Source organism: Bicyclus anynana, chromosome 2 (genome assembly GCF_947172395.1).
Source record: "Bicyclus anynana chromosome 2, ilBicAnyn1.1, whole genome shotgun sequence".
Taxonomy (NCBI): Eukaryota; Metazoa; Arthropoda; class Insecta; order Lepidoptera; family Nymphalidae; genus Bicyclus; species Bicyclus anynana.
Genome location: NC_069084.1, coordinates 5,965,682 through 6,109,860, shown reverse-complemented (window position 1 = coordinate 6,109,860; position 144,179 = coordinate 5,965,682). Strand labels below are relative to the sequence as shown.

At 36.0% G+C, this 144,179-nt stretch overlaps 5 protein-coding genes across 12 annotated transcripts; 1 reads left to right on the top strand and 4 right to left on the bottom strand.

The window, feature by feature from the left end:
- Positions 1-26,536: 26,536 nt before the first annotated feature.
- On the bottom strand, positions 26,537-29,895 carry LOC112045609 (gloverin). The gene is made up of 5 exons (XM_024081873.2): positions 29,824-29,895; positions 29,057-29,144; positions 28,624-28,741; positions 27,962-28,147; positions 26,537-27,007 (listed from the first exon to the last, which is right to left on the bottom strand). The coding sequence occupies exons 2-5, from the start codon at positions 29,137-29,139 to the stop codon at positions 26,876-26,878; spliced, it is 519 nt and encodes a 172-aa protein (XP_023937641.2). The 5' UTR covers positions 29,140-29,144; positions 29,824-29,895; the 3' UTR covers positions 26,537-26,875.
- A 1,306-nt stretch (positions 29,896-31,201) lies between these two features.
- On the bottom strand, positions 31,202-94,670 carry LOC112045610 (myb protein). Of its 7 annotated transcripts, XM_052889327.1 has the most exons (18): positions 94,456-94,667; positions 93,077-93,190; positions 68,915-68,935; positions 58,379-58,508; positions 57,000-57,149; positions 50,202-50,299; positions 49,576-49,710; positions 48,627-48,792; positions 47,371-47,579; positions 46,878-46,969; positions 46,193-46,344; positions 45,058-45,204; positions 44,550-44,635; positions 44,003-44,195; positions 43,024-43,731; positions 42,305-42,478; positions 37,441-37,554; positions 31,202-36,487 (listed from the first exon to the last, which is right to left on the bottom strand). In XM_052889327.1, the coding sequence occupies exons 1-18, from the start codon at positions 94,482-94,484 to the stop codon at positions 36,368-36,370; spliced, it is 2,838 nt and encodes a 945-aa protein (XP_052745287.1). In that variant the 5' UTR covers positions 94,485-94,667; the 3' UTR covers positions 31,202-36,367. The 7 variants fall into 7 exon arrangements, with proteins under 7 accessions (XP_052745287.1, XP_052745265.1, XP_052745244.1 ...); XM_052889305.1 differs by lacking the exons at positions 31,202-36,487; positions 37,441-37,554 and having other exon boundaries at positions 39,571-42,478; positions 48,675-48,792; positions 94,456-94,670; XM_052889284.1 differs by lacking the exons at positions 31,202-36,487; positions 37,441-37,554 and having other exon boundaries at positions 39,571-42,478; positions 94,456-94,669.
- Positions 94,671-96,269: 1,599 nt separating this feature from the next.
- On the top strand, positions 96,270-101,891 carry LOC112045367 (checkpoint protein HUS1). Its single transcript, XM_052889338.1, has 6 exons — positions 96,270-96,456; positions 96,870-97,076; positions 98,223-98,323; positions 99,138-99,248; positions 99,970-100,147; positions 100,704-101,891. Exons 1-6 carry the CDS (start codon positions 96,405-96,407, stop codon positions 100,931-100,933), a joined length of 879 nt encoding a protein of 292 aa, XP_052745298.1. The 5' UTR covers positions 96,270-96,404; the 3' UTR covers positions 100,934-101,891.
- Positions 101,795-114,112, bottom strand: LOC112045368 (nuclear pore glycoprotein p62). 2 transcript variants are annotated; one of them, XM_024081522.2, is made up of 13 exons: positions 113,910-114,112; positions 113,622-113,678; positions 113,287-113,382; positions 112,312-112,436; positions 111,488-111,560; positions 110,443-110,537; positions 108,681-108,825; positions 107,044-108,195; positions 106,170-106,251; positions 105,649-105,823; positions 104,980-105,155; positions 103,909-104,020; positions 101,795-103,298 (listed from the first exon to the last, which is right to left on the bottom strand). In XM_024081522.2, exons 1-13 carry the CDS (start codon positions 113,974-113,976, stop codon positions 103,140-103,142), a joined length of 2,514 nt encoding a protein of 837 aa, XP_023937290.2. In that variant the 5' UTR covers positions 113,977-114,112; the 3' UTR covers positions 101,795-103,139. The 2 variants fall into 2 exon arrangements, with proteins under 2 accessions (XP_023937290.2, XP_023937291.2); XM_024081523.2 differs by having other exon boundaries at positions 105,649-105,820.
- Positions 114,113-117,160: 3,048 nt separating this feature from the next.
- Positions 117,161-131,083, bottom strand: LOC112045372 (E3 ubiquitin-protein ligase MARCHF8-like). The gene is made up of 5 exons (XM_024081527.2): positions 130,377-131,083; positions 128,739-128,849; positions 123,889-123,976; positions 119,903-120,035; positions 117,161-118,140 (listed from the first exon to the last, which is right to left on the bottom strand). Exons 1-5 carry the CDS (start codon positions 131,081-131,083, stop codon positions 117,932-117,934), a joined length of 1,248 nt encoding a protein of 415 aa, XP_023937295.2. The 3' UTR covers positions 117,161-117,931.
- Between the last annotated feature and the right edge of the window lie 13,096 nt (positions 131,084-144,179).

Sequence of the window (144,179 nt, the reverse complement as noted above, 5' to 3'; positions counted from 1 at the left end):
TGCGTTGAAAACGTCATCAATCCGCTATTGTTACTCATATTAGTGTTGCATTTCTTGGGAGAGAATGAATATTATTTCGAAAGAATTAAAGTAAATTCGTAGATTTGTATAATCGAAAATAGTTAAAAAAATTATTTTCTTTTATTTCCGCCAGGGTACAATGACTGATCCTGGGCTCCATACAATTTTGGACCATCGTCCTATACACGAATGTAAAGTTCATCATTGCACCTAATGAAAGAATGAAAAGTCCTTTTTAGAATCTTCCTCCCTTTTTTGAGAACAATTTCAGTAGATAGTTTATGCGATGTATGTTTTCATAAAAGCATTTACTGAAAATTCAAAAATCTCTTTTTACTATAAACTTTGCCTTTGATGGAAATTCATAATTTCATCATGGTCTAGTCTATCTGATTCTCTCTATATATTCTCTCTAGACTCGATCGTACCAAGCACCAAATCCAAACAGTAAATTAGACAGGCGAAAAGGTACACTAGCTTTATGAATTTCAGATTCGTATTAGTGAAGCTAAACGATCTTACCGTATATAACATAATCTGTGGGAAGGGTAAATAAAAGCTTACTAGGTTGTGTACCGTTTTCAAATAAACTTAATCTGCCCTGAGAGTGTACATCGATGTCCCCAATTCCCGACGCCATTAAACCTCAGAGCATCGGAACATGGACTCGTTCGCATCGCAAATCTAATTCAAACCGGCGAGCATAAATTTACGGAATGACGGAAAACCGGCCGTAATAAATCTCTTTGGACGTGGAATATTCATGAGAGCACAGTACATACCAAATATGTAATGCGGGAAGGAACTACTCGTATCTCCATGTGCATATGTGAGCGTATCTGACCGCCCGCTAGAAAGTAAAATTCATTTCCACTAAGTAATAATCTCTACTAAATGCTGCCGTACTGCTGTGGAATAATTTCATTATGCTTCGAGAGAAAGTCTGTAATAGCGGAATATTTGCTGTTATTTAGATTTGCAAAGGTAAGTGTATTTTAAAAGACTTCCAAAATGAAAAGGGTTTTCAATACGGTGTGTATTTTTCATTAATATACATTATTATTGACGTGTCTTATAGTTCGATGGAGCCGGTTGCACACTCAAAAAAAGATGACGTCATCCGTCGTTCCCTCGCTCTAGGGTTTCCAACTTTTTTTACAAAAAATGAAGTTTATTCTGGTCTATGAAGATTATTAAACAGTGTTTTAGAAAAACGAACATTTTCTTTTGAAAAATGCAATAATTCCATCAGTATTTTCTTATGACATTATCAGTAAAACGATTTTTTTTTGTAAATTGGACATGTTCATACAAATAGTAATTTTATAATTTGTGGTCGTATTTTCGCTAATGGATGAAAATAACCTGAACAAAAAAGTAACAAGTCAATAACTTACACAGTTTATTTAGTCTATGTTTTACGGCGAGCAAGAAATACCAATAATTTAATTTATTTGGAGGCTTCAATTTCCGTTCTTCAGGTATCTGAATGAAATCTTCCAAATGATATTTTTTATTTAAATTACTTTTACAAATAATGATTGCGTGATTAGTCGTTTTCTTTTTGTAAAAAGTCAAGTACTGTGGAATCAAGACACAATATCAACCTAACCCGAATGGCCCTCTAAGCCGAGGTCCGAGTCTCATAGGAGACGCCCTTAGAGAGCCGTTCCGTCCTCTATCTTTATTTCAGCCTTCGGATCTCATCAGGCGATGCTTCTGCGCTCGCCCAAACCCCCCGGTGACGCCGTAGTAGTCCCACATGGAGCCATCGGCACTTACTCAACAAAAAAAAAAAAACCTAACTTACAACTTACCCAAACTACAAATAGGTTAAGCTATGGACAGTTAACTTGAGTTCTAGTAGTGAGGGAAAATGGCCGACCTCTGGCACGAGTGCCTGAGCAAAATAGCAAATAGCGAAATATTTTCCGTTCGCAACAAGAAATATCTGACGAGCCTAGCACGAGTACAGCTTGCTGCGTGCGTTATTGATTCTACGTGGACGTAATATGAAATTTCCGAGACTAAAAGCACCGTGGAACAAAAATACCACATTTCCGCGTCTAAAGCTTATTGTTCTACGTATATTTTTGCAAAATGTGCTTTTATACTTACCTTCTGATGTTTAGGGCTATTTACGCATTTTCCAAATGAAAGCAAAGGAGTTTTTTAAGGCAGCTCGTCACTGCGATGTCATGAAACAAAGAACAAGAGACAAAGATGGTTTGCACCGAAAATTTACAACAAGTCTATGCTACCTTACCTCAAAATTCATTTATTTCAATTAAAAAAAAATCAAGGCTTAGCTTACAAGCACTTTCAAAACGTCAGGTAAATTATTAGATAATGGCGATAATTGGTCGAAAACTTAAAATTAAAGTTACGAGGGTTCCAAACGTGATTTGATCCGAGAATCGAACGTCGTAATTAACCTCGATTCCTACCACTAGACCAGCTATGAGACAATTTAGAAAATATAAAATCCTAAAATGACCCGAACTTAAAATCGAACCCAGGACCGCTCTATTGAGAACTATAGAACCACCAACTACGCCAGAGAGTTCGTCATAAATTGAATAGTCCTGTCTCTGATAATTTTTTTTATAGAAAACACAGAGTAAACACTATACAGACTGTGTCTTTATAAGAAGCGTGGTGAAGCCGGTGAAACCCGTAAAAAACCCCAAACGTCACGCGTCTTCTTGACATCCGCATATACAAACTTTTTCATAATTTGTTTTTCAAAATTTAACACTAACAACAATTACGTAATTTAATATACTCGTAATAATCAATAATTAAACCAATAAAAAAAATACTCCATCTTATTTCTTTAGTTTTTGTGAACAGCTTTTAAAACATTTAAAAATATAAGACGCCATTTTTCTTAAATAATATTGAAAGCTTCGTGTCGTAATGACTCGAGAATGTATTCGTTTTTGAATTTTGTATTTAGAGCGGCTACGACACCGTCGTGTTCCGTACGCTCCATCTGCCTATTATTGATTAATCTGTGAAAGAAAAGAACAAAAAACTTTTTTAATACAATGACCGGGACAAGATTCGTATCCAAATTAGGCTTAATGAAATTCTAAGCTAATTTTCTAACGTATGATTTAGGGCATATCCTAGATATTTGCTAACGAAAGCTCGTCTCGAGGTGTCTATACATTTCGTCGTCAACATAAATAATTTGAACGCGCCTCAAAATTCAGGCAGGCAAGAGTTTCGATGACACGCTTTTAGCGTCTCTTTGATGTTGTCCATTAGCAGGGCCGTATGCAGCCCGCATGGGCTCTCACAAAGACTGGAATACTAAAACAGATTGCTATCGGAGCGAACGAGGTACTATGTAGAAACCACACAGAGATTTGGTAGCATGCAAATATTTTTTGAACTTTTGCCTAATAATAAGCCCTTTATTCTGTGATAAGAAATTACATTTATTACTCTTAGCACAGTGTGCCTTTAGGCATGGGCCACCTCCAGCTCGTAGATGTTTCTTCAAAGTCTGTTTTATTAGGAAAGCTACTCCCTTTTGTCCACCTGGTTCTACTTTTTGGTATAATATGTACTTTTCATGTTCATCTATCGTTTCGCCTGCTCTTCGCATTTCACTGATGCCCAGTATATCGTAGTTGATTTCTTCTAGAGCTTCTTCAAAAAAAGTCTAGTAAGCTTTCGTGCGTTCTAAGTGTTCTAGTATATATGGTTACGATTTGAAATGTTTCACATCTTTTATTGTTTTTTGAACTTTTGTTTACATAAATACTAATACTAGATAGTAGAAGAGTTTGTTTGTTTCGTTGAATACGCTAAATTAAGACCTACTCGTTTGAGTGGAAGAATATATTTTGTGTTGGATAGCCGAGGAAGATCATATTAATAATAATTAATGGTTCATAGTATTTATATATTATGCTCAGGATATAGAAAAACATATTACGTTTTTATCACGTTACGTATAAAATCGTTGGTTACGATCACTAACAGGGCTTTAGGGCTCAAGGGCCCAACTATCCAGTGGTCAGGAGTGAGGACTTTACGCGCCGTCTCAAGGTAGAAAAAATCCGTTCGATGCGGATCAGTGGACGCACTTGTATGACTTTCTATACAAGGAATACTAAAATCTCCTCTCAGAATGAGAGGGGTTATGCCATTAGTCCACCACGCTAGCCCAATGACGATCGGCAGACTTTACACACGTAGAGAATTAAGAAAATTAACTGGTTTGCAGGTTTCCTTACGATGTTTTCCTTCACCGTTTGAGACACGTGATATTTGATTTCTTAAAATGCACACAACTGAAAAGTTGGAGGTGCATGCCCCAGACCTACGGCTAGGCGGATTCGCACCTACGCCCTCCGGAATCGGAGGCAGAGGTCATATCTACTGGGCTATCATGGCTCCTAGGTATTAAATAATACAAACCTGTCTCTGAGGTGTGAAACCTCCCTCTCAATTTAGAGCTAAAACGTTACCACATTTTGCTTTTGGATGCGATGCTTTTTGCGTTTTGCAACATTTCGAATTAAACTCTTTACATTTAAAATTTACACAGGGTGGTAAAATATAAGGCTGTTCCCGTTTATGAACTAAAGTAAACACGTCGAGATTTAGAGAAAGATATATAAGTTGGATCTTGCATCATAGAGTCGTCTCGTCACTTATTCCTATGAGTATGTAAAGTTTAATACTTCTTGTAACGTACAAGAAAAATTACACGACTATCCATACTAATTTTGTTAATGCGAAAGTAAGTCTGCCTGTTTGTCTGTCTGTTAACTTTACACGGCTAAGCCACTTAACCGATTAGAATGAAAATTTGGTTCAAAAATAAATTGAACCTTGAAGCAGAACATGTGCTACTTTATATCCCGAAAAAACCTGTTTCACGAGGGATATGTAAAAAAACAGACATCAAGTGTTAAATGAGAGTTTCCCGCCATGTTAAGTTTTGGTTTATTTCGGTATTGTCATTCTTTGCACCTTAGATACATATTATATATAGGTGTCAAAGCTTTGCACATTTGCCTAACCCCATAAGCTCTTTTTATTAATATTTGAACGTACGATCAAACATCGTTCAGAAATCCCCTCATTATCGGTACATTTGCCCCACAATGACTTGCTTCCCGCAGCCCTGAAAATATCAAACAAATTTTCCACATAATTGACAACGTAATAAGCAGAAATAGCACCATCATTACCCTCACCTCCGATTTGAAAAGAGATTTCTCGGGGCTCCTTCCGCCGAACGGCCATTTTGCCGCCTCGTGCATTAGGCGCTGTTTATATAGAAGCGATAACGTTTCATTTGAGTACCACGGACACAAAATAATGACTGTACTATTTATGTTGGGGTATAGTAGAGTTGTACGTATATAATCACAGTAATATTATAAAGGTGGAAGTTTGTGTGTGTGTAGATATTGTCGTCGTCGTTATCAACTCATCTCAGAATGAGAGGGGTTAGGCCGATAGTCCACTACGCTGGCCCAATGCGGATTGGCAGACTCCACACACGCAGAGAATTAAGAAATTCTCTGGCGTGCAGGTTTCCTCACGATGTTTTTCCTTCACCGTTTGAGACACGTGATATTTAATTTCTTAAAATGCACACAGCTGAAAAGTTGGTGGTGCATGCCCCGGACCAGATTCGAACCCACACCCTCCGGTATTTTAGGCAGAAGTCATGTACTTTTTTTTGCTCCTTCATTCCGCAAGTACTAAACCGATTTGGCTGACATTTGGAACAGAGAGAAAATAATCTGAATCCACCAGTTTACCACCACTCATAGTTGTAGTTCGTCTTAAAGAAGCAGTTCTACTATGTACTTTGACTTCATGATTAATATAAAAATAAACTTGTCAAAACAAAATAAGGGCCACCAGTAAATGTCTACAATAAATTAAAATTACTTTTGTTTACTGAATCGAATGATTTGTAAATCGTGTCATAAGGGTTGCTTAAAGTGTCACACAGTGTTCAGTTTAATTGATTTTCATCAACTTTTAGAGATTTTTTTTTATTTTTAAAAAATATTTATTTGTTTTTCAAATAAGTTTTGTCGGAAATTTTAGCAATATTTTAGAGCCATCTAGTTCATACTTGAAATCTATAATAAGTAGGAATGTACCTAAAAGTAAAATTAGTTTGAGTTTTATTGGTTGTATAATATTAGTAAAACTAATAGTGTGTTTTATCTTATTGTTGGACACGTCGAAAAAGAAAGATATTCTGATTAATTCATACTAAATAAGGTAACTTAAACTAAAGTACACAACTTGAAACTAAGTAGAAAAACAGATTCTCCTTCTACTATCCATCACGTTCACTTGCCAGTAATTGAAACGAAATATCTCGAAACACAATTTATTTTCTGGCTCCTTATAAGCAGGATGCTCTTCGCAATGACTTGGAGAAGTTATCTCGAATAGGTTACACATGATTCACTAAAGCTTCGGATAGATTAAAACTTTGAAAAATCACAGAGCACTCGTTCACACAGATTTTATTTATTTTTATATCAGATTTTATAACAATATTATGCTAATTATATTATGGTATTATTATATATTATGGTAATATAACCTACCTACTGATTAGCATAATATTTTTTTCTTATTTGGAAAGTAAAAAAACTGACTTAGAGTTTATATTTTTTTAACTTAATTTTAACTTACTGACTTGGGAGAACTATATTTTGACTATGGTTGTAAGCTAATATTTTTTGTAAAAGACATATTTCTTACTAGCGGACGCCCGTGACTTCATCCGCCCTTAGAACTCTTTAATCCAGCCCTTACAGTAGTACCTTACAGTAAGTAACTTCTCCCGTTTTCCCAATATTTCCCCTCACTTCTCTGCTCCTATTAATCGTAGCATGATGAAAAGTATACATAACCTGTCCAGGAGTATGAAGAATAATTGTACCAAGTTTCGTTAAAATCCGACGAGTAGTTTTTGTTTCTATAACGAACATACATACAGACAAAAAATTTACTGATTGCATTGTTAGCATCAGTATCGATCGCTAATCACCCCCTTATAGTTATTTTGGAAATATATTTAATATACAGAGTTGACCTCTCTACAGATTTATTATAATAAGTATAGAGTTCATACAATTTCCTAAGAATTGTATTTGAAGTATCTAAGTTAGGTAGCCAATGATTTATGACTTCATAAACATTGTCACCCTACTTCAGACGAAGTTAGACCTTGTATAACTTTATTAGGAGCAATCATGACTTTGTAGTGGTTATGTCTCTGCGAAGTACGTAGGTCACTAAAACTTTGTCTTGAGTCGAGTATACCTTACAACGTCCAAACTTTATAGAAGCGAAATTCTGAGAATTATAAAAGACGTTTCATTAGGTTTCTGTTTCCTTTATTGCTCACTTAACAGCCCAAAATATTTACTTAGATATTTTATCATTAACATCATCATCATCATCATCATCATCATCATCATAATCATCATCATTAACAACCCATATTCGGCTCACTGTTGATCACGAGTCTCCTCTCATAAAAACAGTGTTTAAGCCTTAGTCAACCACGTTGGCCAAATGCGGATTGGCAGACTTTACACACGTAGAGAATTAAGAAAATTCTTAATTAGGTATGCAGGTTCCCTCACGATGTTTTTCCTACACCGTTTGAGACGTGATATTTAATTTCTTAAAATGCACTCAACTGAAAAGTTGGAGGTGCATGCCCCGGACCGGATTGGAACCCACACCCTCCGGAATCGGAAGCAATGGTTATACATATTGGGCTATTATATATTGGGCTATTATATCATCCACTGGGATATTATGGGAAATTATACAGCAACAGTGTATTACTATTATACTAATATTATAAAGCTGAAGAGTTTGTTTGTTTGATTGAACGCGCTAATCTCAGAAACTACTGGTCCGATTTGAAAATTTCTTTCACTGTTAGATAGCCCATTTATCGAGGAAGGCTATAGGCTATATTTTATCCCCGTATTCTTACAGGAACGGGAACCACGCGGGTGAAACCGCGCGACGTCAGCTAGTATATTATATACTACTTAACTTACTTATTTAACAAAATCACACAGTCTAACAGGGCAAATCAAAAGAAGTTGTAACTAGTAATAAAATACTAAGAAGTAAGGCACATTTTACAGATAAGAATATTTTTGTAGTCAAATATTCCTAAGTAAATAACGAAATAGTCCAGTCCATACATAAATAATGGCGCAGAATATTTTAAAGCTTACAAATTCAGTTTCCCAGTGGCTCATAAAACAAAATCCTACGACGGAAAAACGAAAATGTAAATATTTCCAAAGCACCTGTATTACCAGGAGGGGAAGGCTCTTCATTAAGGCTTTCACACCACCAACATCTTAACATTGATTTTTAAAAATAATTCTACAAAAAATTAACATTGAAATTCCACTTACCCTTATTTATTGAAATCAAACTAATATTTTGAGTAACTTACTTGAACTTATATACCTTTTTGGTTTAGTTTGGTTTACGCCGCGTTGCATGAACAAGCTCATAACTAAGGGCTCAGTGTGGATTCGAAAGCAGGCGGACAATATTTAGCTTCTTTTTATTTTGATGCCTACGACTTCGAACAGGGGAATTCGGGATTTTTTATAATCTACCGGATACTCTTTAGTTTATTTATGAGTTTATTTACATACGACTTGGTCGCTGACTATGGGCCTTATTAGAAGGCTTAAAGTCACTCAGCGGGCAATGGAACGAGCTATGCTTCGAGTTTCTCTGCGTGATCGAATCAGGAATGAGGAAATCCGCAGACGAACCAAAGTCACTGACATAGCTCAGCGAGTCGCGAAGCTGAAGTGGCAATGGGCAGGCCATATAGTTCGAAGAGCCGATGGACGTTGGGGTCCCAAGGTGCTGGAATGGCGACCCCGCTCCGGAAAGCGCATTGTTGGTCGACCCCCCACTAGGTGGACCGAGGATATCAAGCGGCTTGCAGGGAGCCGCTGGATACTAGCTGCTCGAGATCTTTGTGCTTGGAGGTCCATGCAAGAGGCCTATGTCCAGCAGTGGACGTCCATCGGCTGATAAGGTAAGGTACATACACAAAAAGCTTTCGCCAATAATAATGTTAGTAATTTAATATTATAAGCGGCTAAAGTTTCTGTTTTTGGCCGATAGTTTATTGGTTGCTTGCTTAACTGTATTAGCCAATGGGGTGAAGTTGTCAAATTGAATAAAGTCAAAGCGAAACTTGACTGGGTCCGCTGGGGTTCACTAGTTATTTTATAGGTGAAAGTTTGTAAAATTCTCGATAGCTTTACTCTCATCTTATATCAGCTTATTTCGTTAACTGGATAACCGACCTAAGGAAAAAAGTAGCCTCAAAATGGCGTGCTCTAAAAATCGCAATGCAACGAAAACTTCGCGTTTCAATTAAGTTGGAAATGTCGTTGCGACTTAAAAGTTTCGACTTAAAAGCTATCCACCGAAAGGCTGGGATTATTGTATTTTTACTCGACCTTTTTCAATAGAAGTAGGTTTTGTTTTTAATTAAACTGACGGACGCCCGTGATTTTGACCGCGTGGAATAAGATTTCTTTATCTCAGAATACAGAAAACTTCAGAATGTGTGCGCATAGAAATGAAGCCGTTGAAATTACTCTTTTTTGGTGTAATTTCACGAACAGGCGATTAGTCACTCTGTGTATGCAGTGTTACGTGACGTACCAGTCTATAGTACAGGAAATTTAGAAAAAATCCTATAAGATTTATAAAAGAATTACATGACTCGAGATTTTTGCAACCCAACAAGCTTAACTTGAGTACATCGACAAACGTTTTTCTCCTAAACTATGATTTTTACATTAAAGGTTATTTGACAAAAATTGTAGAGAACATTCTCATCTACAACTAATGTCATTGAGGTACTATCGTACGACTTTAGATACGAGTCAAGTTATAATTATTTTAATGATATTTCCTAGATTTCCTTTATAATGTCAGCTGAACGTGGCTTCTGGTGTTTTCTGTATTCTGAGTTCTTTATCTAACGTCCAATATCTAATAAACAAAACACAATGCTTATGTTAAAATATAGTTTAGCCTACGTAATAATATGTATACGAGTTCATTTAATTTATAGAAGCTTTTCTGAAAAAAAAACTGTAAAAGATTGAACTCTACTTAACCTTACGTAACCAAAAAAACGAACAAATAGGTACATCAAAATCTAAACGTAGCTTTTAAAACACTATCATTAATTTGTAAAAATTAACATGTACAAAATATTATACATTCGATACTGAAAATTTTCAGTTTTAATTAAAAGGAATTTTATTTGAATACCTACAGCAAGACCATATATTTAGCGGCGCATAAATTTTCAAACTCCTTGTTTTTTTTTTCCCGCTTCAATCTGTGTAATGGCGGTGGAAATGAAATGTGGGTTCGGGAGCTATTCTGATGTCGCTCGTACGAAAAACTATCGCACAAGATCTATCAATATAGTATTGTAGTAAGTTAGTCTGTCTTGTTAGTGTATGTATGATGGATTCAATCAGAAGGGCTAAAATAAAAACAACTCCCTGAATTATTTTGGACTCTAATTTGGTATAGGTACTTTTTTTTTATTCTTTATAAGTTAGCCCTTGACTACAATTTCACCTGATGGTAATTAAATAATGATGCAGTCTAAGATGGAAGCAGGCTAACTTGTTTTTAAAACTTTAAAAAACATATTGAAGAAATATCCCAAAAAGCGCAGAGGCAAGCGGAATCTCTTTGCAGACTTATGCCTACAAAAGGAGGCCCTAGAGCTGGTAAGCGAAGGGTGCTGGCGTCAGTAGCACAATCCGTAATTCTCTATGGCGCCCCACTGTTTTCCGGAGCTATGAACGTGGAGCTATACCGAAAAAAGTTGGAGGCAGTACAAAGAAGACTCGCTATAGGGATTAGCGGCGCATACCGAACAATATCCACGTAAGCGGTGCTGGTGATAGCAGGGCTTATTCCTATAGCCAAGCTAGTAAAAGAGCGTGCAACTCTGTTTGAAAGGAAGGATAGCCAATCTCTACAAGTACGTGAAGACACACTGACTGAATGGGAAAACGAGTGGACCAGAACAGGAAAGGGGACATGGACACGAGAGCTGATCCCCGACCTGAAAAGATGGCACAAACGGAAGCACGGGGAAGTAGATCGATGGCTAACCCAGGCACTAAGTGGGCACGGGGTGTTCAATACTTACCTGTATGCTATTGGCAAGGCACCGAGTGAAAAGTGCTACTTCTGCGGCGAGGAGGACACTCCGAGACACGCAATCTTCGAGTGTGCGGGCTGCGCTGACCTAAGAACAGCGGCCCAGGGGCCAAGGGGCAGCGTGGATGCGCAAAACCTTATTGCACGCATGCTAGTAGACGTGGAAGAATGGAAGAATGGAGGAAATACTCTCAGATGCTCAGAGCAATCATGATCAGGAGAGAGGAAAGAGAACGGGCAGAAAAAAAGGAAAGCGAGAAATGATAAATAGATAAATAGAAAGTCAGTACGAAGAAATGCAAAGGGGTTCCGTACTGACTGGCAGGAAAAAAAAAAAAAAGGCTGGCTTGTTAGGAGGAGGATAAAAATCCACACCCCTTTTCGGTTTCTACACGACATCGTACCGGAACGCTAAATCGCTTGGTGGTACGTCTTTGCAGGTAGGGTGGTCACTAGCCACGGCCGAAGCCTCCCACCAGCCAGACCTGGACCAATTACGAAAATCTCAATCGGCCCAGCCAGGGATCGAACCCAGGACCCCGTCTTGTAAATCCACCACGGACACGGTGCCACGGTACTTGCGTGTACGACAATGCAATAAATACACTTCTATGGTTGATTCGAAAGGTGAACATGAATTTCTCAAATATTTACCATGGAATTGTAGCCTTAAAGTTTATTTTTGTAGAAAAATAAACTTTTATAAACATATAATACAGATATTATATGTTTATAAAAGTTTATTTTTAATGACCTTTAAAGTTACTTCAAGCTTTAACTTAGACGTTTGCAAATGAATTGTTTTTTAAAACTTCCCCCCTAAATAGCCCCCTTAGCTAAAATTGGCATTGCTTAGCTTGGATGACGAATTGACGATGAATGTATGGTAATGAAAATGAAATATTTTAATTATTTAAGAAACATTATTTTTTTAAGAAACATTATTAGAAGACAGGTATCAAAAGAAAGAAATACATTACACCCTTAGACGAATTTATTTTTATTTATATTAATACAAATTAAATTCTTGCGAAATACTTCAATTTCATACACAAAATATGTATATACAATAACTTATTTTAATAAATACAAGACGTTGATTCAAATACTCCCAACACTGTTGTTATCGCACTACATTTATTGGCTAGGTTGAGAATAGCCGCCCATTTTTTTCATTTCACGTCGATAAACCGAGCTCTTATAATGCATCGGTCGGAATAACACGTATTTGCCGACAAACCGCAACTTTCCGTTTACTTTTAAGTATTTTTCAGTTTTGTTTTATGAGTTTTAAACGTGCTATAAATGTTGTGAAGTACTAACAAAGTTTGTTTGATCTTAACTTCTTGGCAAACCAGCTGGGCTACTCGCCAACTTGTCGTTCATAAAAAGAACACCCCATAGGTATGTATTTTTTAAATGACCAATATTCCTCTTTTACCTCAAAATAGACCTTTTTAGCTTGTCTTAAAAAAGAGTATTTTTCTTTAAATAAAATCTGAAAAACATATCATGGTCAATTTCTTCAAATTACTGCTATCTTGAGTATTAACAAACCTGGATCTCCTGGAAGGCCTCGAAAATCGTAATAATCAATGTAAGAAAAATGCAATCATTGAAAATATGCCCTTGTGTGTGTGTGTGTGTGGTGTGGTGATTTCTTACTATTGTTATTCTTCTATGTTTGTATACATAGGAATAAGCTTGTCGTACGTAATCCGTACGATTTATATAAAATTATTCATACGGATATAATGTTAGACATTTTTTTTTATTAAGTTTATGTATTTTTAATTTTTATTAAACCAATTCGTACGGTTTACGTGGAAATTGTCACTTCCATGTATTATTAGGTATTATAATTCGTTTCTTAATTAATTTCAAATTCTTAAAAGAAAAGGCGCCATAATAAAGTTTCTTAAGTCAGCCATTTACGTTCAATAATTATTCTCACGTTTCTGCAGCGCAAACGGCAGCGATGACGTTTCATAAGTCGAGCCGTCATGCACGCAGTGACCAGTTATAGTCGTAGGTGCTGCAGAAACGTGAGAATAATTGATCGTCAATGGCGTGCATTAAGCTGATCACATAATTATGAAGAACAATAAAAAATTCAATACAAACACAATTATCTAATTCAAAAAGCAATATCACCTTTACGCAAACCGCTTTAGAATTTAAAATCAATCTCGCTACAAATTGCCTTCATACATCATAATCTGTTATTCATATTCAATACAATTGATAGTGATCTTTATAAAGCTATTGTTAGAGTTGAAAATCCGTTGTAGTGGAGTAGCTAAGTAAAATATAAAGTAAGTGGATACTGAAACGGCTCGGAGTGATTTCAGAAAAGCCTTCTGAAGTCCGCTGAATTAGGGCCTTGGGTAAATAGGATTACATATATTTGTTCAACATAGCTCCCCAGTAGGGGATAATCTATTTTGGAAGAGATTTTTGTCTTTGAGGATAGCTACTCTAAAGGGCTTTGTTTTTGAGTTACATATTTACCTGATTTTGAAATTGTGTTTATTACCATGTGCCTTTCAGTTGGATTACGGGTTAGTGATAGGCTAGCTTCATAATATACGTAATATATTACCAGCAAACAAGAAAATATAATTAATTTAAGTAAAAAGTTCCAATATTTTTTGGAAATTATAGTGGTATATTTTTACTAGTATGTTATGACTAACAAAAACAGTTAATCTCAGTAAGTTGAATTTAGAAAATAAGTAAACTACATTCAACCAGCAGAAGCTTCTTAACTGACGGTAAAATATTTCTAGGTTTAAGCGAAAAAAGCATTCATATAAAATGTATTCATCCTAGATATAATTCAAAATTCCTTAAAAAAAAAAAATTAGAACCAATGTTAATTTTCTTTAGTCTTATAAATCAAATCCAGTATTTCATCATTTCTTATTCAATAAGTTGCTACTAAATCGCTACGAATAATGTGCACGCATTATTAGTGCTATTCTGTACCTATATATTTTATTACGGCTTTTTGAGTTTAGAATTTGTCTCTGTCTCTCTGCATTTATAGTAGCGTGTTAGATAAATACAAAAGAAAAAATATATAAATAAACGCTATAGACCATAAGTAGTTTAAACGTAAGATATTCTCTATTCAAATAGAGGAACTTTGAATGAGCAAAGGTTTTTTAATATGATATCATTGAACAAAATTAAAGGTCTTCTAATATGATATCTTTTACTGACGTTTTTCATCGTCTGATATTATTTTTTCCTTTACAAAAACTAATTTGATTTCCATAACAAAAGAATTCCTTATAAAGAAAACGTTAAATGGCTTTTCAATAAACAGTATGGAAGAAATTATTTGTAAGAAAACAATGTTTCTAACAATATATTATTATTATTATTTTGTCGAGAGCAAATCTTTTGTCCTTCAAATTCAATGGCCCGCAAGTTAAAATTATAATAAACGAATAAGTCACAGATATAACAAAGCGTGTAACTGGAAATGGTACGTGTCTTACAAAAACACAAATTAATAATATTGTCTACTTACCCATTCTCAATCTACTCGTATATACCAAAACCAGAAAACCTATTTATAACTTAGATATACAGATATTTTTAAGCTATTGCATAGCTTTTATAGCGGGCTTTGAACGCGGTGACCAAATTAAGAAATTCCGTAACAAAAATAAACCTTACACCCAAGACGTGCATCAAGTTAACACATTTCAACGTTATCATATTGACTCAACTGGACAAGTGGCTAGGCAAAACTTAATAAACCAGATTTCGATTCCAGCTCAACGTAAAGACGTTTTTTTTATTTATTTATTCTTTTCCAAATTAAAGAAATACTGCATAAATAAAATAAATAAATAATTATAACTGCAAAAGTTGATAATAAATAATAACTTTGGCCCTCATAAAAAGGCTTAAAGTCACTCAGCGGGCGAATGAGCGAGCTATGCTTAATGGATCTGTGGATCTGAGATCGAATCAGAAATGAGGAGATCCGCAGAAGGACCAAAGTCACTGATATAGCTCAGCGAGTCGCGAAGCTGAAGTGGCAATGGGCAGGCCACAATATATTTCGAAGAGCCGATGGACGTTGGGGTCCCAAGGTGCTGGAATGGTGACCTTGCACAGGAAAGCGCAGTGTTGGTCGACCCCCCCCCCCCTAGGATATCATGTGGATTGCAGGAAGCCGCTGGATACCTGCGGCCCGAGACCGTTTTGTTCGGAAGTCCATGCAGGAAGCCTATGTCCAGCAGTGGACGTCCATCGGCTGACGTGATTTGGTTGCCTGTGAAACTACAAGCATACTAAAGATGAATCAAGTTCACGGGCGCAAGCATACAGACAACGTAAACAGTTATCATAATATATTAAATTTTAAAACTTTTTTATGAAGAATAAGAACGGCTGCCAATCTCCAGCGACAACCTAATTCTTTTTTTTAAGAGCCTTGGCAGAAGCAGAATTGCATTGCTTGGCAGAATAATAAATATAAAATGTTAAATCAACCGTTATCTTTCCAATAGTCGTTACTTTTATAGCGAAAAGCTTTGATTAACACGAGGCATTCGCATGACCATTGGATTAATTGTCGGGTAAGGCGGTAATTATTGAAACAACGTGTATTGGAGGGGGTACTCATTCTACAGACCTGACCATCAACCGCTTGGATACTTAAGCCCCGGCAGAGCCATACCTGTAGCTTTGAAAACTACACTTTACACTAATCGACTTTAGTATACATATTGTAGTTGCTAAATAAATCATCATCCATCATCATTATCAACCCATATTCGGCTCACTGCTGAGCTTCTCAGAATGAGGGGGGTTAGGCCAATAGTCCATTACGCTGGCCTAATGCGGATTGCCAGACTTCACACACGCAGAGAATTAAGAAAATTCTCTGGTATGCAGGTTTCCTCACGATGTTTTCCTTCACCGTTTGAGACACGTGATATTTAATTTCTTAAAAAGCACACAACTGAAAATGTCGGTGAAAATAATTTTGTCCCTTCCAGGCAACACCAAGGTTCCTACATCTTCGATAGAAAACAAGCGCGAACCGTCGGGACGTTATCAAGAGCGTTCAACTTCGGAAAATTGTTCCCAAGATCTGCAATCTGAAACAATGGGCGCGCACTCGCCTACGTCGCTAATTGAATTTTAAACACGGAAAAATTTCTACTCCCTCCGAAACAATGGCGGTGTATATTATTTGTTATTAGTCAGTTAAAATAAAAACATTAACATTAAAATTAAATTCTGTACCTACTTATGTTAAAAAGTACACAACCGTTTGCCTGCACATCCTGACAATTTTATGAATGGGATTTGGGAATAGAAGAGCCGTGATAGCCCAATAGATATGACCTCTGCCTCCGATTCCGGAGAGTGTGGGTTCGAATCCGGTCCGGGACACGCACCTCCAACTTTTTCAGTTGTGTGCATTTTAAGAAATTAAATATCACGTGTCTTAAAATGGTGAAGGAATAACATCGTGGAAAAAACCCCGATAACAGAGAATTTTCTTAATTATCTGCGTGTGCTATTGAGGTTATAACTATTATTATAACTGTAGCAATATATTACTACTTCTACCTATGTAAATAATCTTGATAAATATACCTATAAACAAATTCCAGTGATTATCAGTATTAATTACTACCTTAGAGTATCAAAACATTTTGCAATTTTCTCATCAGTGGTTTTAAGTAAGTATTGGATTCGCAATAAGATGAAATCCCCGAGGACATGATAGGAAACTGTTAATGAAACTGCCGTTTCTTTACTCACTCTAAGATTGCATTCGTGAAATGAACTCATCCTGTAGGTAACCTATATCAAGTTCTTCAATAAATAAATGATTCAAGAGTTGGAATCAACTTTGGCGGATTGTATGTTCAATTTGCACTGTTTGGACTATTGCTACTCACTATTTGCAGATTTTTTTATTAAAGGAAGGTCTAAAGACAAAGCTAATATGCTTTTATTTTATACAGACGCCCGCGACTTCATGCGAGTGGAATTCAGTTTTTCACAAATCCCGCGGGAACCATGGATTTTCCCGGGATGAAAAGTAACCTATGTGTTAATCCAGAGTAAAATCTATTTCCATTCTAAATTTTAGCCAAATCGCTTCAGTAACCGCAGCGTAAAAGAGGAACAAACATACTTACACACTTTCACACAAACTTTCGCCTTTAGTGTCATAAATTAGTGTGATAATTGAAGAAATGTCTATAATTTGTAGAAAAGCTAAAAATTATTTTATTTTATACCAACTATTTGAACAAATGTCTATAATTGGTATAAAAACGAATCCGGTCCGGATTACTAATAGCCAATATGGTTCTATCCGGTTTTTACTAATAGCCAATATGGTTTTATTTTATAGGTACTAACTTATTTGAAGAAATGTCTATAATTGATATAAAACATAGTCAATATGCTTTTATTTAGAACAACTTATTTGAAGAAATGTCTAAAATTTGTATAAAAACTAAGCCAACATACTTCATACCAACTTATTTGAACAAATCTATCAACAAGTCTATAATAGTTATAAAAAAGCAAATATGTTTTTTTATTTATTAATGGAGCCACGTAGCTCCATGTAGTAACCGTAGTGCCGTAGAGCTCTACGGTTTAACCTCAAATTTAAAGGGTCCTAACTTCCCGGAAGCAGGTCGTTAGTTGGATTATTGTCTTAGATAGTGTTGTGTCCAAAATATTTTTAAGAATATTTTCCATACCTTTTTAAACATATTCTCTGTGAAAGATTGTGTTAGGAGTGGGTCCATTGAGCGGGAATCGACTCCATGACGTCACGGTGTTGAACGCGGCTCCGTTTGCTGTGATCTTTTAATAAAATCAATAAAATATTACACACAGTATATCATGGATATGGAGTATTTTTTTACACAAATAGGTTCAAGATTGTATTTAAACTCAAATAGCCTTATCGTACAGTTTTAGGATACCTAACTCAACGTACTTGAGTTTTTGAGCTCTAAAGGTCGTTACTTAACGTTCAATTTGTATATCGGAACAGACCTTTAATAATCCGCTAGAGGCGCTGTTAACTCGTGAATTATTCCAGTTCATTGGAGCCTTCTCCGCATAACGAATATTTTTTTAACATTTTCCTCCTAGCTTTGACCTAAAAATGGAACGACTGGTTCAATACAAATATTGGTTAAGTTAATAACAAATTGTAGACTGCACAGCCGGTCAATTCACTAACTTTGACGAAATTAACTACATAATAGAATTAATATTTAGTCAAAATCAACCGCAGTTTTCGTATCCCGTAAAGCCTTGTTAACAAAAATCATAATGTCAACTGGAAAATGAAACCTGCGGTATGATATCCACGAATGGAGAGATCGGATGACATTTTTTACATAAAATCTCAATGTAGATCAGTTAGCATTAAATAAATAGTGAATACAAAATCACGTGACTTAAAATTACTAACAATAGTCTAGATGGTAAATTTCGTATAACGACTGTTGATTCTTGAGCAAGCTCGAAATAAGCATGCTCATTATTAGCAATGTTGTGATACACATGCTTATAAGTAGCAACTGCTCAATAGTAGCATGCTTTCGTGCTTGAAATGAGTATGTGTAACAGTAGCTTTATTCTATAAGCCAAGATGCAGTTTACTGAAGGAAGTCCCGTATTAAAATCATAGCTATCGGTTTTCGATACAGTGATTACCGGAAAACATTTTACTTAGAAATAAGATTGAGTCCCTAAGGAGCTTCCGGGAAAACTGGTAATGAAACAACCTTCCTTCAGGCATTTTGCACTTTAAGATATTATAAATATCCATCCTGTTGGGAATATGGAAATTTATGTTGTTTCTTCTTCACTGTTTTCCAACAATTTTTTTTAAAATTAATTTTAATGTTGCCAACTTCAATTGACGATTTTTTTTACTAATTTTACTGCCAACGTAGGTAGATAATTATTATTAACAACGCAAAAATGCTATATAAGAATAGTGGTAGTACTTCCCCAGACGAGCTCTATCACAAAAAACTACGAATGAAATGAATGTTTTATTTTAAATATCAAACATTCATTTTATTAAAAACCTCGATATGTTTTTAATTCGAACCCAAGGACACCTGTATTGAATATGAATAACACAGCATTTTAGAGCTAAGTCATAAGGTCATCACAAATAAAAATATTTGTGGTATATTTAAAAAAAAAAAGAATATTTATATATATTAATATGAGCAATATTCCCATTGTCCTCTAATTAGTCGGAAGTAGTAGTGTTATATCGTGGCAAATTCGTTTGTAACACTCCCGATGGTACGCGCGGGCCGGGAGGGGGGTAGCGATGCCCCGCGCGCACGACTTCATACCCGCGCATTCCTTTCTCCTGCCCCGCGAAAGAGTGCCCACTAATATAACTTGCCAAGCTATGGGAGTGGGTACGGCGAATAGTCCAGCGGGCGCGGATCGAACTACGACCGCTCGGTGATGACCCTGTACAGTTGAATTATTGAGTCTTAGGGTTGATTTACACGAGCGGCAACTCTACCGGCGACGACTCGGCAGCAAGCAACGGCATCGCTGACTGCAGACAACAACGTCTCGGCGGCAGCCAACGGCAGTCGACTGCAGTCGGCCATACCGCGGTGGCAGGCGTAGGCGTCGCCAACTGCAGTCGACTCTCGGCGGCGGTCGACGGCGGTCGAATACTGCAGTTGACTCCCGTTGGATGCCGCCGAGACGTCGCCGACTGCAGTCGTCGGTAGCAGCTGCCGCTCGTGTAAATGAACACTTATATTATGAAGGCTTTGCTATCTAATATACATATACTAGTAGATCACTTTTAAGGTACATTTTAGGCTAATAATCTATACTACTATTATAAAGCTGAAAAGTTTGTTTGTTTGTTTGTTTGATTGAACGCGCTAAACTCAGGAACTACTGGTCCGATTTGAAAAATTCTTTCAGTGTTAGATAGCCCATTTATCGAGGAAGGCTATAGGCTATATATTATCTCCGTATTACTACGGGAACGGGAACCACGCAGGTGAAACCGCGTAGAGTCAGCTAGTTCACCAATACTTCCAGTCAGCTACAATTTGGCAAGCATTTCTAAACTCAATTCGCTCAATGCCCAAGAGACAATTTCACATATCCACGTTGAAAGAGCTATCTCAGTACAATGAACAACCCATTTTTAATGTTCAGGGACTGAGGAATGTGTAACATATGTTCTGCATGATTGATTGGCCGAGATAATAGCCCCTGGGACCTGATCCTTTTATTTTGTTTGGTTTATTTCGACCTTTCGCTCTGTGCATTTAATATTTTGCTTAATGATCAATAGGTATTCGTTTTTTACTACCAAAAATGTATAATTACTTGGGTTGTTTAACATTTATTTATCTTTTAGTTGAGAATGCGGAGATGGTTGCTGTGATGCGTTTCTACTTTTGAGCCTCGGTTCGCTTGCGAAGAATACAAGAAAGTCTCAATACAATCTCGGGTCCAAAATTTATACATACGATACATAGCTGAAAATTGGCCATAAATTAGAACATATAAGGAGACCTCACTAAGCCATATTTCATAACATTCTACATTAGCCAAATCAGCTAAATTACTTGTTTTCAAAGACAACTGACAAAAGGCAAAAAGTGAAATATACATTTGAAAAGTTAGATCAGTGTGAAAATAATTAAATCAGCTTATTTTCTCGGTTGGCAAATGTTATTTCGTCTAAAATTCTAATTGAGTAACTATTCTAGTCAAAAATACAAAATTTTTTGTACATTTTTAATTTCTGTATCATTCTGAAAGTTATCAAAAAGTGGACCCAATTCTGGACTTCTCTTATAGTTTAGATTGACGCCTTCACAAACAATTCGTTCGCAATAATTATAATTTGGATATCTTTCTTTTTCTACTTTATCTTTAAAAAATCATTTGTCAATAATTACAGCCGGTAGATAATTATTCATTTGTACTACTAACTACTCAATTACTATTGATTGTGTGATTTATGAAATTTAAATATTCCACTCCCTAAGGAGTTAAATAGAGGATTAAAAATTGATAACATTTCTACAGTTCGTAACACTCCCATAGCAACTTCGTTCGTAACACTCCTGATATATATTATCTCCGTATTACTACGGGAACGGGAACCACGCAGGTGAAACCGCGTAGAGTCAGCTAGTTCACCAACTTAGCAACTTCGTTCGTAACACTCCTGATGGTCCGCGGCCGTGTAGCGATGCATCTCGCTTCCCCGCACGCACGATTTTACACCCGCGCAGTCTTTACCCCCGTCGCCCGCATATCATGGGAGTGTCATCAACGAACTCGCCAGACTATAAATTCCTTGTTGTTTGTTTTCCCTTATTTTGCTTTACACGATTCGTGTAAATTTTTTTTATCATTACTAGAAGGTACACGAAGGAAACGTCGCACACTGTCCGCCGTCTCCGGGGAGATATAATTTGTAAAGTTTATAATGAAATACTCCGCTGAAGATGCCGAGTTTGTTATAGAGCGAGAAACTGAAGTTCATGAAAATACGGCAACTTATTGGGACACACTGAGCTCTGTGTAAAACCCGTACTAATATGATAAGCCTTTCTATATAATTTGAGTTTTTTAGGTTATAGGTTGCTTACTGCTTAAGTGGAAAAACTGACTAATTTTGATTAGCGAGTGGACGACCGGACGACCAAGCGGGAACGATGCGCGTGCGTAGGTAAATAACGGTGCTAGACCGGTCGCCTAAGCAGGATTCAAACGGTGGAGATAGACCTAGAATTACATATAAACTACTTTTATCCCGGAAAAATCAGTAGACGCTAAAGAGTTTGTTTGGTTGAATCCTTGAGATGGAGGTTCCTCACTCCAGAGCTCTGACTGCCAATCGGTTGGGCCCCGCAACGGGAGGGATGGATTTTTTTATTATTCTGTGTATTTTATTTTGCAATTCAGTTTTCATAAATTCCGCGGGTACCGTAGATTTTTTCGGGATATAAAGTAGCTTATTTAAGTTGCTCAGTAACATGCCCAATCTTCCAGTTCAAAAAGTCTCATCAAAATTGGCCCAGCCGTTTTAAAGATTTCCCGGACAAAAGACAGTGACAGGTAAAAATTCTAAAAAAAGCATGATTGTGTTTTATTATCGTGTTAATGTCTAAGCTTAAGAAAATACTATTGTTTTCAAATCTCAGATAGATTCAATTTTGTTGAGGTAATATACCTCATGTTGATAAAAATGAAAATAATAAAAAAGTCTCATTAAATCTTACAAATCTCATTGTACCCAAAACTCAAATAAGGCGAACCGGCGCGTTCCGTCGAAGCGCGAAATGGGACGAGCGAGTTGTTAGAGTCTCGACTGCCGACAAAAAGAGGACCTTATCTCAAACTTACTTATGCCCGTCAAATGACGTCTTTTCACGATGCATTGCACTGGGGAAATGAAATGAAAACTATCATAAACTTCGCTGTCGTAAGCCCCTGTGTAACCGTCTTTTAAATTTTGATATTATAAATGAAACATTTCTCGTTTATTGCAGCTAGATGGACTGCCTCACCTCGTGGTGTCCAAGTTAGCTTATAGCTTCGGAACACAAGACCCTGAATTTGAGTCCAGCAGGGCACTACATTTTTAATTTTTTCTCCTGATTGTGTAAGTGCCGTAGGCTCCTTAATGGAATCTCAGCGGCGTCACTAAGGATTTTGAGCAACCCCATCAGAAGCATCGTCTGATGAGACCCGAAAGTAGAAGCAGAAGATATGGGCAGAATGAAGCGTCTCTGAGACTCGGACCTCTTTAGAGGACCGTTCTAGAAGGATGTTTTGGCCTGAGTGTAGCATTTCGGGCGCCCCCAAATTTCCAATAGATAAATAGATGCTTCAACGTTGTTTAAACAAATTTATCAATTACCATTTCCGCTCCTAAACTAACTAAAGTGTATACTCTGTCAAAACGCAATAATTAAAGCAAAGTAAGTTTAAACTACCCTAACGTCTTGGGAAATTGCCGTCTCCGCCGAAATCTATTTAATTGAAGTGGAATGAGATTCGCCATGCCTCCCTGATGAAAGCGTTATAGCGTTTCTATTAATACAACTTTTATGGATATTGATAATAACTTACAATTTCCAATAATTATGCAATAATTATTGAAATATGTATTGTAAAGATATTGATTTCTTATAAATGAGAGGTCAATGAGTAAAATCTAAAAGTCGATAATTTAAAGTAAATATCTGAGGATTTCCTAGAGAAAGTCGACACAGAGTCTAATCATGTTGTTTGTTTATGTGTTAACCTATGTTGTTTCTTTATGTGTTAATTTGTGTTTATGTTTGAAGCTCGATCCCCCAAAGATTTAAACCAATGATCTTTGTAAGTGTTACATAAATCTACATAATTGTTTTTACCTTGTTACTTTGAGATCTAATTACTAAAGTGACCATTCGTAAACACAACGTCACAAAAATTTCGCTTTCATACCCCTTCCGCCTTAACAAATTGTTTTAAAATGTGACATCACAAAACTGAGCTAACGTGAAATGTGACGTCAAAAAACCTACTTCCACTTGTCACACAATGTCACACTTCGTCGATCCCCTCCTAAAGGATAATGTGTGACGTAATTTATGGATGGCACCAAATCCCGAAAATACCTTACTAAAGCTTTTATTTTCTATACAGGATGATCATAAAATACTTTGCTTCACCTTATAAAATTACGTCTTCCTTGATCCATGCTAGTTCGCTTGCCAAAACAAGTTTGAACTATTTGCACTTGGCACAAGACCTTTAACTGGGTAGCCTGCAGATCCGATCGTTGTAAATTGAAGTAACATCGCCCGTAGCAATTAAGATTGCATGTCTCCAAATTGAGTTCAAGTCTGCCTTCAATTTATTGGTTCGTTTACTTTGACGGCACTGTCTGGATTAGTTCCGTAGGCAAGTTTTGAGCTAAAATTAGCTCGTTAGGTATTAATTCAAGCTAAACATTAATTTGTTATTGTTGCCCAAATCTGAGGACCTCACAAATCATAAAAAAAAAAAAAAAAAAAATTAAAACACTATTATAATCGTGTAACTGTATGCTACATAGATCAGTGTATCACTATCAAACCATATTAATAAAACTGGCATGTCACAACCGTGATTGTCATTATGATCTTAGGATTTTAAGATACTACTTATGATAACCGTGCATCCACTTATCCCAAAATAAGACAACATTAAAATTCACTCATCTCTCACTTTTTCTGAAGGAGTAAATACTCCTTAAAGAAGAAGAAATATGCTTTAGGTACATTTATCGTAAGTCAGTCAATACCTAAATAGAAAAACATGACTGTTAAATGTCTAGGTACGTATACGTCTCATTTCTGATGAGAAAATGCTACATTAAACCAATGTTGAAGTTAAAGCGGCATGAAATAATAATCAAACCGATACAAAAATCACCCGACAATTTTAAAGAAAAAAAAATATCATTATTATAATATAGATTATTTTAAAATCTAAACCTTAGTATATCATGTTTATCATTTTACATAATTATATCTATTCTCGTAAGTTAACAGGTCTTAAGACAGCGGATAATTGGCAACAAGAAGTGATGCGAGACATCAAACCGCGCGAGATCGGCTTCGGCGGTAACAGCGTTTAATCTCGCCCTTTGAGCCCCCACCCTTCCACTAGAGGGCACTACGGTTTTGTTATATTCAGGATAATCCTCTAGATACTACGTAGTACGAGTACGAGTAGTTTCAAGAAACGAAGGGCGAAGGCATTCTATGTTAGGAAGATTTGGGCGTTTGCATGTGAAACTGAAGAAGAGTCACCAAAGCAAAAACATGTAATATAAATTAATTATTCTGTCTTTAAGCTATTCATCATCAACAACTCATATTCGGCTCACTATTGACCACGAGTCTCCTGTCACAATGGGAGGGGTTAGGCCTTAGTCCACGCTGGCGAAAATTTTGGAGAAAATTCTCAGGCATGCAGGTTTCCTCACGATGTTTTAACTTTACCGTTCGTGATATCTAATTTCTTAAAATACACACAACTGATAAGTTGGAGGTGCATGCTCCAGACCGGATTCGAACCTGCGCCCACCGAATCTAGGGCAAAGGTCATCCACTAGGCTATCACGGCTCTTTGTGAGTTATTAAGCAACTTTTTTAACCGACTTAAAAAAAAGGAGGAGGTTCTAATTCGAGTCTATGGTTTTTTTTTTCTGTATATGTACTCGTGTAACATACGAGTACATATACAGAAAAAAAAACCATAGACCTCATTACTCAAAGACAACTGGACCGATTAAAAAAAATGTTCATAATCCTTCCCTTGATCACTTTAATAATAAAGCGTTTCATGTGCTGACGTTTCTTTAGCTTACATACACAAAAGCGCTATATCGCTACAAACACAAAAATAGCTTACATGGATTTTTTCTAATAAGGATTCATAATTGTTATTTTAAAAATAGTGATGTATTGATAGACGTACTATATACAATTACTGGAAGGTAGACGTAAAAGGATGCACTATCCGGGAGCAGACAGAAACCATGGTGACCTATTTTGCATGCTCAAATGGAGAGTTCACCTTAATTGGAGGCCCCAATACGCTATAACAAGGCAAATGGAAATTACGGCGGAGGCCGAATGTAATCGAATAAGACCTCCGATTTTCCATTATACATCATCTACTGTTGAAACAGTGATTTAAGTACTCCATATAATGATGTTAAACAAAGTGGTTAATAAGACTCACTGTGATATAAGAAAAACTTAGTGACTTATGTTTTTACTTCATCACCGAGATACATAATTAGGTTGTTGACACATATCAATATAAACAATATTAATTTCGTGTGTATTAAGCTCCGAAATATATCGATATAATTTATGTTATTCATGTCTCAAAGAAGTACTAATTTTTTTTAAATCTAGAAGATATCTAATGAACAATTTAAGACCCGTTTAAAAAATTGTCAACTTGCCTAATTACTTTACTAGATTTTATTACAATAAAGTCTGTAACAGGTATTTAAGATTTCTTACAAGGTGAGATTGTAGTCAAGAGCTTGTAACTTGTGAACAATAAAAAAACAAGTAGCTCGAATTTTCGCAGGATTTCAGGAACTACAAAAAATTAGAGGAAAACCAAAGGAAAGCTTGACTAGCAATGGTTCGGTTTTTTTTTTAAATAAACGGAAAAATAATGAAAAATAAGAATACTTTATTAAAAATATTATATTTACAATCAGAAAAGATATTTACAAATCACAGAAAGCTTTGAAATTAATAAATAAATAAAATAATAGAAAATGAACAACATTAAGTAGAGTTAAATAACTATTTACACTATATTTTCAAACACATGGTGGTGGTATCAGTGGCGTGCATAAGGTTGTTACCTAAGGTAGGCACTATACCTACTTGAAAATTATACAAAATGAGAAATTCTTCCTCCAATACAATGTGGTAATGGGTGCTCAAGGTAATCAGTACATTGCATTTATGAAGTGCGCGCCACTGGGTGGTATATTGCTAGTTCTTCACCAACGGTAGTTGAAGTTAGCCAACCCACCGTATTCGCGCGGTAGACCGTGCTGACGACCGTACGTTCCTTGGAAGGAAAAGTCACCGTTCTTGCCTACAGGCCACTTTCCACCGGCAGCTGCTTGGTACTGTGAAGAGGTAAATAATTCTTAGAAGTCTTGACTTAAAAATACTGATTAAGAAAGTCAATAGGACTCTCGACTAGATAGACTGATTATGAAGGTCTATAGAACTCTCGACTAAAATAATCATTAAGAAGGTCTATAGAACTTTTAACTTGAAGACTGATTACGAACTTCAAACAACTCATTTAGAATTATGAAGATACTGTATCTGATGCATCATCATCATTATCAGCCTATTTTAAAAGTCCACTATAGTGCTATTGCTCTCTCAATTATAGTAGAGGGGATATCAAGCTAAGAACACGCTGATCTAACTCTCACCACTAAAACAACGTCTATAAAACTCATATCATATCAGAATTTACTCTTTATAGTATTTATCGATATTACTACATTAAGTTTAAGTAAATGACTCATTGGTCCCGTGATGCTCATTAGCACCATGGAATTGGAAAATAGACAATATTGATACATCTATGCCTCAGAGAATCGGCGAAAAGCCGTCGGTCCTGATCCTGATATCCGTGTACTTATGCCGTTGCATAGGACTATATCGTCGGTCTAGATGAGATACCTCGTAACTAACAATTTTTGACAAAAATTGATTTTGATGCAGAAAGCTACAAACAGTTTTTCCAGTGATAGCCCGTAAATATCTTGTAGTACGTCCATTAAAAATGTTTTTGGTCGCATAAAACGACTTTTAGTGATACCTAAAAGATGTTTCTTGTCTCTCCTGTAAAGTTCGTCAGTTTGCACTTACGAACTATCACATCTAGACTGACGATATGACTGAGGAAAAAGAATATGTACCTAGACCTACATCTGTGTGTTTTCGTACGCACTACGTATATATAAGAAGTATCTTTGTAATTTGATTAAATATCTGTATATTTATAAGAATTACCTAAAAAAATTAGATTAATCTTTGGACGGTGGAAATAAATGGGTACTTACAGAAGTGCCGCCATGGACCTGTCGGCTGACATCCAGAGAAGCAGCTGCATTAGGATTCTGCCATTTGAGCGCGCCTCCGAAGTGGGATGAATCACCCGCAGCACCCAACACTCGCGTACCATATACTTGACCGTCGAGTTTACCGCGGTTGTCGTTGAAGATTTGATGCTCATAACCGCCTTTGCCCTAAAATAAATTAAACGGATTTTTATTTTTTTTTATTCTTTACAAGTTAGCCCTTGACTACTATCTCACCTGATAGTAGGTGATAATGCAATCTAAGATGGAAGCGGGCTAACTTGTTAGGAGGAGGATGAAAATCCTTTCGGTTTCTACACGGCATCCTACCGGAACGCTAAATCGCTTGGCGGTACGTCTTTGCCGGTAGGGTGATAACTAGCCTCAGACCTGGACCGATGATGGACTGGACTGGACTGGATGGGTCATCATTGGTAAATTAATAATCTTTAACATCTTATACTGATCCTTAAATAGTAATACCTACTTATCGCACGATTGTTTCGTACAGTTTACCATCTAATCGTACCATATTTTAAGGTTACATTATTTTATGGTTTGGAAAAGGATGTGGTACTTACCACATCCTTTTCCAAACCCCCCGAGGATCTCTAAAAAAATATGTAAGCTCATCTTTTACTCACAAATAAACCAGCGTCATTTTGGCCAAGTGTCCCGAAAACCCGACCATCTCCGACCTTTTTGTCCAGTGTGACGTCACGGCGCTCTCTCTGATGACTCTGGACGTACCATTCCGGGTAACTGGAAAGAATAAAATGAACTATATTATAGATATTCGAAAAAGTATAATATTCGAAAAAGAAATTTTTTTTTCATCTCGAGTCTATAGCACAGTCGTCGAGTTGTTTTTTTTTTCACTTAACCTATTTAAGAACACTTGGGTTATTAAGACGAATCTAACAATATCTTAATTACGTAGATCCGTTCAGCGTATAGAAAATGGAAAATTCAAGTCAAGAAATGGAAAAGTCATTTAAAAAAAAATACCTCTAGGACTATGCCTAAGGAAATGGTAGGTGGGTTTTTAATTGGTGCAATTTACAATATGATACTTACGCATCTACAACAACTTGAGGTTCATAGTACTCCTGAGCAGCGACAGCGAGGAACACCGCGGGTAAAATGTAGAGAAACTGCATTTTCACTGGAAAATAAATAAGTAAATAAAACAATTATAAATTTTTCTCTATCTAAAACTTATTTATAACAACTTTATTGCACAAAACAGAAAATAACAATAGAACACATACATTTTTAGGCAAAAGGCGACCTTATCACTAATAATGATCTCTTCCACTTAAAACTTAGTTGTACAACTTTTGGTTCGTTGTTTTAAAAGCATGATGTATTTTACGCTTGGATGGTAGGTTTTCTCGCTATGGTTCAGTGGACAGTCTATACGGATACTAAACACGAGATCCAGGGTTCGAGTCGCAAGTAGGGTTGTGCTAAATTATCACCGAAGGGCGTAGGTAAGTAGGTATATACAGAGGAATGACTATGTATATCATCATTATCAACCTATATTCGGCTCACTGCTGAGCTCGATTCTCCTCTCAGAATGAGAGGGGTTAGACCAATAGTCCTCCACGCTGGCTCAATGCGGATTGGCAGACTTCACACACGCAGAGAACTAAGAAAATTCTCTGGTATACAGGTTTCATCACGATGATTTTTCCTTCACCGTTTGAGACACGTGATATTTAATTTCTTAAAATGCACACTATTTTAATAAATTTCATCGTTAAAATTTCAAATATATAGTAATTAAAACGTTTTACTTAATTTTGGACAAAATACGAAATACATTAATAATAACTTACCGGTTTTTTTAACTAGTGAAGACACTCGAAGGAATCCTGGATGTTAGTCCACAGAAAGTCACAATTGGAATGATACTTTTCCCCATCCAGACCGGCTATATATACGCAAACAAGTTCGCGAGGGACTTCCTTCGTGCGAATGCATACCAAGCCCAGAGTAATTCCCCTACTACGCCGCGGACAGACTTAAGTTATTAATGAACTCGCAAATAATATTCGATAAGAGGTTAATTCCTCTGCTTCTTATCACTTGTACAAATGTACGACGTTTTCATCTCATATTAGCGAAGTGACTCATATCGACCTTGTATAATATTTCGTGTTTTTTTGCAGTAGTGCAATCAATTGTAAATTGTGACCAATTGTCATCGATTGTAAATTAAAATATTCTATGATTTTTTTAAAAAGAGCAACTGTTGAGTTTCTTGCCGGTTTCTTCTCAGCAGAACCTGCCTTCCGAACCGGTGGTAGAATCTTTACAAATAGTCAACTGACGTGTCAAAAATGCTTGTAAACTGAGCCTACTTGAAATAAATGAATTTAGAATTTTGGCGTACCTATCTAAGATTATTTCCTAGGGTGGGCCTGGCCCTGACATTAAGTCTAATAGTAATAGGTATCATAATTTTTTCCATATCGGTTTGGATTCACCCCAGAATCCTAGGACAAAATCCTAAAGTGACCAAGCTGGAAATCGAACCGAGGAGCTGTGTTGAGAAGCACAGCACTACCAACTGCTCCAGAGGGCATAGGTTCAATTCCCGCTCGGACTATTGTTGTACCTTCTCTTATGTCTTCATTTTCTGATTTTTGTTTAACGTACTGAGTTATTAAGGGTACTAAGATAGCAATTTAATCATAAATCGTCCACCCATCCACCCAGTTTTTTTTTATTCTTTACAAGTTAGCCCTTGACTACAATCTCACCTGATGATAAGTGATAATGCAGTCTAAGATGGAAGCGGGCTAACTTGTTAGGAGGAGGTTGAAAATCCACACCCCTTTCGGTTTCTACACGGCATCGTACCGGAACGCTAAATCGCTTGGCTGTACGTCTTTGCTGGTAGGGTGGTAACTAGCCACGGCCGAAGCCTCCCACCAGCCAGACCTGGAAAAATTAAGAAAATCTCAATCTGCCCAGCCGGGGATCGAACCCAGGACCTTCGTCTTGTAAATCCACCGCGCATACCACTGCACCACGGAGGCCGTCAGTTGTGGGAATCGCACCCACGGACCACGGCCGTGGATGCAGGAAGCAAGGAATGCCCACTGCGCCACGCATTATTACTTATTACTTAGTTATTAAGAGCATATGCGGAGAAACTTTAAGTTTTCCTAAAATTACGAGTAGGTAGATGGAAAAATAAAAACAGTGGAAAATATGTATACCTTTTTATATACCTTTATTTTCACTTAACTTACTACTGACTATGTACAATAACATACAATATTTTTATCAATCCGCAAATCTTTATTTAGAAGACAGAAATGTTACCGATACATAATAATTTATTAAACTACAAACATTTAAACATTATAACTATTTTGATAGAAAAATTCCTAAATAAACGCAAACATACAAAAACAATGCTTTTACTAGCAATCTCAAAAACTGTTAACAGTTTTCTCAGAACATGTCTCAACAAAAGAAAATGTTTTTCTATTTTTCACTCTAATAATAATAATTACTTAAATATGACATTTTCACGATAGCTTATTTTTCACCGCCTATAGCTTTTGTCAATTGACATTTGTGTAGCTAATAATAATTTGTAATATTTACAAAAAACTATAGCTTGGCAAATTCTTTCGTAACACTCCTGATGGTCCGCGGGGACCGGGAGGAGGTAGCGATACCCCGCGCATTCCTTCCCGCCCGTCGCCCGCATATCATGCGAGTGCCAGCCACGAACTTGCCAAGTATACTTACACAAAAATAGTCATACATCCACTAAAACCGTTTATATTCTTAGGCAAACATTATTACAAAAAAAATACTTGTTTGGCTCATCTATAGAAAGTAGTATAAAGAAACTCCCTTATGTAAATCATCTACATTAGTCAAAAAGTTTAGTAGACACAAAAGACTATAAAACCTAAATTAAAGACAAAAGTACAGTAGAAAAACCTCTGATTGAAAATAACTTTTCTACGCATAAAAGCATAACATAGAATGCACTATCAAAACGCATGCATCACCAAACCTTATTTGTATATGTAGCAAGATATAATTTGACTACAAATCACAAAAAATCTAATAGGAAACATTTACTTATAGACCAGGTGCTGTGAGGTATTGAGTGTGCATAATTCAAGGACCGCATTCTGTTTATAGTTTTAAACTCAGAAAAGCATGCAGATACGATTCTGCATGTTGCCAGGCTTGTTGGTCCATTCTTTTGATACCCCCTTTGGTGTCAAGAAGTGGACTGAACAAATGCTTTGTATCAGTTTTATTAAGAACATTTTTTTTCCTCTAATTATGCACACTCACAGCACCTGGTCTAAAGCTATACACGATTATATTAGGGTCAGACAATGTCAAAAAGCCATCTAAAAACTATGACACAAAAAACAATGAAGTCAAAGTATAATAAAATCAGAAGCAAATCAATATTATCATAATGTCTAAGTATGATATGTTTCGTATTATAATTATTTAGTGTTTAATACGTTTATTTTATTTACGACTTTGAATTTTAGTAAACATTTGTAACTTACCTAATCAATATTCATCATTATCATATTTAAACGGTTATCTAAAGGGTCAACCCTCCCTCGTAGAAGACGAGATAGAGAGCTTCGCGCCCGCCACTCTGATTCAATTTGGATTGGCGGACTCAAGATATTGTTGAATCTTTTAATGATCACCTACGAGTATGTTAATGACTATTCCTGATTGTCCTGTGTGATGCTGGCATAACATCAACTTCCTAACTTCGTTCGGCCTGATTTTTTTTTTAATTTTATAGCCTTCCCCAAGACTTAAACCCAGGACCTGGTGATCTGAAGCAAATGTGGCTTCGAATGGCAGATTGTAATTTGTAAGAAAAATTGGTACTTAGGTAGGTATCGTTATAGACGCGATCTATTAGTAGACATTACGTAAATTAATAATAGGTCCCCTCATCGATCTCCTATTAAAAAGTGGACGCACAATCAGCGACCGAAGAACGTCCCCACTCAATGAGTGCCAAACACAACTTCTTGGCACTCAATTCAAGTAGTCGCATTTGCAAATTCAACCTTAAACTCAATCCTTAAACTTATCCTTAATATTTGCTCTGAAATTGGTATTTTATTGAATATTAGACTATATTTAAAGGTCTTTAGGTAAATTTCTTTTTACCAATAATTCTAAAACTGTCAAAGCAAAATAGGCCAATTTTTAAGTGAAATTTTCTACATGATTGTGCGTCCTTTTATTATAAGAGGTCAATGTAGGTACCTAATGAAATTGCGTACTTACCTATATATTTTGAAAAAAAACTTGTTAATTCACTCGTTAAATAATTCTGTTCGATACCGAATAAAAATACTACAGTTTGTAATAAAAAAAATAAAATAAAATTGTAACAAAAAGTTTGCCTCAAAGTAAAAAATTAAGAGCGTTCCTTAATTATGGTTTATAGGAGTTTAACTATTGATTAAATAAAGACTCTTTCCTCGAAAAGTCAATTATACAAAAAAGTTATGTTCTCGGACGTAATAGGGAAAGTCCCTGAGCTTCAGAAAAGTTATTGACCCCGCACAAAGAACTCTACTAAAACAGGTTCAAAGCATTCATTCATATCGAGACGCGCGGAGAGCGTCAGCCAAATTCGAATTAACAAAGCATGGTTGTAGTTGCATTCTTATTTAAATCCAAATTATAACAAAATAGTATATTATTAATTTGTATTTACTTAATTTTTTTTAATCGTATTCTATTGAATCAATACACGAAATATAGAAAACATTTTATCAGGTCGCAAAAACAATTGAAGTAGGTATGTAAAAAAGTTAATCAAACATGTTTTTGTAGCTTATATAATGTGTAAAATATAACTAAAAAATAATATACTTAACAAAAGAGCAAAGTAACTAATTTTGTGTTGCCGAGAAATATATAAAATAAATTAAAAAAAAACATTACAAGTAACTGAAAATAAAATTGTTATAATGTTTATGTAAATCTTATCAACTAATCAACTAAATTTTAAATCACACGATCGTTTGTATATTTACAAATTTATTCTATACTTAATTAATAACTTACGATTTACAGTAATCATTGTTTGTTTTGTTTTTTAAGTTTATATACCAAAAACACACGATTCCAAAAACATTCCGATTTATTTCAATCTATTCATTAATTACGTTAAAATCGTATAAATGCAAAAAAAATACATATAGAATCAATAATTATTTATTTAAATTCACTCAAAATTATGAAAAAATCTATTATCAAAGATTACAAAAAAATCTATCACTTACTGAAAAATATTGACACCGACTGTTAAGATAAGAAAGGATTCTCAAAAAGCAATAAATTAATGATTTTACACAAAACTAACTTTTGGAATATATATATAAGGCACCGCCTTTGTTACAAAATATAGGTATAACTCGTGCGAATTATCTTGACATTGGCTCGAAATTCGAATCTCCTCTAGCTTCTCCGCGCGAGGATGCTAAGTAGTGTTAGTATCAAAGTTATTACATTACATCGAAACCGAAACCGAAGTTCGGTTTCAGTGTGTTTCGACCGAAGGTAATTTTTTTGTACAAATATTGGTAGTTAAATTTAAAAAGACTTTTATTTGAAACACTTAAAATCTGATTACTGTGGAAGAAATTAACCGATTTATTTGACAGCGATCGACGTAGTTTATGAAAGTATACTATATAAGAAACATTATTTTCATCTTGGTGCGATGTTACGGCAGGGGTACCTCAGGGTGGCGTGTTATCTCCATTACTTTTCTCTATCTTCATTAATTCGATCACTCAAAATATAACTTCTCTTTACCATATGTATGCAGATGATATCCAAATATACCGCTCATCATCTCTTGAGAACCTAAATTTAACTGTCTCTGCTATAAACTGTGACCTTAGCGCAATTGATATCTGGAGCAGACAGTATGGGCTCAAGGTAAATCCCCTAAAATCTAAGGCCATTATTATTGGTAGTCCTGCCCTCATCTCAAGAGTTGATTGGGTAGATCTCCGGCCAGTTTTGTATAATGGTACCACTATTCCTTTTTGTGACACAGTTAAAGATCTTGGGGTACATCTTGATAACCAGTTGTCGTGGTGCGTGCATGTCAAAGAGTTAAGTAAAAAGATGTTTGCTACTTTTGGCTCACTGAGACGTTTAAGATCATTTTTACCAATTCCTACTAAAGTTATGTTAGCACATTCTCTTCTTCTTTCGGTTTTAGATTATGCGGACGCGAGCTATCTAAATATAACTGAGGACCAACTCAATAAACTTGAGCGACTTCAAAATCTTGCTATTCGGTTCATATTTAGCCTACGCAAATATGACCATATTTCTGAATTCCGTCAGAAGCTCAAGTGGCTCCCTATTCGTCGTCGCCGGGATCTGCATGTACTTTCACTTTTGTACTGTGTGTTGTTTAATCCAAAATCTCCTGTGTATCTGAAGGAGAAATTTACGTTTCAGGGAGTGCAGTCTGAACTGAGACAGTGTCGATTACTAACTCTATGTTTACCCGTGCATAAGACGAAATTTTATAAACATTCTTTCGTTGTGCAAGCCGTTAAGTTATGGAATGCTCTCCCTTTAAATATACGGCAATCAAAGACACTGGACATTTTTAAAAATGCGGTAAAGTCTCATTATCTGGTGCAGTAAAGTCGATCTGTATATATTATTTTTTTCAATATAAGGTATTTATTAGTATATTTTGATATGTATTTTATTCAATATTGTAGGTATTTGTGTAATATTGTTTATGTATTAGGATGTAAATTATTTGTATGTATGTGTATTACTAATACTATGGTTATTTTTGTTTTACGCCACCTGCTGATGTCCTTAAGTTTTCCTAAACCGAAGGTTGCCTGGAAGAAATCGCTACTTAGCGATAAGGCCGCCTTTTGTATGCTGATCTCTTCCTAATTTGTTTTTTATTTCACTTGTTTTTGTCTTTGTGGTGTGCAAATAAAGTATATTTATTTATCTTATTATTAAGTAGGTATACTATGAACTACACTTTTCGAAAGTTCAGAGGGCCTAGTCGCAGTTTGATACTGTTACTGTCACGTAACGTAAACGCGAATTTCTAAGGAATTGAAACAGCGCCATCTAGTGGCACTACTGCACAACTGTTTCAATTCCGTATAAATTTGCGTTTACGTCAACGTGGTAGTAACAGTATGAAAATATTGAAAACTCCCACTAGGCACACAGTTGGACACTAATAAATCAAATATTTTTTGCTCTTAGTACCATAAAAAATCATTCGAGCCAAGTGTCAAGTTAATTTGCACGATTTGTCGGTAGGTGTACTCAACTAAACATGATTGGATACATTTAAAAATTAAGCGATCGTGGTTTTAACGCGGTTTTTCTTAAATACTGATGGGCGAGCATAGTTAAATCGAGTTGATCCTGAGTTTTGCCGCATACAAACGTCTCCCATTTAGTATCAGCCTGAAAGATGAAAAATAATTATTGAAAAGAAATATGATTGAATAAAATACACTTTATAATTATCACACTAATATTATACAGACGAAAGTTTCTGTGTGTAAGTGCGTATGTTTGTGCCTCCTTTGCGTTGTGGCTACTGAAGCGATTTGGCTGAAATTTGGAATGGAAATAGATTTTACTCTGGATTAACACATAGACTACTTTTCATCCCGAATAAATCAAAGGTTTCCCGAGATTTGCGAAAACTGATGATTTTAATGATATGAATGTTTGTTACTATTTCACGTCTCGACTACTAACTACTGAAATTTGGTATTGGGATATATTATAGCATGGATATAGCCTATGTGTTACACTTTTTATCCCGATAAAATCCATGGCTCACGAGGGATTTGTGAAAAACTAAATTCCTCGCCGACTTTGATGAAACTTGCACTGTTCCCTATGTCAGGATTGTTAATATTGTTTTTGATATTTACTTGGAGTGTAACTATAGTAATTCACCAAATTAATTTTGCAGTAGGTATTACCTGGTTGGAATTTTTAAAAATTCCGGTTTTTACAAAACGGGAAAAAATAAAATGTAACCTATGTTCTGCTCCTAAAGTCCAAATTTATCTTTATACCAAATTTCATATAAATTGCTTCAATGGTATAGCAGTAATGTGTTCAGTGGGTTTACAAGAGGAGGTCCTGGGTTCGACCCCGGCTGGACCGATTGAGGTTTTCTTAATTGGTCGAGGTGTGGCTGGTGGGAAGCTTAAGACGTACCGCCAAGCGATTTAGCATTCCGGTACGATGCCGTATAGAAACCAAAAGGGGTGTGGAATTTCATCCTACTCCTAACAAGTTAGCAGGCTTCCATCTTAGATTGCATCATCACTTACCATCAGGTGAGATTGTAGTCAAGGGCTAACTTGTAGATTTAAAAAAAAAGATGATCATATACAAACCAATATAAAAGAAGTCCGCTCCTCCTTGTATTCATCTGGGGGTTCCTGGTCGAACTTAATGGAACGTACTGCAGATTTCTTCAACACCAATGGCTCCCCGGCTATACGGGATATCTATTGGAAAATCGAGGACCTTGTTCTAACACATTAAACATTCAACAATTTATTTTAAAGAATATTTGCCATAATTATCTTTTCGATATGAAATATATTGCCAATCCCCTCCAACTAGTCAGTAAAGACAATAATTAGGTAGTTGACTCATATCAAATTTAATATTAACTAGCGGACGACTCATTCCCTACCCCTATACTATTCTACTCCAACCCTACCCCTACCCTACCACTATCCTACCCCTACCCTACAACTAACCTACCATATTCCCACCCTACACCTACCCTACCATACCTTTACTCAACCCCACCTTATATAATTATGTATATGTATATAGATTTTGTGTAGTACATGGAATAAGGCTACGAAGTTAATTAATACTAGAGTGGATTAGAAAATATTAATTTTTATAGGGTTTTCTCTTTAATATAAGATATTTTCAGAGCCCACATCACTTTTTACTGTACCACGTGGTCAACGGCGTGTCAAAGTTGGACCTAGGGTAGGCACTTTAAGTAATTGTATAAAATAGAAATTTCGTTCTATAACAGTTTCATAAAGCATCCTTAGAAGTTACAAATCCTTAGCATTTTTGCCAAGAAAATAGATTCATTTATCAACCCATATTCGGCTCACAGCTAAGCTCGAGTCTCCTCTCAGAATGAGGGGGATTAGGCCAATAGTCCACCACGCTGGCCCAATGCGGATTGACAGACTTCACACACGCAGAGAATTAAGAAAATTCTCTGGTATGCAGGTATTCTCACGATTAGTTTTTTGTAATAAACTGGCTTTGATGACATAATGTAAGTTGCTGTATTGTAAATTCAAAAAGTCTCTAACTGGCTCATTTAATCTTCCTTTAGAACCGGTAGTAAATATTATAGACAAACTAGAATCATCAAAGCTGCTTTTATATAGTCTATTCAAAAAACAATAAAATTACAGTATTTTAGGCACCAGAAGTAGCTGTTATTTTGGAGGTTGCAATTTTAAAAGTCATATCAAGGTTAAGTAGAAAATACCTACATAGTTTTAGAATTCAAACTATCCTGAGTGTTATTCATATTAAATACTTATAATATAAAACACCGCTAAAATTCACGTGATACATCATCAGAGCATGCCCGACGTAACGACAAACTTTTATGTTTGGATCGTACCGCGTTCGCGTTGCAAGTACCAGCTCATGACTAAGGTCCCGTACGGATTTGAAACTAGTTGGGCATACTCAGATGAGTTTTAGTCGTGCTTCACAATAATTTTAATACGTAGTGTTTACAGAAAACAAAAGAAAAATAGCAAATAAAATATTCATAGATAAATGGCAGCGTTTGGGTAAAAACAAACAAAAAAGCTTAGTTATTAAGTACATTTATTGAAATAAAAAATGACATAGGGTCTCATTTTGGACTTTGGAATGGACTAACAATATTGACAGTGACTAAACTAAAATACAGAAAAACACAATCGTATTTTTAAACATACAAAGAAAAGTATCGTCGCTATACATAAAAACTAGCGCTACAAAATAAATTAAAACAATTAAAAAAAAAACATAAATTATTAACAAAAAGTAAAACAAATGTTCAACAAGAGAAATAAATACGTTTTTGTAAAATAAATATCATAAATGTAGATTCAACACTGGTCTGTCAATATTGTAAAGGGAAAGACAGGAATATAAAACATATTAGGCGATTTTTTACTTTCACAAACCAAAGACAAAAAAAATAGTAATCAAGTTTTAAATGATAAGATAAACTGCGAAATAACTATTTATTTAAAAAGAAGCCTTTTTTTATAAAATTACTTTGCATACAATTAAAAAGGACTTTGGAACTGTGTTTCCAATATCAGTATCAAACTTTTAAAATAAAGGTCTATGTAGACCTTTTAAAGTAATAAAACCCTTGTTTTTGGAAGTCATAATTCTGTACGCCAAAAATGAACCAGAATTTCGTTATGATTGATTTTAATTATGTAAACTTGATTATTTTTTTCATTTCTTGATTATTTGATATGTGAAAGAATAAAAGATCGCCCAAAATATTTTACATCTGTGCTGGAAAGGATAGGTGCAAGGTGGATAAGGTCACAGGGAGTTGCCATTTTATCATTTCAAATAAAGCACTCGTTTAAGTAGCTGCCGATTTATATTAAAAATGTGAATATTTCAACAAAAAAGAAGTGAAAGAAAATAAATAGTTTCGTAATTACATTACACACGACGTTGGCAGTAGAATAAATAAAAAAAATGTTAAAAAAAAAATTTACACGCAAAATTACAAAGCAAAATACTATTTAATAGACTTTCAATATAATAAATACAAGGATAGGAGAGGTCACCTAACAGGATTGTTAGTATTTAAAACTTAAAACAATCTACCTAACTAAAGCCTAACGTTTAAATTTCATTCCGTACAGCCAATTTTAATACTTTCAACGTCTACCAAAACCTATGTTGCCTTCCTATCCCGACTACAATTAAATGCATTGCAAATTGTTTATAAATTCATTTACTTATTATTTTTATAACCAGTCCTATTTCATTTCAAGACATTTATTTAATGTCGAAAACAAACCTAACCTAAACACTTAATACTCGCGATTCTTAGAAAAAATTAAAAAATAATAACACTAAAATAATTTGGTGCATGGTAAACTTGAGGTAAACTTTTAATAAACGTAGAACCTAATTAAAAAAATAAACTAAATATTAATGAATATATTAAAATCGATGGATATATTCATTTGATGAAGTTTTCATCTTTGGTAGCCTACGCCCTAATCTCATATTTTGGTGCACTTACTCCTACACTATAAGTTAAACTTTTTTACATGACAAAAAGAAATATTTTTAATCTTAAAAAAAAACAAAGTTTTTACAATATCGATTATTTGTAATTCCCTGCAAAAATCTATTAAAGACTAAAAATTTCAAATTAGAAACTACTCTAAAAAAACTCTACTCTTTCCTTAGACAAAGACAAAGCTTTGCGCTTTGTCAAGATATTGTCGTTGAAAGTCATGACTTTTTTTTACTCTTAATGCTTGCCTGATATAAAAAGCCTAAAACGACCTAAAATCAGATTCTAATACGATAGTATCCTGACTCATCCTGAGTCATTAATTTTATGACTACATCAAAATCTCCAAAAAAAAAACATTTAACATACTACTTTATTCCTTGAAGGAAATGTATTCAGAAAATCCTGTTCCATTAATTAAAATCCAGCTTTAGTATATTTGCAGATTCATATTTTTTAAATGATTATATAAAATCAGTCGTAACAAATATTTGTATGATCATTTTACTCTAGTCTATAAAATATGATTTTAGACCTACTATAATCGTCTTTGTCACCTGAATTTTCATGTGATTAAATGATAAAATATACACAGCCGCCGGCAGCCATTGATCTTTATTACTAACATACCACAATTCAATACTTATATTAACTTCACAACCTTTTGTATTTTAGTACATACTCATATTATATTATGCCCATCATACAGGTAATGGGAACTGTTGTTTTTGTATATTTTTAGTATGAAAGTTATTAAATAACCGATTAGAATATTATCGTTAGAGAAATAATATTATTGACGGAATTTTAGTGATTCGATAAATAGTGCCACTTGTATGAATGCAAGTCCAGCTATCTATAGATCTGAAGAACTTCTATGAGTATATCTGGGTCTATATCTATGACCCTATACAGGGTACTCGGGAGTATTTCCCATAACTCTGGGAATATATTCTTTACCGAAAATTAATTGAAAATGTTCAAGGAACACATGTGTTCTAAAATTAATATTTTGGGGTAAATAATATTTCTTCAGTAAATAGATCTTAAAATGTGTCCCTTAACCTTATAATTATGACGTAGCCAAGTTTTACGAATATTAAAATGCAAGGATAGATAAAGGTGTGTGTTACATGGATAGTCGGAATTATTTGAATTACTTTGTATGACAACAATAAAAGTTTTTTTTTTCTTTAAAAAAATATTAGTTATGCAGTTCAGCTCTTATAAAGCGGACTCGTCAACAACTTAAAGTTATGGGAAATACTCCCGAGCATCCTGTATATCGTCTAACTTTTCACGATAATTAACATAGGCCAAATCGTTTTCTGTAATATTTCGTAAATACACGCCTCTAGTAAAAGAATACACGACATAGAAAATCGCTCGTACTACGTTTCAATTCATTAGCCATGATTAAATAATAAAATCCCTATTTATAAAAAAAGCGTATATCACATATTTGTGAACATATAATAGTCGTTGTACAAATCATCAGATTCTTTCTCCACTTGCCACCATTGATTCTCTTTCTCAACCTCATTCGTTTTCATCACTTTGTTAGTCAATATTTCATCTATACGAGACGTGGACGGTTTTTGATTCGTCACTTTGTATATGTGATCGGCCAACGCATTTGCGAGTACTTCGTTTGGGGCTATTAAAGAGTTATTTGTAACATTACTAGAGTTATTAACGTTATTACTAATAGTACCCAAAGTGTTAACATTAGCTAGCTCATTAGAATTTGTAATAGTACGCAATCTCTCCGCGTTTAATCTCGCGAAGCTCCTAGGAGATTCGATATTAGTAATGTTTCTAAATATATTGGGATTCGGTCGTAAGTCCGTCTGGTTGTCGTAAATGTCGTCGTAGAGTATTAAGTTAGGATCCAGGGTGTTAGGTAGAGGATTAGTAGGGATATAGGACCTGTGTTGTACCTTAGTTTTTTCTGAGATAACGTTTTCTAGGTCCATTTCCTCGATATTCATTGGTTCTGGTGTGTTTTCGGTGCTCATCAGGCTGTGGAGGCTCGTGGATTCGTCCAGAAGCGAATTCTTCACTATAGATGGCGGGGAGAAAAGCACTGAACTGTCTCCAGTAAGAGTTTTGCTCTGAAACAATAGAAAAAAACGTTCAGCATAACGAAAGACTATCATCTAATATACTACCGCCAGTATTCTGGGTTAATAGTACCCACAAGATAATATCATAGTCACTCCCTAATCATCAATAACAACCGTTACCATTGCTTTTGTACAATTCCATCGAAAATATTTGGAATGCTGGTTGTCAATAACCCTCTTTTATCAAATCATCAATTCTCCTAGTGTTTCAACTCCGTTTAATATCGGATTATTGAACTATGTTGAACTACGAGGGGGAAATCTCCTGTGGGATAATCTTATCGGGGAAGAGATTCATAATGAGTTATCTCCTAATAAACACACTGCTAAATTTAACGTATCTACGTATTATGAATCTCAGTAACTCAGCGAGCGGTGATCGAAATAGAAATGAGGATGCCAAGGTGCTGGTACGGCAAACAAGCACCGCTGTGCGCGAGCGCCTTACGCGCCTTCTTTTGCGACGGCACGTTCTCCTTGCCCGCGGTGCGCCGCCCGCTGCCTGTGACGTCACACGGACAGCAACAACTCACCGGAGTCTCCACGATGAAGGACACGTCCGGCACTGAGTGCGAGTGCGCGTGCGGCGTGCTGGTGGCGGCGCCCCAGCTGTGCGCGAGCGCCTTGCGCGCCTTCTTGTGCGACGGCACGTTCTCCTTGCCCGCGGTGCGCCGCCCGCTGCCTGTGACGTCACACGGACAGCAACAACTCACCGGAGTCTCCACGATGAAGGACACGTCCGGCACTGAGTGCGAGTGCGCGTGCGGCGTGCTGGTGGCGGCGCCCCAGCTGTGCGCGAGCGCCTTGCGCGCCTTCTTGTGCGACGGCACGTTCTCCTTGCCCGCGGTGCGCCGCCCGCTGCCTATGACGTCACACGGACGGCAACAACTCACCGGAGTCTCCACGATGAAGGACACGTCCGGCACTGAGTGCGAGTGCGCGTGCGGCGTGCTGGTGGCGGCGCCCCAGCTGTGCGCGAGCGCCTTGCGCGCCTTCTTGTGCGACGGCACGTTCTCCTTGCCCGCGGTGCGCCGCCCGCTGCCTGTGACGTCACACGGACGGCAACAACTCACCGGAGTCTCCACGATGAAGGACACGTCCGGCACTGAGTGCGAGTGCGCGTGCGGCGTGCTGGTGGCGGCGCCCCAGCTGTGCGCGAGCGCCTTGCGCGCCTTCTTGTGCGACGGCACGTTCTCTTTGCCCGCGGTGCGTCGACCGCTCCCAATGCCTGAATCGTTCACCTGGAAAACAAATATGAATCATTAATTTCATCATCATCAACGTTTCCTCCTCCTTCTTAGATCCTTTTTAGTTTAGAGGTTAGATCAGATTTCTCTTCTCCTAACCTCGCCGACTAGACAGTGGCGCCAGGACACTGCAAAGGCACCCAATGACGTTTGATCTTGACTAACCTTTTTCGAGCATCGTATAAATGTAAATAAAATTATATGCTCGACAGACAGTAAGTAAGCTTGTCTGCCTAAAGTAATCCGCCTCTGGTAAAAGACATACCTGAACATTCATCTCTTGGTCCGCAGTGCCCGATAACATGGAGTCGCTCAACTGTACAGTGCTCTCTGAGTTCTCCTCACGTTTGATCATCTCTGTAATGTCTTCCACTAGAAGGCCCGGGCTGGACGGCTCGTACTTCAGGCCTGACTTCTTGCCTATTTCCGCCATCGCCATTTTGAATGGAGTTGGTGTTCTGAAATAGAAAATATTAACCTTTAGTAAGTACCCATAAAATTGTACGCATAAAGACTATTTATAATAATTTATTTTCTTCTTCTTCTTCTTAGATTTGATGGATAAACCAAAAACGCTGGCGGTTGGCCGGCTTAGGTGATTTAGACATTCTCTTTGTAAATAAAGTTTATTATCCAAATAATAAATACCAAACCGACAACTAAACGTGCTCACAGGGGCACGGGGCATGTCACCACTAACTTTCTAAATGTACGAGAAATTAGTGAAATGACTGACTAAACAGGCTAACTGGCTAATTGACCACTGGACCAATGAGGCAGTAAATATTTTTTATAACAAAACTCAAACTTACTTTGGCGTTTCGTTCTTGTATTGACTTCCACCGGGTGTTATATTTGCCGGCGTAGGAGTATGGAGTAAGGGACTAGCGCCTAGGTCCTGAAAACAAAATATTGGGATTAGTTTTGTACTCTAAAGACAGTTCAGTTTAGATATTTGGACAATAGTTTGAATGTTGGGCGTTTAAAGGGACGAATAGTAAAAGAATGCATGCAAACAAATGCGTATGTGTGCGTGCAATGCGTGATGGATGTGTACAAAAATAGATAAAAATAGGATAACTCTGGGGTTATATTCTTTACCGAAAATTATTTTAAAATGTTCAAGGAACATGTGTTCTAAAATAAATGTTTTCAGGGTAAATAATATATTAAAATGTGTCCCCTATAGGCATCCTTATAAATTATGACGTGGCCAAGTTTTACGTATATTAAAATGCAAGGATAGATAAAGGCGTGTGTTACATGGATAGCCTAAAATTAAAGTTACGAGGGTTCCAGGGATGATGATGATGAACTTACTTTGCTTCCATGCGAATGTCTCAGCGGAGTGTCGAAGGCGGGGAAGGAGAGTCCGGCGGGCGAGTTGAGGAACTGCGACGGACTGAAGGGCAGAGCTTTGATGGGCGTGGCACCTTCGATCATCTTTGATATTGACTTCTCCCATGCCTGAAAATTATTTGAGAAAAACTGTTATTATTTAAACTCTAATATCTGTAAAAAATATTTATTAATTTTACGCCGCGTTGCACTAACAATATGGATAGGATGGGTTAGAAAGCACTATAAGTCAGGTTAGGGAATTCGGACGCTTTGTTATTTACGGGATTGAAATCCTCGGATTACATTGGCAAATTTCCTGGATTTCGGGATTTAAAATAAAACCATAATTTTACATTCGGATCTGCTAATAGTTCATAAAAATATCGGCCAAATAGGCATAAGAGAGACGAATATGTGTGCCGGGTGCCGGGCCCAAAGTGTAGCAGAAAGAAAAAACGAGCAGACTCCTGGACTTGTGACCGATGGGTGTAGGGTTAAGTATATCCTTGACAGTTTAATTACACTCCCCATTACACTATTGCGTACTAAGAGACGAAATATCTTAGCATGGATTCACAGTGCGAGTGCCGGGTCCAAAGTGCCGCAGAAATACAAAACCCGAGATTCCTGGACTTCTGGCCGATTGTGTAGGGTTAAGGACATCCTTGACAGTTAGCTAAAACTCCCCTTCTCCGCTCGGGTCCCTGGCTAGCCAAATTTGGTAAAACCGATTATAGTAGCTTAGGATACCCGTTCTAATAGAGAACTTGCTGCCGTTCTAGTGAGGCCAAGGTCTTTAAGCAAGTTATAGAGATATTTTGCTGGTAATCCTCTTGCACCTACTTCTACAGCGTACAGACTAACCATATTTTTAGTTAGTTCATTTGTTAGGTCTTAATATTCATTCACTTTGTGTCAGTCTCCCACGGCTCAAACTCTTCAAGTAATATATGTTTAGTTTGTTTGGAAAAAAGGAAAATGTCTGGTCTAGATCTTTAAAAAGCAATATCCTTTGGGATTTTATAATGTTTTTCATATGTATCCATTAATAAAGCCCAATCAGGTGTAGAACCTAGGATTGATAGGTAAAAATCGATACAATACGTAGACTCACAAGTGGGTTGTGGGTGATGCCCTGTCGCTTCACCTTGCCCCGCCTCAGTATGGGTGGTGGGCTGTTGCTGTCCATGCTCTTCTTCTTCGGAGACAGATACACCGATGAGACTGTGACGTCTTTGTTCTCTTCTGACTGGACCGAGTAAGTTACTGGAATAATAAAATAGGTATAGGTTTAAAAAAGTTTGAAGAGAACTATGCTCAGAGTATCTCTGCATGATCGAATAAGGAGATCTGCAAAACAAACTTTACCAAATATAGTGTAGTAATAGCTCAAGGAGTCGCAAAGCTAAGTGGTCATGAATGACGGAATGTCGACCCCGCACCGAAAAGCGAGGTGTTAGTCGACCCCTAACCAGGGGATGATGTCAAAATCGTCAGATGGACAGACAATAAAAGGCGGGTTGCAAAGTGTTACTGTATGCAAGCGGCTCAAAACCATGTTGTTTGGAAGGCCTTAAAAGAGACCTACGATTAGCCGTAGACATAGGCTGATTATGATGATTTTTGATGAATTAATTTTTCACTTAATCAAAGAGTACGAATGAGAGAGAAAATAATCTATATTAATAAAGAACGTTATTTGTGAGTGGCATATTTTATCCCCGTATTCTTACATTCTTACGAGAACGGGCTAGTATTGACACAATGGCAATGATAATGTCGATAAATGATGAACTTACCTGTGTCCTGATCACTGCTGTCAACCACCGCAACTTGATTCAAATAATTCTTCACTGTGGACTCTTCAGGTAGGTGTTCTATGTTCGTGAATCTAAAAATCAAGGTTTCCACATTTAATCACATCTATCAAAATATCTATCTATAGTCATACTTATAACAAAACTGCAACAGGTCTAATTCTGTACATTAAAGACACATATTTTGAAAATTTTAGTTAGAGGACATAACCAATACTGCCTGTCTGCCAATATTTAATGGTGACCGGGCATCACGCTCGAAAAAGAATAATTTGTTAATATAATAGCTTTAGGTAGCCAATCTAAATAGAAAGCTAGATTAGATATTATTTTAATAAAATAAACTTGTAAATTACTAAATAAATTTTCTATATAAAATGTGTACATCGAATAGTTTTATCTAAGTAAGTATAATTATGCTTGTACTATACCCTATTACATGGTACTTCATATTAAAAAAAGATCATAAACTTACTTAAAAGGCGTTCCTATGATCTCCACTGAATCTACAGCAACTAAACCTCCTCTGTCTGGAGACTTGTTCCTTACAGGTTGATGTTGCAAGTTGTTCAGTTGATCTTTCAACAGTTGACGGAAGTGCAACACTTGCTTGGACGGTTGACTTGTGTTGGATGAGTTGCTTTGGATTGACTCGTTGAACGGGTCATTCCAGTTCTGACTTGACTGTAAAGAAATATTGGTATAGGTAAGTAATTTTTGAACTGTGTAGAAACCAATCGGTAAGTTATGTTCATATTGTGTAGAAACCTATCGGTAAATATTTCTTAACTTTGTAGAAGTCAATTGGTAAGCATTTTTTTACTGTATTTGAAACCAATCTGTAAGTTATCTTTATATTAGGTAGAAACATATCTGTAAATATTTTTTTAACTTTGTAGAAACCAATCGGTAAGTAGTTTTGTACTGTGTAGAAATCAATCGAAAAGTAATTTTTATACTGTATAGAAACTAATTTAAATATAATTTGTATACTGTGTAAAAACCAATCAGTAACTTATGTTCATACTGTGTGGAAACATGGCAAATAAAACAATAGCAAACAAAAACACAAACACAAAAAAATATAAAGAAAGATATTATTAGACAGATTTTTAACAATAAAACAAATAAATAAGTACACAAATAAATAAAATGTAAACATAAAAATCTGGCTTTTGGCTTCCAAGATAAGACAAGACACTCACATTAATTACATAAAAATTAAAAGTTAGTAAAAGTTGAAAAAAGAAACAAACATATACAGTGTCCCATAATTAATGAATAAAATTCAAGTGAGAGATACGCCACTTAATTATCTAAAACTAACTTGATTAGTTTCGCAAAAATCCTTCGGATTTTTTGAATCTGTACCTGCTGTAATTAATATTTTAAAGATTTGATTTTAGTTAAATAATGCGGATTAAATTACTGTCTACACGCTTAAAATTGCTAAAGCAGCAGCGGCGAAGGGTCTATACAGGCCGATTCCCGCCGGGTTACCTTTTAAAAATCCATACACACATATTCATCATTGTAATGAATACATGCATGGATGTATGAGAAACCGGAGTTTAAATCAAACGGTATGAATTTCCTTTTCTTTGGGACGGCTTATCTTCGTCAAAATTCCATCCTTCGCTTCGTAATGCAGTCATTTGTATTGAATAGATAAATCTTTAATTACGGGACACCCTGTATATTAAAAAAAAACAACAAAAAAAGCCAACTAACATCAGTGTAAGCGACAGTAACAGCCCTCTCCCTACGCTCGTCGCTTACTTGCTCGTGTCTCTTAAGCCGCGGCTTCCGTCGGAGCGTGTCGAAGCCGTCCAGCAGATCGGGCTCGTACTTCCTCCGCATTGTCGAGTTCCAGTGGTTTTTTATTGCGTTGTCTGTCCTGAAATAGTAGAAAAAATTTGAAACTCGAATTAATTGGTCAATATATTACACTATCTATTTACAGTATCAATATATTCAGTAATTCAATATATTAATACTACCCAAAGAATAGAACAGGAAATCTACGCTATACTACAGCCAACTTAATGGAAAAGGTAATATACGCTATATTACAGCCTACTTAAAAAATTAAAATGGAAATGTACGCTACATTACAGCTATCGAGAACTAAAAAAGAAATGTACGCTATATCACAGCCATCCTAAAATATGGAAAAAGATATATGCGCTAATATTACAGCCTGCCTAAACAATGGAATAGGATTTATGCGCTACATTACGGCCTGCCTAAGGAATGGAAAAGCAAAAAAAAACAATATTACAGCCTATCTAAAGAATGAAACAGGATTACATATTGTGCCGACCCCACATAAGTGGGCTGTGAAATGGATCTATTGGGTACATTTCTAGGAACATTTGTTCTGAAACTCAAAGTAAAGGGCTCGTTGATGCAACTTCGCCCACGTCTAAATTAGTCCACGATGTCTCAATAATCAGGCCACGGCCGAAGCCAAGTTTTTGGCTTCGGCCGTGGCTAGTTACCACCCTGCCAACAAATAGTTTAGCGCCAAGTAATTTAGCGTGCCAGTACGATGTTGTATAGAAACCGAAAGGAGTGTGGATTTTCATCCTCATCCTAACAAGTTAGCCCCTTACATCATCATTTGTGAGATTGAAATTAAGGGCTAACTAAAGAATAAAAAACAAAAATTATACAATACCTGCCCGGCAGGAGTTTGGCGATCCTGGCCCATTGGTTCCCTAACTGTTTGTGCGCTTGATATATAATTCTGTCTTCCTGTTCCGTCCACGCGGTTTTCTTTATCGACGGGTTTAAATGATTGTGCCACCGTTCCCTGAAATGGAACAAAACCAGTTAAATTTCATACTTAAAAAACAGAAAGAAAGAAAGAAATGCTCAGTATTTCATTGCCCAACGCCCTGGACTCAAATAGTCCAGGGTTCTGCCGTGTAAACCCAAAACACTGTAACTTAAGTTACAGTGTCTTGGGTTTACGCGGCAGAACCCTGGACTCAAATCCAGTACCTAGTCATCCGAAGCCACATAGGCTAACCACTGAACAAACCAGGCACTATTGAGTATAGATTAGGTGTTTGACTATGACGGATGGTAGCGTGTTAAACTTAAAGGTTGTTGAAACTCGGGACAAATGTCTATGGGTTTACTTCGCTAAATGCTAGGGTGCGGTAGCTAGCTAAGACTGAAACCTTGAAGAGACTTGAGCATAAAAAATATGTCTTTCTAAATTTATCCGATTCACGGAAACACGACAGTCAGACAGACAATTAAAAAAAAAATAAAAAAAAAATACTTGTTTTAACTTACCTGCACTGTTTTCCTATCCTTCCCTTGAGGTGCCTTGCAATTAATGTCCATTTCTTTGGACCATACTTAGATACTAACTCTATGACTTTTTCGTCCTCCTGAAACAATAAAACATATAAATTAAATAAAGGCACCTTATAACATCCTATTACTTCACGTCATATAGCTGTAGTCTATGGCTTCTTCTTTTGAGTTAAACTTTTGGGGTTTTTTTAGATCAATGGTATGCTTGGCGTTCCTAAGCTAAAATGGTGTTCGATATTAGGTGTACTTGTTTAATGTACCTATATGTATACGAAACATACTATTCAAAAGCAGACGTTACTTTGTTTTTTTTTTCTATACGACCAAGCTTACACGATGAAGGATTTGAAAAACAATATTTCAATCCACATAGTCAATAGTCATGCTCCTATTTTTTATGATAACGTAAAAACGAGTAAGTTCCACGCGATCTTTTAATCCATAGGTTCTCAAAGTGGACGATAACATTCCAAAGTGGCCTCTGGCCTTTCAGAGCGGCAGAAGTAAATGAAGTGTAAATTAAGTTGCGTTGACATACAAAGGGAACATGGGCAGCTGAAAATTAGATAATAGTTTTACACTTGTGCAAATATTTCCGTAGAGGATAAAAAAAGAACTAAAGGATGACATTAATTAAGTAGGTGATACATAGACGTAAAGATCTTTCTTAAAGAAGAAAAGTTATCTATAAAGGATGACATGAAATATTTTATTTACGATCCAATCGAAAAAAACATTATGATATATTAGTATTTCATAATATTTTTATAATTTTCCAGGGCCCGGAAAGTTTAAGGATGTTGGGGCTGGGCATTATAAGTTTGAGAATCTATGTCCTTCTAAACCATAAGTATCGTTATTAGATCTTCAATGACCAATATAATTGGTATAAGCAATAAAAAAGGTACAAAAGAAGCGTTCAACAAAACGCTGGAATCGTTACTTCTCAAGGCGATCCGGTGTTGGGAAAAATTCGAATAACAATAATCGTTTGATCAGCTGTGAGCGGTAGGTACCTACTACCTGTTTAAGAAAAAAAAACTACTTGTCACACGACAATATGTATTTATGCCTAATGAGTTAATAAAGGTGTTATTGATCTTAAATTGAGCTTTGAATGACTTTGTTTTTTGGCAGTGTCTAGACTCTACCACATTTATTAGTTTAGTAGTTTTCTATCACTAGTAAATCAGTATATCGAGTTGACTGCAGTGAGCTGGAGGATGCTGGCTATTCAAGACAATTGTGTTTGGAAGACCATGCAAGAGGCCTATGTCCAGTGGACCTCCATTGGCTTTTATGATGATGATAACCAAATCAGTGGAGTGCATAAAATTGAACATTGTTAAAAACAGGTAATCCTAAAAATAATTCCCAAATTAAGAAATCCTTCTCACTAACATATTAATACTAGATAAATTATGAAAGAGTTGCACAATAGGTCAGTCTTTATCTACATAAACCAAGCTATATGTCATGTCTTATTTAAATAACTCATTCTATAAGTAACAATAAAACTTTCTAACAAAAGATAACAACAATATGGTGATAAATTTATCTTTTATTGTTCACTAGCAATATTACAAGGTCGACAAATTCCTCAACCCAAGTTGAGTATAGAAACTAAGACCTCCCACCATTCAATAAGGCACTATAACCCACGTATCTACATCCACAATCCACATCCTACATCATAAAATCCTGATTCTCAAGTACCCACGGGACTATAGCTATAAAGTGTAATATGACGGCATATTATTCTCAAGGACGACAATTAGCTACAAGCTATATTTTATACAAAGGAGTTTTTTGTCCCTTACGCCCACGCCTCTTATAACTTAACACGTGTATTGAAAGCTCAATATAGGCATGACGAATTTTTAGATAGGTTATAAAATATTGTAAATTACTGCCTAATAAATGCCCTGCGGTTTCACCCGCGCAGTTCCCGTTTGCGTGAAAATGCGGGGATAAGAAATAGCCTATGACACTCAAAAATGACGTGGCTTTCTATTAATAAAACAATTTTCAAAATTGGTTCAGTAGATCCAGAGATTCTCCAACAACCCTCACAACCAACCAAACGAAGTCTCAATATTTAACTACCTACCTCTTTGTAATATTAGTACAGATTATTTCATCTACTTTTATATCTACGGTTTACATAGTGAAATCTCTACTGTTTAACAACAATAGGACACTGAGGTTATAGTAAAGACTACGTTTTAAAAAAGTGCCTAATGCTCCTGAACGCTAAAAATAAAATGTACTTGTCTAACATGTCTCAAGTTTCAATTTAAAATGACCTGCAAAGTCATACTAACGTCTGGTATGAATTGATTAGGGCATAGAACTACCATATTTGAGTTTCCTGTCCCAGGATTTGAAAATTTTTCGTTATGGGTATGGTTATGCCTGAGCTTTTAAAGCACTATTAGCAGTTCGGTTTTACTAAATTATTTTGCTGTTCTCTTCGAAAAGCCGACGAATAAGCCACAGTCACTAGACATTTTTTTTTCATGTTGCTTAGCTTGCGTTGGACTAAAATCATGCCTGATAAAAAGCAATGATGAGGTCTTACATGAAGCGCGTTTGCCTATTCACTCTTGCCTTGATTAGATGTTCAAGTTATACGTGCCAAGAACACAGACGACAAACAAGAAAAACAGACAGGGCATTACACATAAAAAAAGCTTACATAAGTTACAGTAAGAAAATGAAAAATCCTCAGAAAGTGTTGACTGCTTTGTTGTACATTTAACGTGGCTTCTAACGTATTAAAGAAGTTGTCTGCACTTTCGAAAGCAAATCATGGCCACCCTAGTCAAGGATAATTTCTGGGGGACATATACGGATAGGAAAAAAATCAAGGTCACAGACTATGTCACCGTCTAAATGCGTCCAGGCAAACACATTATATTTACTTGGGTCTTAAAGTGATCCTGTTTAAATTTATCTTTTTATTGCGTGTGAATGGAACATTTTAATGGGCAAGGCGTTTTGTTTTTGCAGCTGGCGGATTAGTCACAGATCTAATGCCTAAAATTACTTAGTTTGTAAACTTTGTATGTACTCCTACATAAGGACCCTACATAAAACAGGCTATTTTGAACATCCTACTGTAGGGCTACACCTCTGTCGTTATAGATGGATATGGAGCTTAGACCCACCACTATGCTTCAACGCGACAGACTTATGGCGATTTGACACTTTTTTCGATCATGTTAGTAATAATGACCGGAACTGAAGCGGCTTCACGTACTCTCTCTCTCTCTCTAGATGCCACTCTAGGCTATTGATTTCTTGTAAGAAATCTTGTATGCATATTAATAAAAGTCGTGTTAGTTACACTATTTATAACTCAAGAACGGCTGGACCGATTTGGCAGAAAATTGTTGGAGAGGGAATTTAAAGTTGGTAGCATCTTTGAATCAATATCGCATCGTGTAAGACAATAGTCCAATGGCCTACCAATTAGACTATTGATTGAAACTGTAAACCTGGAAATGTTAAGTACAACTATATGAGCATTGAGTTAAATTGTATTAAATACTATATGTCAAAAAATTGCTGCTAATGAAATAAAGCTGTATATAATTCGCAATACACAATCTGCCTACAATACACATATATTTTGTATTAATTATGTTGTTTCTACAGACAATATTGTCACACCTAGTCGGCATTCCATTAGGCATTATATGGAAAATTTTGTAAAAATATTTAACATTTTACCGTATTAGGCATAATATCATGAATAGATTCATTAAAAGAAACATAAGGATTTAGAAAAAGTCGCAAGTAAAGCAAGTAAGACAATGTTATAAAAAAATAAATGCCTAAATGTTCAAAAGTTTTAATCTTGAATGATTGCTAAAAAGAGAGATAAATAGTAAACTCGGTTACAAAATCTTAATATTTAAATGCGAAAGGCCATTCATCATGAAATCTCGAAAACTACTTGATTGTGACGTACAACGATGAAATACTAATTGTAAACTATCTCCCGATAAGCTGCAGGATTAAGGACGGACATAGTCAGGGGCATCCGCTAGTAAATTCATATACACGGTTTATACAGGTTTACGCACTAGAATAATGTAATAGTGTTTGTTTCTGTTGACACAAATTTAAAAATGCCTGTGCACTCATAAAAATCTTATCAATACTCGACACTCATGCTTTATTGGAGACCACGAACGAGGTACAATCTACCCATTCATACACGTACAAAATATATAAAACTTCATTAAAACAGACATCTGCAATCGAAAAATAATATCTATTCACATGTACATATGGTTGAAATTGAATTTCTGTCCCCACACAAAACCCACTCAATTTGTAGAATGATTAGTTTTGTATCCGTTCTATTTCAATAGTTCCTAACAATATATTTTTTAATAAATGTTATGTCTATCTAGACATGAAGAAAAATTATGAACCACTATTATGAAGACAATAATTTTAGTTACCATCAATCTAACTTAACTTTAGTTAATATTTATGTTATATTACAACTGTACCCCTTGGTTTTACATGATACTCGTATTTACGAGTTATATAAGTTAAAATGCATCATCAACGACTGATATGTCAATGCAAAAATAATATTTTATATTCTACTGGTAGTGCCAGAGAGTAGCTCATTTAAACTAAATTCAGATTTATTATATTTTAGTAGGTTATACGGAAAAAAATATTACAAAAATTTGGTTTTGTCTAATCCCTAAATCTCGTCATACACTTAGCTAGAAGCACGTAATAATCGCATACATTCGTACTATCTGTAGTCAGCTTAAGATGACTATCAAATGGCAATAAAATCCAGCGTAAATGGTTTTAGTTAAAATTCACACTGCGTGTAACGTAGACAATGGATTCATTCATGAAATCTAAGAACTGTCGTAAGAATGCATAAGTTCTGTTATTTTGGTAAGTGATGATAAACTTTGCGATGCCAATTTCAAGTGCTTTTTTAAAGAATATTATTTTTAACGCATCTGAATTACTTCGAAACTTTCCCCTCCATCTAATAATTTTTTAGTAAACGTTATTGACCTAATGTTTAGCCTATACGTCTCTTAAAAAGAGTTTGTTGAGTCATGGATCGGGCTATTTTATATTAAAGGTTTCTTTCTTCATAGAAATTTTCAGCCCGGAGTTAAGAAGTTCGTGATGTTATACCCAATGTCTAATAGAGCAAGTTAAGTTGCCGGTCTCGGCCATTACCATTGGCATCTGATAGTGATAGTTACAAAGTCAATCATTATCACACAAAGGCTTTAGCCTTCCAACCTTCATTAGATTAGCAGGGTGAGTTTATTTAAACTCTTTAAAGTTTAACCCCTCTTCTATATGGAGGAAGTTATGAGTAAAATAAAATAGGACGTTGATCTTTAAGATATAGATTTATCTATACTCAAAAGTCTCACACATTTTTAAAACTCCTTTATGGTTGGTTGCTGCATTATAAGATTTTATATGTTCCTATGTTTTGTTGCAATGAAGATATTTAAATAAATAAATATTATAAAGAGTTACAGCTTGTGGTATTGTAGAGGAATCTCTGGATCTACCTAACTGATTTTAAAAATTATTTTACCACTAGAAAGTCATGTTATTTGAGAGTCTTATAGGTTATATTTTATTCCACGGGTACGGAAACTATGCGGGGTGAAACCGCTGGGCGTTGTCTAGTGTTATATATTTGTACTTTGGAATATTGTAGCAATTTGTAGCAAAATAGCCTCAATAGCTCAACGGTGGTGGTTCGATCCTCGCCCCGTTGGTCTATTGTCGTACCCACTCCTAGCACAGGAGCAACTATTCTTGAGCATACAAACATGGCAAATATTCTAAAAAAAAAAAGAAAAAAAAAATTATATTATTCAGGCTTATTGATCCAAGTACCCAGCCTAGTAAGAAATTTCCTCTGCATCTAATGAACAATAACAACACAGCAAGTGACGGCATGAATGAAAGGTATTTGAATGAGCGTTGAGCGTGCAAGTTACTGACCTATGACGCATCCTCCTTGCACTGTTAGACTCGGCGTCGTGTGTGAATGGAAAGATGCGAATCTATATAATATCACGTATCGAACTTCCGTAATTTAAACGCACTTTGAAATACATGGCATGCATAATATAATATTGTTATCATTTGAATTGAAAACTTATTTAGCCGCGTTAGTAGGGGAAAATCTCAGGAGTTCGCGTCCCCCATATGCTAATGAGTGTGCTGTGCGCCTTAGACACTTTTGAAATGGTGAAATCTCGTGCATTCGCGTCACAGACATTCTTATAACAGTATATCTGTAGCTACACACAACTGAAGTACATTGCTGTGTATATATTAAAAGTGAAATTAAATGAATTTAGTGAAAAATTTCAAATTTTAATAAGTACTTGAAGTTTTCACTTCTATAGGCTCTTTTTTGATAAATAAATGGTAAAAGGCTTGAAGATTCGTTTAACACTTCCTACATAGGGAGCTAAGAAACCTTGTCACTAAATCTTCATTGACGAAAGAAAAACTCAATTTTTCATAGTCCCGACTCGAACACAAGATCTCGTGATCTGACGCCACATAAGCTACCAACCAATCAACCAACCAACGCATTTCATCAGTTCCTACAATCAGCTCTAGCTGATTCAAAGTTGATTTCCTAGGATACAGGTCTACTACCTAGAGGTTAGAATACCAACCGTAGGTATGACTCTTTAGAGTTTAGAAAGTGTACTAGTAGTATTCACTGTAGGTATAACCCACCTCCTTGGTCCAAGGGCCCTTGACTAGTTCTGGGTTGACGACCTTCGTCCATCGCTGCTGGCACTGGACGTCGGACCTGTCGGTAAACTGAGCCGATATCATCTCCCAGTTCTCGCTGTACATCTTTACGTAGTTCTTGAGTCTTTTGTCCTAGAAAAAAAACAATATGGCTGGTCATTATAATTTTTCTCGCAAATTAGTGACTTTTCTAGTAATAATCATCATTATCAGTGTATAAATGTCCACTGCAGGACATATGTATCATCTTGTATGGACACAACGACCTTGAGCCGCTTTTTCGTGATTGGTCAGGTTCTTATATTTGCTGGACTTCGTGTAGGACTCTGTAAACGATTCAACTTTTCGTCACATTAAGTGTTTGTCAAACAATTTGGCCTTCAACACACACACACACACACACAAAAGTTTGACGAAAAGTTGTAGTGTGTACTTACTTACCTAACAGGGTTTTTTATAATCATTAAACAATGATCGTGTAAAGACTGTTTTCCGGAGTGGATAATATAACAAAGCGGGCGCACTTGCGTCAAATATTTTTTTATACTACCTTCATAATAACAGAAACTTAATGTGAGGTTTGTGAAAAGCCGAAGAATACTAGAATATAATAATGTTATTAAATCGATTCAAAATGATTTAGCTATTCGATAAACTTTACAAGAGAAAAAAAACAGAAGTAACGTAAAGTAGCTTACTTTTTAACAACAGAGTTCTTGCTTAAGCGTGTTTTCAAGGTAAAGAGCAGTATTTTTTACATTGTATAGATATAGTTAAATATAACAATGTAAGATGCCCCAGATATACAACCCAGATAAGAACACAATACCTACGACGTGTCATCAGAAAGCTCTCGGCATGTGTCAATAATTTTACTTCCCACTATCAGCCTCTCTTGACCCAGAAGATATTAATCTTCAGTAAAAAATCAGAGTACACAATCTTCATGTTATTAATTTTAATTGAGACTTCTCTTTATTATCAGTGCACAAAAAAAGATATAAATAAAAAATATTATGTGCCTACCCGAACTGTATATTCATAACTCAGATGGCATTGTCTAGTAATGCCGACTTCACATTAGTGCCGTGAATTCACGCGCGAATTCTCGCCATGAATTCACGGCACGATTCCATTACCTCCACATTCACGGGATGCTCACAATCGTTTGAAACCCGCCGCGAATTGACGTAGAATCTGCTGCAGCAATAACTTTGTTTGCTGTTAGTTTAAGACCAAGTTAATCATAATTATTGTAAAGTATGAAATGACTAGCAATTGATACCCTCATTCTTAATTTGTTTGTTGGTAAACAGTACACACCGAGTAGGGTCGTAGTATAGTTGAGCTATAAACCTCACCTCATCCTTCGTCCACCGTCCCCTGTTGATATTCTTCCTCGGCCCAGCGCTTTTGGTTGTAGGCGGCACATCTTCGTATACCGTCGAGTCTTCCGAATATTCACTCGACTCTGACTCATAGCCGTTACGTCTGTAGACAATAATAATTAAACTAATTAATTAAATTAAATTAAACTTAATATTAAACCTGAGCTCTGGATTCGACCAAAACGACTACCTGTTTTAATATGAGTTTTCTAACTGGTCAATCAACTTTCCTAAAGTATAATAATACTAGCAGGTGCCCGCGACTTCGTCCGCGTGAAAATCGATGTACATTTTCGACGCCGTCGCCCCTTCTATTTATATTTTCGTATGTTTTATATATAAAAATTATAAAATCACAGCCCCGACCGAAGGCCGGTGTACAATAATGTGCGCGTTTTTTGTGCTTGGGTAAAATGCAAAGTCGTAGCCACGGTCGGAGGCTGCATCACAAACTCCCGGCCAAAGGCCGGGTCACAATACAGTGCGCGGCCGAAGACCGCGCGTTCCGTTTTTTGTGCATCGGTCCGACCGTGACTACGACTGGGCATTTTGCCCAGTCGTAGTCACGGTCGAAGGCTGTATCATTAACTCCTGGCTGAAGGCCGGGCCACAATACAGTGCGCGGCCGAAGGCTACGCGTTCCGTTTTACGTGCTTAGGTAAAATGCCCAGCCGTAGTCACGGTCGAAGGGTGTATCATAAACTCCCGGCCGAAGGCCGGGCTACAATACAGTGCGCGAAGGCTCTATCACAAACTCCCAGCCGAAGGCCAGGCTACAATACGGTGAGCGCGTTCCGTTTTCTGTGCATCGGAAAAATGCCCAGCCGTAACCACGATCAGAGGCCATATTACAAATCCCCGGCCGAAGGTCGCGCTTTTTTTTGTTTGGATAAAATACCCAGCCGTAGTCACGGTCGAAGGCTGTATCATAAACTCCCGGCCGAAGACCGGGCCACAATACAGTGCGCGGCCGAAGGCTACGCGTTCCGTTTTTCGTGCTTGGGTAAAATGCCCAGCCGTAGTCACGGTCGAAGGCTGTATCATAAACTACAATACGGTGAGCGGCCGAAGGTCGCGCGTTCCGTTTTCTGTGCACCGGAAAAATGCCCAGCCGTAGCCACGATCAGAGGCCATATTACAAACCCCGGCCGAAGGCCGCGCTTTTTTTTTGCTTGGGTAAAATACCCAGCCGTAGTCAAGATCGAAGGCTGTATCATACACTCCCGGCCGAAGGCCACGCGTTCCATTTTTTGTGTTTGGGTAAAATGCCCAGCCGCAGTTACGATCAGAGGCCATATTACAACCCCCCGACCGAAGGCCGCGCTTTTTTTTGTTTGGGTAAAATACCCAGCCGTAGTCACGGTCAAAGACCGTATCACAAACTCCCGGCCAAATGCCGGTCTATAATAAAGTTTACGTACAAACTTTCAACCCCTATTTCACCCCCTTCTGATTTTATTTTCGCTATAAAAAGTATTTTATAACCTGCCCCGTATTATGTTCTCAAACCGTGCTAAGTTTCATTTGAATTCATTCAGTAGTTTCAGTGTGATGCCCGGTCAACAAAAAATAGGGACAGACAGACAAATAATCGAAAAAAAATGTTTTTGAATTCAGTATCGATTGTATAATGCCCTATGATAATTTTTTTTTTTAAATTAATCAAAAAGTTCTGTAATTTGACCTGTTACAGTTTTATTATAAGTATATAGATAAGTATTTAATAGATATTGCGCCAAATTCGTACTCTTTTTATAGTAATAAATCTTGCATAACATTATACGATAAAAAAGTAGACAATGTGACTATTTAAACACAAAAAGGATTATTCAGTTTGAACCTGAACTTTTAAGTAGTTCCTGAGATTAGTTTCGCGCGTTCAACCAAATAAACAAACAAATTGGTCAGTTGAGTATAGAATATTTGCCTCAATATCGATATTACACAGTTTTAGTGGAAATCTCGTTTCTCCAAATAACGCCTGCGAATCAATTTGAGCAATCCGGTTTTTTCAAGATAACTTTTTTCTATCTGTCCGATTTTAATGAAACAAAGCCTATATGTTGCCATGAACTTTGCTTAATCTATTTGTGAAATCCGCGTCAAAATCCGTTCAGCAGAACCAGAGAATAGCACGAACATACAGACAGAAGGACAGACAGACAGGCAGATAGACAGACAGACAGGCAAAAAAATAAAAAAATATATTTTTGTATTCTATTGCTCATTTCTAATCGCCCTAACTTGATTTTAGTTAAATTTGGTCAAAGTACAGACACTCGATTTCTACTCTTTTATTATAGTATAGATAGATAGATAGATAGATATATGCTGTCGCGACATTTTTTGTAGAAAATGATGTGTGCTGCGAGTGAATGACGCTGCTGTATTTGCAACCCCTTGGCCTTTTGAATAGCAATGACAATGCTTGAGGGAATTAGCAGACTGTTGGGAAGGCGCCATGTACACCTTGGGTTACATTATTGGAGTTTTAGGAAGGATCCCTAATTTTTTTTTAAATAAAATATAGCCTATAGCCTTCCTCGATAAATGGGCTATCTATCACCGAAAGTATTTTTCAAATCGGACCAGTAGATCCTGAGATTAGCGCGTTCAATCAAACAAACAAACAAACAAACAAACTCTTCCGCTTTATAATATTAGTATAGATTCCAGTATCATTAAAGAACATATAAAGTAATTATACAAGAACATTATCAAAAAGGGTATCACTTCGGTAAATTATATCCATATACCTATTATAAATATTCCTTAAAGAATAAAAACCTTGTGTTATGGGAAATACTCCCGAGCACCCTGTATATACATATTCATTTTAAATGTTAAGCAAATTTTCGAAAACAACTTGTAATGCATATCAAGTCTAAAATACTTTTATTCAAAGACTAGTGAATTTGGAAATAATGTTTGTAACTTAAATATTCCCATCAAAGTTTAAATTAAAAACCAAAGCAAAAAAAATCTTTTCTTTTCACTGGGAAGTGGGAACTTCTTAGGAGCTTTGTTAGAATGTCTGACACAGGTATTTGTCGCCGATGCTTCGTAAATCCTGGCGCCATTCATACATACAATTTGTAGATTACAGAACAAAATTCCCAGAAGACCGGCATATCCATGTCGGCCTTTGACTGTGTTATTGTGCACACGACTTTAGATCTTATTCCTCATGATTTAGAGACTGGACTTCCGTGTTTAATTGTAGATAAGCATTCCTTTGATAGCGAGAAACAAGTTTCAGTATGTAGGAAAAATAATTCCGGTTTTGGTGTCTATAATACTCATTTGGGTCCATACTTTCGATGAGGTAAGAATGGTATAAAAATAAGATAAAATATGCACGCCGGCCGGCAATCAGCTGATAGCAAACAAGTTTCTCATTCATTGCGAATACCGGCGCGGGAAACGTCGGTATCATGCGAATTGAGTCATCTAAGTCATTGTTGATTGTTACTTAACAAAATTGTTATCAGCAGGTATTACAAGTTTAAATTTGATGGAAGTTCTGCTTCTCTTGGATATGTAGTGTATCTTTTGTTTTTAGTAAATAACAGAACTCTAATTAAAATATTTAACAAAATCTCGTACTGAATCCATAAAATAACACAGAATACATATAACCAATATCAGGTATGGTTGTGTTCATAGATAGAAGAATTTGATCAATTCATTGGAATCGGTTATATAGATTTTAGATGTTTTTATTTGTATAGAAGAGATAAAGTTATTGTGATAATTATGTAAAAACCAATAAACATATACTACTTGCTAACCACTTTGATGTGAGCAAACAAAGGATATTGGGAACATTTTTTTAAATACTTACTTCGACTTAGTCCTAGACCTAAGTAGAAACACGTAGCGAAAACAATACAAGGTAGGAGATCTACAAAGACTTTGAAGAACTTTACTTTCATTAAAAGAACTGTTGCCTCAATATAATTGCTGAATATTGAGAAAAATATTGCTTGCAATCAGGTGATATATATGAATAGTGATCACTATTTATTTCAAACTTCTAAACTAAAAAAATCAATGAATCTAAATAAAAATGAATGCGAAACTAGTATTGAAATTCACGCCACAACGGATAATCTCGAATCGCAATAACTTTAGCACCGAGACTACTCTGATATAGAACATAAATCAACTAGTATCCCAATACTCTTAAGAGAAGGAGATCAACGTAAGTAAAACCACGAGGCACAACCAATATAAGTATAATTTGGTTCTTGTTCTGAAGAACCGGTTAAGCGTTTTAATTTATTGGGAACCAGTGAGGAGCGCCCCAATAGAACCCAGCACTGGGTAGGTATATCTTTCCAATCACATTCTAATAGATCAATATGATAAGTATTATTATCTGGTTTAGGAAATGGCCCTTCCATTACTATCCTCATAAAGTTGATTTTTGTATGAACTTTGTTATAAGATCTTTGTCAATTGTTGTATGAAGATAGAAAGATGAATATTTGACTATCAGCAAATTAGCACCACACCTAACCTATAACAGCAGACACCTAGCCTATAACTAATATGTGTACTCGTACTCGTAATTTCTTTGCTTTCTGAACTAGTCTCAAGTCGCAACAACAAGACCAATGTGACTTTTGTCACATTGGTCTTGCAAATGCAATGCAAAAGAGTATATGTAAAACCTTGGGTAAGGTAGCTTCAAAATCACCACGGTTAAGACTAAAAAATCTAGATTCCTCGTTTACTTACTAGAGGAAGAAGAAGAAAAACATTTGCACACAAAACAAATGATGCCAGAAAAAAGAAAACAGTAACAAAAAAACTACATGTGAGCCAACAAAGACAACCTTTGATGACAGAAAATTAATTTAACTTCGATCAAAATGGATGTAGATAATTTAAACAATAATACTTATTACACTTTATTTAAAAAGCCCGCTTGAAATAAACGAATCCTTCAAACCCACAATTACATGATGGCAGATTACATAAAGGACAAACTATATCAAACAATTCAGTGCATATGTACTTATATTGTGATTAAATTTTATCACAGCCATGGCATGATGTCATTGTTAGGTATATGAATGTTTTCAATGAGGCCCGCTCGCTCCCGAATCAATAATAATCTCACAACCGGACCTCTCGTAAAGCATATTTTTTATATATCTACCTACGTCTTCGGTTCTTTATAAGCGTGGGATCCGAATAGTTGAGTAATTGATGTTGGATTCGTAGCCTTAAGACCTTGACCCTGAGTGGGAGGTACTAAGGGTTATATTAATCTCATCTCGGCCGAGTTCAATTTGGCTAACACTAAATATGTAGATAAGTACCTACATCTGTTTACTTCAGAAAGTTAGTCAAGATTTTATTTCGTAACTTCTAATACATACTTTCATCGAAATATTAAACAACATCTGAACCAACCTGCTATGCTGATTGTGTTACTAATGCTAATAGTATTAGTAACACAATCAGCAAGTACTGATTGTGTTGCTTCATTAGAAGCTTAATGAATAATAATTAATTGATCTATGCTTATTTCATCATAAAAATTATACTCACTCATATAACATCACGCTAAATTACGCGAAAACAAAACGCGACGCCGATTCCTCAATCGCTAACTCCATTGTCCACTTAAATCCATTTTACACAAAAACTGACATAGAAGCACTATGTTGATATATTCCCGCCAAAAAGCAGTGCCTACAACACATTTTTATCAAGCGCACCCATTGAAGGACAGGACCACACTGTACCGTGTATTGTTAAAGAATTTTATCCTTTTCTCACACTTCGAAGGGACTCACACACACACCCACACGGAACGCGTACGCAGGACTAAATAAGGGTGAACTGTGAAGACTACAAAACCCCCTGAAGGGACGTGGTGCGATGAAAAGGACAACAAGCGAGACACAATACAGAGTGAAAAGGATATAAAATTAGGTACAGGATCATACCCTCGAGTGGGAACTCATGACGCAACGCGGGCGAAGGTAGGCAGGTGTAAGGAACATGCATGAACAAAAAAATAGGACTTTTTTTATTGGATAGGTCAGCGTTTAATTCTAATGTAAGACTGAAAGTACGAAGTATATACACAATATGTAAACTTTTTTTTTAAACTTGTGGGAAAATATTCATTTTATACCAAACCAACAATACATATAACACGGAGTACCTACACATAAAACTATAAATACATTACCTATACAAGTACATAAAATACATATAAATAGTGTTTGCAAAGTTTGCGATAATATCTTTCTGTTCCTGTTACTAAAGCGAAATGAGAGCAAAATGGGATGTTAACATTTTCACGTTGAACACATTTTGCACGTGTCGCAAATGTTTATAATTTCCTGTTATTTTGGTGAGAAACGGGACTTTCGAGTGCAAAACAAAAACTGCAACAAAAAATTTCTCAAGTAGCGGATGCCGCTTTGACGATCATCATTTGCTCTTTGGCATAACTTGATAAACTGTATCGAATACATAAATTGGCAAAATAAAACATAAAAAGAAGCATAGAAATAATAAACAGATGCATTGGCAAAGTTATAAACAACCAAAAGTTATTATGAATATAGAAGAAGAATAATTGCCTCAACCTGGTACATTTTCGAATTAAATGTCCGTAGAAGTACAATATACTAATTTAAACACAATTTCAATAAATGCTCCAATCACACATGGTAAATAATCAACATCCTGTTATAAGCATAATGATAAAGTTCTTTTGGATCCCGCTAAGAGGGCATTGTCAGATACCGAAACATCTAATCTGATATACCGGTAAATACGACATTTTCACAAGCCAGCTTTTGATGATTGATAACACTTCCTCTAAGTTTCCTTTTCCGTATACTACCTATTTGCTCATAAGCATACTAAGTTGGTTTTTTTTGCTCATAAGCAATAGCTTGTGCTTGTTGCAAGGAGAAAAACATACTAAATAGTACCTAATCAAGACAATAATATGTCTTTGATTGGCATTTCAAAACTAGTAAAACAATAGAAAACTAGTAAAAATTAAAGTACTAAAAATAAAATATAGATGTTTTAAGAGAACTCTAGATAAAATGAGAATAAAATACTTACGTAATGAACCGGTGACAATTCATGAGTAAAATTAAGTTTGATAAGTTAAATAACTTTGTTTCTAATCTAGAAGATTTAAATTAAAGATCGAAAACGGACCCTTAAAAATCACTAAAGATGTTTTTGAAACAAACCACTAAAATACAATGTTAAGTTAGTACCTCAAGGAGCTTAGCAACAAACGTAAGGTGGACCGAATGTTACACAAATTCTAATTAAGGCAAGGAAGTAGATAGTTAATCTATGACCATTTTCACCTGTCCCGTCCTTACTGCCACCCTTCGGACATGATTCCAACCGCGATTGTGTACATGTACGGAAATAATCTGATTATTTACGAACTCAAGGAACAAAGGAAAAGAGTCATCAAGGAAATCATATTGTAGGATGTAACTAAACAGTTGAGTGATTTCAAAAGTGATGTCGCAATACGCTCAAATATAACAGAAAACAATAAACTGACTAAAATTATGCAAATTCTATTGTATGAGTTACACGATATCTACATTTCATAATATTTTCCTTGTTTGCAGACATATCGATCGACGTACGCAATAATCCTTGTATACATGAAACTCATCTCATAAATAATACATCTTTATCTCTCCGTCTCATATTATAAACGCGAAAAATGTGATGGATAGACATTAGAAGCCCCTACTGAACATAATTATATTATTCTAATCTACACGTGATAGAGACGTATTTCATAATACGATTATAAATATTATTTGTAATTATAGTACGAGTATAATGTAAGACAATACTACAATGACTACTCCTAAGACTGTAGATTCGATAAATGATTATAATAGTACGCAGAAAAATTTATAAAAAAATCGAAAGAAACTACTAAGTTGGCAAGATGTATTTTTTTTAATGTTTCTATAATGGACTTGTTTGTTACATCCGCAGGAAACCAGATTGATGTGACTGTGTTTAGTTATCAGAATACGTATTAAGTGAAGAAAGAAGATTTAACTAAGGGATGAGAGAGTGGCAGACTGTGCTGTTAGTGGTAGGACATAAGGGAGAAACAGCCTTTGTAGACCATCATCATTGACAACCCTTATTCGGCTCACTGTTGAGCACTGTTGAGTCTCCTCTCATAATGAAAGGGGTTATAAGGTAATTGTCAACCACGCTCCCCAATTGGCAAACTTCACACGCTTAAAGAATTAAGAAGATTCTTAGGTATGACATTTTTTCGTCACCGTTTGAGGCACGTGATATTTAATTTCTTAAAATGCACAACATTGAAAATTTGGAGGTGCACGCCCCTGATTCGAATCTATGCCCTCCGAATAAGAGGTCTGCCTTTGACCTCTGGGCTATCACGGTTTTCAAATTTTGTATATAGGGGTTAGACAACCGATACCATTAGAGATATCCAAGAAGAATTTCCTCTACAAGAAAAAGAAAGAAACTTACATAGATATAACCATTGTAAAGAAAAAATACCTGTAATTAATCAAAGGACAATCAAAAGACTTCCTCCGTGTGCAAGTGTATATGCAACAAACAAGGGGTTTTGAGGAAGCGGCCAGTTAACTCACGCATATTCCATGTTTCCTGTCTTATGTCCCCTATGTCCCAACGTTTGGATGCTTAGCTGTTAGCACTTCAAGACTTTCTCGGAACAAGTTTGAAGAGGAACGCCAAACAGTATCCCGTTATATTTCGAAATATTTGAACACAATAAGACAAAGAAAAGTCCAACTATAGGTTAGTTACTCGTAAATTTACTTAAGTGAAATATTCTATATATATTCCAGGGTGATTTTTGTGAAACATTTATTAATTCAAGCAATTTTTCTTTACTCAATAAGAACTTGTATTCATTTTGAATCGTCATGAGACATTTGGTATGATTTTTTTACATGAAAATTATTATTTATTACATATCATGAATTTACTGAATAATATACTGAAAATGGAATGCAACAGGGTACAAACAATGCTACGCTCTTTATTCCATTTTTGTCAAAACTATACTTGTTCTATTGAAATTTATTAAAATTACTGACTAAAAGTTAATTTTAAAAATCTCAATATAATGAACTGATGGAGATTAAGCTCTCTTATGACATCACTTAGGTTCGTTATTTTCTCTGTTATTTTTCATAATTATTAATTTTTTTTCCGTATTAATCCTGTATTATTAATTTTCTTTTCTATGAACATAATTTTGTATACATTTTAAATTTATATAACATTACTTATTATATTAAAAATATCTTTAAAAGCACTAGGCAATCATTTATTTATCCTCTTACATTATCTACTTCAACGTCTCACTGTTTAAAAATCTCGACAGAGCCATTACATTCACTTAAACGTTTCTTTATTCTCTTACAATATGTGCCCCACACTTCGTCGAGGTTTATACGTATTAGCAATAGCGTATAACCATTAATGCTACGTTCGCCTTTTTCATCATTTTTCTTTTTAAATTCCAACAGAACTCGTTTCAGTTCCCAGAGGCATTGTTTTTGCGTATTGAATTGTGACTTGTTTAAAGATGTGAACTTTTAAAGGCTTTAAGTGAACGATAATTGTTGTTTTATAACAAGCTTATCTCGTGTTGGACCTTAGGGTATGCAGGAAATCCTAAGGTTGTGTATGCACTAAGATAAATTTCTATGACAAGTTACACAATGTTATCTAGTCAAGTCTAGTTAGTCAAAACTGAAAGTATAATAAATACATTTTAATAAATCCACAGCACCTTCGTAAGGTGTAAAATTAGAGTTACTGTAGGTACTTATAGTAGACAATATATCATTGATAATAGGTAAGTTTTTTTAAACTCAGACAATTTATAATAATATTTAATGGTGTGAATCTAAAATAGCTTCCCAGATTAGAGACACGTATATGTAGCAGGTTAAATAAAAGCTTGCAATAATAATGATGCCAGATACACTAAGCTTTAAATCCCCTCTCTTGTAAGTATAAGGAGACAGGGCCCTGTACTAGGCCGGTAAAATTTAAAGCCATTTCGATGAATTGTATGTTCGAAGAACCGATGGACGTTGGGATCCCAAGGTGCTGAAATGGCGATCCCGCACCGGAAAACCCTGTGTTGGTCGGCCCCCTGCTAAACGGATCGAGGTCATCAAGCGGGTTGCAGGGAGCCGCTGGATGCTGGAGGTCCAAGACTTTGATGTTCGGAAGTCTATACAAAAGGCTTATGTCCAGCAGTGGACGTCCATCGACTGACAATGATGATGATGATGGTGTGTGTATCAATCTTATATCTAATATTATTAAATAGGTATGATCTGGCAACACTATCGGCGTCAATTTGAAACCGTAGAAATCGTATATGTATAGTATTATATTACAGCTTCGTCTCAAATGCAACACGTTTGTCTTGTATACTCGTACTTGAATGATACTTACACTGTTAGCAGTTCATTGTACCTGGAATGAAAAATGTGGGTTATTTAATAGTTTCTCATCAAGGAGTTATGCAAGCCAACAAAAAGATCGGCGTTATGCTATGTACAAAGTGTTCTTATACCTTAGTCCTCAATGAGTGTACGTAAGGGGAAATGTAATGAGGGTGACAATTTACTAAGCAAGTCGTGTTGCACAATCGCCATACTTACTCGTACGAGTTAGTAAAATAAATAGGGAATTGTTGTTACTCTTTACTATACAATAAGCTCTTATCCTTATCTTTAACTTGGTCTTTGGTACCTATTCTTCTTTGATCTTTTAGTATACTTTAGCATGTTCGTATCCAACAACATAAAATATAGCTAACACTGGTCTTCCCCTTGTTACAGACTACGTAACAGGCTTTTGCACTATATCAATATATTCACTTGAATATAATAGCTTTATTTACTAGTTTTAAGAGGTCAATATGTTGTGAAGAGTAAAATAAGTACGTATATCTCTTTAAACATAGGTATCCGTAACCCCATACTTGTATTTATGAAACTCGTCTATAAACAAGTATAGTGCGAAGGCAATACGACACCGGATTCTGCCGTATGAGAAAACACTTCGCGGGCCTCCGACGACGCATTTTTACGTAACACAATCCACCCGATGAAATGGAACTAATTGTTTCCATCCTCCCACTGGGTTCATTTTAGTGCTCAAATATTAACTTTTCCAATAAACAAGTACCTTCTTATGCAAATTTATCAAGTAAAATATTTCTTTTTTCAAGTAAAATGTATTTTTTTAGTTGTTTGTTGACGTGTCCTTTTATAAAAGATCTTACGACTCCTTCCGACTTCGCAAGGATAAAACGATTTATAAACAAAACGAGCCTGATGATGATGACTTCTTGGTTCATAGTATTATGGACAGTGGCCATCTTAGTAGTTCAAAATCACAAAAACCGCTAATAATATAGTAAAACAATACATTTATGAAATTACAATTTCACAGTACCTATCGTTTGCGGAGGAAATCGTAGCAATCTATTTAAATCTTTATCGTTAAGTAGATTAATCATTAAGTTTCGACTTATTTTTTACATACCTACAATATGTACCCACATTATGGGCACTGGCAAACTTTTTTGTCACGTGCTTACTACGTAAGTAAATAAAACTTATGTAAAAAACTGTCTCCCCAAGATAAGCACGCTGATCTCACTTAAAACGAAGGGCGGTCGGCTCCTTTAAATTAATGTTAATGTTTTACCAGAGTGTTTTTGTCTCATTTTACTAATTAAAATAGCTTCACATTTATCGCCGCTTTTAAAAGTGCGCCACTTATAATGTAACCAAAGGCTTTTAAAAACCGAAGACGAGCAAGACTGGCAGTGATGTTTATCTTATTTTACCTCAATACTACAAACATCATTTAAATAGAAAATTTTAACGTAACGAAGGAATCTTAAAGCAATGTTTCATATTTTGAGCTTTTGTCAAGCATTCCACATTAGTCGAAACACACTTACTATTTTGATTAGGTACCATTTGAATCTACTATAGTAAAAACACATCCAACATGCCTAGTAATTGAAGAATTCTTTGAGCCAACTTCTGTCTCGATCACAGGACAGACATCGCTAAAAGCTAACGCTGTGTCTCGACCATGAGACAGTCTCAATGTTACAAATAAAATAAAGTTACTTTGTCATCAAACTTAATATTAAAATAGTAAACTTTAAACGGAAAGACAATAAGATAATAAGATACAAAATATACCTACCTATGTAACTACATAAGCGCTTTTAAAAAATTTGAAGATCCTGGCCTATGTCAGTCGCTATAATCTCAAAGCATACACGTGAGGGTTCAAACAGGTTCATCCCCATAGACAAATAGAAGAGTCTAATGCTTCTAAAGTACACACCTGAATATCCACAATAGTACCATCAGACTAGGGGAAGACTGCGAAATTAAACCCTTGTCTATTCATTAGGGCTTTCTCACGCATCGTCACGGTCATGTGCAATTTATCATTATTACTCCCCTAAATTATAGAGTTGTTTATGAAATTATGTATGACCTCACTTGGATTGTATGGCGTAGTTGTAATACTATATTTGATTAACAGAAAGATTATAGTTGCGCATTCCGAGACTGTCTTACGAGTATAAATGAGTGACCTGATTATTGCGACCATTGCATCTCAGTAGTTAGGTACTACGAGTATATCACAGTTTATTTCATTAGGTATCTACTGAATATTAGTCAACTACTTTTCAACATTGTTAGAATAACAAGTCAGATATAATGAAATACGATTGACTAAAAGTCGACGGTTTTTCGTAGCAGTAGATTCAAATTGCTTCTGAAAATCTCTAGGTCCGCCAAAAATTTCAAATTAAGTATCCTATCCTATAATTTTAAAAGAAACCTAACATGATGCAGAATATAACATATGGAAATAAAATTGAGAAAAAAAATTGCACTCAGCGTAAGTAACACGAGCGAAATTACATAAATTAAATGGAAGTTTGAAGAATATTTCCAAAAATAAGAATTTATTTTTTTGTCTAATGGGTACCTACCAGTTTTATTATTTAATGGGGGTGATTATCACAAGAAAGGACTGATAAATGGGCATAAAGAAGAAATCAAAAACCTGGGAGCAACTTCCGACTTGTTTACTAAACGAGGGGTTCCAGGTTTTTGTGGGACCCGAGCGACGCGTCAGCGCCATCCATATGTCGATGACACATAACACATGTGTAGTTTTTGCTAGTTACTCAAGCTGTTTGGCCATTTAAGGAACCCAGTTTCTGTTATCTCCAAATTGATAAAAATGCCTTCCACACCGACCCTTCTGCTAAATTTCCACTGGAATAAACATTAACGAAAACAGAGGTTTCATTACAGAAGGAACAATTGTAATTGCTTTTTTAATATGCAAAGGACATTAGGATAGGCATAAAGGTGGGGTGCGTTATAAAAGGACAGCTGGCCCCTCGTGATTACGATCGCAGTAGCCTTGGTTGGGAATTAAATAAAAATATTATAAGTTCGTCCGCAAGTTTTCAGTGTGCATCGAAGTCTGGACGAATCCTCAAAGTCAGCACAAATAAAAACCATTATTGTTGAACAACAAAGGTCTAGGGGTTGTTCACCTGGTCATTTCCCCTAAGATTAATGTCTCAAGGCGTACAATGACTCCCGCGCACATGGCCTGACATTTCTCAACCCCGCGTAGCATTTTTTTAATGTTTTTTTTTCAACTTCCTCCCCTTATTATCGTCTTTCAATAATGTGTAGCAGCACGCGCCTGAAAGGTGTTTAGAGAAAGCCCTAATGAATTTACCCTGCAAGCTATTGTGGGAACATAGAAATTTTAATAATTATTTCTTGTTATTGAAACAGAATTGAGATTTTTTGCAGTCTTTTGAATCAACTCTACATAGTAAATAATAAGCAATTGGATTTTTAGCTTGTATTTTCAGTTTATGTGTACCGTGCTAATTTATTGAAGGTTGAAGAAAGTGAAAGTTACTGTTCTTTTGTCAAAACTATTCGATCTGAGCTTTTATCCACTGAGGTTAAGCTATATGAAGGTATCGCTTACAAGCAGTATTATAGAACGTGCTAATATTTGTCATTAAGTTAGCGTATTTAGCGTATAGCTTCAGCAGAGCTTCCTCTATCTGAAAAGGTTAATTAAACGAAAATCAATTAAAAAATTTATCCATACATCAGTGTCGCATACATTAAAATATATTACTAAGATATATAAAGAACCTCTTCCTTTAAAGACGATAAAAATATTTTCCATTGCAAGCAATGTTATAAGTATTTTTTAGACTACGTAAAACATCTGCCCAATGAAATGGCAATTTAGATTCCTTAACAAGTTGTAAGCTCGTAGTTGTATGAGTTTAAAACACTTTAGCAAAAGAACTTTATATTTTAGAAATTGAAGCGTTTTGGCCATGGCTAAATTCTACCCTTTTATAGAAGAGCTATCGCCAACAGATGTAGGGTATGATGGCATAGAAACCAGTCAGGGGTATGAATTCAATAAACTTGGACTTGTATCAGGTTATCTAAGACTGACAACAAAACATCAAAGGAAATCGAGGTAGAAGCATTGCTTTGCGCTGAATAAAATAGGGACTAGCAATATTACATTCAGCATGGTAGTCGAGTGTTTCTGAAATATAGCACAAGGCAATCGTAAACGCGGAGGGGCCTCTTGTATTTATTGTTTGAGGTCATTGTTCCAACACGAAGCGCCACGGAACAATTTGAAACAGTTTATCATATTATCGCGAATTCGTGCTGCCACATATATCACTAATGGATGACAGACTAAATCCGCTACCATATGTGCTATTTTTGGCTCCGCAACTTTGTCTTCTCCATCTTTATCGAACTCAAACTTAAAGGATTAAGAACACAAACAACAACAATGGAACAATTAATAAAGGATAGAAAACTCAGTCCCTTAAACTAAACGGATTTTTCTTTTATCAATGGGCCCTTGACTGCTATCTCACCTGATGTGAGTGAAGATGCAGTCTAAGATGGAAGCGGACGTACGAGTTTATTTTACCCATAAATATCTTTGACGGTTTTTAAGCGGCATCCCGCTGGAATGCTAAATCACTCGGCGGTACGTCTATGCCAGTAGGGTGGTAACCATGGTTACCATTAGACCAAAGCCAGTAAAGACAAGAAATTGAAGTAAAATGCAATTCTCAAAGATTCAGACAAACGAAAACGTTCATACGTTAAATTTTGAATGTCTGGAGACAACTAATTAAATATAAACCAGCTTGGACTCCTTTAAAGGGCCGAAATTTTCGCATTCACTTTGGAATAATCAAAAAAATTCGCGGTGCATCGACCGGTAGTTGAGTGGCGAAGAATGCAGTCTGAATCGTGTAGCGAGTAGTGTCTTGGGCAGGTGATAAGCCCATCTGGTAAGCACGTGTCAATCGAATTTGCCCGATATCGTCCGCCAACGTGTTCGCCAATTATACAAAATTAGATTCCGAACGGTTCCCTTGCCCTCTTTTGTTAACTTTTATCGGATTTTAATGGACCTTTTAGTGATAATGTTGATTAACAGCTATAAATTAATAGATCGGTTCCATAATCAATAATGAGTTTCACAGAACCGATTTTTAGCGTTAATGTGTCGAAGGGATTTGCCAGCTGCAAAGGTAGAGAAATAGCACATTTATTAGAGAAATTATTTTGATAGGAGGTAAATTAATTTGGTATGATTTGAAAAACAGTCATAGTTATTCAGTGCATGCCAAGCAATAAATTAAAATGAATATAACATAAGGCTAACTGAATATCTTTTATCTTCTTCAATTCTTAACGAGTTAATAAAATATGGAAGTTTAAAGTAAAGATTCTTAAATAATAAAGCCATAGTAATATCAGTTTTTAGAGATGTAAAAATCTCTGCTTTCTTCTGCAAAGAAAAGCTAGAAAGAATGATTTATGACTGTAAAGATAAATTGAAACATTTTTAAAATAGTGCAACTGTTAATTCATTTGTTGGTTTTTCTGTTGTTTCAGTTCAGAAGAAAGATTTTAACCAAAACTGTTTTCCAACAGCAGACAGACTGACAGATCTTATTTAACAAAAGAGTTTGTATACAAATTTAACTAAAATATGTAACATGTGATAGTCCTATAGATGTGATAGTGCAAATTTTTTCTCAAACCATGTAAGTGAAGTCCAAATTATCTACAAGTAACATGTTATTGTACATATAATAAAGTATTACGGAATTATCGATCGAATTCAAATGCGGGAGTGCACGCGCCATCTGCGCCCCCACACAATGTTCGCACAGCTGCTCCGATGGGTCTAGGACGAACCTTTGTTACATATCATAGGTTCCGCATAATATCATAAGAATTGATAGGCTGAATTGAACATAATACCTTATTTCTTTTAACAAAGACATCAAATGATCCAGACTTTAAAATGAAAATGCCCACGATTTAATACTTTCACCCGCGAGCTTTCAGGGTCCGAGAGAATATCGAGATAAACTAGCCCAACTAACTAAATAAAAACTTCATTTTGTATTTACATTTTACATTACCATACAGACATGTGTATACCGAAATATGAATTATGTAGTTTATTATTCTTAATAAACTACATAATTCATATTTCGCGTTTCGCGTATTTAAGCGTAAACTATTTTTGCAATAATATTTTCTTATTTTAGGACTATTCTCGGACAATGCCTTCTAATTACAATCAAGAAGATCACGGGTTTTTACAAATATATTAGTAAATATACAAACAAAAATAAATACCAATAAGATTCCATCATCAAAAATTACAATTACTAGAAATACTTTTATACGTAACCCTAATCGTGTTTATATCTCTTTTTTGTTTGATAAAGGATATCTTCCTGGGTGTATCCAATGTAAAAGCGATTATAATTGGAACTGTTTCGTTGATTTATTTATAAAAGGTCGGCTGTGTTGTTCTAATGTTATGGGACAAACTGATAGTTACTCGATTTTACTATACCTGATATACGTACATCCTGTATATGTTTCAAGTGTCCTTAAAGTAAATAAGAGGGGTATTATAAGTTTGACCTGTCTATCTTTGTATTTGTTTGTTTCTGACATCGTATCTTCTAAAATAACCGATTAACGCGGTTTATTTTAGTTATAAATCTGGCTTAATAATCGAGATGGTATGACGAAGATCCTACAAGCGAATTCGAAGACATCAGGGTGTTTTTATTATGACGAATAATTTCTGACTTAAAAATGCTTAATGTTCATTATTTTCAAAATGAGGTAATTTCAGTACGATAATAGTCGATCTAGTAGATCACTGGGTGGGGATCGATCCCTAGACCTCTTAAGTTTTATTTCCCCTTACCCGTGGAGCTACCAGCACTTTTAATAACAGCATTACTTAAGTGTGCAACTATCAGTTCTAATTTTTATCAGATTACTTGAAAGTACAAGTACATTAACCAATTCTACGACGAAGTCTCAAAATATAGCATTTCCAGGCTCCGAAGTGCATTAAAGTCATTGAAATATGGAGTACGGTCATACAAAAACTCAAGGGGCAATGCACTTTCTGGAGTCCATTATGACTTTCATACCCTCTCAATAGATTCGTATACCTTGCAAACACCTTTATTAAAAATCAGGTTTAAAGTACACGGGGTTCCCTTATACTGACAGTCCTAGCAATTTCCTAACAATACATCCTTGTGGCAATTGTACCAACTTGGTTTTTTGGTCTAATTATTATAGGTAGATCAGAGATTACTGCAACAAGTTTTAGGTTATTCCTTTTACATTTAAAAATGAAATAACCTAAAACTTAATTTTATCCATGACGTGAACGATTTTTATAATCGTTCACGTCATGGATTTGGTTATATTTATTACTTCTTATGTAATGCGTCCAAATCGTATACTACGAAGACTATTCTACTAAGGACTGATCTACATAAGTGTATGTAGATCAGGATAGGATATTATATTATATTATATCAGGCTTTTGTTAATGAACAGTGGAACATACATTTATAAGGGACCAGACCATTAATTTCCCTCAGTAATAAAGGTTATAAGATTAATTAATGAAAAAGGAATAACGCAAATTAACTACATTTTATATCACCAAATTTAATTTAAGTATAATCAGTATATCACCTATAAACATAATTTAATCACGCATGAAACGAACCAATCGGCCTGATTGTAATTTATTGCATCTACCGTAATAATGAATATATAGGGGGGTGTGTAAGCAATGTAAGCATATACCCCACATTTCAATAACAACATTGTCTGAGTAAGGTTCAAATGTTGACATGTAGTTACAGGTAAGTATGGATTCCCACGTTTTAAAAAACAGGGGAGGCCATGCATATGCTTGGACAAAAGGGACAGGCATGCATGTAGTCTCCGTACAAATTTTTGTTATGGGATTCACAGGGGATGATGCTACATTTGTTTTGAATATACCATAGTGTATTGACCCCGTATGTAGAGCATAAGATATCTGAAATGCATTGTTCGGTGGCTTAGAAAAATTTAGATGAGTTGATTGCTTCTTTGGAATATAATAATAATCTAGAGGTTTATATTATTGCTAAATGTTTTTCCTTAATAAAATGCAGACTATTAAAATGTTCTCACAAAAACTTTTGATTTTTTGCTAAGATTTGTCACTATAAACTAAAACATTATCACATGCTTAGCTTGCTGATAATAAAAGTAACAATAACATTTTACAAATAGATCTCGTGATAGGTGCAGACCAATTCACTAACTTTGACGTATGCTAGTGGACGTATACGAAAAAGAACAAATGGCTATTTTTAGTAATTCTTAAGTCACGATTTATTAAATGTTAACTGATCTAAATTGCGGTTATATTATACAGGGTGCTGGGGAGTATTTCCTAAAACTCTAGGGTAACTCTCTTTACCGAAAATTAATTTAATATGTTTAAGGAACTAAAATTATTTATGCAGTTCGGCTCCTATAAGTGGACTCGTCAACATCTTGAAGTTATGGGAAATACTCCCGAGCACCCTGTATACTTGTACATAATTATGTATTCTGTGATTTAAGTAAAAATGACAAACGGTGCCAACTGACAACCTTTCGTGGATATTAAGAGTAGGTAGACGACATTACCCAGTTCAAATTGTGATTTTTGATGTTAACAATATAATTAGGTAACATACGTTAAAATTAGTGAATTGGCCGACAGAAGTTCATCTCAACACAATATAGGTCATCGTACTCATGGTAAACGTAAACAAACGAACCACCAGTTCTCTAGATGGCTGTTAAATTCCCACAGTGCCCCTTCGGATCATCAGAGCAGAAAACACGTGCAATATGACGGTCACGCCTGTTAGTACCTAACTGATTCTCATTAACAGGAATAAATTAAGTTAATTGATGTAATCTGTAACAATTACACGCGTTTGTAGTTGAAAAGGTACCCTTTCATATAAAAATAAGGTAGTTAAAAAATAAGCCTAGTAATTAAAAAGAGATAAATAAATATTATTAAAAGACGAATATCTTAGCATTCCATGGATTCACCGTGCAGGTGCCGGGTCCATCGCGTGGTAGAGAGAAAAACACCAAGCAAAGTCCAGGACTTGTGACTACTGGATGTAGGGTTAAGGAATTCCTTGACGATCGATCAACACTCCCCTTCTCTGCTCGTGTTGTTCTCCCTACCTATCCAAATTTGGTAAGATCCTATTAGAGCAGCTTTGGATACTCGTTCTAATATAGAACTAGCTGCACTTCTAGAGAGGCCAAGGTCTTTAAGCAAGTTATAGAGAGATTTTGCTGGTAATCCTCTCGCACCTACTTCTACGGCGTAAGAAATCTAAACTAATATAAAGCTGACGAGTTTGTTTGTTTGATTGAACACGCTAATCTCAGGAACTACTGGTCCGATTTGAAAAATTCTTCCAGTGTTAGATAGCCCATTTATTGAGGCTTTATTTTATCCCCGTATTCCTGCGGGAACGGGAACCACGCGGGTAAAACCGCGCGTCAGATAGTATATTATATAAAAATAAGTCAAAACAAGTTTTTTATTATATAGGTACAGGTACGTACATACACAAAAAACTTTACAAGTTTTAGGCGGAAATTGAAGCAGCCATTTTATAGAGGGGAACAAAAATTGCTAATATCGAAAATTATAAATGCAGTATGCAGGTCAAATGGATAAAATCGATTTTATTTAAAGAGTTGCCATATGGTCGGAATACGCTTCCATGTAATATTTAATTTTATGTCAATGACGTAACCCATTGGTACTTGATTATAAAACTAATCGAGTATTTTTTTATTTCTTCTTGGCCGTATCGAATAATATTATTCCACGGAATTCCTTCTGACGTATCAAAAGAGTAAAAAATGCTTTTTGGCGATGTTTTGTAAACAAAATGCCTACTTACGTAACACTCGCGATAAAAATGTCTTTCAAAGAGCCCACATGCGGCAATGGAACGAGTAAAAATTATCATAAACCTAACAGTAAAAATATTATCATTATAGGGGTTCTTAAGGAATATACTAAGACATAGAACCTGCCCGCATAAAAAGGTGGCATACAAAAGCTGGCCATATGCGGTTAGCATGTGTTATAGATAAGGTTTGACCGGCAGTACACTCACATCACAAGTTTCAAGACTTCTACTTCTGTTATACTATGTGCGCTGTAGCACGGTGCGGGTGACAGTTGCCTCATGGCGTTCACAATACGGATATCGTGTACCTATCGCGACAAAAGTAAAACGAACTGTCACCCGCACCTTGCTACAGCGCACATAGTCATATAATCCTTCACAACAAAGACAGAACGGAAGCGGTGAAGTTTCCATACAACCTAGAATCGTTGAGATACTAAATGTAAAAATAAAGAGTAATTTTGTTTCCAATCGTGATAGCCCAGTGGATATGACCTCTGCCTCCGATTACGAAGGGTGTGGGTTCGAATCCAGTCCGGCGCGTGCACCTCCAACTTTTCAGTTGTGTGCATTTTAAGAAATTAATTATCACGTGTCTCAAACGGTAAAGGAAAACATCGTGAGAAAACTTGCATGCCAGAGAATTTTCTTAATTATCCGCGTGTGTGAAGTCTTCCAATCCGCATTTGGCCAGTGTAGTGGACCATTGTCATTCTGAGAGGAGACTCGAGCTCAGCAGTGAGCCGAATATGGGTTAATAACGACAACGATGATAAAGTAAGCTTACATAAATTAACGAACGAACAATATTTCCAATAAATTAATATAATAAGTAAAATAAGAAATATATAAACAGGAGGTAAAGCACTCAAAGGTTATATGTATAGGAAATACGTCCCTATTCAAGTTACACGGTATTAGTTGTGTACACGACAATTTTCTTCGCACGTCAATCATGGGGAATAATATAAGTAATGAGAAACTGGATACAGCCAACATAATGATAGTCTGTATCCGGTTATTCCCTACATTAGATAAGTAGTTAGTCAAGAAACGTTAAATAGGCATTTACCTTTATATACACAAAGATTTTATACTATCAGATATGTCAATAGCGCATCACATTTTCGACGCGATAAGGAACGAGGAGAACGGAGACGAACAATAGTGCCTATAAAGGTCGCCATTGACGGTCAATTATTCTCACGTTTCTAAAAAGCAAACGGCAGTACTCACGCGGTATACTATACAAGTCATGTACACAGTAACCAACACACGATCAATTATAGTCGTGGGTGCTACAGAAACGTGAGAATAATTGACCGTTTGTGGCTAGCATAATAATTATCTTAATTTCATTTATTCGTAAAAAACGAAAGTTATTTATACAAAATAATACCTATATTGGCATAATTACATAAACTAAGTAAACACAAACTTGAGCATGTGAATAGCTAAAATCGGATCATTTTTTGCGGTAAAATATTTCAATGAAAAACGATGTAATGACTCAATTTATTTGAATGTTACACAGAGATACTTAATAATCCTAGTGCTCTGCTGGTGGGCTTGTCACGTCACTATTTAAAAAAAAACATACTTCGGTTAGACTAATCCCCTAACCATACAGCCATTAAAGCTTAAAGTTTTGCTTTATGGGTAAGGTAATGAAAAAACTTCCATGGTTAGTTACTTTTTTACAGTAAACCTATTTTATACTTATATATTTTTAGGGTGTAGTTTTTATTCGCATGAATATAAATTTTTAAAAAATCGGCAAATTTGATGAACTTTTGACACTTATACAAGATTTTACCCATGTAACGTTAGTTTATAACAAAAAACCCATTGCGAATCCGTAACATTCAAACAAACTAGCGTCGCGCGGACTTTGTTCAAAAACGCAAGAAAAAATAAATGGAGGGACCAATTTCTTAAGCTCCCCGCCGTATTGTAAGTGTAATTCTTCTAGCGGGCTACAAAACAGCTGGTCTATTCAATGGCTTTTTGATAGAGAACAAAAAATTAGTAGAGCTACCACGTGACGTAAGGTCTTGAATATTATTATCAAATAGATTTGCCTGTTGCCATCGTAATAGAATATTATGTTAGATTTATATGATTTAATAGATATGATTATATGTATTAATTTATAACATACGTTGCCTATGGGTTCTTGTTTCTACGAATAAAGACCTATGGGCAATCGGGCCTCCATAGATTTTTACTTGTTATCTAAAATGTAATGTAATTACTCCAAAGTGTCTATATCTATGTGACATCATAAAAAACGAAGAATGTATTCCATAAGAAAATATTATCAGCATTTACTTAGCATTACTTATTTAGCTACTTATTTTGTTTTTTTTTTCATAATGATAGTTGACAGGAATAAATTGACACACCTGATGGTAAGCGATAAGCCATCAGCACCAGAGCAACACAACTCAAGGGTTCTTTAGGAACACTGCCTACAATAAAAAGGCAGAAATCTTTTGATATGAGGCATAAGTGTTAAGCCTTGCATGTGCCTGTAACATCCCTTCAGACTGCAACGCAGCAATACACTACTCAGTGGTGGTATAATGGTAAAAACTTGCAAGGATAAAACACATTAAAAAAAAAATTTTTTTAAAATGCAGGGAGCTACAACGATGAATAAATGCACCATCATTAAAGTGACCCCAAAAAACCGTACACTTTTAAATAGGTATGCCACATTTTTTATTTTGGAGGTATGATCTAAGAATGTTAACAAAGTGTGCCATTTTGTGACCGATGGAATAGTTTTTCTGTAGACGTCCACAATTTTATTGCTCAGCCTATTTTTAATGGACCATCAAAAGAATGCTCACTTTGACAGCAAAATTGCGTGTTCATGATTGATGTGCTTAAGATAATACATGTTATATTATGTAGATACATCAAGTCCTGTTTTAACAGTATCAAACCAAGTGACTTTATAGGCTAAAAAGGCCTCAGTATTCAACCCTTAGCAAAATGTCAACGAACGCGGCAAAAAATGTTGAAGAGGAATGTTTATGAAGCGTATAGCTATAATTTTCAGTGTTATTGCAGCGACTAGTGCAATAGATGCATTTGTGTCGTGTGAAAGTCGCGTCCTGCCACCCCAATTACTTGTGTATTCATAGAATAGTTAGATAGGGATGGGCGACAATCCTTTATCGATACTTTGTCGTTTATCGATATCCGTACTACCTGACTTTTTGGAAAAGCTGTATATGTACCAGTTGAAAATTAAATACTTATCATTCAAAGCTAAATTAGTTTCTTTATTACGCTTTTGACTACTTAGCCGAGCATCACGAAATCAAAAAAAAAATGTATTAGGTATAGTTCCTATTTTCAGGGAAACAGAAAAGAACAAAGTGTACATTTCACACAGAAAAGAAATGGTTTATTATATGAATTAAATTCCAAGAAAGAAATAGTGTTTACTAGAGACAAGAAGTGAATTCTATTGGAACGAAGCCACAAACAGTAGCTAATAGATCTATACTATCGATTGAAAAGTAGAGATCTCCTGCGTTTTAATATACCTAACTTAAGATCAATGTGAATAGAAACACATAAAATAAATACTGAAGACACATATCAAAGTCAAAATAAATAATGCGAGCTTATAACTACTTTTTGTAAGTTTTTTGTTAAAACCTAAACTGGTTATAAGTACTAATTAATAATAATGATGTCGGTAATGAATAAAAAATACATTTAGTAATAATATTTGTGCCACGTGTGGTCTCTTACATCATGTTAACTACGTTTTATGAGGTGGAATTTTAAATATTTTAAACTATATCAATTTCTTTATTATCATAATTAACCCTTTAAATTTTCTTCATATAAAACTTACATAAACTATATCGCATGAATTTAGCAGCTGCTCTATTCAACACGCTAGTACGTAACATGCTTATCGATGAGAATAAAATTCATCGATAAGTTAGCAAAGGTCATCCCTGGCTCGCACCTTGACTGCCATCTGCCGATACACGTGAGGCAATTAAGGCACGGCATCGAACCTTTGGGGGTGCCACCCTCCGATGTTGGTCGTTTACCTCTAGGGAAAGAGGGGTTGCGCGGTCAAAGCAACTTGTTTGTACTTGTTCTCACATGAAAAGATAGTAATTAAGTGCAGCTATAATGGGAACGAAGTGCAGTTTTTGTTTTAAAAAGCCTGAATTTTTGAATGCGTATACTTGAATGGAAGTAGGCTTTTACAGGGCTTTTTATGATGTAAGTCAAAAGCCTTGGGACAGTTTTATTACTTACATTTGTGATTTTCAGCTGCAAATAAATAATTGACGATGTACTTACTGCAATTAATTTAATATTATGCAATGCAATAGGCAGATGCAACTAATACTAGCAATTATCTATGACCGCAGTGGCGTGCAATGGAAAAATTTAGAAATGCATAGCCCACAGTATACAGATTATTTAACATACAGTATTTATACGGGTATATAATATACTAGATGACACCCTGCGGTTTCACCTGCGTAGTTTCCGTACAATTGAGAATACGGGGGTAAAAAAGCCTAGAACACTCACAAATAATGTGGCATTCTAGTGGCCAAATGATTTTCAAAATGGAATTTTACACACTTTACCTTATAGGTTACATACAGTCAATCTACTCAGCACCTATTTGAAAATGCCAAAGCTTCCTCGAAATCTGCACGAAAGCTTTTCGGAAAAATGTTTACTTTTATGGAGGTGAAACCAGCCCTTGATTTAATACGTCTATGCTCTTAACATTATTAGGAACAAAAAACGATTGACCACACTGAGACAATCGTAAACATGGATGCAGGACCAATGGCTTAAAGTGCTCTCCTAGGCAGGATAATGTAGCAACACTGTCAATTTCCTAACTCCCAACATTTACTGAGGTTTTTTAAAAATAAACAATAAAAAAAACATTAACCAATGGACCATAGGGGGGCACTCGTAGTAGTCAATATGGCCGGCTTATTAGAATTCAGGGACTGGATTGTTGTCAAAACTCGTTTAATATACGGCCGGAAATACCACGACAAATAATGCGTGTTCTTGTATTTAATGAAATGAATGATGACTTCATTCATGTCTGCCATGTTGAAGAAATTTGCAAGCACCACTATAACGCAGCTGTGAGCTGTGCCATTTATTTGAAGAACCCGTGTTCGATTCCTAATTAAGAAACTTTAGGAATTACTTTCCTCTAATGGCAAGTTTAAAGGGTAGTTGAGACTCTTGCTCATGATTGTTTTTCCAATGCCCTTTAGCCAATTTTCCAAGTACCTGTGTGTCATCCATGTGTCATCATCATCTCCTTGTCATTACCACACGCTTTGTTTGTTAAGCACATGGTAGTCCTTGGGCCCAGGAATAAAATATTTATTAATGATTTAAACTGTGTGTGTGTGATTCACGGCGAGTCGGACAAAACTATGAACAAGGCGATCCATGGTGGCGTTTTCCTTCCAAGCCATTTTCCAGACTTTGATGAGTCCGATAACAATTATGCTCTCTTAAAATTGTCCTACAAGGTTTAATTTTAAATATCTTTCTTTATTTAGTCGTCCAAAAATGACTCCAAGATTTTTTATTCTTCTTATATTTTTTATAATGTAGAATTTTTATTTTTCAATATCTATTTTTATTTTGCAGAACAACCATGGTCACCGACCAACCTCAGCTCAGGAGTCGCGAAGCTGAAGTGGCAATGGCCAGGCCATATAGTTCGAAGAGCCCATGGACGTTGGGGTCCCAAAGTGCTGGGAAGACGACCCCGCAACGGAAAGCGCAGTGTCGCGCAGTGAAGTCGGACCAAAGACATAAAGACATAAAGGTTGCAGGGAACTGCTGGATGCTAGCGGCTAGAAACTGTTGTTTTGGGAGTCCATGCAAGAGGCAGTGGCGTAGCTAGGCTTGGAGGGGCCCTGTATCAAAGTTAGTTGGGGGGCCCAATAGACGAGTGGCAATTCCCAAAAATCTCTATAGCAGTTGTTTCTACGGGAAGCACCAAATTATGAGATTGTGGGTTAAATTTTACTAATTTTTGCTTTCACACTTAAGGGGCTCCTGGAGCCTGGGGGCCCTGTATCATTGATACGGCGGGTACAGCGGTAGCTACGCCCCTGGCAAGAGGTCTATGTTCAGCAGTGGTCGTCCATCGGCTGTTAATGATTATGATGATGATGATTTTGACATTGATTTTAAAACATCGTGATAGCCCAGTGGATATGACCTTTGCCTCCTGCGTACCAGACAATTTTCTGAATTCTCTGTGTGTGAAGTCTGCCAATCCGCATTAGGCCAGCGTGGTGGACTATAACTAATCCCTCTCATTCTGAGAGGAGACTGGAGCTTAGCAGTAAGCCGAATATGGGTTGATGATGATGATCTACTCTTTTGTTCAATTGCTTAAACGTACTTCTACTAATGTGACCGTCATCCCTCCACATTGTTTGTCGTTTATTAATATCGAGACTCATTCTATAAAGTCTAAATTCCACACAGACGGAAGTTGCGAGCGTCTAAGACCTACAATATAGTATTTTTCAGCAAAACACTAAAAAATCCACAAACAAAATAAACGTTAGGTATGTTACTGCTCCCGAAGCCGGCTTTTTAAAAGGATCTGTGTTTGAAACTTCGACTGTTTGAAGCATCGTTTGTCGGAATACCGCGCATGCTTACACGAAAATCGGATGTGATACTTTGCAAAGGCTTTATCTCTATGTTAGTAGGCATTGAACGCGGGACCTTGGCGCGTTTCAAGGTCCACGAGAGCACGCGGGATTAACCAGCCGAGTTGAAGGTCGCAGCTTATTCAAATTTGGCCATTGAAACAACCGGCATCTTTGATATAGTTGACATACCTATTACATTACTTGATACCTATGTTTAAACCGAAAATTGTTTCTCCACTTCAGTAAGAATATTTTACTATGAATATAATTTTTTTATTATACTTTGTACTTTAAAAAAAAACCGTGATAGCCTAGTGGATATGACCTCTGCCTTACGATTCTGGAAGCCGTAGGTTCGAATCCGGTCCGGGGCATGCACCTCCAACTTTTCAGTTGTGTGCATTTTAAGAAATTAAATATCACGTGTCACAAACGTTGAAGGAAAACGTCGTGAGGAAACCTGCATACCAGAAAATTTTCTTAATTCTCTGCGTGTGTGAAGTCTGCCAATCCGCATGGGCCAGCGTGGTGGTCTATTAGTCTGACCCCTCTCATTCTGAGAGGAGACTGGAGCTCAGCAGTGAGCTGAATATGGGTTGACAATATTAAATTAATATTATACTACTTTTTAAAATACGGCACACAAGTACAGTACTACCAAGGTAGGAATGAAGTCTGAAATCCTGCCACTGGGTAATTCGTTATCTCAGTGTATTTGAAAGATACATTCAGCCAATTCAGCAGAGTTGTTTGACAATTATTACATTTTACATTGCGACTGGCTGTGAAACATTGGAATTTTCTTTCCTCTAAGAAAAGTTAAAAATTCAGTGAAAATTGTTGTGCTAGAGTTAGGAAATCAATACACTTACAGCATGTTACTGACTGACTAACAACTAGTCTCAATCAGTTCCAACCAACCCGCATTGAAGCAACATAGTGACTCTAAGCTCCATAACCCCTGTCCTATAAGGATGGATGCCTGTCCCTTTAACGGGGCATTAAATTAGGCTGATGATGAGGACATTGCAACTTGCAACTTCAAGTTGAATCTTTTTTGACACCTATTATAATAATAAATATGATTACTGTATATAATATACTTTGCATGTGCTACATTAACATTACTATAATCAATTACATAACAAACTTTTTGTGTTATCAACTTATCAACAATTTAGATAAAACACTATACAAGTATTTCTTGTTTTATAATAGCTGAAAGTTATTTAGTGCATGCTCCTATTATTGGTAAGTATGGTAACTAGAGAGTTTGTGTCATGGTAGCAACCCTTCAAAGGATGTAGATAAAGAGTGTCCAGCGAAGAACTATATAGTTACCTTACTATACTAATCTATGGTAGGTGCTATATAGGGAGCCTGATAAAGTTTTACAAAATGTCTGGTCATCACAATCTCTTAAGGACTACATATATAATAAATTATACAGTATTATTTCCTTAGGGGACAACTTTAGGCAACCTTTTTAGAATTGAAATTATTGTAACTGTTATTTATATAAATTTATCATGCATTTTGTATGCCCAACTATGGCCCTTAGAGTATTTTACAGATAGCATGGGAACAGTGATAGTTGCCTGTATGACGTTCATAATATGTACTAGTATCGTGAATCACTGCAAAGTTTCAAGAGTGAAACTAACTGTCACCATACCCATGTTATCTGAAAACACTTTAGTAATAAGCTAGTACTTGCAATATTTTTTTTTGTTTTAATTCTTTACAAGTTAGCCCTTGACTGCAATCTCACTTAATGGTAAGTGATGATGCAATCTAAGATGGAAGCAGACTAACTTGTTTGGAGGAGGATGACAATCCACACCCCTTTCGGTTTACACACAACATCGCAATTTCTTGGCAGTATGTCTTTGTTGGTAGGGTGGTAACTAGCCACAGTCGAAGCCTCCCACCAGCCAAAATATGGCACGAACCAAACTCTAGCCGGTGACAGTTGCCTGTATGACGTTTATAATATGTACTATTATTGTGAATCACGGCAAACTTTCAAGAGCTGTCACTGTACCCATGCTACCTTAAAACACTTTAGTCATAAGCTGGTTCTTGCAATGTGGCACGATCTAAACTCTAGTAGTAAGGGACTTACAAACCAGTCGGGCATATTCTGGCATTGTATAACATAAGTTTTAGCTGTGTTTCATAAAATATCAATAATACCCTTGCTCACCAACCTGCATTGGAGCAGTGTAAGGGCCCAAGCTACATATCCCCTCTTATATAAGGACAACCATGGGTGATTAAAAAGGTTCATAATGGTGATGATGAACCATACCCACTTTTATATTTATGGACAATTTGTGTGGTCAAGGTGAACACTAACAATGTATAATGTTTTTACTCAGTCAGTCTTATGCCAGCCACATACCGTCAAGTATAATTCATACTATCAAGTCTGCAGTGCTCTGAGGGATGTGGGCTGTGAAAAACATATTGAAATATGTTTATAGGAACGTATGGAAGAAATAACAGTATGTGGCTGGCGTTAAAAAAGACAGATAAAACTTCCATCCTTATCAACACAAAAAAGATAAAAAAAATATCTTCCTGGAGTACAAAATCCTGATAAAAAAAATCCTATAAATCTGATAAATTTATTAAGATAACTGTCGGAAAAAGTCAAGCCACCTGGGAAATTTGCATAGAAAACACTGCATAATCCCATTGACTAAAAAACAAAACAGTGCATAGTGTGATATTCTGACTTTCTAAGAGTTTCACGCGGGCAAAGTAGCGGACGTCTGCTAGTACAGGTACATACAAAATAATGGTATGAGATGTTGTTTTGAAACTTGATTATTTGATTTGGAGCGGCAATGTATGCAAATTTTTGAAGCTTAATAAAATTTAAAAAAAAATCCTGCAGCAGAAATCGAACCCGAGACAGTCTACTTCCAAAAACACACCGGTATATTATTGTAATACTGAGCACACGAGGTAACCGTAGTATATTATTATGAGAAATAAAAAGTAAACTCACTTTCTACGGCGGCCGGCTCTAGTGTTGCCGACTGGTAAGTTGAAGGATTCACCGAAAATCCGATATTGCAAGTCGTCCTCTTCATTACTTTGATATTGCATCGCTTAAACACTAATAAATAAATAGGCGTGTGACGAAATTAACCACCCTTATCATAACTCGACCTTACAATCATCGCAGATCGCCTGTGAAACTTATCGAAACATAGCAATTTGACATTATAAAGGTAGGTTAAAAAAAGTTGTTTTCGCGCCAAAACTTAGGTAATAGACAATTATCTATTTTTTTATTTTATTTAGACGGATGTGATTTGAATATTGAATCTCTACCGCAGAACGCGTGCGGAGCCAAACAGGTGTTGACTCCTGACTGAGCGAATGAGGCCGGGGGCGCAGTTAGGGTTGCTAATCGTACTATTGTATTGTATTGTACTAATTTTCGGGTTTGCGTACTATATTTTTCAAAAATATATAGCACGCAAAAATATGCTCTAAATTCAACAGTGAGATCTAACAAACAAATCTTTCAATTTTAAAACATAATAAATTAATTTTTGACAGACGCAATAGCATATACGAACTTTATCTTATTGTGTTCCAAACTTTAAATGAACAAATGAGTAAAAAATCAGCTTTCGTTTTAATTTTTTCAGCAATAAATTAAAAACTAAATCTGAAAAAATATACATGCTATCCGTAAATATTATATAAAATTCAGCACATGGTATGACTAAATTGCAATGTAGGTAGGGATTTTTGTATTTTGTACAAAAATCAATATAATATAAAAACCGTAAAATTTCAGCTAACATATTATATTGCATTATTTCAGTAGGCCTTGATGTCAGCTGTCACCCTGTAAAGTATGTCGTAATATTTACGGGACACCCTGTTTAACTTATTTTTGACAAACAATCTAAGAAAATGCAAAATGTGTTAATAAATATAGTTTTTATAAAATTAAACGTCTATTTTTTTGCTTATTCCACAAAATACAGTATTTTATTTAAGAGTAATCTATTTTTTGTAACTTATTCTGAAAAATACTATTTTTTCTGAAGAAGTATTGGCAACCCTATGCGCAGTGCCGCAGTAACTCGGTACAGAAAACCGGCACGTTGTCCCACCCGACTTGACTCGTCCCGTGGCAATGGCATTCCAAAGTATTGTTTAAGATTTCTTGTAATTTTATTATTTCAGTTTATATAATATTTTATTAATAATTAAGAAATAAATAATTTTAAATAGCCTTTATACCTATAAATCTTGCTCCATAATAATATTCATCATCCATCTGTCTGTGATACCACAAAATGTTTTTTTTTATTCAATAACAAGTTAGCCCTTACTGATCTTAATGTCTAGTTCAGCTACTTTCTAGTCGAGTACGAACAATTTTTGAATTGTCCGCCCAAAAATCATTAAAGTAGTCCGAACTAGGCATTAAACGATACAATCTAAGATGGAAGCGGGCTTATTTGAAAGAGGTACAGATTTTTTCTACGAAATGTGCCGAGCACCGCCACTGACCATAGCTTGTGGTATAGAAGCGGCTACCCGAACGCTCAGTCGCCATATAAATTATATGAAAAATGACTTCCACAACTTGTGGAATAAGCAGCTTCACCCCGAAATTTTGATATCAATGATACACGTCGCTCTGGTCGCCCTGTTACGGACAAAATTGATGCCATTTTTTAAAAAAGTGGAGCAAGAACGACATTAGTAGTTATGATGTAGCTGGACAACTGAGAATTGACCACATAACGGTTTTGGCGCATTTGAAAAAAGCTGGATACACAAAAAAGCTCGATATGAGCTCACTATAATGTATTACCCAAGTCACGAAATTATATCGTTGATACACTGTAGGCCTACAGTTCCAATGATTTTCAAATTTGGTTATAATAACTAGTGCTACCCTCAAAGTATACTTTGTGAAGGCACCTCGCGCATTGGGCGGCTACGACAAAAAGCAGTGGCCATCACTAATTAATTAAGGTACTTAGTTCTCGATGTATTTTCATCATCATCGATTCATCAAAAAGAACGCCACGACGTCAATTGGCATTTTCAAAAAGCATGTTGATCAAAAAAATCCTTATGAATGTCGCGCACTAGACCGCTATTACCAACTGATCACTAACCGGGCAGTTATGATTAGTTGATGCTTCGTTGCGTTCAGTTCAATAAGGCTTTTTCCTACTACTTTTGTACGTGATATTTGGCACGCGATTTCGATGTCCATATTATTCGAGCTCAAAATAACAGGCAGCATTAGAATAAGATCAACAGTAACCCGCCAATGGCTGCATAAGGAGCGTAACCGTAGCTTCTGCGGCCAATCGTGGTGGTTAACCATCTAGTGCCTTAGATGCCATAGAGGTAGAACTACTTTCTGGACAAGAACGGATAGCATAAATCGAAAATTAACTAACGTCAGCTTGTACTGTTATGAATTATTTGCTGCGGCGGCGAGCCAAGTTGACCCGACACTATACCGAAGATATCCCGGACGTCAGCCTATACGAGATTAGTGTGGCTCTCAAACAACTGAAGAACAATAAGGCGCCAGGTGAGGACGGAATCACAGCAGAACTCCTGAAAGCGGGTGGAAAACCGATACTTAAAGTCCTTCAGCGATTGTTCAATTCCGTCATTCACGAGGGCACGACGCCTGAGGCGTGGCATAGGAGCGTGGTGGTTCTGTTCTTCAAAAAAGGTGACAACACCTTGCTGAAGAATTACAGACCCATCTCGCTGTTAAGCCACGTTTACAAATTGTTCTCGAGAGTCATTACGAATCGTCTCGCTAATAGGTTCGACGACTTCCAGCCTCCCGAACAAGCCGGTTTCCGAAAAGGCTTTAGTACCATAGACCACATCCATACGCTGCGGCAGGTTATACAGAAGACTCACGAGTATAACCAGCCACTATGCTTAGCGTTTGTGGACTATGAGAAAGCCTTTGATTCGGTGGAAACCTGGGCTGTGCTGGCAAGCGTTGAAGTGCTTGTACGAAAACGCCACTATGTCAGTCCGTATTCAGGATCAGATTACGAGGCCAATCCAGTTGCAGCGAGGAGTGCGTCAGGGAGATGTGATCTCTCCGAAGCTATTTACCGCCGCACTGGAAGACGTCTTTAAGCTTCTGGACTGGGGCGGACTTGGCATTAACATCAATGGCGAGTACATCACTCAACTGCGGTTCGCGGATGATGTAGTCATCATGGCACAGACTCTGGATGACCTTAGTACCATGCTCAATGACCTCAGCAGCGTTTCTCAACAGGTGGGCCTGAAAATGAACATGGGCAAAACAAAAATAATGTGTAATGCTCATGTATCGCTCCACCCAGTTATAGTTGAGAACGCTGCACTCGAAATTGTAGACGAATACATATACCTAGGACATATGATCCAGTTAGGTAGGTCCAATTTCGAGAAAGAGGTGAACCGTCGAATCCAACTCGGCTGGGCTGCATTCGGGAAACTTCGCGACATCTTTTCGTCCAAAATTCCTCAGTGCCTGAAGACAAAAGTCTTCGAACAGTGCGTGTTGCCAGTGATGACCTATGGTTCCGAGACTTGGTCGCTAACTATGGGCCTGATAAGAAGGCTCAGAGTCACACAGCGGGCGATGGAACGAGCTATGTTAGGAGTATCTCTGCGTGATCGAATCAGAAATGAGGAGATCCGCAGAAGAACCAAAGTCACAGACATAGCTCAACGAGTTGCAAAGCTGAAGTGGCAATGGGCGGGGCACATAGTTCGAAGAGCCGATGGACGTTGGGGTCCCAAAGTGCTGGAATGGCGACCCCGCACTAGTAAGCGCAGTGTTGGCCGACCCCCCACCAGGTGGACTGACGACATCAAGCGAGTCGCAGGGATTCGCTGGATGCAGTTGGCTCAGTATCGTGATGTTTGGAAGTCCCTACAAAAGGCCTATGTCCTGCAGTGGACGTCCATCGGCTGATATGATGATGATGATGATGATGATGATGATGAAGATGCATTATTCCATTTAAAAGAAAGTGATTAATTTTTGAACAGAGAGTAGAAAATAGTAGCGATTGTCGACCATTCGTCTATCCAAAGTCACTGCAGCAAGGGTTTAATACCGTATTGCGAGTATAGTAGTAGAAAAAAATGATTTTTTACAACCAGATGTCCTCAGTAGAAGTAAACCTAATTCAATAAAGTAGGTAAAGCTGCTCTAATAGGATCGTAAGTCTGGCAGAGAGAACAACACGAAGGGAGAAGAGGAGTTCTATGTAATTTAAAAAAATCCTTTACCCTATTACAATTCCCGGGCTCTGCTCGGAGAGCTTTTTTCTATCTACAAAATGATGGACCCGGCACCCGCACTGTGAATCCAGTGTTAAGTTTAGCGTCTCTTGTCATAATATTTTGTAACTTAAAAATCTAGGTACTTACGGCTCTTCTTTAATTTCTGCAGTAAACTCTTGCTGTTCTGATGTTATTTTTGCTTGGAGAAGTTTTAGTCTCCCTATCTGATACTCGAGTTTGGGTTTTTCGTTATCATCCATGCTAAAACAAAATTAGTTTTACAAAAAATGTGCATTTTTAATGCCTAAAATTATTGTATGTGCTACAATTGTAATATCAGAAAAGTATTTTTTGAATACTGATGATGATGCTGTTTATTTTATCACGCAAACTACAAGCGCATGTCTGACGAGAGTTTGGTGATTGATCTTTTAACCCAATTAAAAATAAAGAGATGATTGTATCAATTAGGATTCCTTACGTTTTATTATTAGATATTAGGTAGGTACCTACCTACTATCCTAATTAGAGGTTTAAATATAAATTCTATAGAGATATATTCGGCCATTATCAAATAATTAAGTAATTTAGTAAAAGTTTTTAGTTATTTAGTAGTTTGTAATTTTTATATACGTCTACGTAAACTAAGTATTATATTATTATCCAAGTGTTATCGATAGGATTTTGATAGGCATTGGGAATATATGCTATATATTTATATATTTGGATATGATATATATTTGGGGATAAACAAAACAAATAAATACTTAAAAATTAAAAAAATGTAGGCTCATGCTCATAGAGAGGTACTAATACGATTATAGTACAAATACCAAAATATTTCTGGAAATAGAGCATTACCTATATTTGTATGATTAAACAGATTAATAACATACAGATTTAGAATCTGCTAACTGCACCGACTGCTCGGCTCGGCTATGGCACAGTTACGAAACAATATAACCTCAATTTACTCAAGTTAAGATAACATCAATAAATATATTTAGATACATTTACTAATACTATAAACTTATTATTAATTAACATCTATATTTACTCAATATTGTCAATAGGATTTCAATGAGAATCGGATTTTGTGCCGTACTACGTAATATTTAACAATCATGGCGCTCGACATTGAACTTATTACAAAATACTAGTGACATGTCCAGAATCGAAACATATGACTTACAGAAAATTCAACACAAAATGTCGAAAATTATTTTATACCTTATCCATATCCGTAACTAAAAATTAATTACTTTCAAAATTTAAATCCGTTAAATATTTGAAGATCGAATTCGAAGAAAAAACGTTACTCAACGGTAACCCCTATCTCATAGTAAAATTGAATTTTATAGACTTAATTTATAATACCTACTCAACAATTTGATTTATTGTGCATATTTACAACGAGTCTCTAAGTGTAAAAGGAAATTCGAATATTTACTTAAATAAATAAGTTGGTTTGGTTATGAAATGACGACACTATCGATCAGTCCATTCGTACACATATCTACTCGTACCTTGAGTGTGCATTGTTGTTATTCTCCATAAAGTTATTATCTGAAGAAACTGAAGGTATATTTTAAAATTTAATAAATAATGCGTGGGTTTGCATAAATTAGTTTAAATTGCACATTAACCTAGTAAAATAAATAAAATCTCAAATAAAAATAACCACAATTCGTTATTATTCGTTACAATCAAAACCACCACATCTGCTATCTTTGTTGTTAAATACAGAAAGTTCGTATGTCTGAAAGAGATGGTGAAATGGTACTGTAATTAAATATTGTAAACGTCACGCGCCATCTTTGCAGGAAGTACGTTTATTATTGTCTATGTCTAAGGCTTAGACTACATGATGATGGAGGATGTCCTTAGAGTATATCACGCCTTAAAAGTGAACATTGGTGAACATTAACTAAAAAACAAAAAATAACATCTTACCTATGTGCTACCTTCTGATCAGTTTGAAGGCGGTGCCAATCCAGTGACGTGTTTTAATTAAAGCCATTTCTGAAAGAACCACGGTGGTGGTACTCGAGCTCGTGATGGTAATAAAAAAATAGGTTCAACCCTTGTTCCATAAAGGGGACTATTTTATGCCCTTTGATATGTTTGCCTTGGACCTTAGACGAATTAAATAGTGATCTGCCTCGCTAGACGTTATCACTCTGTCAAAATTTAAGATCAACGATCCAACATGTTTTTAAAAACTATTTCAATAGAATCGATGTTTCGTTATATGTGTAGTTGGCTGGCTTAAAAAAACTTCTAGTTTACTGAAAGATGTAGTTACCTTTCATTAATAGGGATGATGACTAGGTTTGAATATATTGTTTTCTAAGAAGATATAATGTTATCTAATTTATACATAAAAAAACAAAGATTGACTGGATATTGGCAAAATAAATAAGATTATAAAATTTTAAAATCTATTAAAAATCTTTTATAGTAATTAGATGGAAATTCATACAGTTTTAGCTTCCTTACATTAAATGTGACATTTTTCAATAAATGAACTATAAACATAAATGCACAAATAACAAAGATATTACTAATTTTGTTTGACCGCCCATACAAATCTAACGATCATTATGGACCTACGGCGTCATTAAATCGTACCATTTTGTATGGGGCGTTTTTCAGGGATCCGTGGCAGCGCCGCAAATCTGACCCTTTAAATCTCTCTAGCGAAAGTAATGATCGCAAATACCCTGTTACTTTTACAAAATTGCTTTACTATTAGCATACTCCTAATATAAATACAATTAAAAAAAAAATGGCTTCATCCATATTGTATTTCAAACCTATTAATATGAAACATAGAAACATCAATGTACGTGGCCGAAGGCCACACTTTATGTAGGTATTTAGATAATATACCCGGGCAAAGTCTATATACCCGGGCAGGCGAAGTTACCGAACCTCAGGTGAACTAGGTGCTGGTCATGAGGTAAACCCGCGGGATGTAGGACGTTGTAGGAAGCCACTGGATGCAAGTGGCTCAAGTCTTTATTGTTCCGAAATCCTGCTGCTGCTGAAAAAGTCCTGCATTGTAAAGGTCAGACGTCCACATGCTAATAATGATGACAGGCTTACAACTCAACTTAACCTAACAAGGGCAAACAACAAGAGTAGTTAGTTGTAAGTTGATCTAATTCGTTTGAATAAGTATGTAAGATTTAAAAATATTTTACTTGGGATAAATCATAGATCATCTCTAGATAATAATGTACTCTATGGTTAAGAGTCTGTGCCAAAAAAATAAAATTAGAACAAAACTGAGTCTATGGTTATAAAAACTAAAATACACTCTTTGACAAGTACGTTATATTCTGTGGACAACCCGCTGTGACAACTGACAACCCGCGAAAAGTTCGATTTGCTTAGATTTATTTACAATTTTACTTTCCATAAATTACAAGTTCGTGTAGCTATCCGTTAAATAATAACTGTGCCTTAAGTTATGAAATTCCGTGGCATAATGATTGATGCCGGACCTATGAGAGAGTTCACGAGTAAGTAGCTATACAACAAGATTTTTGGATTCGTTAAAGACAACACATTAAAGTGAATGATTGTGCTAAAATACAACAATACTTACTTACTGGTTAGTCTGTATGCCATTGAACAGAAGTAGGTGTCAGGCTAATAGTCCACCATGCTCGCCCAATGAGGATTGGTAGACTTCACACACGCTGAGAATTAAGAAAATTCTCTAGTATGCAGGTTTCCTCACGATGTTTTCCTTCACCGTTTGAGACATGTGATATTTAATTTCTTAAAGTGCACACAACTGAAAAATTGGAGGTGCATGCCCCGGACTGTAGTCGAACCCACACCCTCCGGAATCGGAGGCAGAGGTCATATCCACTGGGCTGTCATGGCTCTCAACAAATATTAGTGTAATATTTAAATTTGTTTGTTTCAGATATTGTGACCACCATATCAAAGTTATCAAAAGAGTGTGTATTACGTTTGTCTGATGACAAGCTGTACTTTATAGTTAGTGAGGACAACAGCGGCCCTGCACCACCTGTGCTATGGTGTGAGATACCACAAGTGGTATTCTTTTCGGAGTATCAAATGATTGGCATTGATGAAGAGCATAAGGACATTTACCTTAGCGTCATATCTGGTGAGTATAACTGATTGCAAAACCGGTTTCAGCGACAAATCACAGGCGCACCGTGGTTTGTACACAATAACGATCTCCATAAAGATTTACAATTGCCTTCAATAGCTAACTATATGAATCAGCTGTCTCAAAAATATTTCGATAGAGCTGCCACCCATCTCTACCAACTAGTGGTTGAAGCCTGTGACACACTGACACACATTCCCAACCTTACGGCTAACTGCAAGCAGAGATGTCTTAAAAACATCCTTAACAATCCAGACAATGACATGACAACTGACAATGCTTGAAAATTCACTCGAAATCCCCCAGTGCTGCTGTAGTGGTCCCATAGGGAGCCTTTGGCACTTAACAGGAAAAAAAAATGAGTATTACTGAGATACCTATTAGAAGTAATCATATCAATGCCACCTATATATTTGAATAGTAAGCGTGTTAGCAGCACAGCATAAGTGATTAATATCCATCAACATTTGTAGCACTAACTGTGGAATTCATAGATGTTGTAAGGACACACCCAGAGGATCATTTTTTATTCTTTACATGTTAGCCCTTGACTACAATCACACTTGATGGTAAGTGATGATGGAGTTTAAGATGGAAGCGGGCTAACATGTTAGGAGGAGAATGAATATCCACACTCCTTTCGATTTCTACACAACTTCGTACCGGAACACTAAATCGCTTGGCGGTACGTCTTTGTCGATAGGGTGGTAACTAGCCACGGCCGAAGCCTCCCACCAGCCAGACCTGGACTAATTAAGAAAACCTCAATCGGCCCAGCGAGGGATCCTTGTAAATCCACCGTGCATACCACTGCGCCACAAAGGCTGTCAATTCAGCCGCTGAGTGTTGAATTCAACCTCTATTTGTTTGAGAATTTGACACTCAGCGGGTGAATGATCGCCTGGGTGTGCACCTACAACTTCTATGAATTCCATTGTAAAAGTACTGCTCTTATCACTTGGGTTTTCAAGTGTGATAATAAAGTGCATTTTAGTAACTGGAAAATTTTCATAATCTGGCATCCCTTTGTTTTTAATAGTGCCAGATTAGTGAGTAATGTTTAGTAAACTCTATTTGGGTTTCAATATAAATAATGTATCACAAATTTGTTTAATTTAGGAGTCTATTTATAATTTTTAGCAAATCTTGCCAAATCCTTGGTGACACTGAAGTCAGCAAAGTCATTGAAAATTAAACTTACCAAAAAGCAGTGCCCATGTTTGACCTTGGAAATCGAAATGGTAAGACAAAAAAGAAATAAGGATAATATAGTTATATGTAACAAGTTGTTGCATGTCACCTCTGTTGTTATCAAAAGATCAAGCTGACTCAATTAACTTAGGTATATATGTTTTGCTTATGTACAAGCTGACTTACTTATATAACTTATGTAAATATATATGTTTTGCATTATGTACCAGCTGATTTACTAACTTATGTATTTTAGATATGTGCATTTTTGCTTATGTTGACTTACTAACTAACATAACTACATACATATGTTTTGCTTATGTACAAGCTGACTTACCTAACTAACTAGTACAAGCTGACTTAGTCCATATGAGAGGCTATATGAGATACTGAGTATTTCTTTCTTCTACAAAATTTTCAATTATATTCTGAGCCAGGAGTTGTGAAGTTGGTGGTGCTACATCCCTTTGCCTCGGATAGCATGTTAAGCAGTCTATTCTGGTTATTATCAATAACATCAGATAGTGGTTGGATCACCCTAAGCATAAAATTTCATTCATTTCATTACTTAATTTATACACCAGAGCAATCAGGTTGTCCATCGACATAGGCCTCCAGACTTTTCCACTCTACTCGATCTCTGGCGTCCCCCCCCCCTCACACCCTAAGTATGATGGGTCTAAATTCCATTTCCCCTCTCCTTTAATTTAAAATATGATGATGAAGTTAGGTAAACTTTAGTCCAGAGGTTAGTTGAAAATTCTCAGTCTAGATTTGGGAATATAGGCAGTGTTAGCTGGTCAAGTCAACTACTTACTTACTTAGGGTTATTATAAAAAGACTATTATTTTTTAATTATTTCAGCAATCAGTAATATCACAGCAATCAAGGCAGGTGACACATGACATTCCAGTAGTAGTGGTGCCTAGGAAGATGTGGAGTGACTTTCATGAGCCGAAGGTCCAAACTCCTGATGTAAGTAGGTACTTTAAAGTTGTAATTATATTAGAGATCAGTAGAAGTAAGTTTAGAGCAGTGATAGCCCAGTGGATATGACCTCTGTCTCCGATTTCGGAGGGTGTGGGTTCGAATCCGATCCGGGGCATGCACCTCCAACGTTTCAGTTGTGTGCATTTTAAGACATTAATTATAACGTGTCTCAAACGGTGAAGGAAAACATCGTGAGGAAACCTGCATTCAGAGAATTTTCTTGATTCTCTGCGTGTGTGAAGTCTGCCAATCCTCATGGGGCCAGCGTGGTGGACTAAGGCCTGACCCCTCTCATTCTTAGAGGAGACTCGAGCTCAGCAGTGAGCCAAATATGGGTTGATAACGAAGAAGTAAGGTTGGACTTAATTCTGTCGGTTACAGAGATGAAGCATCCCTTTTTTTATTTTCATTATTGGTGTCTGGGCTGCTGATGAAATTATCATTAACAACCCATATTCGGCTCACTGTTGAGTATGAGTCTCATATCAGACTTGGTGACTTTGGTTCTTCTGCGGATCTCCTAATTTCTAATTTGATTACACAGAGATACATCGAGCATAGCTCGTTCCAATCGCTTGTTGTGTGACACTGAGCCTTCTTATTTACTTCCAGTTTGTATCATTTATATGTCTAGTGCCTGCCCTATTTAAAAATCTTGGGCAAGCCACTGTTTATAATAATATACATAATTCAATAAACATTACAGATATCCATAGAGCTGCCCACACTCAAGCAGTTGCGTACCACCATAGACAGAATGAGGACGATGGCTCAAGAGGTGGTGATCAGAGCATCGGCTGAAGGCAAACTCACATTACAGATCAAGACTGACATGGCCAAAGTGTCGACACGGTTTAAGGATTTAAGAGTTGAAGCATTCGAAGGTACTTTGTATCCATTCTATAGTTCATGCGCTGTAGGATGGTGCGGGTGACTAAATTACAAGACTGAGGTCCTGGGCCAATTGAAATTTTCTTAATAGGTCCAGGTCTGGCTGGTGGAAGGCTTCGGCCGTGGCTAATTACCACCCTACCGACAAAAACGTACCGTCAAGCGATTTAGCGGTCTGGTATGATGTCGTGTAGAAACCGTAAAGGGGTGTGAATTTTCATCTTCCTCCTAACAAGTTAGCCCGCTTCCATCTTAGGCTGCATCATCACTTACTATCAAGTGAGATTGTAGTCAAGGTCTAACTTGGAAAGAATAATATATGTATGTTCCTTATAAGCCATCTTCCAGACTTCAGAGCTTTCAATAATAAATATGTCCCACAATTGTCCTTTGAATTTGTATACTTATAAAATGTATACGGTTGACTTAAGAAACCACCTTTTTGTGAAGTTGGTTAAAAAAATTAATAGAATTTGATAGTCTACTCGTGCTCAACAGTGAGCCATTGTTAATTATGGTGAAAAAAAAACCAAATTTGTATATTTCCAGGTCCAATAGACCATTCAGATTCCGAAACAGAAAGTGTAGCGATCGAAGACATATCAAAGTTGTGCCATTGCAGAGTGGATGCGAAGAAGTTCTCAATGTTCCTCAGTGCGGACAACATATCACATAACAGAACCATTTGCAGTATTGTGCATAAGAAGTTAGTAATACTGTGTCTGTACACGCAGGAGAATGTTAAATTGCAGTGCTTTATTACTGGCATAGTTTATTAAAAACATAGACTTTAGGCGTATATGGGGGGGGGACCCTAAAATTCTGGGCCTCTTGCCACCGATTCCGGAGGGTGTGAGTTTGAATCTGGTCCAGAGCATATGCGAAGAAGTTCTCAATGTTCCTCAGTGCGGACCACATATCACACAACAGGACCATTTGCAGTATTGTGCATAAGAAGTTAGTGATACTGTGTCTGTACACGCAGGGGAATGTTAAATTGCAGTGCTTTATTACTGGCATAGTTAATTAAAAACATAGGCGTTAGGCGTATATGCCCACCATAGAATTCTGGGCTACCGATTAAAATTCTATTATGATACTAATAATAGGGGAGCCGTAATGGCCCAGTGGATAAGACCTCTCGCCTCCAATTCCGAAGGGTGTGGGTTCCAATCCGGTCCAGGGCATATGCGAAGAAGTGCTCAATGTTCCTCAGTGTGGACCATATATCACACAACAGAACTATTTGCAGTATTGTGGACAAGAAGTTAGTGATACTGTGTGTACACGCAGGAGAATGTTAAGAGATGTTATAGCCCGACATCTCATGAAGAGAAAAATACACTATTGGTTGACGTAGTCAGTCACTGTATCGGTAATATCACTCTCTTTAGTTGCAATGAGACGAAAGAGCTATATTTTCGATCCGCCGCTATTGGTCAATAATATTTTTTTCTTCACGAGATGTTGTGGAGCACATAACATGCTCTACTGGGAACCTAAGATACGTGCCACAAGAGAGGCACTGTCGACCAGTAGCAAAATCAAAAATATTGCTCTTTTGTTGGGATGGGACGACAAATGAAGCGCTATTTCCAATGAATTAAATTTCAAAGTAAAAATTAAATGAAAAACGTACCAATGTTTATAACAATCATTTAATTTGTAAATTTTGTTATTACAATATTTATTCTTTATAGTAAATTAATACTTCAAATTACAAGTTGATCAACAATGCTTAGTATTTTAAATTTAATTAGGTACATGTAAATAAATTGTCATAAAGTACACAAAAAAATTATCTAGCTTATTGTGTATACACTAGCAAAACTGTATTTGTGTGCACTGCAGTGATTATTTATACACACAAACGCGTTGGAGTCACTTTACAACTATATCCAGATTCTAACAGACTTCCTGGAATAGATTTACTTTAACTATTATAGACTTATTAGATATGGACCTGAATCGTTAAATGTTACCCATTTATCAAAGTACAAGATCAAACGACTTAACGCGTCTATATAAACACTGTTTATATAAAATGGATATTCATTGTTGTAAGCGTTTGTGTTGTGTAAAGAGTTCTAAAAAATTCCGGTTTGTGCAGTTATGGTGGAAAAAACGGTCAACAACTTCTACTTTACAAAAAAATTAGGTTTACGTTAAATTTCTAAACTTGTATAAATCAAAGGAGATGGTCCAAAATTGTATGTAGCCCAGGATCAGTCATTGTACCCTGGCGGAAATAAAAGAAAATATATATTTTTTTTAACTTTTTTTGATTATACAAATCTACTTAAATTCTTTCGACATTAACATTCATTCTCTCCCAAGAAATGTACCACTAGCTATGGGTAATAATGGCGATGACGTTTTCAATGCAGTAGTCGATTTAACGTTTACTACCAATTGTCATTTCATAGTTGCTTTATGTGCGGCATCTTGATATAACTCAAAAACTTGGGTTTTAATTTTATTTATTTCTTTTTCTTTTATTCTTTTTTTTTTATTTAGTTAGATTTATTCACTTCTTAAGATTTTAATAAAATCCTTGTATTTTGAAATTTTAATGTATAGGATACAAGAGTGGATCTGAAATGGACCATCTCCTTAGTAATAACAACTAATTGTAGTAAAAATCTGAACAAAATATATTAATCTGAGTAATGATTTCGATTTATAGTAACTGTGTGTAGTGTAAGGACACATAATATACTTAATGGTGTTAAATATATTCAATGTGTGTGTTTACCCTCGTCGCCCCCTAAAGTTTGTTGAGGAATTTAGGTGTGATACAAGTCTATATCTAATTAGTCAAATGATGCTATTAGCAGGGAAATTAAACGTAATAGCTATGCGTTATAATTTAATTAAAGGAATATTGTTCAAATAACTTTTGCTACAAAACACATGTAATAATCACTGACAAGATCACAAGTCTTTCATTGTTTATAGCTATTATCAATTTGTATAAAAAAATAATTAATTATAAGTGAGTTGGAATGATCTCTCGTTATCTCGTCGCAGAGTGTCGTGCGTGGCTTTGAGAGTATCCAGTTTAGTGGAGATTTGCGCGATAGAATTGTCTATCCACTGCATCGATGACATGTGAGCGTTTAGTATGCGCCCGATTTGTACGATCTGAAAAAAAAAACCCTATTATCACACTAATATTATAAAGGCGAAAGTTTGTGTGTAAGTGTGCAAGAGTGTAAATGTTTGTTCCTCTTTTACGCTGCGGCTACTGAAGCGATTTGGCTGAAATTTCGAATAGAAATAGATTTTACTTTGGATTAACACTTTTCATCCTGGAAAAATCCATGGTTCCCGCGGGATTTGTGAAAAACTCCTCGCGGGCGTCCGCTTGTGTTTTATAATATGTATGTATATCTACTATTCTACTTGACGGCCTCTGTGGCGCAGTGGTATGTGAATTTTTAAAAACGGAGGTCCTAGGTTCGATACCCGGCTGGGCCGATCGAGGTTTTCTGAATTGGTCCTGGTTTGGCTGGTGGCTGGCTTCGGCCGTGGCTAGTTACCACTCTACCGGCAGACGTACCGCCAAGCGATTTAGCGTTTCGGTACGATGACGTGTAGAACCGAAAGGGAATGTGGAATTTCATCCTCCTTCTAACTAGTTAGCCCGCTTCCATCTTAGATTGCATCATCACTTACCATCAGGTGAGATTGTAGTCAAGGGCTAACTGTAAATAATAACATAAATAAAATAAAATAACACATTTATACTCACTGGATCATTGCTGTCTTGGCTTCTATTAGTTTCATTGAGGTGTTCAATGACTTCCTTTAGGTCTTCTGACATCTGACGAAGTTGTGTGTCTAAAGTCTCCGCTAATGAATACCTGAAATAAAGGTAATAAAGTTTTATTTAATTTCTTTTATACTTATTTAGTATTGACTAAAATTAAAAGGACAACCAGACACCTCTATTTAGGAAGGCTGAAAGTATGGTTCTGCAATAGTTAAGTAAAAGTATAGAAGCCAATTATGGAGACCGGCTTTGGAAGGCTTTTCAAGGTCCTGAACCATAAACCGTCCAAGAATGCTTAAAAAAATTGTTTCTTTTTTTAAATATTTTCCCTGACTTATTATAAGAAATATGTACACTTAGTTTCGTGGTGAGAATTGAGTAGCTGAGTAGTCATAAAAAAAAAGATAGACAGCAACATGATTGAAGCCCCAATAACTCGGTTGCTAACAGTCATCATCAATTATCAACATCTCCTTCCTATATAAATACAAAGAGGGAATACAAAGCTTCAAATCCAATGCAGGTTGCTAGAGTTAGGATGACAAATTTAAACAATTATACAATTATTAACAGATGTTAATGATAACTGGGACCGACGGCTTGACGTGCTCTTCGATGCATAGGACTTTCAACATCAACTTCCCCACTCCACACTGAGAATTTTTACTGAAAATTTCTTAACCGTTAGAGCTAGACCAACAAGCCAGTTACTGGAGAGAGGAAACAAGTATATTATTAGTATAGCTAGCAAATAACAGTTATACTAAAAAAAAAAATCGAGTGTGCTGTGACCATATTAATGAAATAAAACTGCTTTGAAAAAAAAATCAAGTTGGTTAAAAATAAAATAACATAACTGCACACAAGAGGGATTGTTTCAAAGTTCTCTATGAACGCCATCTACTGGTAGTTTAAAGTAACAAACACTGTTTCAGCATTGCCTATAGATGGCAGCACGCAGCGCCCGGTTACAAGTTTCGTAACACACTCACCAACTTGCTCAAGTCGAGCAAGTTGGCTAAAAAAATTTTACTCGAAAAATAAACTCACATGTGCTCCCTCTCAGGGTCTCTCATTCTGTCTCCAGATGATTCTTGCAGCTGTTTCTCGAGCGGCGCCAGCAGCGATTCCAGCTCTTTCTGTTGAGCCAACACGAAGTCCAGCTCGTGTTCCAGACCAGTTTGTTCATTCTTCACGGTTTCCACAGCTTCGTTCAGTTCTAGAATCTGTAACAGGTGTTTGGTTAATTTTAATGTTTACACAAGGGAACAAAGGTTTGACAACACTCAAAATAGTAGTCATATATTTTAGTTGTGCAACCCTCACACATACATCCAGTCATTAAAGTGCTGGGACAGGTTTTATTTAATTTATATATTTCCTTTGAATTAGCCAACTGTGCCATACTGTACACAAATCTTCATACAAGATTATTTATAATATTATGAATGAAGAACTATAGCCGTGATAGCCCAGTGGATATGACAGCTGCCTCTCATTCCGGAGAGTGTCGGTTCGAATCCGGTCCGAATTTGGAATACAAGAGAATTTTCTTAATTTTTTGTGCGTGTGAAGTCCAATCCGCATTGGGCCAGCGTGGTGGATTATTGCCCTAACCCCTCTCATTCTGAGAGGAGACTAGAGCTCAGCAGTGAGCCGGATATGGGTTGATAACGATACAATACGATACAAATGAACTACGTTACATTCAGGACTTACCTTCTCTCCGTTGGAGACCAAGAGTCGGTCCCACGCATTGATCTGCGTGGCTTGGTTGATGAAGGTCCTCTCTTGCTCCTCCAGCTCGAGGGTCCACTTGTTGATGCTCTCCTCCAACTGAGCGAATGTTATCGACGATATCGCTGCAGGGGGCGCTGCCGTAGCGGCTGAACTACTGAAACAACAATTCAAAATATAAGCTGAAGAAAAAATTCTGTGATTTTAAAACAAATGCTTTTTTACACCATAACAAACCACAAACAAGCTGTTGTTGAATTTTCAAACGAATTTAATGGGACTTTTACTGGAAGATGAAGGTTATTGAGCAACATATTTTAATTTTCATCAGGGTTTTTTTGTGAAAAATTAAATTTCACGCGGAAAGTAGCAGGCATTTACAAAATATAAATATATTGAACTCGTGCGCATTGACTTGACACCTGGCTACCAAACACAAAAAAAGTACAAACATCATTCAAGCCAGGTGTCAAGTTAATTCGCACGAGCTGTATAATACGTACGTAGTGACAGTACTAAGTGTGGGCATAGTGGTCGCAGTAGATTTGCCTAGTGCTGTTATACCGGAGGTTGCTGTGGCAGAGGCTGGAAACAAAAAGTGTATGTTTTAGTTTTCAAAAGGTCGCAATACAACTGATGCAGGTGCTAAATTTTTAAAACATATCTATGAAGCATGAGAAAGTTCTAAGAATGCTATTGGTGTGTTCTGTGATCTGTCCAAGGCGTTCGATTGTGTTGACCATAACACTCTTTTACTTAAGTTAAGCCACTATGGCATCAAAAGTGTTGCACTTGATCTCATTGCTCTCACTGATCTCACTGATAGAACACAAAAGGTATGCATGAATGATATTAAGTCGCACGGTTCTACTACCATAATGGGCGTCCCACAGGGTTAAATTCTGGGTCCGTTTCGATTCTTAGTGTATATAAACGATTTACCACACCATGTCAGCGGTATATGTGAGATTGTACTATTTGCTGATGAGACTTCCTTAATTTTTAAGACCAATTCGAGAAATACGTTAATTAAAATCACGCGATTCCCTTTGTCAAAAGTTTAAAGAAATAGGTATTGGTATAGGTTGGGAAGCTACACTTTCCCCGGGTGCTATAGGCTATATTTTATCCCCGTATTCGATCGGGAAAAGAAACTGAGCGGGTGAAACCGCTGTTAAGGTTATTAATTTATTGTTGTAATAATAAATAAACGGCCATGGCCATGATCGCAGTATTTAGTTTTACTTTCAACTTTTATACCTCCAATCTCCATGCATTTCAGAGATAAATAGCCAAAGTGGTCTTATAAGGGTAAGATTTTCCTTTAGAAATATGTATTTAGAACATTAAAAATTAGAAAACTTTTTTAATACTCACTAGTACTAGAAGTAGTGCCAGTCGTTGTTGCCTTAGAGAAAGCCAGACCAGTTCCAAAACCGAGTCCACTCGACGTAGTGCTGGCAGTTGATGTTCCAAATCCGAACCCGGCAGCAGTCGTCGAACTAGTCGCTTGACTAGTTTGAGCTGTACCAAAGCTCAGTGATGTAGCTTGAGTTGTTTGAGCCGTAGATCCAAATGATACTGGTTGAGATTTTGTTGCGCCAAACGCTAAAGTTGATGCAGGTTGAGTTGTCGTTGCAAAAGAAGACGGAGTTGTTCCAAAACTCAATGGTTGGCTTGTCTGTGGTTTTGCGCCAAAACTTGTACTGGTCTGTGGTGCAAACGCTTGGGCTGTTGAAGTCGTTCCAAGGTTTGCAGTTGATGCAGCTCCGAAAGCCGGAGTTGATGAAGTAGCACCAAAAGCTGCAGTTGAGGAAGTCGCTCCAAAAGCTTGCGTTGATGATGTTGTTGCAGGACTTTGGGCAGTTGATCCGAAAGCTCCTGCAGTTGTCCCAAACGGTTTACTTGTTGGAGTCGCACCAAATGACAGTTGCGTTGTTTGAGCTGTACTGAAAGAAGCTTGTGTGGTTTGAGTTGTTCCTGGTGCTTGCGCACTTTGAGTAGCACCAAAAGCTTGATTTGATCCAAAAGCAGGTGGTTGAGCTTGGGTCGATCCAAAAGCAGGTGTTGGGGCTTGAGTTGATCCAAAAGCAGGTAGTGGAGCTTGACTTGATCCAAAAGCAGGTGGTTGACCTTGATTTGATCCAAAGGCAGGTGGTTGAGCTTGAGGTGATCCAAAGGCAGGTGGTGGAGCTTGAGTTGCTCCAAAAGCAGGCGGCTGAGACGTAGTTGATCCAAAAGCAGGCGGTTGAGCTTGAGTTGACCCAAAAGCAGGTGGTTGAGTTGGTGTCCCGAAACTAGATGGAGCTGTAGATCCAAAGCTAACAGGCTGAGTGCTGCCAAAACTTGTTGTAGTCTGACTTCCGAAAGCAGAGGCAGTTTGCCCGGATAAGTTTAAGCCAGCTTGTGGTGCGGATTGTTGAGTTGTTGGTGTCCCTAAATTCAACGGTTGTGGTTGTTGTTGAGTCGGTTGTGTTTGACCAAACCCAAATCCTGGAGAAGCAGTTGATGTCCCAAATGCTGGTGGTGCTGAAACAAATTTTTTATATGAGTGTTATCATCTTAGCCCTCGTTCGCACGTGAGTTTTTTGAACAGACGTTAAAAAAGCGTTCAAATATGTACAACAATTGCATTCCCAAGTATATGTTCACACAACAGCGTTTTTAAAACACAACGCCTTTTTTCGAACAGTGCTGCATTTTAAATTTTGAACATTGGAAATAGACATTCATTTAACTTCATACTATATTTGAACACTTTATACTATATTTTTTTTATAAAAAAGAATATTTGCACTAATTTTTACAATATGACCAATATTCCCATTCCCCTCCAACTATTTGGGTAAGTCTGTGCCAGATGTGGGTATTACAATAGACCAACAGAGCAGGGATTAAACCACCACCCCTCGGTGATGAGTCCAACCACTCTTACCATTGAGCTATTAAGGTTTGTTAATAAAAATAGGACTGATAATAATAAAATAGGATTGATAATAATGATGAATACATACCTGTGGTAACTGCAGGAGTAGCAGTAGAGCCAAAGTTAAATGGCTTAGAGCCAAAACTCTGGCCAAAGCCTGGTGTGGCCGTGGCTTGTGTTGTTGAGCCTAGGCCAAAGGCTTGTGTTGTTTGTGGGACCGATGCTGTTGATGCCTGCGAAAAATTTGACTGTGTTTACCAAGCTTCAACCCACGTCTAATGATAAAACTACTTAAACTTAAACGTAGCAAACTTAAAACAGTAACCGAACTAATGACAGGGCACTGTTCAAATCAAATCAAAAATCATTTATTTCAAGTAGGCTCAGTTTACAAGCACTTTTGACACGTCAGTTGACTATTTGTAAAGATTCTATCACCGGTTTGGAAGGCAGGTTCTGCTGAGAAGAAACCTACAAGAAACTCAACAGTTGCTCTTTTTAAAAAATCTTACAGTATTATAATTTAAAATTGATGATAACATTACAAGTAAATATTATTTATTTAAACGGGTACATACCACTATAAAACGACGAGATTTTTAATGTCGATATTTCATATTCAGTCCCGTTGTGACCACGATCCATGCAACTGGGTCGAAATATCGACATTAAAAATCTCGTCGTTTTATCTTGGTATGTACCCATTTAAATAAATAATATTTATAATGAACAACCATGAAATAATTAATTGATTATGAAACACAGCTAAAACTCACGTGATAAAATAACCACGAAATAAGTTTAAAATCATTAACATTACAATTTCTTATAGTTTCACCTTTTGTGTGAAGGTGAAAACTGATCCAATGGCCTCCAAGCCCTTTTATCTTTAAGGAACTCATCAATGTTGTAGTAACCTCAACTAAGTAAATGTTTTTTATAACTCATTGCTTAAAACTATGCATTGGCAGGTCCATCACAGTCTTGGGGATCTCTAGGAGTTTATTCACTAAATGAACACCTTTCGGTTCTAGGTATAACTGACAGTCATCTGTGCAGAGCATGCATAGAGGAAAAGGAAACCCCGATACATGTTATGTTTAGATGAACAGGTGTATCCAAACAACATGCAGCACACATTGGATCTCCAGCAACACTCCAAGAGGCGTTCGGCGACCTGGGTGGCCTGCTAAGCTTCTGGAGCGAGCTCGGTTGGCTGGATTGACTCCAGCGGGGACCAGCACCAATAGGGCCTACTACGTACAACGGCCAACCCTAGTGGCCAAGTGCGGAAAAGGCCCAGGAAAGAAGATGTACAAGTATGTATGGATTTTTAAATGGTAAGCTGCTAGGAATCTGGTTGTTTAGACTGCTACTGCTGCTGGGTTAGTTTTACTTAAAACCTATCCCATTGGTTCTGTAGTTAGCTGGTTCAATGAGGTCCAGGGTTCGAATCTCGGGTCAGGCAAACAAAAATGAAAAAAAAAAATTTAATCATTTGCCCAGCAGATTCCTATACCCATCAAGTATAATCTAGGATTGTAATGGTAAAAGTATTTTTCAAATTGATCTAGTAGTTTCAGAGCTAATAAAATTTAAACAAACTAACAAAAACTTTCCTTTTCATAATATTACTATTAGTAGCCCGGACAAACAGATAGGCAGACAAAAATTTTAAAACGTCTGTTTTTGTTAAAGTTAAAACTCATCTGTCAGCGGGGACCCAGAGCAGCTAAATCTTAGTCTGGTTTGTTATTAAATCTATGGTTGCTATCGAAACAGCAAACCTATAATGATTTTTTTTTTCGATCAATGTTTTTTTTTCTTTATTTCTTTCTGATGTTACTTACTGCAGGAGCAGAGAAACCCGATGCTGGCGTGGTAAATCCACCAGCAGCTTTGCCAAATGAGAAACTTGACCCTGATGGAGATCCAAATATTGGAGCTGAAACAATGGATTAAAATAAGTTTCGCATGATTACCAATGCTCCTCGGTACATCAAAAATGATCGATAGTGAACTAAAAATTAAAACTTTAAAGACAGAAGTTGTACAGAGAGACGAATATCTTAGCAATCCATGGATTTACCGTGCGGGTTTTTTTTTTTTTTATTCTTTACAAGTTAGTCCTTGACTACAATCTCACCTGATGGTAAGTGATGATGTAATCTAAGATGGAAGCGGGCTAACTTGTTAGGAGGAGGATGAAAATCCACACTCCTTTCGGTTTCTACACGACATCGTACCGGAACGCTAAATCGCTTGGCGGTACGTCTTTGTCGGTACTGGGTACGGTTACCTGACAATCTATTAACACTCCCCTCCTCCATTTGTGTTGTTCTCCCTGCCTAGCCAAATATGGTAAGATCCTATTAGAGCAGCTATAGATACCCATTACTACTGCAGAACTAGCTGCAGTTCTAGAGATGCCAATGAAAACATACCAAAAAAGTATTCAGAAACATCTAAATCAATTTGCAAGGAACCTAGTGATGAACAGAAAAGTCAAGGTTCAATTCCCAGATGGGTCATTTTATATCATATTTTCTGAATTGGAACAGGTCAGGCAAAAAGATACTATAAAGCGATTTAGCATTCCGGTATGATGCCTCATAGAAACCATTAGAGGTATGGGGGGTAGAATAAACTTATACCTCTTCCAAATAAGCTTGATTCCATCTTATACAGCATCGTCACTTTACATCAAGTGAGATCTCAGTAAAGTTAGCTTGCCATAGATTAAAAAATAAATAAAAACAAAAATTAATCAAAAAAAGTTTTTGGGTTGTTACAATTACAAAGGTTAACCCAACATGAAAAATTACTTTTATTGTCTCATGGGGTTTTCCTTCCTTGTTTCAAAAATAATAATAAGATTTCTGTAAAAATTATTACCTTGTGTAGCAGGAGAACTAAACGCGGTAGCTGCTTGTGGACTTGCACCAAATGCTGTTGGCTGTTCTGTAGCCTGAAATTTCAATTCCATAAAATGAAACAAATATCTTAGCATTCCATGGATTCACCGTGCGGGTAGCATCTATCGCGTGGTAGAGAGAAAAACTCCGAGCTGATTCCTGAACTTGTGACTACAGGATGTTAATACTATAGTTTTTCCCCTGAAACTTGACAAATTCTGTAGCCCTAGAACTTTTTTTTAACCACTTGACATACAACAATGAAATTTGGCAGGCAGTTTACAGTTAGCAGACATCCATTATGGATTTCGCAAGAGCGCCGAATTAAGCAGGTCTTAGGCCTAGTTCAGACTTATTCAGACTTAGACAGACGCCCGCGATTTTGTCCTCCCTTATAGGCGTTACAGACTACTTTAGTATTTTAGTTGAGTAAGAATGATTTTTGGGCGGTAAATCTAGTAATCTAAAGTAGTCTGTAAGGCCTATAAGGGCGGACAAAATCGCGGGCGTATGCTAGTTCAGACAACACAATATATAATAATAATTTGTAATAAATTGTGTTCAATAACCAACTTGGATTTTAATTATCATACTAAATACCACATTTAATTTCATGATATCCCCAAACTGTAAAATACCTATGAATATACCCACAACAATGTGACCCTTATTATTGTAAACCAAAACCCTTCCACTCTATTTTCTATCTTTACAACCTGGGTATAATTTCCATACTTTGGTGCCCATTGTTTTTACTAGGAAATATTTAAGAAATTGACATTTAGAAGCTTTGTGTGTTCTTACCGATTTTGTAGCTTGACCAAACAAGGGGCTGCCAACAGTTTGCACCGGCGGAGCATTAAATGCACCAAACGGTTTGCTTGACCCAAATGCCGAGCTAGTGCTTGTTGTGGCTGGTGTTGAAGAAACTGTAAATTAGATGCAAAGAAGTGTTAATAAATCTACACTTTAATATCGAGTATTTAAATATACAGAGAAAACATAAAATCAATGTCCTTAGAAAACCAGATATGTGTAGGATTTAAGAAAAAATTAATTTGGTACTTATAAAATTTTATTAAATCTTATACAGATTTGATCATGATGCCTCAAATACACTACTCCTTTTATTCCTGAAGTGAGCCAAGTCATATAGTGATGAGCTTCATGTAAATTCATGGACTGTTTCAAAACAATCCAAGAATTTAACACATTTAGGACAAAGACCGCCAAGCGATTTAGCTTCCAGTATGATGTTGTGTAGAAACCGAAAGTGTGGATTTTATCCTACTTCTAACAAGTTAGCCCTCTTCTATCTTAGATTGCATCGCCACTTACCATCAGGTGAGATTGTAGTCAAGGGCTAACTTGTAGAGCCCACAACTCAAAACCAAAGTTGTTTGGTTTTGAGTTGTGGGCTCTACAATTGGAAGTTGAGTGAAGCAAGGCCAGGTTTCCTCAAAGTGAAGTTTGTGCCTGCACTATTGTGTTATCTTTGATCAATTTTGTGAATAGTGTTTTGGGGATGTATATCTAAGATGTATATCTAAAATATCTCTCTGTTTTGTTGAGATGTGACTAAAGACAGCAATATTTTCTATGCACGTTGACACATGGCGCACATTTTAGGGTCACTGTGTTGATACCCGCACAGTTCCTATTCCTGTCGGAATATGGTGATGATGTAGCTTTGCATTAGTGAATGAATTTATCAAATGGGCCTAATAGTTTTTGAATTTATTCACAACATACAAAAACACAAATTTTTAGATAACTTACATATGCCAGCCGATGCTGTGGTTTTCGCATTAGCTCCAAAATTAAAACCACCAAACGCAGATGATCCACTGCCACTGAACAGATTTGGTTTGCTATCTGTTAAAAAGAAAAATATCTAATAACAGTTTCACTCCAATGTTATAAAAGATATAATTTGTACATTTGTAATTAAAAATTAATTTCTACATTTTGAATTTGTAATGATGCAAATTTTTGACAGTTATTTGGTTCTAAGATAAAAAAACTGTATTGCATTTAAAAATATACCTTCTACGATTTCAATAAGGCTCTGTAGATAGGCATGTATGAAAATTATTGTATTTACAAAATATTACCTGTGGTAGCTCCAGTTTGAAAAGTTTTTGTTGCATCTCCACCACCAAATAGTGACCCTAAAAGATAAATTAAAGTTGGAGACTCTTCCAATTACATGATCTTATGCAAAAAGCTGGAAAGATTATTCTAACCTTATCAAAAAACAATTGTGCGTGTTAAAAGGTTGTAAGTTTAAAAAGAATTATGCTGATAAAATCTAACAGAGATTTCAATTAGTACTTAATTTTAAGTGTTTCACTTTTTTACATATAACGAAAATAACGTTAGGAAATTAAAAAATTACATACCCGATGTAGTAGTTTTTCCGAACGTACTTCCAGCGGTCGTTGTAGGTTGTCCAAGTCCAACACTCATCTTTTTTTTTTATAGAGAGACTCGAAAATAAAGAATTTTCACAGGTAAATTAGATAAACTTAATAGCAGCAAAATATTCGACGTACCTGTTCGCGGCAAGTAAATGTCACAACAAATAAATAAAAAACCGCCATTTTGAATTTTTATGCTGGTAAGGTATCAATGTTACCATACTACTAATTTTTAATGGGTACGTTCAATTTCTCATTTTAAAAACATTGTTGTGGAGTCTCAGAGGAACTAAAGTATACAGGGTGTCCCGTAAATACTGCGACATACTTACAACGATTTTTCTACTATAACTATGTAATATCGATATTGAGGCACATATTCTATACTCAACTGACTATTTTGTTTGTTTATTTGGTTGAATGCACCAAGCTAATCTCAGGAACTACTTGAAAGTTCAGGTTCAAATTGAATACTTCTTTTTGTGTTTAAATAGTCACTGTGACTGTGGCTGGGCATTATACCCAAACAAAAAATAATTGCACACCGGCCTTCGGCTGGGGTTTCGAATAGACTGGGGCTACGACTGGGCATTTCACCCAAGCACGAAAAACGAGCACTTTATTGTCCAACGGCATTCGGCCGGCGGTTTGTGGTAGGATCTTCGACCGTGGCTACAGCTGGGCATTTTATCCAAGCACAAAAAACGCGCACTTTATTGTATACCAGCCTTCGGCCAGGGGGTTGTGATTTTTTTTTGCATATATAAAACATACGAAAATATAAATAGGGCGAAGGGGTCAAAAGCGTATATCGATTTTCACGAGGACGAAGTAGCGGGCATCTGCTAGTCACTAACAATTTAACACTGATATTGTACTATTATTGTAGGCTAGGATAAACTTGAGTTAAATTCTGACATCTATCTTCTATCTATCTATCTATCTATCTATCTATACTATAATAAAAGAGTAGAAATCGAGTGTCTGTACTTTGACCAAATTTAACTAAAATCAAGTTAGGGCGATTAGAAATGAGCAATAGAATACAAAAATATTTTTTTTAATTTTCTTGTCTGTCTGTCTGTCTGTCTGTCCTTCTGTCTGTATGTTCGCGCTATTCTCTGGTTCTACTGAACGGATTCTGATGCGGTTTTCACAAATAGATTAAGCAAAGTTCAGGGCAACATATAGGCTTTGTTTCATTAAGATCGGACAGATAGAAAAAAAGTTATCTTGAAAAAACCGGATTGCTCAAATTGATTCGCAGGCGTTATTTGGAGAAACGAGTTTTCCACTAAAACTGTGTAATATCGACATTGATGCACATATTTTATATACTAAACTAACCAGTTTGTTTGTTTATTTGGTTGAACGCGCCAAGCTAATCATAGGAACTACTTGAAAGTTCAGGTACAAATTGGATAATTCTTTTTTTGTGTTTAAATAGTCACATTGTCTGCTTTTTATCGTATAATGGTATGCAAGTTTTATTACTGTTTCAAGCAATAACTACTTATTAGATTGACCTAAAAGGAAATCATTCATTTTGGGCCTTTATGAAAGTGCCGGCCAACAAACAAAAATAGCACGAATTTGGCACAATAGCTAATCTATACTTTTTTCAAATTCTGTACATAGAAGATATTTTAAAAAAATTTATTAGAGGGCATTATACAATCGATACAAAATATTTATTTCGATTTCTTGTCTGTCTGTCCGTAGTTTTTGTTGACCGGGCATCACGCTGAAACTACTGAATGAATTCAAATGAAACTTAGCACGGTATGAGAATATAATATGGAGCAGGATAAATATACTTTTTATAACGAAAATAAAATCTGAAGGTGGTGAAATAGGGGTTAAAAGTTTGTTTGAAAAGTCCTCCTTTTATCCTGGTCAATTTACCCAAGAACAAAAAACGCACGGCCTTTGGCCGCGCACTTTATTATAGACCGGCCTTCGGCCGGGAGCTTATGTTAGGGCCTCCGACCGTGGTTACGGCTGGGTATTTTACCCAATCACAAGGAACGGAACGCGCGGCCTTCGGCCGCGCACTTTGTTATAGCCCGGCCTTCGGCCGGGAGTTTATGATACAGCCTTCAACCGTGACTACGGCTGGGTATTTTACCCAAGCAAAAACGAAGCGCGGCCTTCGGCCGGGGGTTTGTGATATGGCCACTGATCGTGGCTACGGCTGGGCATTTTACCGATGCACAAAAAACGGAACGCGCGGCCTTCGGCCGCGCACTTTATTGTACGCCGGCCTTCGACCGGGGGTTTCTGATAAGGTCTCCGACCGTGGCTAAGGCTGGGCATTTTACCTAAGCACAAAAAACTTTGGCTGGGGGCTTATGATGGGTCTACCGACCGTGGTTACTGCTGGGCATTTTACCCAAGCAAAAAAACGCGCACTTTATTGTATAGGGGTTATGATTTTGTATTTTTCATATATAAAAAATTCGAAAATGTAAATAGAAGGGGCGAAGGGTTCGAAAATGTACGTCGATTTTCACGCGGACGAAGTCGCGGGCATCTGCTAGTTATCAAATATTACTTTATATAGGGTTTTTTAGGGTTCCGTAGTCCACAGGGAATCCTTAAAGTTTCGTCACAAAGTCGTCGTCGTACGAGGTCGTAAAATAAAATCTTGAAAAATGTTTTTTATTGTACCTCCCCTACATGTACAGTGGGGACGAATTTCGAAGTAAAATATTGAGCTTTTGAAACTAATTTTTGTTAGAGTCGTCCCAACCCTCTACTGGCTAAACGGTTGGTAAGTGAAAAAAATCACAAAAGTAGGGTATATAATGAAATTACAAGGAAAACTATAACGCCTAATATGCAATTGCTATTTAAAGAGTAATAGTTGACCAACTTAAATAATGTACCTACCTAATTGGAAATCGAAATTCCGTTGTTAAATAAAAATATTAAGTTGTCAGTAAGATAACTCAGAGTCTGTTAAAACTAGAAAGATGAGATTTGGTAAGGGTATGTATATTAATTACGCCTATAAAAGTAGTAGAAAGAAAAAAATAAAAAATAAAAATTTTGGGGTTCCTTTCCTACATGCAAAGTGAGGATGAATTATTTTTTATCGTCTATCCTATAGTGAGGGGTAAAGTTATCGGTATTTTTTTGTATTACTTTTATAGGGAGGTAAGGGATTAAAGTGCTATCATAATCTACGGAACCCTACACTGCGCGTGGCCTGACACGCACTTGGCCTGTTTTATTTTCACCTTATTTGATTGGTGATATTGTTTGATTTTATAACGATCATTATCAGAATGAAAGTGTTAACGTGGTCTCCAATACTCTGAGGTACAAGGGATTAGCATAGCAGCAGCAAGTCATTTTCCAAACTTTGGGCTTAGAATCTTTACTGAGAATTTTTTCGAACAATAAGAAAATGCTTGATATTTCATAAACCGATCCTGGAATCGAACGCAGAACCGCAGGTTGTCGTGATCAGAAGTAGTCAATACTGTAGTTTTCTCTCGTTATGTATTTTTACCTTTTCGTGAAATAAGTCATTATCTCAACCTGTAGTGCTAACGTGCGACCAATGAGATAATCTCGTGAAGAGAAATAGACAAATTTGAACCAATGGCGGTGCAACCGGAATTACCGCTATCTCTTTCATTGTATTGGGACGAAATGGATGGAACTGGGACAACTCCGTCGCCTTGTACGACATTTTGTCAATTTCTCTTCACTTGGTCGCATGTTAGCACCAGTGTAGGCATTACATGCGATCTACGACATAAGGTGACGACAAGTCGACCAATAGCGCCGAACCGTTACTCGTAATTTTATCCGACTATATTACTCGTAATATACCGCCACTCGTTTTGTTGCGTTGGGACGAAAGAGAGAGACAATTGGTCGATTTGTCGTCACGAATACTTCGTGGGCGGCATGTTACGCCTACTTGACGACTACAAGTACAAATAAAAATGCTACGAAAATAATAAAAAGACATTAAACAATACTAGATGTATTCAAACGACGTTATATCTAGGTCTCGGCACGAAAGGTACAGGGTTCGCGTCCGGGGTGAGCAACAGCTGGACGTTGACGTTGGCGCGCCGCCATCGGTTCCACATGACGTAATGGTCCTTCCACAGGAAATACACCGTCACGGAATAGCCGCACAACACTATGGCCATAAAAAAGTCCATCGCCGTCTCTGTAATACGATGCGATAGACCTGCAATAGAGAGATGTACCTACAATCATCGATATAAATCGTTAGATGCCCCCCTCCATATTAAAGAACGCTCAATATTATGTCATTACTCAAAGACGTGCACGCACATCTTATCTTAGTACGCAACAAGCGCATGCTGTGAGTGAACTTGGACCTAAAAAATATTTTACTGATTTTTCTTGTTTAATCTCTTAATTATGCCTTCGTGTTCATTTTGGAAGTGTAAAAACACAAGCTGAATCACGAATATAGAGAAAGATGTTAACTTTTATGCGTAAGTATTTGCGAAACCAATGACAATTCCGCTACGCTTCGGGGCCCATCTAACGATCTACGATCGATGCCTACAATAATCATGTTGTACTTCTTGGGTTTTGGTCTTAACAAGGTATTTATAGTGTAGGCATATTTTTGAAGCGATTAAGTTTTGACACTTGGACTTGACAGATCAAAATTTGGACTGATTTAAGACCACACTTTTTTAAAAGTTTCTATGTTGCTGCCACAGAATAAAGAATAAATCCAGAAAGAGTCTCTACAAGCAGAAGCCAGTGAAACCCATAAAAAACAATCGCGTCTCGTAGACATCCCCGCTTAAACAAACTTTTTTCACAATTTGTATTTCAAAATGTAACACTAACAACAAACTTTACGTAAATTAATATAATAATCACCAATAAACACTAAAAAATACTCCATCTTATTTCTTTACTTTATGTGAATAGTTTTTAAAAATTTAAAAACAATAGACGCCATTTTTCTTGAACAATATTGAAAATTACTGACGCGACGCTTCGTGTCGTACTGACTCAAGAATGTATTCGTTTTTGAATTTAGTATTTTGAGCGACTACGCCACCGTCGTAGTGTTCTGTGCGCTCTAACTGATTAATCTGTGATTTTAAAACACATGTTCCTTGAACATTTTTAATTAATTTTCGGTAAAGAATATAACCAGAGTTATAGGAAATACTCCCCAGCATCCTGTATAAATGATGATTATTCTATTTATTATGTAGTGTAACACGACTTTCATACAGTACCGTGTTACTCACTATTTCTATGTTGTCTGTGGTTGTATCTATGAGTCGGTCGCCATGTTTTTTTCGGAATGAAAAAGAGGAACGGCTTGTAAAAAGTAAGGTGCTTAACTGAGTGACATTATTTTTATTAATTGTGATCTACATTATTTTAGTTGATTTATTGTGAATATTAATTAATGTTAAATACTACTAAAGCATTAGTAGAGAAGTGCATAAAGAATGAATGCGTAATTAATATTAGCGATTTTAATTTTGTGAACACGAATACTGTTTGAATAAACGGTCAAATCTGTGATTGTGTTATAATGATTTTTATTTAATCTACCATTTCTGAGATGCCTTTATGATTTTTATTTAATTAACCATTTCTGAGATGCCTTTTACAGTAGTTAGGTACTATTTAAACAGCCCCCGTGGCGCAGTGGTATGCGTGGCGGATTTACAAAAACGGAGGAAAAATTGGTCCAGGTCTGGCTGGTGGGAGTCTTCGGCCGTGACTAGTTACCACCCTACCGACAAAGCCGTACCGCCAAGCGATCTAGCGTTCCGGTACGATGTCGCGTAGAAACCGAAAAGGGGTGTGGATTTTCATCCTCCTCCTAACAAGTTAGCCCTCTTCCATCTTAGACTATATCATCACTTAAGATCAGGTGACAATGTAGTCAAGGGCTAACTTGTAAAGAATAAAAAAAAAAAAAAAATAAGTAGAAGAAAACTAACCTCCACTTTTTCTAGTCGCATCGAGCTTACCAAAATTGTTACCCTCAATCACAAAGTATTGTGTGCCAACGATGCATACCGCCAGGAGGCCGGCGGTTACCGTGGACAGCAGCCAAAAAATCAAGCAATCGGACTGTGAACAGAAACATAATGTATATTATTTACTTTTTTGTTGGAGCACCTTCTTATTTAAGCCGTGGATTGGCCTCAGATTCCAGAGCTTCGAATCCGGTCCGGGGCATGCACCTCCAACTTTTTAGTTGTGTGTATTTTAAGAAATTAAATATTACGTGTCTCAAATGGTGAAGGAAAACATCGTGAGGAAATCTGCACACCAGAAAAATTCTTAATTCTCTGCCTGTGATTGTGAAGTCTGCAAAATCCGCATTGGACCAGCGTGGTGGACTATTGGCCTAACCCCGCTCATTCTGAGAGGAGACTCGAGATCAGCAGTGAGCCGTATATGGGTTTATAACGAACGAACCTTTTTATTTGATAGAATATAATTTTGCTGTCATTTGTGAGGAGAGTTCAAAGAAAGAAAAGATTAACTCAGCTGGTAAATACCATAGATTCGATAGGGAATATTGGTCATACATAAAATAGTCATTTATGCCACTGTCATGTAATGGCTAATTACGTCCAGTGGCATACAATACTTTTTCTACTACCATGATAAAAAAAAATTAAAGAATTAACATAACTTAATAAGTATTGTCAGCCACTGACGATAACTAAGCTAACGGTCGTGATCGGCATCATGGCATGCACATAGCGAGCAACACACAATCAAAATGGTTTAAAAAAATCATGATATTTAGTTCCATTTCCTTAGCTAAGAGTTATTGCGAGTAATTATTAAATATTATCAACTTTGAAGAGAAGTTAAACTTTGTTAACCCGATAAATAACTACTAGCTCACGAAATTCCAGTGATTCTCAGCGCGACCGTATTTCACTCCGTGACCACAAGAGGGCGCTGTCGCTTGTCAACTGACATTTGACGTGACAAGACACGGGCATATTGAATTTGTGTATCGCTTTTGCCGCTTATTGAATTACTTACTGTCACCGTAGAATTCACTGTAATTTATGATTTAAATAGGACAGTTATGGAAATATGTTTTGTTGACATATTATATTCAACTATGTACGCTATGTGAAAACGTAACCAATTAATATTGTACGCAAAAGCCTTATCTGGAAAGCTGGTTGATATATTTGGGTAGGTTTTTGAAGCAGGCTGAAGACTAGTCCTGTACCACTGTTTTTATAAGTTAAGATAAGTTTTTTCTGTTCAAAATATTCTTGCTCCTAAGTTTCATACCTACTAAATACTAGGACATTGAGGCAGTTAGCACACTAGCTCCATGAAAGTATAAAATCGCATTGTCACAAAAGATAGGCAACTAGAAATACCAAAATTAAGTGTTTGCAACACTTAATTTTGACACAGAACAGAACACAGAATTGTCACTAAGTGAATAAATAAACAGTCTAATGTCCAATGGCGGCGGAGTTGTCCCAGTCCCATCTCTTTCGTCGTCAACGTAATGAAAGAGATAGCGGTATTTCCGGTTGCATCGCCATTGGTTGAAAATTTTTCTATTTTTCTCAATGAGATTTTCTCGTTGGTCGCATGTTAGCGCCACTGGATTAATTTAAGCTATTTGGGCAACTGCTTTAGGTATCCCGTCTAGGAGGCGCCAGTGACGAACATACGAAAGTTAGAGTAATAAAAAACAGTTTTTTTTTAATTCTTTGTAGTTTACTGAACACTAGGGGATGATTGTTTAGGGCATCAAGTTTCTAAAAAAAAGAGTGATGCCTTGAGAAAATTGAAAAACGTAATAAATAAAAGGGAATAAGAGCAATAATTGGAAAAGTTTGAAACCTAACCTAACGAAGAAAACATTCAAAAATATTAAAACGATAATATTTAGGACGATTTATCTAAAGTGTGACGGGCCAAAGCCATAAACAAAGTGTACAGACACAAATGGCCTTTTAAAAGCGGAGGACCGATCGGATTCGTTTGGGGAAAAATTGTTACAAAAAATTTTTGGAGTGCGGACAAAAATTCGAAGACGTATTGCCGGATGGGCGGGCGCGTCGCAAATGGTACGCGAAGTATAATGGAGTGGAATGCTGTGGGCTCGTTTTTAGCTTTCTAGAGGACAACTTCCTTTCAGAAATGTAAGACTAATTATATAATATTTTTTTACTTCATCAAAAAGTTCGCCTACATGTATTGGTTTCATAGGTTATCAAAGCAGGGATGCTATAACAATCCCAATATAAAAAAAAACGATCCGCAAGCCTACTAAATCAAAATTCATAAGTTGAATAAATCTTTACAAATAAATAAAACGGGAAGTATCTATCTGTAATTTTCAATTAGTTTGTTCTGGTTTCTCCGAAACGGCTGGACTGGAGTTGATTGCAGTTTTTACTGGCTAAAAAGCTTATGTTTTAAGGAGTGGACAAAGGCTATAATTTACCTCGTGTTTCCACGGGAATGGGAGCTACGCGGGTGATATAAATATTAATGAAAATTATTAAATTAAAATATAAATAAAATAGTGTATTTGTGGGGAAAATCTAATCTAAAAACATAGCTTTTCTTGCAAAACACCCGTTGCAAGAAAAGCAATGTGGGACACATGCCGTGAATCAGCTGAAACACCTAATAAAAAAAACTATACACTTTATATAGCGGTGTATATCTGTCATAACTTTATATTATATATTTTTGTACTCCCATTTCGTAATCTACCTAATATAAAACCTCAAGCCATATCCCAAAGCTATTCATTTCTACAGGTCGTTTGGTAATATACAGTACCACACAGGTAAACCGTGCTAGATTAATTTTTATCGAGGAGGATGTTCAACGCCAATTTACTCGTACATTTTTTGTTTACCAAAGTTTGTTATTAACCAACTTCAATAGAAAAAGGAGGAGTGAGAACCTCCTCCTTTTTGCGACGCGTATGTTTTTGTTTCTTTCTTTATGTTTGTATAATGTTTGTATTTTATTGTTGTGTCAAATAACGAAGTTATGAGGTAACTTCGTTATTTGATAACCAATATTAAAAATTATTTTTTTATTTGAAAGAGTATACTTCCAGATTTCCATTTAACTTTCATAAAAATCATAACTGAATAATAAAAATAACTGAAATAAATGAATGAAGTTGCACTAATGTGGCGCTTTCGTGCACAACTTCGTCGTTTATGAACGTCGATTCTGATGATTAACTTCGTCGATTCTGATGATTATTTTTTTGTTGGAAAGAAAATGTTTCGAATGTGGTACCATGATGAGGAAACCAGGATTTGATAATGGAATCTTGGAGAAATCGATCGAGGGGAACTTTCGAAAATCAGAGGGGCGGTCAGTGCCTTTCTTTATTTTTTAAACACTTAATTTTAAACACCGGTCTTTCATTAAGTAGTAAAATGTTGTTATTGTTAAATAAAAGTATATTTTTTTCAAATCTAAAGATTAGGTTAGGTTTAGAACATAAAATCTTGGGTGCCCGGCCGGCTATAATTAAAGCCGTTTCTGAAAGAACCACAGGAAAGAACTGTCTGAAAATCCTAAAACTATGATTTAAACGTCTTGAGTTAATGCATTACTGTATTGGCACCGCCTTCAAAGTGATGAGAAGGTAGCACATACGATGTTATTTTTCGCTTTTTTGTTTATTTTTCTGATTTTGAAGTCGGTTGTATTTTTTTTATATAATTTTTAATTTCTGTTATTTCTTTTGTCATGGTTGTTGAAAAAGTATTGTATGCCATTGCACGTAATTAGCCATTGTAGCACTCATGCTGTCTATGGTGCAATCACACGTGCTACATAACTCTAACTCTCCCTCATCATCATCATCATAAGACCCTCATTACATAACTGTAGCTTATATAACTATTACCTTGGTTCCACCAAACGGCAAACGCATGGACACAACAACCATATTCACCTGTAGATGACTCCTGTTCCGTGGATTGCAGAACCACATACGCAGAGCCTGTAGCACGGTGTAGCGAGGCGTGCGGATCGCCGGGTAACTGGAAATGGAATGGATTCAATTGTTCGTACAGTACAGCCAATTGTTGGTCTATTTTTGTTTATTAATTAATATTAAAATTTGCGTAGGTGTTATTTAGAAGCACAATATTTTCATGTTGGATAGTTAAAAATTTCTTTTAAAAATATGTTTATAATTTATTTATTTTATTTATAATAATTTATAATATTATGATAGGTAAAGTTTGTGATATTGTAGGGGTAATCTCTGAAATTCTTTTGCTACTAGAAATCCACATTATTTGTGAGTGTTTTATGGGAACGGGAATGACGCTGGCGAAACCACGGGACGTCTGGTTCAACATCATCATCATTATCAACCCATATTCGGCTGACTGCTGAGCTCGAGTCTCCTCTCAGAATGAGATGGCTTAGGCCAGTAGTTCACCACGCTGGCACAATGCGGATTGGCAGACACGCAGATAATTAAGAAAATTCTGAGGTATGCAGGTCTCCTCACGATGTTTTAATTTCTTAACGTTACGTCTGTACAAAGTACAGTACAGTAAGTACAAAACAAGAGAACAAAAACGAAGCTTTCCTTTTTTTGTTAAAACACTAAGTCTAGAGCAAATACATCGTGTGTCGGATAGAAAGTACAGTTGATTACTGATAAATTAATTGATCGGCAAACTTGTACGGAAAACGTAGCCGTCTTGATGTATGGTTTCATTTAAGCTTAGCTAACGTTGTAGCCGTTACTTGCAGTCGCCGCTAGACCGAGAAAATCTAGGATCACTTAAAAGTGAAATTAAATCGACTGCCGATTTATTTTACTTGCGAGGGTTGCCTGCTTACTTAAAGTGGATTATGGAAGTAATGTTATTACAATCACACCTTCTTTTAAAATTGCCTATGTTTTTATGTACATGTACTAAATTCTCATATATATATTGACTATACACAGTCATTACTTAATTTCTTTAAATTTTTCTCTCAACGACTCTCTAGGTCCCATTTTATATATCGCACAAACAGCTCTCTTCTGCAGAACAAATATACTATCAATATCAGCAGCATTACCCCATAGTAAAATACCATATGACTGAAAGTAGCTAAAATATACTAGTCTATGCACTAAGTTATTAGCTTCAAACCAATGTACCACCTGCATGAGAGAGTTGTTTACATCGTCATAATTTATTTCTCCTCTATTAATTTTAAACATAAGTGATGTGTCATCTGCAAACAAAACTATCTTATGATTGTCCTTGTCAACATAAGGAAGGTCATTAATATAAATGAGAAAAAGAAATGGTCCTAGTATAGATCCTAGAGGAACCCCCATTTTTACAACAGACCCAGAAGACTGATTTCCGTTGATGTCTACTTTCTGAATTCTATTCATTAAATATGAACTCAGCAGGTTTAGGGAATTATCAGTGATTCCGTAGTAATGTAATTTCCTGACCAATGTTTCATGATGCACACAATCATTCTTCGTTTTATACTATGAAGTGATTAGGTGCCCAAACTGTTTTTGTTCTGCATTTTTCCTATTCAATTTCCAGTGACAACCTTGTTTCTTGGCCCTAAGTCTGCAAGTTAGTTGGGATACTCGAGCTCACTCAGACGTAATCTGTTCGATTCTGCTCCCGCAATTAGCTTGATCCGATTTATCACAGACATCCAAACGTCGGTAAAACTGGATATACTCAGATTACTTTAGTTGTAGGTATATGTGTACTGTATACATACCAGTGGCGAAGGTAGGAATATTGTAGAAGTTAACCCAAAGAAAACGAAAATCATACCGCGTAATATAGTATCTCATATATCCATATATACATAACTATTACAATCATGAATATCATCATCAACATTATGGTCCGCGCAGGCCGGGACCGGGTAGCGATGTCCCGCGTGCACGACTTCACACCCGCGCAGTCCTTCCCCCGTCGCCCGCATATCATGGGAGTGTCATCAACGAAATTGCCAAGCTATGGGCACGGTCGAAGTCTACCACCAAACAAGACCTAACTTAATTTAGAAAATATAACATACTATATTGACCCGAGCTGAGAATCGAAGATACGACCTCGAATTAACACTGTGTGTCTGAGAGGTCGTAGGTTCTCTGTTTTTCGTAGACGATGGCAATAGGTATAACTTATAAGCTATTATAGTTATAGCTTGGAATAGTCTACTAAAGCGAACGTAAAGTGCTGAGATCGTTAAAACGAGGTAGTTACAATTTCTTTTGAAAAATTAAAGTTGGAAGTACGTTCTTAAAATTGAAAACGAACGGTTAACAGCCCAGCGCCGACAACTGTTGCGACTCAACCATTAAATAAGTTTTACTAATGAATGCCGCTGGCCGAGGTTGTAAAGTCCTGGCTGGCGCAGACGGGATGCAAAGAGAGACGAATATCTTAGCATTCCGTGGATTCACCGAGCGGGTACCGGATCCATCTATGGTTGCCAACATTTCTTCAGAAAAATATAGTTTTTTTTCAGATTTACCTATAAAAAATATAGTACCTACACTTAAATAAAATATTTTAATTTATGCAATAAGCAACAAATATACATTTATTTTTAAAAAACAATATATATTTACTGTTGTTGCATTTTTCAAAATCTATTTGCGTGAAATAAAAATATTGTCTTAGGCTTTTTTACATCTAATTTTAAAATTTTTGAAAACCAAATGCTACTTTTTTTTAATTTTTTTTTTGTTTAATGCTAGACGTTATTGCATCTGTCGAAAACTAATGTTCATCAAGATTTAAAATGAAAATTTTGTTTGTATCAGTGTTGAAAATATAGTACTTTTGCGTACTATATATTACTTCAACAGTATATAGTACGCAGGCCCGAAATATAGTACAATACTATATATTATAGTACGGTTGGCAATCTTAGGTCCATCATGTGTCAGAGAGAAAACCTCTGTTCGGAGCCCGGGACTTGTGACCGACGGGTGTAGGATTAAGGAATTTCTCTAGAGCCGGTTAACACTCCCTTTATCCGCTCGTGTTGGTCTCACTGCCCAGCCTTTGGTAAAATATTCGTTCTAATAATTATAAAACTTGCTGCAGTTCCAGTGAGATCATAGTCTTTAAGAAAGGGTTTGTTGGTATTCCTCTGGCAACCTTTTTTACTTCTTATACATCTACTTCTGATGTAAGGTAAAGTAGGATAATTATTATTATCAGTTTGACACATACATATTTTTTTTTATAAAAATGTAAAAAACACAATAACAAAATGTATTGACGATGCAAAATTAACATAACGTTATAATTACTGAATAAACAAAACTTGTCTCCACTTTGACGCAGAACATAAAACACTTAAGCTGCGCTTCTGTATCCGTAGAATAGATGGATTTGGATGGATATTATTTGATTTTGATTTGATTAGGAAGCTGATTTTCGAAAGAGGATTCTTATAAATGTAAGTAGGCATATTGGATTGGATAAAACAATTCGAACATATTTTCAGAATACGTGTGTGATAATGATACAAACTAGTACTAATATAATAGGTATATAATCTGGAAAATTAAATTGAATTCAATATTGTAAAACAGTTAAAGTAGTAATAAAAATAAGTTAACCAACTTTAATAAGTTGTCAAATAGTCGCAAGTCTGCGCCATCGATACTGCTATTTGCCCCATATTATTAGCATTCATTGCAACGCAATTCAATTAATTGTCCCATTCGCAGCACGTTTTGCAAAATGAAGATAAATTTAGTGCTCATTGTACTGTTTAATTACTGAACCTGCTAATCGGCTTGCTTTATTAAATTTTGTATTAATTTAATCAATCAATTGTTATCTTATTAAAATTATAAACGCGAAAGTTTGTATGGATGTTTGTTTCCTTTTAAGCCTTAACTACTGACTCCACTTTGCTGGAATTTAAAACGAAGATAGATAATAGCCTAGATTACACATAGGCTACTTTTCATTCCGGAAAACTCCATGGTTCCCGCGGGATTTGTGATAAACTAAATTCCACGCGGGTGTCCGCTAGTACCTTATAAAGCTTTTAGTAAGATGTGAGTCACTAATTAAATAATTTATTGTATCACAAAAGTTAATAAAGGAAATAATTAACACACATCTGTGAACTCATTAGGATTCCATGTATTGTGATAATCACTTCTTTTCACTGTTGCTATTTTATTGAATAGCTTTCAATCATTATCAACCCATATTCGGCTCACTGCTGAGCTCGAGTCTCCTCTCAGAATGAGAGGGTTAAGCCAATAGTTCACTACGCTGGCCTAATGCAGATTGGCAGACTTCACACACGCAGAGAATTAAGAAAATTATCTGATGTGCAGGTTTCCTCACGATGTTTTTCTTCACAGTTTGAGACACGTGATATTTTATTTCTTAAAATGCACACAATTGTAAAGCTTTGCTTTCAGTAATACCACAGAATACATGGTAATAGCTACATTCTGGAAAATGCTAGAAATTCCAAATTCTCAGGAGATAAACATGTCAATGAGAACTTAATAAATGTATCAAGTTTCGAGTGCAAGTATATATTTTAAATTACAAGTATCAGTCATCAAAATTGTTAGAGAAATTTCTGAAGTCATAGTAACCTGAAATTTGATGTTAGCTAGTTTTTTTCAGAGTTACTTTACTTAAATTTTTTCGGAGTTGCATTACCTACTAAAATATGTCTTAGATCGTATTTTTAAAAAGACTTCATTATTGTAACTTGACCACCTTGACCTTATTATGTATACCAAAGAGTAATAATATAAAACAGAATTACCTGAAGCCGCACAGCTCGCAGTGGTTTCTGCCCACTTGATTAAGCCACCTCTGCAAACACGAGAGGTGGACGTTTGCCAGCGACCCTTTGCAATTGCAAGGCGATATTAATCTGGTGGAATATAGAGCGGGTAATAGGAATATATAGTAGAACAATTTTATTGAAGTAACATTGTATCTGATAATTATTTTCGGAGCTACAGAGATTAACAGTGGAATTCATAGACGTTGTAAGACACCCCTAGGGGATCACTCACATTCTCAAACAAATAGAGGCTATTTTCGACACTCAGCAGCTGAATGATCCCCTGGGGGTGCCCCTACTATGTCTATGAATTCCACTGTTAAAGGGTCATATTTGCGGCGCTGTCACTGATCGATAAAAACGTGTCATACTAAATATCTTGAAAGAATAACGTCGTCGCTTCGTGAGATCTTTAGATTAGGTGTTCAAATTTAATGAAAAATATCAGGTTTAATGCAAGGAAGCTAAAAATATATGCTTTTTCAACTTAATTACGTTAAAAGAGATTTTTATTTGATGTCTAATACCAGACTGGACTCGAGCCAGTTTAGAAAATATAAAATCCTGAAGTGAAATTCTTATTGATATTGGTAGGAGTATCTTAAATAATCTATCCGAAGTTCTCTTTATTATTTTAGAACGCAATTTAAAACTAATAGTGTCGTCGTATAGTAAAATATTTTGGCGATGTGCAGCGCAATTTCAAACTCATTCGGCGGGTGCTAATGAAGCTTCCGTATACAAACATGACCAGTAGGGTTGCCTCTTTCTTAAAAAAAATTAAACTAATGAGAAAACGTTTACAAAATATTTCTTCTAGGAAAAAACGAACACCGTCTTTAAATTATGAAGTACTTGTTCTTATAAACTAGAATTTCAATAAAAAAATCACTAATCAAAAATGAATATCAGGGATTTACAAGCACATCATAATTTACGTATACGATAGAAAAAATCTGAATTTTTTCTGACGTCAATTTTGGGTGGGTTGGGTTTGTAAATTTTATCTTATATTTTTCTCTAAAGACATTTCCTCAAAAATAAACAGTTTTAGTAGGTATTGAATATTCGGGCATTAATTTAATTAAATCTATAAATAGTACAGTTTGTGAGTTTATAAGATTGTAGGAGGTAATTTCTAAGTCTACTGAACTGATTTTAAAAAATCCGTTATCAATATAAAGTCACTTTATTTGTGATTGTCATAGGGAACGGGAAGGTGAAAACTATTCATAGTGTTGATTGTAAGAGCAGTTTCATCTTAAAATACAATTTATCAAATTATTTACAATTTTCCCTCATATTGTAATTACTTACTACGAAACTGCATTAATTATTTCTTTCTCATAGCAATTATAAAAGCATTTTTGTTAGCGAAATAAATTAAAGTGCTGCGTCAAAAGCCGCACCTGGAGTATAAAACAATATTTGCAAAAGCAGCTAAATAAAGTTGACAACCCTGCTAAATTTGACCATAATAATTAGGTTACGTTTGCTTCCAGTGCTATTTTGGTTTATTGCGAGATATTTTGAACAGCATATATTATGGGTACTAGGCAAATATGTAGTCAAATATATAACGATTACCGGTTACAAATAGTTAACATTCCTTACCTTTCTTTTCCTCTAGTCATACAAATTCGGCAAACATTGGAGCCGATGCTTGATAACGAATCGCGTCTTTTAACTTCCAATTCTGATATTTCCGACGCATCACCCGAAGTTTTCTTTTTCTTACTCTCTTCCGGTATCTTTGATTGCTTAGTACCATTTTTTGTGACAACAACCTCATTTACAGTACCTTTACTATTTATGAGACTTGCATTTGGAATGTTTTGCACCAAATCGTTAGCTATTGTACTAATAGCAGCATGGACACTCACACTAGAGGTTTCATTTATTCTGTTAGGTCTCGTTTTATTTAGTTTGAAACAAGAAGCCATGTACTTTTTTAGTTCATTGTATGTAATAGAATCGTCAGTTTTATTTTCGAATTTCTCTAATATCGGTATTTTAAGGTCTTCCATTTTAATGTTTTTGGGATGATTCGCTTTACAAATGCTTAAAGATGTAAGTTTCAGAGCATCAGCGACATCTTCCCTTGTTATTATTCGCCTGAAACTGTGCTCAGACTTCGATATTCCTGTTCTTAGGTTATTCTTAGGGCTGCGTGGGATTTCCCCGGGCAAGTTTATTACTCTTGAAGGACCAGCATCATTTTGAGTTTGTACGGTTGCATTGTTGATAAGTTTCTTTCCAGTAATATTGTCTTCCGGCGACTCTTTTTCTACAGTTTCTTCCAATTTTTTTTTATCATCCATTAAAGCTTGCGTTTCATTTGTGTTTTTATTTTAGTATAAATATTATTATTATAAAATAAAGTTTTATATGAATATTTCAATATTGGCAGCTACGTTTTAACAAATGTTTGTCAAAATATGCAGACTATTTTACTCCATTGTAAAAGTTTTTATATATACCCGTAGTTGCAAATATCGACGTAACCTTTGACACCTATATCTAAGGTTACGTCAATATTTGCAACTACACCACCATAGAATTATTATATGTAAATCTATGGTATTCACAAAGAGTTTTTGTTTTTTTTATTTATATATTCATTAAGCTGCTGTACCATGTAGTAAAAAAAATGTTCTCAAGCAAGCAATTCTCACCTGACTTCGTATGAATTTGTGATTTTCAGTATCCCGCAGGAATTTGGAAAATCCTTTCATAGCTAAAGCCTACGTCTTAATAACTATATCATGTATTTCAGATTTCATCTAAATATGTACAGTACTTTGAACTGTGTGTTGATGCATTGGTTACCTTTAAAGATACCAGTAAATAAAAATATATATAAATAATAATTAAAAAGAGATGTTGTATGGTTATTGTGTCTAACATAACTGACACTTATCTGATCAATATTCATTTTCTGTAATGTGTTTAAATCCAATTTAAAGGTCTTGCACATAACCACAGATTTGTGATAAAGTATCCATCGCTATCAGAACATAGATATAGCGTATCTATAGGGTAAGATTTAAAATTACCTAAGAGTATCTATGGATTTAGGTACTTCTTATATTCGTGGTATCTATGGTACACTACTATATATAATGTCAAAGCGTGTACAATACATCAAAGCTATTATCTATGCTTAATGTTATAAAGAGGTTGTAGGGGGTCAATACACTGAACCGATTTAGTAAATTCTTTCATCAATAAAAAGCCACGTTATTTGTGAGTGTCATAGGCTATATTTTATGCGCGTATTTCCACACAACAGGAACTACGCGTGTGAAACCGCGGGGCGTCTGCTAGTATCTCAAACGTAAAACAAGTATTGGTTATATGGCTACTTGAATATTTTTTAAAACACTAAAAGCGTTTAATTATTTTAACGGCACAGACTAAACCGCACCAGAGATGGCAAACCGTAAAAATTTAACAGACCGTAAAGTGGTGATTTGTTTTTTTTTACGAGTTGTAATTACTTCTCATTACCAGTCGTTAAAAGATATCGTTAATCCGTAATGTAAAAGCGACGAATTAAAAATCTGTATGAAAACAACACTTCAGTATTAATTTCAAAAATACTATTGTAAAATAAAAGAGCTGAGCCGAGAGAGCCCACTAAATATGACCTCTGCCTCCGATTCCGGAGGGTGTAGGTTCGAATCCGGTCCGGGGCATGCACTTCAAACTTTTCGGTTATGTGCATATTAAGAAATTAAATATCACGTATCTCAAACGGTGAAGTAAAAACATTGTGAGGAAACCTGCATACCTGAGATTTTTCTTAATTCTCTGTGCGTGTAAATCCTCATTGGGTCAGAGTGGTGGACTATTTGCCTTAACTATTTGCCCTCATTAGCTCTACAGTGAGCCGAATATGGGTTGATAATGATGACGATGATGAAAATAAAAGAACATATAGCTAGAAATAAACGTGGTGAAATCTTTTTCACCCTTTGATCTCTATGTTCACTTTTTGACTCTATATTTATATAAAACTAGCGGACCCGGTCAAGCTTCGCTTTGACTACTTTATCTACTCCCACCCTACACATACCCTACCCTACTACCCTACTCCTATCCTATCCATACCCTACCGGTATCCCTACCCTACCCCTACACTAACGTCAATCACTTGTTTTGCCTAGAACTTCTCCACTATACTAATAGCATTAACAACTGAGTCTTAGGGCCATAAATCATTTCTCTATATCTATCTCGCTTGCACTTATGGGTCTTATGGAGCCGTCTAGTGAAGGGTGTAACAATGAAAGACATATTATCGATAAGTAAAGTTTATTATCGTATCTTGTTCACAAAATTAAAAAAATTAACAATATTTGATTTAATATAATACATATTTCATATTATATAATTATTAACTAAATAAAATTAATCTTCATCTGAGTCTTCATCATCAGAATCTTCGTCTTCTGCCAAATTTATTATATATTAGTATCCATAGTGCGCAACGAGTAACACATGAATGTATTTATTTAATTGCAGTAAACACATTTATAGCAAAAAAAATACGCAATGCAATTACATTAGAAACCGACCAATCAGAATCGTCCAAATCATTATTGACTCATCATTAGCACGTGCGCAGGTAGCCGTTTATCGATAATTAGGGTGCGCAGGTAGGCGCGCTGCACATTCCTATCTTTTTTGACTTTTATGACCGGACGACTCAGATGATAATGCGCATACTATAACATTTGAACTTTATACGAGTAGTATGGTATTAAAGTTTTGTTCCGAAAAATCGTGGTTGAAACAGAATTTCAAACGAATGAAGTCGCAGGTGCACGCTAGTATTATATAGAATAGTACTTTTAAACCTCAAAAAGTCAATTAATCGTTTGTTTCATTCTATAAGCAGTTTCCTAGACCGCACACTCTTAGTTACTAAAATAACATTACAATTCGTTTTAAAAATAACATTGCAATTCGTTTTAAAAATAACATTACAATTGGGTACTTTTTTTAAGTTGGTGGACTTTTAATGACTCTTAACTCTGTAAATAAAATAAATTATTATTTTATTTATTTTATTTAAATCTTTAAATAGCAGTTAGCTGTTATAGTTTTCCTTGTAATTTCATTACTTTATCCTTTTTTTATGAATTTATTCACGTATCAAAAAACAACCATCTATTTGGTAGAGGGGGGACTAAACCCGCTAAGCCGCGGTCAGACAAAAGGAAAGACGAACATGGTTCTTTGGACTATTAGGGTTCCTTGTGGAACTTAAAAAGCGAGTTCTAAATTCTTTAACATTTTCAACGCCAAGTTTAAATATTTAAACGTCAGCGGAAAACCATTTTAGTTAATTAATATATTAACTGTATACCAATTTATAAGCCTCGCACATTTATATACACATTATTATTAAATAAAATTTAATTAAATAGTTAATTATTTTCTTCCGTTCCGTCGACATTTTTCCTTCCGCGGCCGCAATTTGCGAAATGTGCTGTGCGCATGAAAATATTTTTGAGGCAATAATTAAGTCAACACTTAACATTTCCTTTTTAGCAAGCGAAATATTTTAATTAGTTTGTCCGAACTCACGGCACGACCCGCGTGTAAAAGTGCGGTTAATGCTATGCAACAGAGTGCCAGAAATATAATATAAATTTGAATTATAAATAAAATCTATACTATCTATACTAATATTATAAAGCTAAGTTTGTTTGTTTGATTGAACGCGCTAATCTAAGGAACTACTGGTTCGATTTAAAAAAATATTTCAGTGTTAGATAGCCCATTTATCGAGGAAGGCTATAGGCTATATATTATCCCCGTATTCTTACGGGAACGGGAACCACGCGGGTGAAACCGCGCGGCGTCAGCTAGTGTAATATAAAATTCAAATTTATTGCAATATTTTGTAATTTTTCGCGAAAACATGACGAAGATATAGGGGCTACAGGAGAGCTATTCTGTAACGATGTTTTGTATAACTCGAATCGAATCACCTCTATCTTTCTCTTTCTATAGTATCAATATTCTAAGGTTTACATTTTTTATTTACTCTAATATTTCGTTTAAAGGTATTGTTATTACAAGCCTCAGCATAAATGTTTATGGTAAAATTAATTTGATTTTGTGATGTAGTTGAAATTCGTTAGTCGATTCCATATGCATGCATATGCAGCCAGCATATTTTGATTCTAATTACTACGACTGGCTTTTGTATATTATTAGTCCTTCCATTATTCGTATCAATACAATAAAAATATAACAGTTCTGTGTGTACACGATTGCCGGTGTGCTTATGTATGCTTGCCGGTGAATCTGTGAAGTACTGTGTGAACAGTGTGAGTGTCAGTCGACCCCCCATTAGGTCGACCAATTACGGAAAGTAGAAAAGCTGGATGCAAGCAGCTCAAGATTCGGGCGTTTGAAATGTCTTAAAAAGACCTATATAACAAGAGCATCCATTGGCAGATATGATCTCAGAAGTTCGTAAGTTGGTTCTGTAAGAGGTGTAACAGAAAATAGGAAAGTGATCTTTGTGTTCTGTTGCATAAACCCGTCCAGGGTAACGGCTCGATGACTTTTTGACAACGCCGGGCGGTGTGCTGCGGTATAATTTGTAATTAAAGGCCCAGGTGTTTTCAGCTTTGTCCTGCAGTTTTCTGCTTCACATACACCGCGTTTGTTACGGGATTGTGAAGGGCTTTCCTTAAATTTGCTAATTATACAAAAGGACACCCTAATTATAATATGATTATTACGCGTTACAGTGTATTTACAAATTAATTGGTTTTGAAATTCTACAGAAAAGCAGGTGTTATTTTTCCGGAATTTGTTATGTAATTGGATAATATAACGTCGCTTGGAAGAATACGATATCAGAATAAACTGTTAGAGAAGATATTCACAAGAAGATATTGCATATTAAAATAATAATAAAAGTTATTATAGGTATTATTTGGAATAAATTCCATGAATATACTTAAAATTCAGTTTCAATTTTCCTGAAAATTTGAGGACATCATGTGTTTTTCATACGATTATAATATTAATATGTTGTTTCGTAATATTATAAACGAATAAATTGAATGCGTTATTAATTGCATGAGTTCGAACATTTCTATTAAAATAAGGTTTTATTTAGTGAAAAATAACAGTTATTTTTATTTCCATTACCATACAGGAGACGAGCGTGATTTCGTTAGTAGCTAGGTACGAACAATAATCGAGTTTTCGACGACGGAAAATGTATTTCCCTCTGAGACATCATGGCCTGCTCGTGGAAATGTATTGAAATTGATTTTATCTGGAGTGTAAAAGAGAAATGGTATGTTGTTACTGTACACATTAATGACATTAAAAGTTAGGTATGATGTGCGTTATTTTATTTATTTATAGCTGATGCCGCGTGGTTCCCGTTCCCGTAGAAATACGGGGATAATGTATAGCCTATAGCCTTCCTCGATAAATGGGCTACCTAACACTGAAAGAATTTTTCAAATCGGACCAGTAGTTCCCGAGGTTAGCGCGTTCAATCAAACAAACAAACAAACAAACAAACAAACAAACAAACTCTTCCGCTTTATAATATTAGTATAGATTGAGTTAATTATATACAATCACTTGAGTTATTCTAATAAAAATGCCATTAAAATAGCCTAATAGTTATTTATCAGATTGCAAAGCCAGGTCATTCTCCTTATCCAAGCAACTAACTGTTTCTGTTTAACCTAAACAAAACAAGTTAAAACTAAAGAAATATACTCGTAAAATAAAAGTTATACTTTTAAAACAAGCTCTTACATAAATTAACTTATAATTGAATAGTATATAATAAAAAAATAATGAACCCCACTGTCTAACCTGCTCGCAGTCATCTAGACCCTAGTCATCCGCCTCGCGTATTTTGTATAGCGATTAAAAAATAACGTTTTTCTAACTGTAGGTTTTTTTTAATATAGCGATGATATACTATTTTGAAATCCTCTTGATGAACCCTTGAATTTGATACCCATATCGCAATATTCGAAAAAAAAAATAATTTTTTTACACCTTAAGTCTATAGCGTCTCATAGTCGTCGTGTTGTTTTTTTTTTACTTCACTTATGTAAGAACACTTGGGTTATTAAGACAAAGCTAACGATATCTTTATTACGTAAATATGTTCATCGGTTTGGAAGATATGAAGTAATGAACAATATTATATACCTACATACATACATATATACCAAATTTGCGTCTATATATAACCTTTTTTGCAGTCGAGTAAAACGAGTCAATTAATATTAAAGGATCAATTACGAGTATTTTCAAAAAAATTAAAATTACCTACTCTCATTTCAATTTTGTAAAAGGGTTTCTTAAATCAGTTCCAACTTACTAATTGTTGGGTAAGCCAATAAACGAAGCAGCGATGCTCAAATTACCATAGAATCTAAGACAATTGGGGCTTTTATTAAATGCAAAGTGTTAGTGCTTGTTAAGTTGGCTACAGTCCAAAATTGAAGGCGATCCTGCGCTACTATAGCTTGTTTGAACTTTACTAAATATAAAACTAGCGGACGCCTCGCGGATTCACTCGCGTAGTATCCGTTTCCGGGGCAATACGGCGGTAACATATAGACTTCGACATTCACAAATAACGTGGATTTGTAATCGTAAAAGAATTTTGAAAATCGGTCTAGTAGATCCGGAGCTTACCCTCTACAACCTCACAAATCTCTTTATAATATTAGTATAGATGATACGGATGTTACTCCTCATCATCACCATTATCATGCATTAATAGCAATGAAAAACATGTATTATGTCTTTAACACTAAATCAAGGCTCAATTTAAGACTTAAATTGAGAGAATTTCACACCTCTTTTCATCACCATAAATTACGAGTAGCCGAATATCTCGAGATAACATATTGAAGGTCTATGGAGATAAGTCATTATTTACGAGTACTTAAGTATTAGTAGCCGAAATATATATTTTTAAATAATCATATTAAAAGAACAAATGCTATAAACTGAGAATGACGTAACCGATTACATTTAACTTTTTAGGGTTTGGTAGTTCATAAGGAACCGATAGATTTTTATAGAAATAAATTTTAAGGAAAAATGCCCAGCATATTTGAAAATCTGAGAAAACTTTTTACTAACTTAAAACAACTATTTTATGGAATAATTTCGATTTGATTCGAGATACTAATAATAATAAATAATAGTTTCGATATTTATTTTTATCATTATTTATATGTATACACTAGCGGACGCCCGCGACTTCGACCGCGTCAAACCCTACTACTACCCCTAACCCTGTCGCAATGTCCCTACCCCTATCCTACCCCTACCCTACCCCTACCCTACCCCTAACCTACCCCTACCCTACCACGCGACGGAAGCTTTAAAAATGAAGTAACTTCTCCCGTTTTCTCAACATTTCCCTTCACTGCTCTGCTCCTATTGATTGTAGCGTGATGAAAAGTATACTATAATCTGCCCAGGAGTATGAAAATTAATTGTACCAAGTGTCGTTAAAATCCGTCGAGTAGTTTTTGTTTCTATAAAGAACATACAGACAGACAGACAGATAAAAATTTTACTGATTGCATTTTTGGCATCAGTTTCGATCACTAATCACCCCCTGATAGTTATTTTGGAAATATATTTCATGTACAGAATTGACGTCTCTACAGATTTATTATAAGTTATACACACATCACTGTTATATATGAATGTCGTATACAAATGACAAATGTACATGTTAAAATCAGCTATCTTATTAGTAATCAGTACCCATAATACAGTCTACTTTTACTGTAGGGTTAGATAGTGGTTTATTTAATTTACTTATTATATCAGATTCTACACAAACTATCGTTAGACAGTCATTCAAGGTGTCGCAATGTCCCGCCATTGCGTGCTAAATGATCGTTATTTGTGTAAAATAGGCGTCAAATTCGAGCACCCGTATAATAACTTCCAACCCCCTGAACCATAGCTCGTGACATTAATAGCTGATGACGTAATAAAGTCCCAAATAGATTACCTAAGTAGTCGGAATACTTCACGTTGGTTTGAGCCGGCTATTAAATAACGTGTAACTCCGTCGGATTTGGATAGCGGCCAAGCTAACAAGCGGTAACATGTTGGTTGGAATCGCCAACGTCTTAAGAGCGCGCAGCACGTCGGTACGATATGGATAAAATTCGAAGCGGAAGCGAGACGCCGAATTATGACTTTCACGTGAGTAAAAAGCACGGAGCGATTGACGCGCGACGCAAATTTTATGACGTGAGCGCCAAAACCATTTTTAACTATTTGCAAGTAAATTAAACAACATAACGAAAAACAAAATGGCCATGTTCAAGATATATACCTAATTTTCTATACAAAACAAAAATTTAAGAAAATAAGTTTGCTTTTCCTGAGATTGAAAGCAAAATGTGAGCAGAACATGTATTTTTCAAAAAAATAAACTATCGAGAAAAGTTTTACAAATTGTGTATTTTGTATAGTCATAACGAAGCTAACACTTTGAAATATCATTAACCCAAATATCAGGCTCCTAACTTTTCCAGAATCTGAGATTCAGAACCATTTGTAACCACCAAATTGCACACTCTTAAATGTTTGCTGCGAAATTTGAATTACCAATCACATTGATAGTTCGGTTGATACTGTAACTAAAATACGATACACAGAAGTACCATTATTAGGTTATTTACTAATTTGGTGTTTGTTGGAGGATAAAGTCCACCGAGCTTGGTTATATTTTACTAGCAGACGCCGTTTTACCCGCGTGGTTTCCGTTCCTGTAAGAATACGGGGATAATACATAGCTTATAGCCTTCCACGATAAATGGGCTATCTGACACTGAAAGAATTTTTCAAATCGGACCAGTGGTTCCTGAGATTAGTGCGTTCAATCAATCAAACAAACAAACACATATATTGTATCGTAGGTAAATACATTGAGGAGTAGAGTCAATATTTAGTCGATATTATTGACAACGATAAGTACACGCGGTAAGTCTCGGCAATATGACAGTCCTTAAGGGCTGCTTTACCCTTTTAATAACATTAATTCCTTTTAATAATATTGTCAATAATATTGGCAATATTATTGTCTGTGACCAGGCAACATTTCTGTCAGTATTACAAAATGTGTAGGCAATTTTTCTGGCTGCAGTGAACTAATGTGACAACATTTGAAGTCATTAAACGGCCCCGTCCCGTTATCAATTTCTGTTACATTTGCTAAATATTTTGGACAAAGATATTAATATCGGCTTTAATATCGCGAGCTTTCTCACATAAATATTTATTAGGGTCCTTCACTAGAGTGGTCGATGTTCTAGTCATCGATATCGAGATAGTATGTATTGATGAACGTTTAGGACAGAATTGTTATTTAAATTTTAATCAACTGCGTTTTTTTATAATACGTAAAGTAAGTGGAAAAGGATATAAATTAATATAGAGGTATAATTAGTTAATCTCTCGATCTGCTGATCCGATTTTGAAAATTCTAAGCCTCGTTACTTGTGAGTGTCATAGTCATACTTTATTATTCCCGTATTCTCACGAGAACGAGAATTATGAGGGTGAAACCGTAGGGCGACAACTAGTCGCATATAGAGAGAGCATCACATCACAAAGCTTGCAAGGAAAACATTAAAAGCGTCTCTCTGTGTCCATCGACTTGAGGCGTAGGTTTTAAACCTCATGTTCTTGTACACTGGCAACCCATGCCCTTTGACTGACTATATGACTGATTGTATATTTGAGAAATGCTGCTTGGTAACAGCAATAAGCATGGTTGTGGTACTTCTTATTTTGCTATGTTATAAAGTACATATTTGGTACTTTTGGTACTTAAAAAAAATAAAATTACGATCAAGCTTGCATAAGTGATTATTTAGTAGTTTGGTTTTAACTTGAACTTATTATATAATCTAATTATTAATTTTTCATTCAATATATTTTTTTGTCTTTTTTTTTAATTTTCAACAATGTTATTAAAAATTTTGAAACAATAAAATTAAAAAGTTCATATGATTATTATCATTAAAGTGAGATAACGTCCAATACTACGAGTAGCTTTTGCCTTAAGTCACTTTCCTCAAGTGATCTTCAACACAGCACACTATTTTTTATGAAGTAGGCAGAGGTTCTTTGTACGGAAAAATAAGCAGTTTAATAGCAGTCAATTAAATGTCGACGTTTAAAGATGTTGCTTGTTGTAACTTCAATGGTACGCAATTACTTCCTATTAAGCGAGCAAGTTTCGATTGTGCTACTGCTTTAGTAGCATTATTCACTCTGAAGTTACAACTGCTTATTAGCAAGTTCTGAATGCTACGAATGCCAACTTCTATATGTATAGAAATTCATCAATAGTGCTTGTAAGTTGTACGTATGCTTTTATGAATAATGTGTAATGTATGTATACTTATATGGTACACATTATTCATAATAATAATATTATATAAATAAAAAAAAGTACGAAATGTGGAATGTTAAGTCAATTATTACGTGTATTGTTCCGACAATCGTTTCAGTTTTTTAACGAAAGAATTCGACCAACACTTTAAGAAGATTTCGTTTAGCTGGTTTATTAAGGGTCTGATACCGAGGGCAGTGATTCTTGAGACGGCGCGTATTGTGAGGAGGTTCCTCAATATGAAGCCCTGATCACCGGTTTCTTGGGGACTCAAATGTCCCGCAGCGGGAGAGTAACATTGTTTAAAATTAAAAAAGGACAAATAAATAAATGAGATATGTAAACTTATAACCAGGTAAAGTTCGTAAGTTTCATAAAGTAAAGGTGATAATCGCTGGACCTAAAAATCGATTTTGTAATTGTTTTACTAAAACAGAGATGAGTTATTTGTGAGTGTTATATGCTGTATTTTATCCCCATGTTCCCACAGGAAATACGGGGGTAAAACCGCTGGGCATTTGCTAGTCCTGTAAATGTTCAATTTAATTTGGTCACCCTACACAACGCCTTATACTCAAGGGGCGCATAAAACGAAATCGTCTGAATTGCCTCCGTGTATAATGCCGTAGTTTTGAGATCGCGAACGCTGAGCCAATCTTGCCCCATACCACTCGATAGATGCGCGTTCCGTACAGGGCTCCTCTGCCATAACTATTAAGGTTCCCCGATTACTACATATGATAGAGGCTTGCCATATTGCTTGAAAGGCTAGGTTAAAATTGTGAAACCCGTATTTCCAATGTAACTAGATCTGCCAAATACTGTAGGTAGGTAACTCTTGTCTACTCAATGAGATTGCACGTAAGATAATAAATTGTGGGCTTGAGCATTAAAAAAAAACTTTTATAAATCACACACTCCTCATGAGTCCATCCTACTATCATCACTAGCTCCAAATTGTGAAACCCGTATTTCTAAAGTAACTAGATCTGCCAAATACTGTAGGTACCTAACTTTTGTCTACTCAATGAGATTAGACAAAAGTTAGGTACCTACATATTAATGGCATTAAAAAAAACATTTATGAATCACACACTCCTCATTAGTCTAGCCTAGCTATCATCACAGAAAACATATTATGTACAAGCCATCATACAAAAAGACTACTTAAGTCTGGTAGTTCCATAGATTAATAAACTATAACAACAATACAATACATCGCATGGTCTTAGGAAAGTGTTTTAAAACACGAAAAAGTTTTCCAAGTTTCTCCAGGTCACAGACAACCGACCTAAAGCAGGATAAGTTAAGAACTCCCAAGTGAATAGAAAAGTTCTGCCTAGTTGTAATAAGTTGCCTAAGTACTTCAACTCAGGCTGTAAAGGAGTAAACTTGTACAAACGATGAATCAATATAATAATAGGGAAAAGTTCTATACTTTTTGAACACGTAGGGTCGGTTTAGCCCAATTTCCTCACAATGTTTTTCCTTCACCGTGATATTTAATTTCTTAAAATGCACACAACTGAAAAGTTGGAGAGGCCCCGGACCGGATTCGAACCAACACCCTCTGGAATCGGAGGCAGAGGTCATATCCTCTAGGCTATCACGGCTCACGGATTAGTACAATGCTTGATGAATAATTTAACACAATAATTATCATATTAGTCGTTAACACTGTCAGCGTGAGTGAATAAAGAATTGCACATAAGACAATGCACGTAGTTCTTAGAAGCTTGCGTGAATTGTTTGCAGACGGTCTATCGCCTAGAACATATTGCTAAAGATTTTCAACACGAGAACTCAGATCAAAACGGCCATCAAAGGAGATGGTCCATTTCAGGTCCACTCTTGTACCCCGTATCATTAAAATTAAAAAAAAATACAAGGATTTTATAAAAATCTAAATAAGTAAATAAATCTAACTAAATAAAAAGAAATAAATAAAATTAAAACCCAAGTATTTGAGTTAAATCAAGATGGCGCCCTTAAAACAACTATGACATGACATTTGACAGCAAACGTCAAAACGACTATTGCGTTGAAAACTTCATCAATCCGCCTTTGTTACCCATATTAGTGTTGCATTTCATGGGAGAGAATGAATATTTTTTCGAAAGAATTAAAGTAAATTCGTAGATTTGTATAATCAAAAATAGTTGAAAAAAATATTTTCTTTTATTTCCTCCAGGGTACAATGACTGATCCTGAGCTCAATACAATTTTGGACCATCTCCTTTCTTTCATTTGCATCATTGACAGCCGATGGACGTCCACTGCTAGACATAGGCTCTTGTAAGGTGAGCCGCCAGAATCCAGCGATTCCCTACTATGGTTTGGTGTTGGCGTTGGAGTTGGTGTTAGCCTACAACGCATTGGCATTGCCTTCACTTTGTGTATTGATTCGATGAGTTGTACCAACGGAGACCTAAATTGTTCACATACATTTATGCCAGACTCAAATGACAAGCCATTACCATATCACATTCCAGACGTGACTTTAGTGTCAATTGTACTCTGGTGTACTCAAACATGGGCAGGGATTTCCAGGCAACGTGACACTAAAATCGCAACATCTACGGATTCATGTTCAATTGTTGGCCGAATTAAACTCAAACGTTAAAGAAAAGTCGACATTAGGTAGTAATAAGTCCCATAGCTAATACACGTCTTTCCATTATTACTTATTGTTAACGACGAAAAACGACTTCTAAGAAATAAAAAAAAATCAACGGTTCGTCTCTCTCTATTCCCACTTCAAGTCACTTATAAGTACATAATCAGTTTCATAATTTATATAGTATAGCATAATGGCAACATAAAACAAACTGAAACGCTACAATAACCTATTTGTGCTAATGAGTGTGCCCATATTTAAAAAGGGCTTAAAATTGCAAAATACGTAGAGTCAAACGGCGTCCCGCCCATACATCAAGGCACATAAATATTAATGTCCATCTCAAATGACGTGCCAT

Excerpts from the sequence above, each read along its gene's own strand:
- LOC112045367 (XM_052889338.1), top strand. The coding sequence starts at position 96,405 with ATGAAATTCCGTGGCATAATGATTGATGCCGGACCTATGAGAGAGTTC. Across the intron at positions 98,324-99,137 it reads TGACCTTGGAAATCGAAATG|CAATCAGTAATATCACAGCA; the intron begins GTAAGACAAAAA and ends TAATTATTTCAG. Across the intron at positions 100,148-100,703 it reads AAGAGTTGAAGCATTCGAAG|GTCCAATAGACCATTCAGAT; the intron begins GTACTTTGTATC and ends GTATATTTCCAG.
- LOC112045610 (XM_052889284.1), bottom strand. The coding sequence starts at position 94,484 with ATGGAGAATAACAACAATGCACACTCAAG. Across the intron at positions 50,300-56,999 it reads AGGGCCCTTGGACCAAGGAG|GAGGACGAAAAAGTCATAGA; the intron begins GTGGGTTATACC and ends TTATTGTTTCAG. Across the intron at positions 42,479-43,023 it reads CCTTCATCGTGGAGACTCCG|AGCAAAACTCTTACTGGAGA; the intron begins GTGAGTTGTTGC and ends CTATTGTTTCAG.
- LOC112045609 (XM_024081873.2), bottom strand. The coding sequence starts at position 29,139 with ATGCAGTTTCTCTACATTTTACCCGCGGTGTTCCTCGCTGTCGCTGCT. Across the intron at positions 28,742-29,056 it reads CCTCAAGTTGTTGTAGATGC|TTACCCGGAATGGTACGTCC; the intron begins GTAAGTATCATA and ends TATTCTTTCCAG. Across the intron at positions 27,008-27,961 it reads AGGTCCATGGCGGCACTTCT|TACCAAGCAGCTGCCGGTGG; the intron begins GTAAGTACCCAT and ends ACCTCTTCACAG.
- LOC112045372 (XM_024081527.2), bottom strand. The coding sequence starts at position 131,083 with ATGGATGATAAAAAAAAATTGGAAGAAACTGTAGAAAAAGAGTCGCCG. Across the intron at positions 120,036-123,888 it reads GGAACAGGAGTCATCTACAG|TCCGATTGCTTGATTTTTTG; the intron begins GTGAATATGGTT and ends TTCTGTTCACAG. Across the intron at positions 118,141-119,902 it reads TGCGACTAGAAAAAGTGGAG|GTCTATCGCATCGTATTACA; the intron begins GTTAGTTTTCTT and ends TCTCTATTGCAG.
- LOC112045368 (XM_024081522.2), bottom strand. The coding sequence starts at position 113,976 with ATGAGTGTTGGACTTGGACAACCTACAACGACCGCTGGAAGTACGTTC. Across the intron at positions 113,679-113,909 it reads CGGAAAAACTACTACATCGG|GGTCACTATTTGGTGGTGGA; the intron begins GTATGTAATTTT and ends TTTATCTTTTAG. Across the intron at positions 108,196-108,680 it reads TACTCCTGCAGTTACCACAG|CACCACCAGCATTTGGGACA; the intron begins GTATGTATTCAT and ends AATTTGTTTCAG.